At 41.6% G+C, this 141819-nt stretch overlaps 10 protein-coding genes across 16 annotated transcripts; 7 read left to right on the top strand and 3 right to left on the bottom strand.

The window, feature by feature from the left end:
* Nucleotides 1–3072: 3072 nt before the first annotated feature.
* htr1ab (5-hydroxytryptamine (serotonin) receptor 1A b) lies at nt 3073–4633 on the bottom strand. The gene has a single exon (XM_068732430.1). The coding sequence runs from the start codon at nt 4507–4509 to the stop codon at nt 3259–3261; it is 1251 nt and encodes a 416-aa protein (XP_068588531.1). The 5' UTR covers nt 4510–4633; the 3' UTR covers nt 3073–3258.
* Nucleotides 4634–6379: 1746 nt separating this feature from the next.
* On the top strand, nt 6380–15362 carry rnf180b (ring finger protein 180b). 5 transcript variants are annotated; one of them, XM_068732427.1, is made up of 8 exons: nt 6380–6475; nt 7474–7563; nt 8117–8212; nt 9082–9843; nt 10793–10906; nt 11831–12050; nt 12429–12554; nt 14088–15362. In XM_068732427.1, exons 2-8 carry the CDS (start codon nt 7507–7509, stop codon nt 14282–14284), a joined length of 1572 nt encoding a protein of 523 aa, XP_068588528.1. In that variant the 5' UTR covers nt 6380–6475; nt 7474–7506; the 3' UTR covers nt 14285–15362. The 5 variants fall into 5 exon arrangements, with proteins under 5 accessions (XP_068588528.1, XP_068588527.1, XP_068588526.1 ...); XM_068732426.1 differs by having other exon boundaries at nt 6380–6467; nt 7441–7563; XM_068732425.1 differs by having other exon boundaries at nt 6380–6467.
* A 1735-nt stretch (nt 15363–17097) lies between these two features.
* On the top strand, nt 17098–23165 carry LOC137888902 (regulator of G-protein signaling 7-binding protein B-like). The gene is made up of 7 exons (XM_068732412.1): nt 17098–17322; nt 17533–17550; nt 17599–17771; nt 18307–18437; nt 19563–19701; nt 19832–19902; nt 20886–23165. The coding sequence occupies exons 1-7, from the start codon at nt 17191–17193 to the stop codon at nt 20975–20977; spliced, it is 756 nt and encodes a 251-aa protein (XP_068588513.1). The 5' UTR covers nt 17098–17190; the 3' UTR covers nt 20978–23165.
* A 1079-nt stretch (nt 23166–24244) lies between these two features.
* c6.2 (complement component 6, duplicate 2) lies at nt 24245–34581 on the top strand. Of its 2 annotated transcripts, none has more exons than XM_068732410.1 (18): nt 24245–24342; nt 24866–25052; nt 25233–25389; nt 25939–26083; nt 26294–26435; nt 27134–27272; nt 27415–27609; nt 28143–28386; nt 28803–28925; nt 29031–29197; nt 29298–29523; nt 30388–30556; nt 30748–30859; nt 31806–31938; nt 32088–32282; nt 32722–32809; nt 32977–33221; nt 33750–34581. In XM_068732410.1, the coding sequence occupies exons 2-18, from the start codon at nt 24907–24909 to the stop codon at nt 33929–33931; spliced, it is 2808 nt and encodes a 935-aa protein (XP_068588511.1). In that variant the 5' UTR covers nt 24245–24342; nt 24866–24906; the 3' UTR covers nt 33932–34581. The 2 variants fall into 2 exon arrangements, with proteins under 2 accessions (XP_068588511.1, XP_068588512.1); XM_068732411.1 differs by having other exon boundaries at nt 24278–24342; nt 24877–25052.
* A 113-nt stretch (nt 34582–34694) lies between these two features.
* Nucleotides 34695–44378, bottom strand: c7b (complement component 7b). Its single transcript, XM_068732423.1, has 18 exons — nt 44334–44378; nt 42921–42982; nt 42620–42695; nt 41544–41685; nt 41105–41249; nt 40848–40986; nt 40476–40604; nt 40118–40361; nt 39055–39168; nt 38717–38883; nt 37933–38161; nt 37582–37753; nt 37244–37331; nt 36920–37052; nt 36481–36672; nt 36035–36131; nt 35702–35883; nt 34695–35215 (listed from the first exon to the last, which is right to left on the bottom strand). The coding sequence occupies exons 1-18, from the start codon at nt 44337–44339 to the stop codon at nt 35043–35045; spliced, it is 2490 nt and encodes an 829-aa protein (XP_068588524.1). The 5' UTR covers nt 44340–44378; the 3' UTR covers nt 34695–35042.
* A 3544-nt stretch (nt 44379–47922) lies between these two features.
* Nucleotides 47923–65414, top strand: LOC137888904 (growth hormone receptor-like). Of its 2 annotated transcripts, XM_068732414.1 has the most exons (9): nt 47923–48093; nt 52566–52653; nt 58264–58399; nt 59354–59532; nt 60213–60391; nt 60518–60662; nt 62098–62194; nt 62479–62548; nt 63449–65414. In XM_068732414.1, the coding sequence occupies exons 2-9, from the start codon at nt 52575–52577 to the stop codon at nt 64316–64318; spliced, it is 1755 nt and encodes a 584-aa protein (XP_068588515.1). In that variant the 5' UTR covers nt 47923–48093; nt 52566–52574; the 3' UTR covers nt 64319–65414. The 2 variants fall into 2 exon arrangements, with proteins under 2 accessions (XP_068588515.1, XP_068588514.1); XM_068732413.1 differs by lacking the exon at nt 47923–48093 and having other exon boundaries at nt 52551–52653.
* Nucleotides 65415–68107: 2693 nt separating this feature from the next.
* On the top strand, nt 68108–72510 carry LOC137888959 (coiled-coil domain-containing protein 152). Its single transcript, XM_068732490.1, has 8 exons — nt 68108–68268; nt 68806–68911; nt 69226–69294; nt 69670–69734; nt 69814–69949; nt 70208–70335; nt 70800–70910; nt 71935–72510. Exons 1-8 carry the CDS (start codon nt 68206–68208, stop codon nt 72070–72072), a joined length of 816 nt encoding a protein of 271 aa, XP_068588591.1. The 5' UTR covers nt 68108–68205; the 3' UTR covers nt 72073–72510.
* Nucleotides 72078–76875, top strand: nim1kb (NIM1 serine/threonine protein kinase). The gene is made up of 5 exons (XM_068732489.1): nt 72078–72141; nt 72982–73789; nt 74176–74454; nt 74685–74953; nt 75465–76875. The coding sequence occupies exons 3-5, from the start codon at nt 74178–74180 to the stop codon at nt 76215–76217; spliced, it is 1299 nt and encodes a 432-aa protein (XP_068588590.1). The 5' UTR covers nt 72078–72141; nt 72982–73789; nt 74176–74177; the 3' UTR covers nt 76218–76875.
* Nucleotides 76876–77655: 780 nt separating this feature from the next.
* gadd45gb.1 (growth arrest and DNA-damage-inducible, gamma b, tandem duplicate 1) lies at nt 77656–79183 on the bottom strand. The gene is made up of 3 exons (XM_068732421.1): nt 78981–79183; nt 78661–78868; nt 77656–78542 (listed from the first exon to the last, which is right to left on the bottom strand). The coding sequence occupies exons 1-3, from the start codon at nt 79121–79123 to the stop codon at nt 78429–78431; spliced, it is 465 nt and encodes a 154-aa protein (XP_068588522.1). The 5' UTR covers nt 79124–79183; the 3' UTR covers nt 77656–78428.
* A 3700-nt stretch (nt 79184–82883) lies between these two features.
* Nucleotides 82884–83811, top strand: LOC137888917 (growth arrest and DNA damage-inducible protein GADD45 gamma-like). The gene is made up of 3 exons (XM_068732431.1): nt 82884–82984; nt 83094–83301; nt 83420–83811. The coding sequence occupies exons 1-3, from the start codon at nt 82884–82886 to the stop codon at nt 83531–83533; spliced, it is 423 nt and encodes a 140-aa protein (XP_068588532.1). The 3' UTR covers nt 83534–83811.
* Nucleotides 83812–141819: the final 58008 nt, after the last annotated feature.

The raw sequence follows: 141819 nt of genomic DNA on the forward strand, positions 1-141819 counted from the left end.
ACAGTGCTTCGGAGCCTTTAATGTGGTCCTGCACATTACACAAGTCACTTCGTTGAATTTGCAATGTGTAATGCTTTAGTCGGCTGGTGATGTTTGTCCTCAAGCTGCTGTTTAGTGTTGTTTTTGAGGAATTGTGTTTTTGAAACGTCACTTGTCAAAAGGACTAATGTGACTGTGAAACATGAGGAATTGGACATTGAAGAGACGACATTAAGACTTGTGTTGTGGAGGAAATCCATCAATGCGGACTTTGGTGTTTTTATTTTCATATTTTGTCTCGATGTGACAGCAGACAATAATGCAGTGCCGTACTGCAGGAAGAAAAAAACAGTGTTGTTTGGCTCGACTGAAAATGTTCTTTATTACTGATTTGTCTGTGATATTGATGGATTTACAGAGGAGTGAGCAGTCGGTGCTCACTATAATACTTTATTATACTGTTTACAGCACAGCAACATATTTCATGACCACTTTTCTTTTCAGTAAAACAATTAAAAAAATGGTAATTCAGCATGACAACTGATTGTTTTCCATCACACCTCGATCCATTAAGTTTGATCCATTTAGTTTGATCCATTTAGTTTGTCATTTTGACCTGTTTGTTTGGTTTTTCTGTGGTCTGCACACTGAATAAATGCTAATCCTTTAATCAATTATTATTCATTATTTGTGCCACAAAAAGCATGAAGACGTGTCCTCATTGTCCTCTTTGTTGACTACAGCACTGGCAATGTCTCCGTATCTCAGCAATGAACCCAAGTTGTAACCAAAGTTATCTTTTATTAAACCTCTGGCATTTTGGCCGACAAGCACTCATTTCATGCAGGAAAACTTTGTTCAAACTTTATTCTAAAACTTTGTGGACATTTGTATATTTCCAAAGATACCAAATATGTCAGGCTGAATTTTGGGGAAATGTGTTTGGAATTGATGCTCAAGACATCTAGAATATTTCCATTTGCCTGCATGAAATAAAACTTGGCCTTTTTTCTTTTTGATATTTCATTCAATCAAAACATCACAGCTTGAAATGAAGCAAACTGAAACAGAACACGTGTGTATGTGATCCTGCCAGACAGAATTGGAAAAGGTCAGTACAATAACCTTGTCGGGTTACTTATTTGGAAATAAAAGGAGAAAAACAACTTTATAAAAAAAAAGTTTGTGGCACTCTCGTTGAGAGAGGATCACAGGACACAGACCTACTGTACAGCAGCAGTCACAGTGTAACACTCTAAGCCAAAGAAGAAGAATAAAAACCACACCTGCTTATTGTCTGCGGTAGCTGCCAGCTGTGGGCCCCTCACACACACCTCTGTATTCCTGCCTGGCAGCAGGCCTTTGATCAGGTAATTGCCCCTCCGGCCCCCGGAGTTTGCATCCACCATATGTCGCTATGGCGACCACCTCTCCAGCATCCATCCGTGCGCCCCCTTCACAGCCATTTTTTAAGATGGACTTATATGTTATGAGGCTGTGAGTGATGGAGGAAAAGGGCAGAGGAAATGCGCTACGAGGAGCACCTCGACCACGTCAACAGCAACCTTTTCATGACATGTGTGATGACGAGAGTGCAGGTTTTTTTGTTTCTATCTGACTGTCTGTTATCCCACCCACCACATCGGAGACCACCCCCCCACCCCTGGAATGACGAAATGCTTCTTTTTTTTTCAAACTGTAATAAGGATTGTCTTTGTTTCACATCACATCAGCCCTGAGAGATAGCAGCAGATGCGCACATGCATGATATGAGAGGATCAGACTGCAGGTGGAGCCCAGGGGAAACACTTTGGGGGCTCAGGATGCTGTTTGAAGACACTTTGAGGAGGGTGACACATTTTCTGTTGCAGGGGATGCAATCCTGTGAAGACTTTAAGACAAGAACTAAAGTCCCACTGTGATTAATTTAAATTCACAAATACCAAATACTTATTAACCCCTTAACATGGAGATTTTCTTTTAGTTCCCTTACTCTAAGGTTTTTAAAATCATCTTTTTCCACGCTGTCTGACAGGACATTGAAGTTTTATTGAGACACTTTCAAATTAGGTAAATTTCTCCATACACCTTTCCATTAATTTAAAGATTCTAGCTGTATTGACACTTTTCCCTGACATATTTGGGATCTACTGACAATAAAGTTGCGTGGGTTTAAACAATGCTTACCTGCATGGCTTTGACTTTGTTACCGTCCCACCAATTGGTCAATACGGTTTAGACACAGAAAAAAAAAAATAAATCTAATCCACCTGGAAGCAACACAGTCACATATTCCACTTGACAGCTTCTATTAGAAAAAAGTGTCACATTGTGAGCCAGATGCTCAATGACATAATTTCCATGCACACCCATCAGTAGTTTGCAGGTGCTGAGTGACAGTTATCTGCACGGAAAGAAGAAGAATCCTGAAATATCCTACATAGAGAATAAAAGACTGAGGATTAAGGAGCAAGACAACGGTGCAGGAGATTTTTCAGATGTCAGTGCAGATGTTTAATGAGAATATGTACAGAACTGTGCCCTGGATAAGAGCTTGAGCTAAATGCTGTAAATGTGTGGTGCAGTTGGATTTAATTTCTCTTTTTCTAATATACAATAATAAAGTGTTTGAGCATGTGGAGTAAAATATAACTGCAACATTTTTTTTCATTATCTATAAATCTCTTCATTATTGAAATCATTTTTGGCTATAAAATGTTAGAAAATAATGAATAATACTCAATTTGTAAGAGCCCAGGGTGACGTCATCATTTCTCCTGTTGTCTGACCAGCAGCCCCAAATCTCTATTTAGACTGATATGAAACAAAGAAAATACGTTAAGCTTCTTAAATAACCAATCGATTTTCAAAATCGTTATCGGTTGATTTTGATTGATGCTGGTTGGGTACAAGTTCTCAGCTACCGTCACTCTCTTCCCCCTCAGTGCACCACTCATTTTGGAAACCGTATCGTTTGCATACTTTTAAAACACGTAATCTGTACATAAAGCGTTTAAATCATGACTTCTGAAAAGTGATGAAAAAGTGTTTCTTTATTGAACATTACAGAACAGGATGAAGAACACGGAGCTTTCAATCAAACGATCACAGCGTTATCTATGCATAGGCTACGGGAGAATTTCAGCACTGATAACGATGGCGATGATCAACAGTAAATCATTGTGAGCCCTCTTCTCTGTTTTATCATCAGTCATGCCTTCACAACAATCTCTTTTATAGGCTGTTTGTGTTCAGGGCTGCTCCTCTTTTTGAGGACCGTCACGGTCTGCAGAAATGACATTTGATTATTTTCTTGAAAGCGCTCTGAAAGTCTTTGTTGAAGTACGCGTAAATGATGGGGTTGAGTAAAGAGTTGGAGTAGCCCAGCCAGTTAATGACATCCTCCAGCCAGCGGGGCATGTAGCACGACCCCTGGCAAAAAGGCATGACCAGTGCCACGATGAAGAAGGGCAGCCAGCAGAGGATGAAGGTGCCCATGATGATCCCCAGAGTCTTCACCGTTTTGCGCTCCCGGGCCATCGCGATCTTCCTCTTGGCCTCCGTCGCCTTCTCGTGCCTGCTCTCGAACAGCGGCACGGAGCTCGGGGTGTTGGGCAGCGGCAGGTTGCCTCTGAAGTTGCTGTGAACTTCTATGATCTCCAGGGACTCGCCATCCTCCGCGTGTTTCACCGCGCCGTTGACGGTCGGCAGCGGCCGGGGCTCCACGCTCCTTTTCCAGCTCTTGCCCTGCGCGTCGCCGGTAGTCTTTTTGTGGAACAGGGCGGGGGACAACGCCAAGCAGGAGTCGGACACTTTCTTTTTCTCCGTTTTACGCACCGTTCTCCTGATCCGAAACCTGGCAGCTTTGAATATCCGCCCGTATAACACCAACATTAGCGTCAGCGGGATGTAAAAAGCCCCGAAAGTTGAGTATATTGTGTACCAGGGGTCTTGCCTGATCTTACACTGCTTGGGGTTCGCCCTGTCCTCTGCCATGCTGCTGGGCTGGGAGCGCATGATCAACATCGGCGGCACCGAGATGGAGAATCCGACGAGCCAGGTGACACTGATGAGGACGGCGGCTCTCCGCGGCGTCCTCTTCTTCATATACTCTATGGGCTCGGTTATCGCCCAGTATCTGTCCAGAGCGATGGCGCACAGGTGCAGGATGGACGACGTGCAGCACAACACGTCCAGAGAGATGAAGATGTCGCACGGAATCTGCCCAAGAGTCCACCGGTTCAACACCTGGTAAAGCGCCGCCATGGGTAGCACCAGCACCGACACCATCAGGTCGGTGACAGCCAGAGAGCCGATCAGGTAGTTGGCCACGTTCTGGAGAGACCGCTCCAAGGCGATGGCCGCGACGACGCACGCGTTCCCAAATACTGCGCACAGAATGAGCGCGCCAAGCAGGAATGATGTGACCACTTGGTAACTCAGCTTCACCTCCTCGTCTTCGGGTTTGGGGGTTTTGTTGGAAGAGTTGTCAAACTGAGGCCAGGCTGTCGTGTTGTTTGTGCCCTCCATTGTCGAAGTGTTGGGAGAGCGACCGTTACTTGATGGAGAGCCTGGTGCGCGTCACACCGTCCCACCTTGAAGAGCGCATAGTGGACTGTTGTGGACTGTCTCGTGCAGCAGAGAGAGTCTGAACTGCGAGTCTCGGCTGCTGACGGAGAATGATGCTGCGTATTTATACCAGTGATGGAAAATGCGTCATGTGTCTGTGAGCATGTAACGGAGTGGGCTGTTTGGGTCTGTTTAGTCGGCGGCTGAGGCAGTGAAGATGTGGGAGTTATTGAATAGACATAGAAAAACTTAAATATTTTCTATTCTATTTTTCTATTTTGTATATATTATTTTTTTGTATTATTCATTTATGTATCTATGTCGCTTTTCAGACTCAAGTCAAATCGATATGCCGATTTATTTTTTAAAGAATATTTCTTTCTTGAAACAAGTGGATTTTGCCATTTCGGTGAGAAAAGAAGCTTTCAGAACATGTCCTTTGTGTCAGATAACACGTTTTGAGTCTTGTTTTGTTGATGATAGTGAACTGATCTGCATGGCATCGAAATAGAAGAAATAAAGAAAGAATAAAGAATACATGACACTGCACTGTAAACAAACTTGTATTTGCTTTGACAACAACTATGTTATCTTGTGTTGTGTTATTATTCTCCTCTGTTCGCTTTTGTCCCCTTTGTGTTTTTTTGTCCCCGTCTTACTTTGTATAATTTCTTGGGTCGTATGTTTTGTACTTGTTTGCACTTGGTTTGTACTAACTTTTATACACATTGATAAAAAAGTAATTAAAATTATGCGGAGTGAGAAAAACAACAACAACAACAACAACAACTAAAATAATAATAATGACAATACATAAATGTGAGTATCGATTTTTTGTGGAATTCACTTTTTGTTCCTATCTGCAGAATCACCATTCTTTAATTAAAAACATAATGATTGAATAGAGTTTTCATTGTTAGCAGATAATATAGGATATTCTCAAATCTCAATTTTTTCTAACCGTAATCATTTTAATTTTGCATTAAAAGAAGTGAAGCGTTATTCTCGTCTGTTTTCAGCACCATGGTCAGCGCTCTGGGGCCGCCAGGTGTGACACTGCCACCTGGCGTTGGTCCACTTTCATAACAGTTACAAAATGGTGATGCAATCCTTCATTATTTTAAGTGACACTAACATTGTTATATATACAAATATACAGACATGAAAAGATGGAGTATTATGTCAAATCAATGTTTGCAATAGGCTACAACACATAGACATTTGAGAAAAGTGTCAAGGTGATGGAAAATTAGAATGAAATAAAAGGAAAAGTTACAAACCAGCTTCTCCTTTCTGTTTTAAACGATCCGATGCATTCTCAGCTTTTCTTTTTTGGCAATGCATGTATCAGTACAATTTGGCAGCTACACCTAAACTATCATGTGAAATCTATTAACACAGCCTACTTTTAAAAGCCCCACAATTTTCTGTTTCATCATGGCTGGATTAATAGTCAGTCGACTCCGGGGCAAAAAAAAAGAGGAAATGCTGTTGTGCCCCTATTGACCCCAGCACAGCCCACTCTCACACACTCACGGCATTGTAAATGTACCATGTCGTCTACAAGTTACCATTAAGTACAGTGCAGCCTAATGCAGTACAGGCCAACTAATATTGCTGTTTAGTTGTGTGCATTCCTACAAATTTAGTCCAGTAAAGCAAAGTGGTATTTTTCTCTGCGTGTTTCGTTTCTTATCTCTTTCTCTTGTCTCTCCTGTAATCAGTAAGAACTAAACTAGCCCTTTAAACTTTTAGAACTGACAGCGCGCCTCATTTTTGGTCTATTAGACTTTCCGTAGATTCCCACTCTACGTGACGTCACAGCCTCGCTTAAAGCGGAAAGGCTGCTTTAACTTTCTCGTGTTTTGAGCACCGGTTTGCTTCGTTTCCACGATATGAGAAGTCTTCACAGCCGTCAGGTAGGCGAGTACGTGTAACGGAAATATTCACACGCTGAGTGACATTGTCTTAAGAACGTTATGTTTCCCTACGACGCCACAGGAGAGCCTGTAGACGTCTGTTGTGCTAAGTTAGCAAGACATTGTTTTGTATTGTGCCACCGCGACTGGTTAGCTATGAGAAAACTACGGAAGTACTTTTGTAGTTCGAACACTTTGAGAGAGAAATACTGTCAACCTGCTACAGAGACCTGAACTCTGGAACACATGCAGTATATGTTCACTTCACAGCATAACGTCGGAGGGTCAACTGTCTCTTTAGAGCACAGCACCAAACATTTCACTTCCAAGGCTGCTTTTGGTTTTGGGCTGGTATTCACGGTTTGAGCCCCTTAGTTACTAAGAAGGGACATCTCAATGCTACAGCATGCAATACTATTTAATAGACAGCTTTGGTTAGCAGTTTAAATATGACAGTGGCTGTTTTGTGTGATGACCTTAACTGACCTCACCCTCACCCAGCACCTGTGTGATGAACTGGACCACTGTCTATGACCCAGACCTCATCGCCTCTTATTACATCGAATGGATTCAATGTTCAGGCGTCTACAGCATTGTTTTTATTGAGTGCATCTCATTAATTGCATTTACCCAACAGGATGTTTTTCTTCTTTTTGGTTCCCTCTAAAAATAGCCAAAATCAATATAAACATTGGCCTACAAGGTGCAGTGTCAGGTTACGTCGAATGTAAATAACTGGCTCACTGCAAAAGTGTCTCTTATTTCTGTGTAATGCAACAGCGGTCTATATTTAAACACGTTTGACTCAGTTTGTCGCGACTGCTTTCATGCTACACGCTGAAACGTATGCAAAGCAAAGTCAAGAGCGTCTGATAGATGTCTGCTGAGCCTCCAGTACAACATACGGCGCTCTGTGCTTTCTGAAGATCAGAGTTAATACGCCCTAAACTTTGAGTGCTTTTTGTCAGTGCAGGTGTGAAGTGTTGTCTCTCATCCTCATCGACAGCTCGACTGAAAACTCGGCGGCCTGAAGAGAACCATGCTCCGTTGCAGGAGGTGTCGCAAAGGCGTCACAGACTCGACATGTTTGTCAACGGTTGGTGAGAAGTTTGTGTATCTGATGTGTTCAGCAGTTGTTTGCTTTTAAGGAATTTCTGAATCTGTTTTTCATAGTTTCATAGCCAGTGCTGAAACAGTTGATTAATCAGTTTGCCAGTCACCAGGAAATAAAAGTGTTGCTTTGACAGGTTTTACAAGCAAGAATGTCAAACTTCCCGCGTTTCAATCTCCTTAAATGTGAGGATGTTGTGCTTTTCTCTGTTTTTATGTCATTGACAATTGAAACAGCCCATCTAAATTGCGATGCCCTTTTTTCCCCCCTGTCATCTCACGTTTGATAGACTAAATGATTAATCAATAAATCACCCTCCTAATTGAGAGTGTTGATGGATTTCATTCCTCGTCAGTTGCAGCTCTAATCACAGTGAATAGTCCATAAAGTTGTTCAGGGACATGGGTGTTGGGGAAAACCCAAAGACAACAGCTTGTGTTTCAGTCATAAAAAAAGATGGCTGGCTATCAGCGTCGGAGGAGCGGGGGTCTGATGGGAGCTGTTCCCGCTGATTGTGTGTCCTTTTAACTGGAGGCAGGTTGAGGCCACAGATGAAAGCTCAGCTGCTGTCTGCAGCATTTGGCACGTGAATGTTGACACGCTGCCAGAGTGGATACTGACCTCCGTTCATCAGGTAGGAGTCTCAGCTCGGTAATAAAGTGTGCTCAGTGCACACAGTCCTTTGAGACTGAATGGTTGTGTTCACTGCCGCGAGGGGAAGGCAGGTAAGAAAACGTAACGCTGTCTGCTCTTCTGTTCGGATGTAGATTCAGAATTAACTATTAAATATTAACTATTAACTAACTACATTAATTATTAAATTAGTCATGTGTACTTAAGTTTTTCAAAATTAAGTTTTATACAATTTTAGACTTTTTTGTTTTCTAATTATGCTGCATAAATTGTTTGCATATATTTAAGTTCCGTTTTAATTACATTATATATATCTATATATATATATATATAATGAGGCTGTGTATTGGCAAGAATCTGGCAATATGATACGTATCATGACACAGGGGTTATGATTCTACATATTGCAATACTGTAAGCAAGGCAAGATATTGCACATTTTTTCCGATTTTAGGAAAAATGTCACATTATAAAGAACGCACCTTCAATCTCACAGGCGCCTGTCCAAAAGTGTTTCCCCTAGATTTATACGATAGAATAAAAACGATTTTATTGTTGCTGAAATGGTCAACTTATTAATTGGTATATCCGGGATAATTGAATCGACCACAGTTATGATACATTGATCTGTTATTTATCAGGCAGTAATGCTAGTTATTTTCATTTGGAATTGCTGCTTTTTATATATTGTAAAGTGGGTGTTTTTGACTGTTTGGCAGACAAGAGGTCACCTTGTGCATTGAAAAAATAATCAAGGGAAAAAATATCATTATCCTATTATTAAAAAAAAATTCAAATGGATCGGAAATAAAATTTTGGAAAAATCAATCGATTTCCAGAAGTTGATTTCTGTACCTGGTTTCTGTCTAGGCTCAGTGGACTGCAGGAAAACTGAACTGCCAGAACTGCGGAGCTCGTTTGGGAGGCTTCAACTTCATTAACCGCAGCGAGTGTCCCTGTGGCCGGGACGCCACCGTCCACCTCAACAAGAGCCGCGTGGATCGCGACCACAAACACTGCGTTCTCATCGTCCAGCCGAGGAGGACGAGGCCTGAGACGGAGCGGGCTGGTCTGCTGACGGACGGCTCTCAGAACAGAGAGCAGAGGCCTGAACTCAACAGGACCGCGCTGGACAGTTTACAGCTCAACTGCGCTGCGGTCATGTCCCACATAAGTGCCGCTGAGGCCTCTAACTCACTGACTGACGGTGAAAACACCCAGTCATTTTCCTTCAGCCCTCTGTACTGCATCTCTCACAGGAGACGGTGCAGTTTGGAAGACGATTCCGCCATCAGGTCGTCGTGTTTTTGCCCCGCAGGCCTGACGGTCAAGTCCGCTGCTGAGAGTGCGATGATGACGGGAACGCACGAGTCTACGGAGTCACCCGACTCGTATCCCACGAGTCGGCAGTTTGACACCGATGGCGACGCCCCGGTCAACGCGGTCGCCTGCCGTTCGTTTACTTCCGGAAGGACGTGGTCACCTCTGGATCGGCCGCTGCTGCAAACCGTGGAGGACGAGGAGTCTTCTCCAGAGGCCGCGGCTGCCCACCAGGAGGTTCCTGTTTCAGCCCTGTTCCACAGAGCGAGGTCCGTCTCTGACAGCGTGGCCGAGCAGGACGAGGACGTGGTGGTATGTTTGCTGGAATATGAAAGAGTCTGCTTTAATTAGGACTGAAGCTAATGCTTATCTTCATACATTATCACATATTAACGTTATTTAAAAACCTTTTTTAAATGACATAAAAGGGAAATACAAAGAGACAGGAACAGTCGATACTGAAGGAACCCACAAATCAGCACATTCAGGGTTTCCTGCAGTCTTTTATAGTAGAGGTGGACCATTTAGCCTGAAACACAAACCACTTCCGCTTCCATAAAAAAATCTATACACGCTTACGATATGAAACGAGAACATTCAGGGATTTGAGTAGGGGCTGTGTTTGCTAATTTACTGAATTGATGCGAGGGTGAGACTTGGGGTCGAGCATGTCGTCCACAGCCAGCCTTTACCGGCTGCGGCTCATTGTCTGCTGTTGACTTTCGCTGCTGGATGCTGGATGAACTTCAACGTTACAACCAAACACTGCTTCACTTCCCCGGAGTCGGCAAGCGATGACTGGTTCTCTGCAAGCAGCACTACTGGTTCTGAATGGGCACAGGCTCCGAAAAAGGCGATCAGTTTATGTCTTGATGAGGTATTCCTCAAAGATGAGGCCTGATTTTCATGGAATATACTATATTCATGATCCCCAAAGGGTTTTCTGTAGCACCACCAACATTTTTGGCACCACTTCTTAAAGCTTTATGAATAGCTAAATCATAGGTTTGTTCTTCCCAACACGTTTGTATTATCTTCAAGTAAAATCCTCAAGATAATTGCTTTAAGGCTATTGTTTCATGTTGTTAACCGTGGTTGTCATCGCTAGAGGTGGACTGAAACTGTGTCTTTTTACACTAAACTGTGTGCCACTTGTTTCATTTCAGCAAATGAAATTACAATGAATGTCCCTGGTGGATTCTGTTGTTTCAGCTGTCGGATCAGGACTCTTGACATGTGTGTTCGTTTGACCTTTTCTCAGCCTCGAGGCTTCGCGGCCTCAAACAGACTGAGCAAAAGGGAGAAGAACCGCCTGAAGAGTCTCCGGAGGAAGCAGAGGAGGAGAGAGCGATGGCTGCACAGCCAGCTGGAGCAGGTGAGAGAGCCGGAGTAACACCGTGGGTCCAATTCTAATTTACTACCACTGAGCAACACGCGTCATTTAAAGAGCGATCAAACAAACAGAAAGCCTTGAAAGTATTTTTTGCTGTTCTTAGAAAGTTTCAGTGTTTCTCAGAAGCCGTAGAAAGGTACTGAGGAAGCCGATCTATAAACATGCATCTCATCTGTTTAAAATGTATTAACTGACATATATATATATATATATATATATATATAAATAAAATCAATAATTCAATCATTTCTGTCTCCCCCTCCAAGCAAGATATCAGGATGATGTATCGGTAGAACAGAGTTTTATTTAAATATGTTGCAAATAAAGACAAAAGACAAATCAAAATGATAAAATGGAGATAAAAGTGTTTGTTTTTTATATTATTATTATGTTCAATGGGGCTTTAAGGATGATATAAATCTTATTCACATTTGAAAAACATTTCCATAAATTAAATCTGTAAATTGGATTGTAAATTATACATGAAGTGATCTGGAGGATTTCCATCTGAGCGCAATCATAATAATCAAAAAAACACACTTGGGAAACAATACTATACATGCTAAGAATTTCAAGTTTCTGAAATTAAGGAGAGGGTGCAAAGATTTGATGCAATTGTAACCGTTTTTGGAGGATGAACAGCAAATGACAATGAAATGACTGTAATGTAATGACAAGTTGGAGAAAATCATCAAAGGAAAATGTGGGGAAAAACAAAAATACTATCAGAATCACAATGTTAAACATTACAGATGCCACATTGTAGCAAAACATGACAATGTCAGCTTTGGAAAGAGATATGTATAGACAAACATATAAACATTTCCGGATTATTTGTGTGTGTGTGTGTGTGTGTGTGTGTGTGTGTGTGTGTGTGTGTGTGTGTGTGTGTGTGTGTGTGTCCAGACTGAGAGTGCCAGCGCTCCACTGTTGGACAGTGAGGAGGAGGACAGAGAGGGCCTCACCTGCGCCGTCTGTCTGGAGGTCTACTTCAGCCCGTACAGCTGTCAGCCCTGCGGACACGTCTTCTGCGAGCCGTGTCTCCGCACGATCGCCAAGAACCGGCCGGCGAACACGCCCTGCCCTCTCTGCCGCACCCTCATCTCACACACCACCTTCCACAAAGGCAGGCTTCTCCCACGACTCATGTGCACCACAACTAGATACTGGAATATCTGACATACTGTCCTTCTCCTATCTGAGACCAGAGTTCATTAACTGGCAAATTTTAGAATCAACAATTTTTATTTATAGAGATTTGCTGTTGAGTAGTTGTCTGACTGGGTAGACTGTTGACCTGTAGCTGTACACCTGCTTACCCTGCACAACATAAATGGGTCGAGATAATGGGCGGTTAAAACAATATTCATCCCATTTATCGTTGGTCGCAGCCCTGCTATGATAGCAATGATGGCAATGATCTACAGTACAGTAATGAGGAATAATGGCCTTGAATAAAGCGGGTCTGATAGCGACTGTACACGCTGTTCTCCTTCCTCCTCAGAGCTCAACCAAACAGCCGAGACCTTCTTCCCCAAAGTGTACGACGCCCGCAAGCAGAACTTCCAGAATGCTTCGTGTGCAAAATGGTCTCTGCCCAGCTGTCGCAAACGCTTCCGTACCTTCTGGGGTGAGAAAGAGTTTGAAGTCGTTGCGTCAGCATTTTAGTTCTTCTTTTTTTCTAGAAAGTAGCGCTATTGCTTTGATAGGGCGACCATGATGCTGTTTCTGAGAAGAGATGGTTCAGTTTACACGTCAACTTCTGATGCAGGCCTTCATCAGCAACCCGTGCCGACATCACCGCACTAAATCCAACTTGTATTCCGTTAGTAGTAAGCAATATGGCAATGTGATTAACTCAATATTAGGTTTGTTTATGATGAAGGAGTCTCTAGTGTCTTACTCGCCGTGAGTAATTTGGTGCCGAGCCGAGGCCGGCGGCATGAAGGAGATTATTTTCTATGTACGACCCCCACACCACTTCACACCGCTGTCCTATTTCCAGTCTCAAGGAAAACGCCAATATGGCAACGTTTTAGATTTGAGGCGCAGCGGCGAGGGGTGTTCTGGGATTGGACTCTCCCGGTCATGTTACGCTCCACTCGAGAGCAGATGCTGAATTTGATTTTGGCTTATTATCGAACCGTTTTGGCAGCTTTGACGCCTGCCCGACCCTAATGTTAAACTATATGTGTTAGTGTTAGAATGTGGTTTGATTAGCCAGCATAGCCCTCAAAGTTTACCCATAATGGATGGCTGCCTCTCCTAAAGACGCAGATACCTTCTTCATAAATAAACAGGACTATGGTTTTCTGATCATTGGAAAAGCTCTCGTCTAGGTTAACATGAAGGGAAAAAAAACCCTGTTCAAATCGAAAGGGGTGAGGTGAAAAAGTGATCGCGTTCTGATGGAATGCCCCTGACCGCATTGTCACCCTCTCCCCGCGTCGTGCCGTGACCTCTTTTTCCTAGAAAAGCAGAACCTTTATTGCTTTCCTCCTACAATTTAGTGGCAATAATGAACGTTATCTTTACAACAGTTGACGAGTCAAACCTACGAACGACTTTAGCTGACAATAAAACAGCAGTTACACAAAGTCAGTGAGATAAACACTATTGCGTTGTGAACTCACTGTACTTGGTATGGAACAGGTTGTAATAGATATTATACAAGTAGTATAAAATTATTTAAAATAAATACGGCACAATGAAAAACATCTCTCAAGTATTTTAGCCTCATAATCAATGGAGATGTGAATATTAAAATGAAATAATTGAATGAGTTATTGTGTGATGTGCAGAATACGTTGGAAAATTAAACCTCAAACTGGACTTTTGAATTATGTCCTGATTTAAGATCATTATTAAAGAAAATGAAATTAAAAATATCTTTTTAATAGCCATTTTATTTATGAATTCTTTTTTTTAAATAATAAATTCCAACACAGTTTCCTTCATTTCAGGAATCTCCATACAACACTGACATGTTAGCAAAAGGTTAAATCACATTTTGTGATGAACAATTTTGCATTGCTCACTACAAATGAATCCAGATGGGGTTTTTTTTACATAAATTATCAACACAGAAATTCAAACCACAATAAGGAGGCATCGTGTTTGATCAGTTTGCATCTGGATGTTGATTTGATCTGTCTACCTTCAGGAGAACGCAGACAGGCAGCGGCGGCGGGGAGACGCTGGCACTTTGCTCACGGAGGTTTCACGCTGGACGCTTTGGACTTCACCGACGTGCGCGGCTGGCTCTTCGACATCGGCCTGGTCATCGTCTACGTCCACTCGGTCAACTGGATCCTGGCTTTCCTCTTCCTCTGTTTCCTCATGTACTACTACTTCTGTTGAGACGCCGAGGCGCGCTCCAGAGAGTTTAGAGAACAGGTTCATCTTTATTTTCGTCTTTAAAGTCGGCAGTTACTTTAGTGGTAAAGTATCACAGAAGGAGGAGACGTGGTTTTGACATGCGTAGGAGCAGGAACCTGAACATTAGAGAGTTGGAAAAGTTTACAATATGCTAACCTTAAAAATCTGATGATGATTTAAATAGAGCTATATTTTGCCAGTGTTATGCAGCCATGGTGTAAGTGCAATATACACTCTGAGGTCTTCTGATCTACAGAAATAATGGGTAAGTCTAGAGTTCAGACAAAAGGCCACGGCCTGAAGCAGAGTGGTGCTACTTCTGTTAATTCTGTTACTTTGTCAAACGTATGCTGCGTGTTAGTGAAACCTTTGGTTTGTGGTAATAGAGGTAGCGATGATCACAGAGGGGGGGGGGGAAACCAAAAAGATTGATGCATGATGTAATCTGGCACTTTTGTTCAACGAGGAATGCTTGCTCCCTTCCTCTCAGAGAGGTACAAGAGCGATACCACTCTGTACTCTGTGTGTTAAGAACAGTGCAGGAGCCGGGAGGCGATTAGCCTTAGCTTAGCATAAAGGCTGGAAGCAGCCTAGAAATAAATAGTATCAGCATGTATCAAAGGAATCAAGCAAAGGAGATACAACGTGTTCATCAGTGAGCTTCAGCAGTGCCAATGGGTGTATTCTAAACTTTTGCAGTGAGATGCACTCCTGCGAATTTTTTTTTTTTTTGCCTCTATCTGTATGTATGTATGTACAAATGTATTCATCAAGAAGAGGGATGCTCAGGAATCAAATATCTAACAAGTAAAGACAGTAGCAGTTATTATGGATGTGGTTGGTTGAGGGGCTGACGATGCTGCAGCAGCAAGAAGAGAAAGAAAATCAGACACACAAATGGATAAAAGACCCATTTCAGTACGGTGCCTTTGCTCAGTCTGAGCCTTCTGTTAACAAGTAATATGAAACAGGAAGTGAGCGTCTTTAAGTTTAAGCTCTCTGGTACAGGATACACTGTATTCATAAGAAGCCAAAAAAAATGAATAAAGCATTCAGTGAACACTGATTGTGTCTGTTTTTGAAGGAACAGTAGAGTAAATGAAAAAGCAGCTCCTCCCAACGGTGTTATTCTGAAATAATTACTTCATGCGAAACGACAGGCTTTGTTCAAACAGCCACTGTAAAAGTGATCCGTGAATCACAAAAGTTTCAGCTCATAGTTTTGGTTTTATGATATTTATTGTGTGGTTCAGTCTGCGTCAGCGGCAGACAGCTATAAAGAATAAGAGATTTATTGGCCAAGTATGCCTGCACACACAAGGAATCTGACTCGTCGTTGGATGTGGAGGGAAAGGAAACAAAACTAGCCTGATCAGCACCACAGAGTTCTGGACAGCTCCTCTTCATGGTAACGGGGTTAAATGTTTCGCTGGGTTAAATACTGTATGCTATGCGCAGTATCAAACATGTATGGTCGCCCAGAATATGAAGATTAACAATAATGATAGTCATCTAAAATGACAAGGACTGAAATATCAAGATAACTAAATACTTTATGAGATAACGAATACAAATAAACAAAGCAAGCTTGGCCGTCCTTCGGTACGTTTAGCTCTGAACAGCTAGACATTTGTCAAACATGATGGTATGATAATGTTCTGCATCTGCCAGATGTGTGTAAATGATTGGCTAACACGTTAGCCATAGCACACTTTATATGGTGATAATAGGCAAGGTTTAGGTTTCTTGTCTGTCCTCCCGGTAGCCAAAATAAGGACTGCAGCTGTAAATGCAGTCAAAAAAGTCTAGAGCAACAAAACGTAATCTGTTCACTCCTCCAGTAGAACAATGATATTTAAGTTGAGGGAAAAATCATGTGACAAAGGGGAACTATTAACATTTTAAAAATCCATACATGTTATGTATATGGTCCAACAATATTACTAAACATAAACAACTCCAAACTCCCCAAATCCAAAAGAAGAAAAAGATATAATGTCCTCAAGTATAAAGTGTGGAACCGCTCCAAAGACCACGCTTGTAGAAAGACACTGTGAGCAGCCAGGGGAATCATCCGGGTACAATAGAATAAAGCTCATTCTGGTATAAAAATAGAAAACATAATCAGTCTCCCATTCATTGTCTATGGAGCAGCTCCAGACGTAATACAATTGATGACATCATATGCATTTTCTGGTTCCTGTCTATATGAGAGAGGGATAGTCGCTCGTGTTACCAGATATTGATTGTACTATAGAAATAACATATGGGAATTATTCATTTAGATCGGGTTCCCCTTTAAAGGCTGTACAAGCAGCCGTCTAACGCACTTAATGTCCTCCATCATTCAGTTTAAATATAGTAACGTCAGTGTCACAGAGGAAATCCTGGCTCTCGGTTGTTGTTTTTTTCCTGGATGCCGCTAAACAGTTAATCGTCAGTCGGGAGGGTGACGACTTGTTTTGCTGTTGGCTCGTTCTGAATCCTCCTCACACGTGAGCGCGCGGCGGAAGACGGAGGAGCCTCCCTCTCGGCCTTCAGGAGGGGCTGAAGGTGACTCTCCTCTCGGCTGGGATGCAGAGCGAGCTGCTGGGGGTCCGTCCGGCCCGTTACACGGTCCTGCTCCGGGAATAACGACAGACACACACACACGCACACGCACACACACGCACACACCTGCGGGGAGGGCCTCTGAGCATTAACCAAACCCCGCGACTCTGCTGCGTCCGAGCGGGTACATTCCTTCTTTATAGAGGACACGGCAGCTATCAGAGCAGAGGGGGTGGGGTGGGGGGGCTTCTCTCTACCTCTCTTTCTTTCTCTCTCTCTCTCTCTTTCTTTCTCTGTGTGACTGCGTCTGGCTGGGCTCCGGTGGCGGGTGTGCATGCATGTGTTCTGCACCGTACGGGCGGAAAAAGCGCCCAAGATCTGCAGGGAGCATCTTCCCCACCAGCAAAGTGGCGCAGACGGAGCCGGAGCGCCGGGAGAGCACGGAGGGGGCCGTGGACGGCAGCAGGATGGCGAGTACTGAAATAAGTCCTCTCTGTTAACGGTTAGCAGGTGGTCCGTGTTAAGCGTATAGCTCTGCACCAGAGAACAGCTGCTTGTTATTTAGACGATTTTTTTGTTATCATGCACAGGTGCAGAAGTGGCGCAAAAGGGATCCCAAAAAAAACCCCGCTTGGCATCCTTTTATTGCTATAGGTTTTTATTCTTGCTTTCCTTTGAAGATGCTAAATTGTCGGTTTGTTCCGGTCCAAGCGGCAGTCGGTGGTGACGGTCTGTTTGCTCTCCAGACAGTGCAGGAATTCAACACCCTCGTCGCGCTGTACCGGGAGCAGGTCATATCCGTCGGGGAGATGTCAGCCGACTGTCCGTCTCTGCGGGCACAGATGCACCACACGCGGTCCAAAGGTTGCTCCATGGCCCGGGCAGCGCACCAGGACCTCACCGTCATCTCTGTGTCAGGGTAAGAGGGAAACAAAGGAGGGTTGTTATTGTCCCTCAGTGTTTGTTTCCACGCATGTTTTAACCTCTTAAACCCAGAATTCCCCCTGAAACAATAATACAATAATATATATATTTTTTATTATTATTATAAACAAAGTTACCAAGTGATTAAAACAGCATTAAGCCAAAGAGATAATATATAATTAAGTAGGAAGAAAAAAAAAGGAAAATATGAAGGTAAAAAGCAGAATAAAACAAAAATAAAAGCATACAAAATAAAGCACAGCACAGTTTGTTAATAAACCCGCTACTGTGAGGTAACTTTGACAGAAGTTCACTCTGCAAGGTCATTTTGTTCATTTGTAATGAAACGAATGAGGGGGGAAGTGTTCAAAAACGTAAATCTGCTGCATGTTTTGGAACTTGGCCAGCTCGAATGTAAACACCAGGTCCCACTTCTCTGTCTGTCTGATTGTATCTTTCTCTCGCTCCGTTTTTCTCCCCCCCCCCCCCCTCCTCTCTTCCTCCCACCCCTCCTCCTCTTCACGCTGCAGTCTAGAGGACGGAGAGATCCACCCCGAGATCTGTCGGCTCTTCATCCAGCTGCAGTGCTGCCTGGAGATGTTCATAACGGAGATGCTCAAGTCCATGTGCCTGCTGGGGGTGCTGCAGCTGCACAGAAAAAGTACCATCTCAAACATTTCACTACGTTATGATGCCACAAAAAAAAAACTAGAGTGATGACAATCCATAATCAAACTACATCTAAACACAATCAGATTAACAAAATAACTTTCTGAAAATCATTCGGTATAACCACCTCCATATGCATCACATTGCTACAGTGAGGACTGTGCCTATAATCCATTTATTCTGTACATGGTTGGTGTCAATACTAGATGTCACTGGAAATATTTCCCCATCAATAACAAAAGAAAAGGCCAGTAAACGTCTCTGTTTTTCCCCACGGGGGACGTGACAGTGGGATAAATACACGTGTGGAGATTAAAGTGATTGATGGTGTATTCCGTTTAGCTGCTTCAGTTTCAGGGTCCTTGCATTGTTCTTGCGGGGCTCACTGTCGCACCGGTTTGATTACAAATCTGATTACAAGTGGACCGCTCTATCTCCACATGCGTCTCTTTATGCAAATAAACACATGCAGTGCATCATTTCCGTTTGCAAAGAACAAATGAGTTGTTGTTTAAAACCGGCGGGAGGCAGCAACGCACTTCTCCTGCTTAATCCACTGGAAATTAAAAGAGAAAGAAATCATAATAATACAGATTGGTTCTATTCTTTGGTGTCCTCCAGGCAAATTGTCCAATTGTCTCACTCTTAATATATCTCCATGGGCTTCTGGAAATTTTCCGACTTTGTGGACAAAGCCGGTGATTTGAGAACCAGCTGGAGATGAGAAAAGGAAAGAACAAAAGGAGAGCCGCGAGACATGTCTTCACATGCACTGTATGGTGTCACTGGGACCCTTTCAATAGAACGGAGCCATTGTTAATGTTATTAGGAACACCTGTGCTTCTCCTGCCATGACGGGTCCAAATGTCTGCTGTGGAAAAAGGCCTGTCGTTACATTTATCATACATTGAATGTATGTTTTACAAAGGAAAATACAACACCAGTGACACAAGTAGTTGATCGGTTTAAAAGATGCATTTAAAAAAAAAAAAAAGACCGAGTTCAAAAATGATATACATAAAAACTGAACACAGAAGGAGCACATGCACTTTTGCTTTGGAATGCTTTGACTGTGTTTGAGTTGCCTCAGTGCTGCTGTCTCTGTTCGGACCCGAAGGAACAGACTCGGAACCGAGGTTGGACTTCAGGGTGGACGACAGCTCCGACGTTCCCATCCTGGATGACCGATCCTCCTCCCCCATCGACTTTCCTCATGAGCAGTGGCTGGTGGGAATGGATATTCAAAACATAGAGAGGTACACCGACTGCATCTGCTTTTTTATTAAATTGAATTCTTACGTTGCGTCGCTGTATTTTTCCTCTGCTGTGAATTCACAATAATTCAAACAAACGGCAAAACAAGCCAGTGTTTCTTTGTTTTCACAGAGACATGCGAGAAATGAGAAACCTACTCAGCAAACTCAGGGACACGATGCCATTGCCACTGAAAAACCAAGGTGTGTAATGTTTGTGATGGAGGAAGTTACATTACATTGCATCATTAGTGTTGCAGTTGTGAATCCCTTTTAGGAACACTATACCCTTCCATAATTCTTTCTGAAGTTTACAGACATAATCCCGAGTGGTTAAGAACAGATGCATCAATGGAATGAGACTAAATAAGAACAATATAATAAAGAAATATAATTATTATATATACTGAGAACTGAAAGCTTATGCAGGGGCTCCCAGCCTTAGCTTAGCATAAAGACAGGAAACAGGGAAACCGCTAGCCTGGTTCTGTCCATAGGAAACAAAATCCACCTCTAAGGCTTGCCAGTGATTACATCTCGTCTGTTTAAGCCACTCACAAACCGAAAGGTGAGTGCAGCAAGCTGGATCTATATCTTGGCTGGATGCCGTGAGGACAAAAGCACATCCTGACCGGTTTACATTTCGGGTTTTGTACTGGAATGTGTTAATTAGAGGTGCTGGTAGATGGAGTCTTCCATCCTTTTGGACAGAACCAGGCTATCTGTTTCTCCCTGCTTCCAGTCTTTATGCTAAGCTAAGCCAAACCGCTGCTGGCGACTCTCTCACACAATGTAAGGAGAGAGGTACACCGGTGAAAACTCTGCTAGGAAACACAGTATCGAGGCAAAAACAATAGGACAATTTAATTCAACTCCAATTTAATAAAAAAATAAATAAATAAATAATAGAAAGGCGGGAAAGAAAAATTAAGTAAAAATGCAAATTATAAACAAGGCAACAAATTATTATAACATATACATAACTGCTAACTGTGCCCGTCTTCCTGCCATCTTTCCAGCGCGGGAAAGTTGCCACAGCAGCCAGAGCTTTCCCTGGCGGTGATGGGCTTGATTATTGTTTTACTCGTTTGGCAAGGCCTTGGAGGGTTCACCAGTAAAAAGATGTGCTCTGTCTCTTTGTAATCGGTCGTCATCATGTCAACCTGCTCTGTGTTTCTTTGTTCCAGACGACAGCAGCTTGTTGAATCTGACTCCACACCCGCTGATCAGACAGAGGAAGAGACGCTTCCCTGGACTGTGCTGCATGGTGTCTGGCTGAGCGCCGCCAGGCAGCACGACAGGCAACACACAAATAAGAGATTCATTCGTCTTATTTCATTCTATTATTTCATTTAGTTAGAGTATTTTCCCCCCATAATATCTGAAATTGTAATATTGTAGTAACTGTTATCTAATTCTATGCCATTTGTCTTTTTCATCTTGCTGGTAACTTCCTTTTTAGCCGGTCGGTCACTCGGGTCTCGAGTTCTGCGACTCCTCTCTTTCCGGTTCGGTCCGTTTAGTGGCATAGAATTTCGGGCTTATATCGAGTTTGGGTTTGGTTATTTTCAAATGTATTTTATTTATTAATATTCCGAGTAGATGGTTCATATACGATCCCCAGTGGAGAGGGGATGATATTGAAGCCAAAGTGTTGCATTAGCCTGGCGAGCTAACTGTCAGTAATGGAATCAAATGCATCAAAAATATAGTACTGTGCAGAACTCTATTTTGTTTACTGGTTCTTTTTCAGGTGAGTCATCTTTGCATTATCTTTCTTTTTCCTTTTTTACTTATGCAGCCATTCCAACTTATTTCTTTTCTGTTTTGTGCCATTTGTTATTATGGAAGAATAAAACTGTACATATTCAGGCTATGCACTGGCATTTTTGGTTTTCAGCTGTTTCACTGTGCTTCTGTCACTCCTCCATGTTTGACTGTGTCACAATGTGACATGCTTTAGTCCCAACGACCTCCTGATGTAATTCCACTGATCATCATTCAGTAGAGGCTCTTGCCAGGTGAGTCTCTACTCGCCTGTGTGTGGTGAAACCCCGCAGACAAAGCAATTCATCTACAGTGTCACGATGCGTACACTTCATTGGCTCCTCTAATTATCGCATTTCTTTTTTCTATAGAAAAAAAATATATATTTTTCATTTATCCAACAGTAGGTGTGTAAAAATAAACGTTATGCCAAAAAAAGCTTATAATCTAAGCATACTGTCAGCCTTTCAGCTCCCAGACAGCGACGGTGATGTATAATGATGTTGGTCAGTTAGTCGTTCCAATATCAACATTAGAGTCACTGTGAGGGAGGAAAGAGAAAAAAAAAAACCTTGTAAATTATGAGATGTTTCTTTTAATGCTCCATCATCGTAAACATGTGAGGGCATCTAATCTAATTTCCCCGATCATAACACATGATATGTTCTCAAAATGTAATTTTAGTATCATATTATCAACACTTTTCCTTGTAAAATTGCTTTATAATTGTAACATTATGTTGACTCTAATACTCATGAAAAAAAGCTGAATCATCAATATGTTGTTCATTCCGTCCAACACTTTACAAGTTCTCCGTATGACGTTCCGAGCATAGATATAGCCTCAAACAACAGTTCACTATGTAAAGCTATAATGGACTATGTCTACCTGAGCAGGGAATGAGGTCGCTCTCCCTGAGTGAGTGTAATGCCAGCTGCTCTGCACTGCACTCATACAGCGGTTTCAGCTGATAACCTCCGCTTCCCCCCCTCAGGTAAACACCGTTATCCGCTGTTTGCACTGTTAGCGCCGTTAGCTGCGAGCCACCGGCTCAGCCGCAGTCATGTTGAGAGGCAATAGATATGCTCTGAAATTTGCATTTAGCGCCTTTATTAATATTTTGGGGCGTAATGATCATTGCAGCCTCTGGATACCAGCAGGGCTTTTAGTCTTGTTGTACACAAATGTCCAGCATGTCATTAGCAGTCTTCCCTGATTTTTTTTCTCCAACTTTCAGCTCAAGTTTTCCTTCACAAGGGCTTTTTATGTCCCACATAAAGAAACAGAAGAATTGAAAAACCCACACACTAAAAACTAATTGAAATGAACTCATTCATCCAAAGCACTTCACTGGAGCCATTTCCCCATTGAATGTAAGTGTATTGTAATTCGTAAATGTGTGTTTGTGATGTGTGTTCTCTTTCTTTAATGTAATCTAGAGTGGTGATGTCTAAATTGCTAAATGATTTGTTTTGGCATGTATATGACTCTGAGTATGCCATGTGTAGTTAATGTGTCCTGCAATGTAGAGAACCCACAGCTAAACGTATGTACAGCTTAGGACATTTTATAATGTGAATAAAGTTTTCTATACAAGATGAGATTTCATTTTTTTTTTAATCGTCTTTCACTTAAAGGAGTAGTCCAACGTTATGAAATACAGTCATATGTTTGATTTCCAAGAGTCAGATGAGAGGATCGATATGAATCCAATGCCTTTGAGTGAAGTGCAGAGCTGTAGTCGGAATATGTTTAGCTTAGCTCAGCATAAAACGTGTGAGCAGGGGGAAGCGGCTGGCTTCTGTCTCAAGTGAAAAAATGTGCCGACAAACGTCTTAAAACACAGACATGAGATTGAAATCAATCCTCTCATCTAACTCTTTGAAAGGAAGCCAATAAAAGTATTTCCCATAATGTCGAACTATTCCTTTCAGTAATCTTACAAAAGCAGTACATACATTTGCTTGTGAATTAAATGTATACTTATTAGTTATTGACAATGTTACTAAATGTAGTTGTCCTTAAGTTTTCAGTAATGTTGGTTTCAGATTTTCTCAATTTACTAGGGACTGTTTCTTTGTATTGGTTCCACATTCTCCATTTATTTATAATATATTTAATATGCTAGCAGGCGTTTGCGCCCTTTGATCGCTTAAATTACAAAATGAACGCACAACTTTTGGTCATATCATGTGTCCGTATCTTTTTGTAACACTTTGCATACCTTTTTTCCTCTATCCCAAAATCTTGGGAAAACTAAGTAATAACCCAAAACCAAATATTCCTTAAATTAGTGTGATAAATGTCAAAATGTCCCAGTCACAAACTGAGCAGCAACCTATACCTTTACAGTATATACACATCTTTGTTGCAGTTTTACAAATTAGGCTGAATTTCACTGAGACTCTTGCAACATGGACCAGTTGTGAATGTGTGAAGTGCCAGATTGTGCAAATACTTGGATCACCGAAGAAAGTGTGGAAAGGAAATAAACGTTCTCCCCCTCAGAATCTTTGAACTGTCAAGTCTCAAACACAGAACATCTGGTTTACGTCTCTGCAGCCGGGAAACTCCCGAGCTCCTAACTTCCCGTAACAATGAGGGACAAGAGGGTTATGTAAGAACTGCATGTGCTCTGATTATTGTTGTTTATAACAAAAAAAGTAATTCATATTTTGGGATGTTCATCGACATTGATTGGCCAATGCGAGTCAAAAAGCAACTGGATACCCATGACAAATCACAGGGGGAGGTTTTATATTGCTGCTACAAACCTCAAGTCACAATCAGCTCTGCCTGCAGTGCAGAGGAGACTTAGTGAGAGGACTCAAGTAGACTCTGCCCTAATATCTTCTGAAGAGAACTTCAGTATATGTGGTAAGTCAGAGAAGTAGGTTTATTTAAGCATGTTAAATAATCCTGACCCTTTGTTGCTTTGTACTATTTTATTTCTTTGTTCTCTTTTGTGTCTACACTGAATTCACTCTATAACTGAAATGTGCTAAAACTAGAACCTTGCCTTGCTTAAAAGGCATGTTGTGTGCATCAGAACTAAATTTCTATTATCGTCAAGAACAAAACCTTTTAAAGGGAAAGTAGCAAAAAACTGGAGGCTGTACTGCAGTGTGGTGCTGCAGCATTTCGATTTTTCCTGAGTAGAGAATTTAAGTTTAGGGTTTGGGTAAATGGATGTTCACATGTTGAGAACGGTTTGTTAGGATGTTCCTCCGTGGAGGATGTGTGGGAGCGTCAAGTCATCCTTTGATTTTGAGTGCATTTCTGATGTTGTTAATAATACATGTTGATGCTTTATAACGTTTAGTGAAAGTGCAAGTTGAAAGTACAACTGATCAGTATAGTAAAAATCCAAACCAAAATAAATGTGGATTCTGCTCATGAGGTTATTTTCAGAGGAGGTGAAAGCAGTTTGAACTTTCCCCGATGGCTCCGTCCGGCCGGTTGGTCCTGATGCTACAGCTCCTCAGCTGGATATCAGTCGGCCTGGCCTGTTTCTGTGACCGGTACCCCTGGGGATCCTGGTCCGCCTGCTCCAGTACCTGCAACTACGGTTCACAGCACAGATCCAGGTGATGCACCGAACAGACACCGGAGACACAGCAAATTGAAACTGAGCCAAAGCAATTGTGAAATGATGTTATCAAGAACTATTTTCAGTCTTTGCTTATTGTTGTGAAATACAAATACCTAATGCAGATTGATGCCAACAGCTTCTCTATGTAAAAGGCATTTTCGCACTTTGTTGACAGGTCATTTATTTACGATAAATATTACTGGCAGAGCAGCTGCCATCAGCTGTGTGACAGACATGACAATAGAGCTTGTAACGAGCAGAACTGTCCAATCAACTGCCTGCTGACAGACTTCGGGGCTTGGTCCGACTGCTCGCCGTGCGCCAAGAAACAGGCAAGAAACACACCAATCACACTGCAGAAAAAAGCCCTGCCGGGTTCCCTCTCACAGCTGTGTCTTCATTCTATGCTACGGACTCATTCTCAGCAGGTTTAGAGCGGTATTCAGACTGGAAAATGAAGTATACTCACCGTACTCTCCGATGCACAAGGCAGATAGTCACAGCTAGAAAACATTCAAATAATTTGCAGGCAGTGGTGAGAAATCTCCGGGAAGTTCCTAGAAAACAAACCAATCTAAGTGAAGTATTTAATCTTGTATTTAAGCATGTTATGCCTGCTTATTATTTTTGAATCCATTATGTATAATGTTTATGAATTTGTCAACAAAAAAAGTGAGAGAAAGAAAAACAAGTTCTGTGTATTAAAGTATATTAAAATGTTGTGCCCATATGTTGTTCTGTCTATTCTGTCTTTTCTAACCATTATTTGTTCTTAGCGATCAGTTTCAATGAAAAGGAAAACAACAAAAGAATGAAAATGTACAAAAGTGTACAGAGTTGTTAATTAAATCTCAGTCGGTCTCTTTCACTGTTGGCTACAGTTTCGGACGCGGTCTGTCCAGAGGCCGTCCCAGTTTGGTGGATCGGCCTGCAGCGTGGAGCTGACAGAGGACAGGCCCTGTCACCCCCCCACAGAGTGCAAGTTAGCACCCATCGACTGCAGAGGCGACTTTAAGTGCGATAATGGTAAATAGTGTTTGAACATGAGTGTTGTTATAGAATAAAGGGAAAAAAAAGCATCACATGGGCAAAATTGTTAGAATCCTAATTCTTTGTCAGCTGATTGAGTGTGCTTGGCACTTGAGCCCACATATCTGATCTGTTGTCACAATGAACACACACACAAAGACACAAAACTAGAATTGTATCTTCTACTAAACATCCTCTCTGCTGCAGGACGCTGCATCAACTCAACGCTGATATGCAACAGGCAGAACGACTGTGGAGATAACTCTGATGAGAGGGACTGTGGCGACTTCAAGGTAGTGTGTCCGGCGGAGAAGAGAGTGGCCCCCGGGGCTGACCTGATTGGAAATGGGTAAGCTAAAGCTAACCTTTTTTTTTTTTTTTTTTACGTTCCTTCCTGGTGTGATCATAAATTTGCCCGCATTCCTTTCTGTCAAGTGCTCCTAATGTTTCTCCTCTTAAAAACATTTGCATTAGTACGTCTTGAACTGTTGCATTCAATTTGATCTTCTTTTAGGAATATTGTCGTACAACTGCTGCAAAAAATACAAGCTTACTAATTAGAGCCCACATAAACTAAAAAAAAAAATTAGAGTTTACATAAACATAAGAAATATATATTTTGGGATTAAGATGTATATGTTAAGATATTACAGTTGAACCACATATATATATATATATATATATATATATATATATATATATATATATATATATATTATTTATTTATTTTTTTTAAACATTTTTAAATGACAGAAATGATAAACTACATTCTGAACAGTAAACATCACTGAATTAAAATTATTTTAGATAATTATAAATACAAACATTTAAAACAAACAATATTAAACTTAAAACATAAGTATATATTAAATGCTGCCAAGAAAACAGTTATTGCTCAAATTTACTGCTCAGCAATTTCTTTTCACACACCAGTAATAATCCCACATCGGCCAACAACATTGGTCTGCCAATGTGGTGTTGGGCTTTCGAGCCTATTGTACAAAAACAGTCAATGAGATTTCACTTTTCATCGATTTGTGTTTGTAGATTTGATGCTCTAGCAGAGAGGCAGAGGGGAGCAGTACTGGACAATATGTTTATGGGAGGAAGTTGCATCATCAGGAGGCCTCCGTCCACGCTGCTCTACCATCGCGTCCCTCACAACTTTGACAGCTTTGACATTAAGGTAGTATTATTATTTGTAATATTTAATTGTAAGTCAGTAAAGCTAGCCTGATTGCAGAGAACGTCTTTTCAGCGTTGGCTTCTGTTGTTGCTGTTCTTGTTGTGATAGACCTTGATGAACTAATGCGGTTGTGGTTGTAAAGGTTGGAGAGCTGGACGACTTCAGCACCGAGCCCCAGACGCTGCACAGCGAGCCCTTCAATATGAAGACGTCCAGATCGTCTGGAAACAGCAAACAAAATCGAAACATTTTTTTCTTCCCCATCTTTTACTTCAGTGGGAGCTCTATGTCACATGACAGCTCTACCAGGCAAGCTTTTGAAGCTTCGAAGAAAACGGTGAGTGACTCAAACAGCGAAGCTCACATTTGCCGTGATACACTGGTGAGGACCTTTATTCACTTAATGTATTCCCTAATCTCCTGACCATAACTGTAACATAAAAAGTGGGGCTGAGGCACAGTGTCCTCACTCTAAAGGTTTGAAACATGGTCCTCACGTACACAGGTGGGTGCATACACACACACACACACACACACACACACACACACACACACACACACACACAGTTGTGTTTGTATGACTTTTGGGGACATTACATTGACTTACTTTAATTTCCTAGAGATTTACCCTAACCCTAACCATAACAGCTACCACCCTAAACCTAGCCTTACCCCTAACCTTGAAGCAAGGCTTCACCCTAAAATGTAATAATTAAAATATTAGGGACATGCAATTGTCCCCATTTTGTCCCAAAAACAAAGGCGAGTAATCAGATTTATGTCCCCATAAGATGGGTAAAACATCCCCACACATCCCCACACAACTACAAACACACATATGTGCTTGTATCATCTTTTTTCCTTCCGTAGGACTCCAAGTTTTTCCGGGTGCACCAGGTTCTGACCGTATCCACGTTCAAGGTGAGAGACCCGGAGGACCTCGTCTTGTCGCAGGACTTCCTCATGTTCCTTCACGCTCTTCCTCTCGAGTACAACTACGCCCTCTACAGGGACATCTTCCAGCGCTTCGGGACACACTACTACAGCTCAGGCAAACTGGGAGGCATCTATGACCTGTTGTACCAGTTCAACCGAGAGGAGCTCACCAGTTCAGGTACAACAGCGCAGCTGGGTGGTCAAAATTCAGAATGACACCCTGGGCTAACCCAAAATACCCAAAAGTATTTTTTCGAATGTAAATCAGACCCATGTTATGTTAATCACTTCTAACAATGGAAAAACTAACATAAAGCTAATAATATTAACATCAAATTATAACATTCAACTCTTAAAATCACAAGCATTGAGGTCACATTGTGTGTATGATCTTTCATGTAGTTCTGGTTCTTGGATTACATATTGTCGGCACGCAAGACACTCCAAATGAGCGGACTGTTGTTGAATAAACAGATCTAGAGGACAATGTAGTGTACCTGTAATATTGAAATGTAAAAGACCATATAGTGCTCTGTAATATCTTGTTGTCAGTTCCTTTGTCTCATGTTGCTCTACACTCTTTCTCTCCAACAGGAGAAACGGAGGAGCACGTCAAAGACTGCCTGGGCCGAGAAACCTTCTGGACCGCCATCGTCTACACACAGTACAGCAGTGTAACCCGATGCTCCGACGACAAAATGACTACGAAATATCAAGGTTTTTTATATGACTTACTCATTCTTTATTCTCAACTCTACTGTTACATTGATCTTATTCTGTTCCTTCCTTTAGTCATTCCTTAAACATGTTTCTTTGGTCCAGGCTCGTACATTCAGACCGCAGAGAAGTCTTTCTCTATGACGAAAGGAGGTCGACCCAGAGAGGCAGCAGCTCTGGCCTGGGAGAGGCAAGGCCCCGCTCCGGACAAAACATCCTACAAGAACTGGGCCAAGTCTGTTCTCGACAACCCTGTTGTGGTCGAATCCAAGGTTTTGAATCAAACACCACTGATATGTCTTCTATCTCGGAGAAAGAAAACAAATCAACCAAGAGCTGATGTTGGGTTCATGCATGCGTCTGTTTGTCCAGGTGCTTCCCATTATAGATGTGGTTCGGGGGATCCCATGTGCTGCCACAAAGAGGAGGCACCTGAGGAAGGCCCTGCTCCAATACCTGGACGAGTTTGATACCTGCAAGTGCTCTCCCTGCCCCAACAACGCCAGGCCAGTTCTCTCCGGCACAGAGTGCCAGTGTGTTTGCCAAACTGGCACATTTGGCCCTAACTGTGAGAAACGGGCTTCTGACTACACTTCAGGTACAGCAGGACTTCTGCAGAACACAACATGCTGATCCACGAGAAAATGGTAGACAACAAAAGTCTGTGTGTTCAACGTTTTGTACCATAAGATGAGCCTCAGCAACCGTTATGGAGAACAAGGTTGTCAGAGGCAGACATTCAAAAGGCTTTGTCGTTGTGACAGCAAAGATCAGAACACAACTTCATCTTTGCTGAATTAATCCAAAATTGACCCAGAATCTGAAAGTGACTATAATTTAAAGGGGACACATCATTAAAAACTCCCTTTTTCAGTGCTTGTGCACATCCAACAAGCCAACTTAGATTTGGCTTTAGTTTAGAAGTGTGGTTTTCATGTGGATTGGTTTGCACATTGCAGCAATCAACACATGCATATTCATTGATTTGTTTTGCCTAGGTTGACAATGTTGGTTTCTTCATCCATGTATTTCACCAACACTTTGGTGCAGAGCAAGATATTTTAAATTTGCTGTAGATTTTCAGGGTCCCCACAGGATGAATCCTTATGCTTTTGGTTTCCTGCTGACCTTTTCTTCGTCACTACCATCTGGCCAGAATCTGAACTCGCACACAAAAATCAAACTCTATCAAGCCGATTGTCAAGACATTCACTGATCACCTTCATGCTCCTCAGAGGATGAATCCTTTGGTTTTAAGGGCCCCATGACCTTTCCTCTAGAATCTTCCTCTGGAAAAAAAATCAAATTTCTAAGCTCCTCAACTTTACAAATTTATCAGTATGATCTTGTTTCTGTCCAACACTTTCATATTGGAAGCTAAAACGGGATTCCTTACAACAGTATATATTGATTTCTAAACAGGATTGGTTATGTTCACATTGGAAATTTGTAATTTCCACAGAGGCGGTGGATGGTTACTGGAGCTGCTGGGGGCCGTGGAGTAACTGTGGAGCCTCAATGAAGAGACACCGGAGGAGGCGGTGTGATAACCCCGCCCCCCTCAGAGGAGGCCAACCCTGCATGGGTCTTGGCAGCGATGAGGATCCATGTCACATCTCCATCTTTGAAAGGTGGGACGAACTGTTCGCTTAAAATGTGTTGATACAGTCATGAAAAGTCATGTTATTTGAGACGTTTTCATGCCACACATCCCATGGAAGACAGAACTCAACACTGCAGAATGATCAAATTAAAACATGTATTTCTTCATACGTATAACTTTGGATTTACTGTTTGTTCTGTGTTCATGTTTTGTGTCTAGACAGGAGACCTGTGACAATGATGACGACTTCACTGTAGGCTGGAGGGACGAGCTGCCACCTGGTGTGCAGGGTTGTCTGAGGCCACAGAAGCCCGCCAACAGCTTCCTCAGGGTAACCACTAATCCTCCAGCCTGTAGTTAGTGATTGAAATGTACAGTATAAGAGAAACATAGACACTGTAGTTCATTCCTTATCAGATAACTGACACAAAATATTGAGAAATACGCACTTCTGCAGTCTTGCCTTGTTCTTATATGGAAGTTCATTACAGCAAAGAAATAAATACTTATCGGAAAAGTTGAAAAGAGGGAAAGTGTGCCACTTTATAAAAAACTTTTTTCAGTCATTAAATCATTTGAATTAATCAATTATTGAAAACAAGATATTCCAATTAGATTTGCATTTAAAATATGCAATAAAAACTAAATAAATAAATAAGAGATTACACATTTTCCAAATAATGATTACAGTTCCTTCTTCGTCTTTAAATCCCAATGTTATTGCCAAATTTATGCAATTTGGCACCTCAATATTAAATTACAAGTTTAAAGTTCCAACATACAAAGCAGCACGAGCAGCTCTCATGAGAATTCCTATTTGGGTGACACGCTCCAGACTCCATATATCAAAGCAAACCAAACAAATGATGAATAATTATCACTTTATTACACCATAGTACAGTAGCGATAACTAGACAAAATTAACAATATGAATCTCAAAATGGTAAAGTATCACTTTGATCCTCTTAAATATAAATGATCACGTATTTTACCAGAATTAGAACTCAGTATGTTATAGTTAGAACAATGGGTCTATTGTTCTATACATATAAGGTATTATTATGTAACACTATCTCATAGAAGAGCACATAATGAAGAAGAAAGGTGGAATGAAGGGAGAGAACAAGGAAGCAACAAATGGAAAAAGGAGTTTGAGTTGCAGAAGATTGGAAGGAGGATAACAACTACTATAAAAACGAAAGGAAAGACGCCCTGCTGGGTTTATATTTGTATCCTTCTCAGTTTTGCTGGTGTTTAGTAACTTTGTTCTCTGACAGAAAGCGAAGCAGTATTATAGCTTTGGTGAGGACGAAGAGTTCCAGTGCTACACTGGATTTGACCTGGAGGGTTTTCAGTTCATCAACTGTCTTCCTGACGGGTCGTGGAGTCAATCAAGCGGGAAATGCATCAGTAAGTTTGTTTCTCACCAGACAAGTGAACGGTGATCTGAGAACTCTGTTGATTTGGTAAATGTATCTCTTTAATATGTAACAAGTTACTGTAACATGTCAGCACCTGATCGCTACGTTAGCTTAAAGTCTGCCCTTCTGTCCCGTTAGGGAAAGTGTGCCTTCCTCCTGATCTCCCTGACGGCATGATGCTGATCCCCAACAAAGACGAGTACAAAGTCGGGGAATTAGTGGGTTTTAACTGTAACGAGGTGAACCTGCTGCCGCTGCCACGAGGCTTCCACAGATGCAGCGAAAGTTTCACCTGGGAGCCTCCATTACCTGCTGACCTGCGCTGCACTGGCGGTACACTAGATTACTCCTTTTGAGCTCTCACAGTCCTGAGATGGATGCTAAGACTTTTAACGTTTTAAACCTTTTAAACATTTAAAATATTACTGAAAGGGAGATACCCACACGGATCCTGCTCAACCCCAGATCACTGTGATCTGATCAGAACTAGTTCGGAAGACGTGTTGTCCCACCGCTTTGAAGTCTTTTTTATCTTGTAAAAGATCAATTTAATGTTTGAAACCCCTTTCTAATGAAGCAAAAAATCCCATCTGTATGAGTTCACGATGGGCTCACCACCACTGCCTCTGAGGTGGGTGAAAAAGAGCCTATTCCACACCCAAAAAAAGTGACAAAAATACTTTCTCATCAGACAAATGGGTCTGTTTTGTATGAACAATACTCCGTATGGAGGATATGACAAAGTTGTCTCTTGTGTACTTCCTGTATGCAGTGGAACCATTTGTTCCGGATGCTCAGTGTGGTCTAGGAGAGAAACTGACGGACTCTAAATGTGTCTGCATTCAACGGGAGCGCTGCCTGTAAGCGTTTATGATTTATTTTATTGTGTTATTCTATTGTTCTTTGGATACTAAATCAACTGTTGTAGAGTGTTAATTATAAAACATATATTCAATATGTGGACTTTAATATGTAAAAAGCCAAGTGTTGTACATTATTCTCTGACATGTGAGTGTTTTGTGTGCAGCTCACAGCCGGAGACTCTCTGCATCCTGAACCGTGACGTCGGTGTCTCCGTGTCAATGTCCCTCTGCTCCTTCCGCGCTGGTCTTTGCCACGGTGATCCGCTCTTCTTCATCAACGACGGCGCTTGTGACGCGACCGATTTGGCCAAACTGGAGTGGGCAAAGTTCAGAGCCAACATGTCCTCTGAGAGCTCTGTTCGGGAGCCCTGTGATCTCGACACTTGTTATGAATGGGAAACCTGCTCCGGTGAGTTTGTCTGATATGAAAACATTTTTTATAAACAGTTTGCTGTTTGATGTGGATTAGCTCTTTTTTTAGGAGGTACACATTGATTTGTTTGAATGATTTAGTGCAGAGTATAACGTTCTCTTTCTTTTACAGCTTTTAAACATTTTACGGTGCAAATGTGAGACAACCAGATGAGGCTCTGGAAAGTCACTAACCCCAGCCTATAAATGTATTAAAGCTCCAGTGTGTAGGATTTAGGGGGATTTATTGGAAGGAATGGAAAATAATAGCCATAATTATGTTTTTATTATTGTATAATCACCAGAAACTAAGAAGCGTTGCGTTCATTAGCTTAGAATTTCTACATCGGGTGTTGGTTGTATCTTCAACTTGCAATCGAGTCAGCATGAATTCTTCATTAATCAAATCTAGGTAACAAAACTTCAAGAGGCAACTTAATGAACACGTATGAGGTTTGACTATTTGAAGACACCACGCATACTACGTCAAATTATTTTGCTAACGTTGACTCATGTCTGTCCACAGCGTCGAAGAAGTGTGAGTGCAAAGTTGCTCGGGATTGCCCCAGAAATCAAGGGCACATGTTCTGTGTGAAGCTGACCAGGACCCAGAAGACTCGCAGCATGGACCTCTGCTCTCTGGCAGCCCTCAAATGTGCCAGCTATGCGTTTGAGATTCTCAATGAAGGCGTCTGTGTGTCCAGATGATCCTTGAAAAAAAAAAAGCTTTTCTGTGCCGATGCACCCAATCTCTGAATTTATCTAACTTCGTTATTCTTTAATACATTTACATTTATGAAATAAAACTAGACTGGCAAGCAGGTATAATGGGGTCCAAGCACCCGAAGCAACTCAGAGCTTATACACCTAACTGAGAAGATGGGAAAACCAAGAGCAACTCTAATGTGTGCTTAAACAGGAGGTTTAGGAAGCACAATGATGGTACTTTTAAAGGTTCGTAAGATAGAGAAGGCTGCAGTCAGTCAAGTCTAATTACAGGCACAGAGTGAAATAAGCTTAACGCGCTTCACACGTAATAATAAAAACATTGTTGCTCTATTTCTTATGGAGATATTTATTGCACCTCTTGCTCTCCATTTAAGCATACAAGACAACGGCATTCACGATCTCCATCCCAGTTCTGAATATTTGTCAAACTATGAATTCTTTATTGATGTGACCAAGAGATATATAGAGACCCAGACTAAACTAAATTGAATATTTATTGTATAATGACTCAAATAAAATTAAAAAAAATATGCCTCTTATCAAGTAATTAATGTCATTGAGTGAGTCCTTAGGTTGGAATAGTGTCAGATTTCTTTTGTATTAAGAAAATAAAGCCGTTTCAAATGCAATTGTTCATGCTGCAAGTGATGTGCTGTCCTCATGTTTTCTTCATGCTTAGAAAACTACTTAAAGAAAAAGAAGCCCCCCCCCCCCCCAACAAAACTAAGAGAACAAAAACATATTCAAAAAAGGGGTTTTATTAACTTTCTATGACAAAAAGAATCAGTATCAAGACATTCATTTGTTTGTTTACTTCACATGCAGATGTTGTCTATCAGTAGGACACTGTAGGTCCACAAGTGACGTTCACTCATGACTGTCTTCTGATGGTCCAGCAGCGACCTTCAGCGGTATTTGGGTATGTGCGACCCCGATGCATTGCTCGTCTATCATCAGTCCTCCATGACAAATATAAAAAGACACCACAAGATGGCAGAGGAACATATTTACATCATTCAAGTGTGAGAGAAAAAAAAAACATTTGATTTTATTAACAAGACCGCTCAGTAAAATCAAAGAAGAGCCATCTTTATTCTGGACAAGCCTCAATACTGAAAACGTTGACCGTCTCCCCAGCACACTGCCTGGCCCCCACCTCACATTCGGTCATCGCCAGGGCAACGCTGCCAACACCAGACCTCACACACAGGGGGGCGGAGTCTCTAGGGCACTCTGAGGCGTTCTGACAAACGCACTTGGATTCTAGAATTGAAAAATAATTATTATATGTAGTGAGAAAAAATTATGTTGTTTTTTTTTAAACATTAAAGCATGTAAACATGTATCACTCAAAATCCAGGTATGAACCTGTAAATTAGTCGAATATTTCCCCTTTAAATGTCAAACCTGAAATGAGGAAACATTGATATTGGAACAATTTGAAAAAGTTGGAACAGAAAAAAAGGTTTCTCTGAAAAAAACATGGGCATTACAAATGAATACATTGTTTTGTATTCTGATCTTTTTTAGTTTACTTTGACTTTATTTTTTCAGTGGAACTTTCTTCAATGCTAATTTATTCATTTTGAGTTCAGGTTTTGTTTTGGATGCCAAATTTGATTTCTGATGCCAAGATCTAAAGTCACTTGTCTAGGTCCACAATACATTTTACAATAATGTTCAAAACAACAAGAATAAAAACCCCCATTGTAATATAAAGATCCTTAAAAGACGGTCCAGGAGACTCACCCTGACAGGTTGTCCCCGGTTTGCAGTCCGCGCAGGACGTGGACGTCTCCTCTGGCCAGTCACAGTCGCTGTCATTGGCCAACTCGAAGCTCCGCCCAATACACTGCAGAGCTCCAAGCTGACAAACACTGAGCAAACGCGCTCGGCTTGAGCCGAGTCTGGCACACAACTGCAGAGAAGTCCTGAATGAAGACAATATATGGACAAATGCAGTGTTAATGTTGTTTCATATTTTCACAAGACATTTCCCTGTGTGTGTGTGTGTGTGTGTGTGTGTGTGTGTGTGTGTGTGTGTGTGTGAGATGCAGATGAATTATCAAAAATCATACTCACGGGCACTGAGATGGCATTTTACACACACACTCATTTTTTCCTACATTCTCCCACAGCTTACACTTCAGGCCAGATGGAGGAGAGGGAGCTGAGGGCGCTGAGAAGAAAATATATATATATATATATATCATATAATATGATATTATATACTCCACAGAAACACAACCTTAAAGCCACTATAGTCAACATTTTACAATCGACAACAATAGATCACATGACCTACACTACAGTGCTGTATGTGAAAGGTGTCCCCCATAGCAATCGACCCACAAACAACGATAATGAGCTGAAAGAGGCTAAAACAGCCCAGTAGAGCTGCAGAGTAAGTCAGAATTATCTAGTTAAATATTTGACAGCATAATTATATTTCTGAAAAGTGAACCTATTGAGCATACAAAGCCTTACAACAAGAACATTTGAACTAAGAATAAATGTTTGTACTGTACCGGCTTTACAACGAGCGCTGGCCGGTGAGGGAGACCACTGCAGACTGGTACTGCACATGATCTCTGACACCTCAGCATCCAGCACTGACCCCACAGGACAGGAGAGGGACACTCTGTCTCCAATCTGATAGGCTGCTTGCAGGGGCATGGCTATAACTTGGCTGTTGAGTGGCGGAATCCCACATGTTGAACCTGTGACAGGAACAAGAGGAAGTGACGGAAACATGACAATGCGATTCCTTGACAGCGATAACTTGAGGGTTCCTGAGATTGAACGTTTAATCTGCATTCTGCATCCACATCTGGATTTAGGCCATGACTGGCACGGCAGAGAACTCAATTTAAATGTGTGAGTCGCTCCTGAGATGTCCTGCTAATGAAGAAACAATAGAACCGAATGCATAACACCCCTGGCAGAGTTGATGGAGTGAAAACGTACTTTTACAAACCATCTCTCCAGTCCTCCACTTCTGGTTTTCAGTGCAGTGAGCCAGAGCGCCTCCACTGAGGTAATGGTCTTGTATGCAGGAGTACTCCACTGTGTTCCCAACCAGGTAAAAGTCTCTGGGATTCTGAGAAATAAATAAAACAACAGTAGCTAGCTTTGCTCAAATACATGCGATTAATCCCCTCCTTGAATATTTGAAAGAAGAGAGCCACAAGGTTATACAGTATACGGTACAGTTTTGCAACATTTTTTGGAACCCAAAGTGCCCCGGAGGTCTACATAAATGGAAACACAGCATCAATCAAGCAAACTCACCTGAATAAATCCGTTCCTGAGGTTTGGAGGCGCTCCACATGTCTTCGGGGGAGTTACAGAGAGATTGAAGCACTGAGGCTCCATCATCCTGCACACAAACAGTTTACAGTTAGAAAACTAAATCTATATCTAGGATCAAATCAAGGATATCAGAAAAAAAAATCTTATTTCCTGGTTTTAATCATGTTTTGGGGGCAAAAGTCTCCCATTTCAGGTCACAAATCTGATTCCCACAAAATAAACCAGTACGTTTTTGAGTGAAGACTTGTTTTGGTTAAGATTCGGTTTAGATTTCTGTCCTAATACTACATGTCAAGGTTGTGTGTGCACGTCCTTACTGTAAGAACTGGATGTCTGCATCCTCACAAGGCTTCTGCTCCAGCTGCAGTCCGGAGCAGTGTTGGCCACCTCTGCTGGGGGCGGGGTTGTTGCAACTTCTGGTCCTTGACCTTTGACCCCCAGAGCAGGATCCCCAGGAGGACCAGCAGCTCCAGCTGCCATGGATCACCCCTGAGAGAAAGAGAGATACTCACTTTGTTCTTCTGTGATTGACTGGATTTTGTTGGACATCTTTGACATTCAATTGTTTAACAGAACAAATTTTGAATTGAATCTGTTTTGTTTTGTTTAAACCCAAACTAAACCTTTGAACTAATCCATTATCCTGTCGGAGTCTGGTGTCCGTTTACCTGGTTGCTCTCCGATCACGGCTCCCCTCTCGCAGGCGGGTCCTGAGGTTCCCGGACGGCAGATGCAGCGACACTCTGAGCCCGTCAGAAGAGGCTGGCCGTTGTTCTGGCAGGGCCGGCAGTGACAGGGATGCTCCTCCGTCAGGTACTCCTCTGTGGCTCTTTTCAGGTGGAGCTTCTTCAAACCTGCACACTGCACCTCCTTCACCAGCTCATACAAAGGACGCGGCTGGAAAACAAGTGTACACTTTGTTTATCTGAACGTATAGAAAAGGAAGAAATACAAAGCATTCTTCCCTTAAAATATCTGAAATAAATCAGTCGGGGATGATAATTAATAGGAGTACATGAGCAATGTCTTATCCTTACATCATACTACTATATACTACAGTACTATGGCTCAATATCACCACCATGCAATACAACATCAATGCTGGTCTTTTATTTCCATGGTGCTGATTTGTTTGGCCTGGTAAACCAGTCTTACTTTTACCATAGCATATCACATATGTAGCCATCTAGTAGCCTTTTGCTGGGTTGTGATTTTGAAACACAGTTTGAGTCACTGAGGTAACATTAATTAGCGAGCAAGCTACATCAAGTATAATGTGCCAGAAACAGTAACTAAAGGGGGCGGGGCATAGCAAAGGGTCAATTGAACTGTTGATGATGGCGGTAATAACAACAAAAGATTTGAAAGACATAATCAGGAATACAACAAATCAAAACAAAGCTTTTATATCAACTAACCAAACACCAAGATACAAACAGCTGACTGTCATACCTTCTGGTCTGTGACTTCAGGGAAGTCTTGGACAGAGGAGGCCCAGTTGTCGTAGATCTCTCCGTTAGCTTCTGGATTTTCCAGATCCAGAAGAGTCAGAGCGCCCGTAAAGGCCGGATTTCCTCCAAGCACGTTGACCTTTATGGGCATCTTGTTTACCTTGTGTCCTGCAGGCAAATGACAACAGAGCTCAGGCTAGTCTGCGGGATAGTCAACTTTAAATGAATGTGATTTATTGGAATCCAACCTTGGCAAAATGAAATTGTAAAACCGATTTCTTTGACCCTCTAGAGCTCACTGTGTGGTTTAATGCTCTAAATCAGAAAGCTTTCACTCACCGGAGCTGGAGGATAACGCTTTAGTCAGTTTTTCACAGACGGTCTTGACTTTCTTCCTGAAGAGACGACGTTTCACCTTCCTCCAACACCTCTGGTAATCTATATTTGTTGTTTCTTTACACAAATAAGGCAGAAGCAAGAGATTTAAAACTGTTCAAAATTCTAAAATTAATTTCATTGAGAATATTAACGTTATATTTTAGGATATTTTAAAAATGTTATTGATATTAAACTCAACTAAATTGAAAGGTCCATATGTGGTACTGATCAATATAGTAAGGCAAAGTCCCTCCCCTTCCGGTGTCCAACATGACCCCTTAATTCAAATTTCCCATTTTAATTGTGCCATGAATATGAAGTTTTCAGATAATAATAAGATAATATTTGCACGTCACATTTTGTCGTAGGTTTGTCGTAGTAGTAGTTATTTTTGTGTGAAACCGCTGAACTCCTGCACAATGTACCTCACCAACAGCAACATGAATGGTCCCATGGCTTGCTAGCTAGCTAGGTAACTTAGCTGTTGTCGATGCACATTATGTAACATTATGTTACCTGATCTGTTTTATCCAGGGACTGTTTTGATCAGGCGGGAAGCGAAAGAACGAGAATACCTGTTCTCTGTGTGAGCGCATCCATTACGAAACACACAGGCATCGTAGCCGCAGCGAGAGACGTCACTTACAAGATCTTTGAGTGTGTAGACTTTGTAATTACGTATTTTCAGTGTTATTCTTTAACAGCTTTGACTTGCAAAAATATCTTTTAAATGGACAAACATCATATGTGTAATCCATGGCACAATTCAAACAGGATCCAAAAATGATTGTCTCTCGTCGTTGACCATCGTACACATTTTTACAGAAATAAGTTCCCATGGTGGTCAGCTGGAATGGGCGGGACTTTGCCTCTATATAGCCAAAGCAAGGAACAAATTCCCAAATTCCCCTAAAAATAGAACACATCACATTCCATCAGCTTCCGATTTTATCTGCAGAAGCACGACTTCCGGTGTATGTAAAGGAACTAAAACTAAATAGCAACATCATTGTTATTATCTTACCGGTCGACTCGAGAGCCTGGCGGTCCAACTCCAGCAAGCCTTGGTATTCGCCTCCAAGTGAGCCCTCGGAGAGGTAGTGTGTGCCGTACGTCTCAAACAGCCGGCGGTAGGCAGAGTAGTCGTAGGTGTACGGCAGCGAGGACAAGGCCTTCCAAAAGCCTTCAGCCAGAGTCAAATACTGAGGGGCAGAGTTTTGGAACTGGGCCAGCTCCACTTTATTCTTCATGATTATAAGTCTGTAAGCCTGCACGACATAAAGACTGTGATGTCATTCTCTGAAACTAGGTCATTAGAAACCTTTATATCAATTATTCAACAAATCTGAGATTGTGTGAAGCACATCAGGTCATATCTTTACCTTATTGTCAGTGAGCTCTTTGTGGAAACTGCGGCGGTCGTGTCCCCACAAAGCGTTGGACTGGATGTGCTGCATGTAGGACCAGGAGCTCTCGTAGGATTCATCGCTCTCCTCATTTTCTACTTTCACCTATAGCGAGAACAAAGGCAGCACTTGGTGTCATTAGAGCAGCTGCTGTGAGAGAGGCTCATGGTCCTCTGTTTGTCACTTTGTTTTCAGCCCATGCTAGCTGCATGGCTCTAGGTCTGCTGTTCCGGTCTGTCTCTTGGTGCTGTGAGCTTTATGAAGGTACTATACGATAGATAAGATAGAGTTTGTGAACATCTCATCTGTGAACATGAACACCAAACATTCCTTTCTTGTTCGACTCACCTCAAAGCTGTACCTGATGATGTTCTGTGGCAGTCTGTAATAGACTTTATGGTTCCCACTGAACACCTTCCTGCACTGCCCTCCAAAGCTGAGAGTGTTGATCACACCTGCCCTCAGTTTGCCTGTCAACACGTTGTACCTGTAAAGCACGACACGACAAATCCATTTGATGGACCGTTATTATATATTTTTTCAGCCCCGACATGACATATCAAGCTGTTGTTTCCAGTAGAAACTGGGTTGGAGTAGATACTCACCCTCTGCCTGTGAAGTCAGAGCTGGGGGGTGTTTTGTCGAGGTCACATGAGTACTGGCTGCTCTCTCGATCGCAGCTCCTCTCATCCAGGCCGTCTTCACAGTCCTGGTCTCCGTTACACACCAGAGACTGGCTGATACACTGACCTGCATCAGGGGTTTCATATGAGACTTTTCGCTCCACATTACAAGGTACATAATTTGGGGGGGGAAAAAATTCCCTTTTATTTTATCTATAAAGTATTTTTTTATTTTATAAAGTGTAAAAAATATTGAGAAAACACAGATTTTGCAATCCCAAAAAACTAAATATAGATAAATAAATAATTTGGTATCACGGCACTTATGTTGTTAATTCGTTAAACATCTATATTCATAGCAATGTTATGAAAAAAATAGCTTAGGCACATTTTATTTGATACAATATATGTTGCAACATACCAGAGGTACAGCGGAATCTGTCCCCACAGCTTGTTGCCAGGGGACATCCTTTTTGTGGGACACATGGTTGAGTTTGTGTGGCGTCCCCTGAACATGGCACACCCCCAAACTGGGCGTACACCCCCACGTGGCGAGTCCGCACCTGAAAAAGGAAGCGACCATCAAAAGGAAACGAATTAAAGACAGGAACACATGAAACGATTAGCAGAGTCTGAATTCATTTTTCTATTATCATTTATTCATTGATAATACTGCGTCAGTCTTAGAAATGTCCAATGACGGGCTGAAGAAGTGTGTATGGGCCCCGTTACGTCAGCATTTGAAACCACAATCAATGGATATGCTTTTGTTATGCAAATAATAAATCTGTGCAAACCTTTTGTGTCAAGTTCAATATATTTTTTTTATATTTTGTATATAAACTGTTCCACAAAAAAAAAAATGACTGAAATGTAATGGATACAGTGTGTTGACTTATTGCATTTTCAGCAGCCGGGCTAGACATTTTGTAGCAGCAAACAGGTGTGATCAATTACATTAATCTTAGCAGCATTCCACCTAAGGGAGGCCGTGGTACTGTGCATTCTATAGCATGCCGCCGACTGGCTTGGCAGCTACAGTTCATCAACTATAGCCCTGCAACGAGCTACTACATCACCATGCTTCCAGCGCCACCTACTTCAGTACAGACAGACGCATTATGCTGTGATTCACAATCGGCTTCACGGATTTAGGTTAGAGGGTCAATGTTGTGAGCATCAGACACCATTGGGAATTCTTGAATAACTTGTGTGTGCTCTGTATTCAGCACATTGTGTTACGATGACAAAAGCCTGTTCACACAGCTTCATCGTGGGGACTTACTTCTAATGTGGGGGCAAAACTCTAGTTAAGGTTCGTCATTTACTGCACAGTAATTTAGGGTTCAAACTTGGTATTACAGTTAATGTTAGAGTAATGCAGGTTAGGCTAAGGGGTGGGTTTAGGTATCGCACAATTAGGGTTACCTTTTGATCACACTTTAAGGTAATGAATTTAAGTTCTCCTATTTACAGTATGTGTGCGATCTGAAGTACCTTTGTACTGGAGCAGCCATCACACTCAGACCATTCTCCATAAGGGCCCCATCTGCAGTTCACAGCCTGCTGACCGCTGAGAAGAATAGACATTGATATTATAAAAAAAATATATATTTATACGATATATTTCTGTTGAGAATGAACTGAAACGTATCAATATTTAAACAAGATGAATTATTAGCTCCCAGGATTATAGATTATGTGGAGAAGAGGGACATTTCTTCACATCGTCAGTACATTATTATCCAAGTGATGAAGATGTAAAGACAGCTTGTGTGGTTCATGTGTGGACACCTACCGTGCTGGACATAGAGAGATGACCAGCAATGCCAAAGAAGACAAAGCTGTAGATAAGTCCAACTGTACACAAAAGCAAGAAAACTGTTAACTCAATCTAAATCATACTTTAAAAAAAATAGGATTGGCAGCAGCTATCATCACGACACAGAAGACATTTCTATTAAACTCTCCATTTTGGCAGTATTCACCATGAATAGAGGTCACAGTTCTCGATAACTTTGAATCGTTATCTGTGATTCATTACAAAACAAGAACGTTCTGTAAACTCTTCGGTTGTGGAATGCAGGAAAACCCATTTTCACTCTGTTTACTTTAGCCTTTGCCCTGTGATCTCATGAGTTAAAAAAAAAAAGTTATTAACAACAGTTCCTTTTATTATTATCATTAAGTGTGTCAGTTTCCTGCTTACATTTCTTAATGATCGCTTTCAGAACTTACATTACAGTCATTTAGCAGACGCTTTTATCCAAAGCGACTTACAATTCACATTCTGTTCAATTTTTTTTGGGGGGGTTAAGCGTCTTGCTCAAGGACACATCGACATGCAACTAGTGGAGCCGGAGCCGGGGATCGAACCGCCGACCCTCTGATTGAGGATCTTTGACCATCACATAAATGCTTCTTCAAACCTGCTTCTACCACCTCCCCAACATCCCAATCATTTAAATCGATGCTGTTAACCGGAGATCTAGAATAACGTATCCATACCCTTATATTTCTATATGCCTAGACTATTGCAATACTCTTTTCTCCTGTCTCAGTGAAACAGCCCTGTACCGCCTGCAACTCCTTCAAAAAACTGCAGTCATGTTGTTTACTAAATCCAACCGTAGATCCCACATCACATCAATGCTTGCATTCATAGCTGTATGTGAATACTTCTTATTTTTCTGCACTTGTCTCCTGTGAAGCACTTTGTGACTTTGTTTTTACAGTTGCTATATAAATATAATCTTACTCGCTCAAATACTTAATATACTTAACTCATCCGACTTTGATATTTAGAGCGTTTTAAGAATATTTGCATATACTTCCCAGTATGCATTGTATTAACGCTACAGTCCCCATGGGCCGTATAGACAGATATCATTTCTGGATCCTCTCCTAATGCTAGCAGTATTTACATTACGTCTATGAATTACTTTATTAACTGAGTGAGAGGTAAAGATTCTGAATTGTGATGATGTAAAATAATATATTACTCAAACTTGTAGGAAGTTAACGGAAGTAAAAATTCTACTTTGGATTAACTCTAAGCCTTAATTTAAGCTAAATCACCAGTCTAAATACTTTGTTGCCTGGAAATGTTGAGTTTTTTTCTTGTACAGCATCTAAATGATACTATCTAAATTTTCATATAATGGTTAGTTAAAATCTGAATGGTATATGTGTTGGATGGAGTTTACAGTACCTTCATGATGTGCTCCTCAGAGTCCGGCCCTCTCGTCTGGTCCAGCACTGGAACACTAAGGGTGATATAATCAGCAGGGGGAGGAGACTACAGAACCCAGAGTTCAGGAATTCCCTTTGTAAAGAAATTCTCGTCCACCGAATCTGAACAACCAGGTTTTTACCGCTTCTCAATGAGTCACGGACAGAGACCCAGTGTTCTTTTCCACAGCTTCAGAACAAATCGTTGTGTTCTATTATACCCATCGGAGTGTGACAGGACTACTTGCATCACAATTGTTTATCCTGGATAAGAATGTCAGACGCTAAGACTCCATGATTTGGGCAAAGGTCAAAAAAATCCCCAATTGGCCCATATTTGAATGCATTTGACTCCGTTGCTCTGTAAACACAAAATGCATGTGGCAATAATATCCACATCTTCATTTGTAATTACAACTTCCTACTTATTACTTCATGTGACTATTCATCTAAACGTTCTCTATTCAGAGCATTAAAATAGCAGCAAAAACTATTTTCTATATGAAGATATAGTGGAGGAATATCTGTGTGTGTTGTAATCCGAGCATTTCCGTGCTTTGTTAACACAGCCGTGCCTTTTAGTGCATGTTAGTGCATGTGAGCTTGACCCACCTGTTTGCTCTGTCAGCACTGTTGCCGTTGTTTGCACTGTTAGCAATGTTGGCACCGCAAGCCACCGGCTCAGCTGTCCCCATGTTGAGATCCGTTAAAAGGCCTTAGAAATGCTCTGAGTTTAGCACCTTTAATCCACATTTTACATTTTTAGACAGAAACACAGTATTTAATTCACAACAGTTATTTATTTTTACATTAATATTACCATGTCTTTTTTTGTATTGTTTTATGTTTGTTTTATTTTTGTTAATATAACTCAATTCCATAGATAAAGCAAACATGTTTCCTTCAATGTCTTTAAGTCTTCTCAAATCTTTGGTTTTCACCCGGGGAACAATTAGAAACATGACGAGTCGTTATTTATTGTTTGTCACTTAACCTTTTTTTTTATGTGCTTTACATTCAAACACATACAGCAACAAGTGACATGCCCAGAGGAATTTAATGAATAAAGTATAAGCAAAAATACAACAGCAACAAAAGAAAGTTAGAGAAAAACGTATATTATTATTATATTTATTTTAGGAAGGGGACACAGTTCCGACAAATCTTGCAATTTGTTCCAGCAGGACCAACGCCACAAAAAAAACCTCACCACATCTGGATCTTATCCAATTAGACAACCACCACCTGCCTTCCAGGTCCGATCCGGTAAAGTCAGTGAGCAGTGAGTCTCCCTGTGTAATAAGTTCAGGTTGCCATCTAGTGGTGTCTCTTTTTCTTCTGTAGCGTTTAGCACTAAGACTCATATGACATACACTATGTTTACCTGTTTTCATTACATGAAGAGGACCGTGTGAGATGTCTGCTTTCTTTTCTGGTCTTGGGAAATTCATGAACCTAAATCTTCCCCTCCGGTGGAGGCTGTGGTTGGGAATGTTGGCCAGAGGTTTGTTTTGCAAATTCCAATCCCACAAGACCCAGCTTGCCTCCACCTCCCATTACTATGATTGGGATGATCTTTTTTTTTGTCTTTCTCCATTCCTACTGCTGTTTATTATCTCAGAACTTTTGTTTGGCCTTAACTCATTAATTTCATTAATTCATAATTAATTTAAAATGTACCAAAACACTGGCAACAAGGCAACGGCAACGAGGGTAGATAATAATGAGATTAAATATGATACAACATTTCAATCATACCCTTTAAATTAAAAATAAATCTGGTTTGAATTGACGTCAAACACTATTACTAAGCTTGTTTACAAGCTATTTAGCTAAGGAGGAGAGGGAACCATAAAGGGCATCGTTGGATGGATGGGAAACACAACACTGAATGGAAATACTATTGACTCTTTCAGCCCATAAAGAATTCATGAACAAATACTGATTGGTTTTAGGATACACTTACTATTGGCCCCAAATTTAAACCATTGACTGGACTGAAAACAAGTTACCTGGTTGAGGTTTATGAAGATATATAAATGTGGCTCAGCTGCCTCCAGAGACACACAAGTCTAATGCAGAAACATTTCAAGGTAATATTGAAACCAAGTCAAAAGTTGTGAGTCTTAATGCCATGAAGAAGAGTTGCATGATAACACACATAGTACACATGTCATGTTGTTTATGGGTGACTAATATTTTTAGACCAAATATAACTGCTGTTATGCAACGAAAGAAATGTAACATTCTCCACCAGAAATTGCATATCTTACATCGGGCCATATTGTAGGGATGTCAAATATAACTAGAAAAAATAACTAGAATGTGAAATGTTGTGGTTCTTTTAAATACTACAGGGTTTTGTTGCTGGCTAGTCAAATATATGTGAGGTTCTCAAGGGAGAATTTGGACTTCAGACCCCACCTAGAATCCTGGCTGTAGCTCTGTCTGCAGCAGCTCCCGCACAAAGAATCCTGAGCTATAGCGACCGCAAGCGTGTTGTTTTGGTTTTTCTGGCCAGCAACTTCACTGTTTTGGTTCACTTTCACCGCTCTAATCAGCACAGTGAACATGACTCAGATGGAATGAAAATGTTGCTCCATGTCTGCTGGATGTGTAAATATGGCATTTGCTTGCTAACATGTTACTTAACATCTACCAATGTGTGCGTGTGTGTGTGTGTGTGTGTGTGTGTGTGTGTGTGTGTGTGTGTGTGTGTGTGTGTGTGTGTGTGTGTGTGTGCGCTGTACAAAGCATGTGGAGAGTGCGTGGGTGGTTCCTACACTCTGTCAAAAACAAGGCGCTGACATGCCAGGAGTGAGACTCACGTGCACGGACTAAACTTAACTTGAAATGTGACTCCACAGGCTGAGAAAATACCGCTCTAAAGCGCTTGAGGAGCAAGTTCCTTTACCGGTAGAAAAATAATGAATAGCTCAAGTTTTATTTTGGCACACTAAGAACTTTCACTTAATAATATAAATGCATCTAACATCCTTATTCACGTTATAGGTGGTGCTACTTTACTTGAGCATTTCCATCGGTGGATCTCACTTCCAAATTGATTTGCAGTGGTGGAATGTAACTGTTCAGCCTAGTACTGTACTTAAGTACAGTAGGTATTTGAGGTATTTGCACTATACTATCCATTTTGGAAGCCAATATTTTACTTTTTCCTTAACTTTACTTATTTGATAAAAATAGTTGCTTTGCAGATTCAGATTATTAATAGAAAATATAAATTCACTAGTTATTGATGATGTATGATTATGGATCAGGATATGCAGTAGTATGTACAATAATTGAAATGAGCTCCACCTTTACCAGCTGCAACATTACATTGATATACACATGAACGTTGAGACAGTGATGTAATATGGGCCATTCTCGATAACGAGTACTTTTTGATGGCGTTAAATGTTCGCTCGTTTCAGTCGGTGTTCCTGGAGATCTGCTGCTCGTTTCCCCCTGCCGTACCCAGACACCACCGGCAGATGGCGCCCTTCTCTCAACCACAGGCTGGATGTTACAGCTGTGCGCGCTGCGGCACCGACAGAGGGGCAGGATTTTCCACGACAGAGTCACCGCACCGCAGAGATCTCAGTCGAACACACTCTCGGTTGATTGTACGGGGTGTCCGCGGTCTGTTCAGAAGGACTGCTGGAGCTCGATGGTGCTGTTCTATCAAGGAAAGCTGTGAGGACGGGGAGCAGACTGCTGCTGTCCACCTCACCGCCGCGGTGAGTTCGTTTTCGCCTCGGTGCAGCTTGTTCGTGTGTGTCAACGTGAACAGACTGCCTCTGACAGAGTGTGACATGTAATTATACATTAACATGTTTACTGCCTTATGCTGACGGCTTTTACTTCTTGATGCACGTTATCGTGTCACGAATCTTGCGTAATCGTAGGGAGCGCACTGGGGGGGGGGGGGGGGGGGGCAGTCATGGACCGTCAACCGTGAAACAAAACAAACTCATTAAACTGAACCTGCAGTGAGGAAACCGTTGAAGTAGTACAAAGTTAAAGCAGCTTATCAGTGTTTACATGTGACAAGTCGAGTCGGTAAAGAGTGACTTGTATTTAACTCAAGCCTCAAGACTTTACGTTACTTTATTATGGTGCAATTATAAAGGGAAATAGTGTTTGTTGTTCATTTCTTAAAAAGAAAAAAACACTTAAGACTGAAACAGTTCGTTGATTGATCAATTAGTTCATCGTCCCAACATTAATATTATGATATTTGTTTGTGTAAGTGTTCAATCAAAATGCCAAAGTTTCGCTCGTACCGACTTCTCAATCGTGAGGGTCGGTCTGGCATAATGGAGACAGTTGGAGGACAATTGGATGCAAAACAGGATGTGGATTCTACTGTGATTTTTAACTCGGCAACCAACTGATGTGCAGATGTTTGGGCATTCTATTATCTAGGTTTGAAAAATGGTGGATATCTCTGCCATCAATGGGAAATGTCACCGGACACCCCCCCCCCCCCCCCCCCCCCCTCTCGGTTTGGGCTGAGCCCCGAATGTTTACGATGTCTGACTGCAACTGTTGAGGATTTCCTCTTGTTCTTTGTCTCGTGTAGCTCAGACAAAAGACATAATTGAGGGTTTGACATTTGAGCTTTTTTTTTTTTTTTGGTTTATGACATTTTAATGACAGATTAATCAATAGTAGAGATGTAATTGGTTTATTGTTACGTCACCTGTTACTTTGCAGAAAAAGATTTTTAACACCCAAACATTTTAACTCATAACTGAGGATGCTTTGCATCTTCTGTTAACACATTTGCATAACAACTTTACAAGGTGATAAATATGTCAGTGCCGTGTTTACAGCTGGTTCTGCTGCCAAAAAACCCCAACGACTTGTGGGTGTAACACAATACTTTAAATTGTACTGCACTGTGGCTTTAATTGATCTCAACTGCTGAGAAGTGTGTAATGTAAAGAACATTGTTATAAATAAGTGTATTGCACAGAACATGCACAGATCTACAATAATGTTCTTGGAGTGTGCATACTCACTCATACTGCGAGAGATACAGAGAGATCGGCAACAAATTACACGAGAACTGAAAAAGTTCTAACATCATTTAGCATAGATTTCTTCTCCAAAACATCATCAGTCAGTGTAACAGTGAACACAGACATGTCATGACCCTTGTGTTTTCAACTTCTCAGGGACACTTTTCCATTGCATTTGCTTGAGCACAGAGCAAGCTCAAGATGGATTGCATGGGAATCGTTTTTTTTTTTTAAAGTTTGTGTGTGAAAACAAATGGTTTTCCCAGGCTTCATGTCGTGACCTCGAGCATGTTTGTAAAAGCCCACACCTGTTCATCTGAACAGAGTTTGTGCCGTCTGAAGCGCTGAGGGTAGTTGAGTCTGTTCGTGTGTCTAATCAGCATTGGGAAATCCCAGATGTCTGTTCTCAGCGCTGGTGAGCAGAGATTCCAAGGTAATAATGCTGTGACCACACTAATGTGTTCACAGGTTTGGACACTTGAGCAGAGGGTTTTTGTCTCTTCATGTCAGTTTCACCTGTTGTGCTTTATCTCATTTTAGTGAGTTTAACAATTGAAAAAAAAAATCAAGTTATTCAAAAATTACTGTAAATTACTGTAAATCAAGAAACTCACAGTAAGTGAGAGTGTGTGTGAGTTAAAGGTTCAGACAGGAGCAGCTGTCACACACCAACAGTATATCTTAATTAAAGGATATTATTTAAAAAGCTCACAGCTGTTATTTTTCACCTAGTAGTTAACTTAACATGCTATAGAGCTGCTAACATGTAAACTAACACTCTTTAGTTATATAATAGTTGCATGCTGTTTTTTATGAGGTGTATTCATTTTGTTTATTGTTATCATTTTGCTCTTATTCCTTTTAAGGCACATTAATAATAATGAAATAAATAATTAATACTAATACAAATAACGATGATGATAACAACAACAATGTAGTACTGTGTACCATTCAACTTTTTATTCTCTAAGATGTTTATCGTAGCTTGAAAATCTCAAACCTAAACATGACAAAATGACTGTATTATAAAGTACGATATAATGAACTATGAAGACACTGCAGCTCCTCCGTCTGCACTGCAACATAGAGCTGTGAAAGTAAGAGCAAATACACTGAACTAACAAGACAGTAGACTCCGCCAAAGCTTCAGGACACAAGTCAGCGTCAGTGTGAGGTGATTAGAGCGTGACAAAGAAAACTACTCCAGTAAATCATTACTAGGTCGTATGATTTGTATGTGTGTCAAGTCAAGTGTACCTCAGGTGACGCATCACAATCGATCACAACACCTGCGCTTGTAAACAGCCAAGTCTCTTTAGAATAGACAAACTTTAAAATGACATCATCAGATCAGTAATCCACACATTTGAGAAATTAAAACCAGCCAATTTGCATGATAAATGATTAACTGATTGTATTTGTATTTTCGATTCATTTTGTTTTCCTCAATTTATTAATTCATGGATTATTTGCTATATGAATATAGCACTATCGGAGCACTAGCACCGCGGCTTACATCTCTCCCGTTGACTGTCTCTTCACTCTGTCCTTTCTCTTCTGTCTGCGGATTGATACAATGGGCATAACGTATAAAGACATAAAGTTCTATTTACAACCACGAAAAAAGCAACGTACAGCGCTGTCCATTATTCTGAGACGACAGTTAAGCGATAGTAACATGTTTCTCGACCAATAATTTGTTGTTTTTACTATTTTTCTAGAGATACATAAAACTTAAACAGACGCCAAAAAAACAGGACAATTTGACGATCAGTCGTCTATAGATATTTGAAAAGAAAAGGCCTTGGGTATCCTAATCACAAGCTCACCAAGAGCCCAACTTTTGGGTTGGAAAACAAAAATCTGCTTTACAAGATGAACATGTTATGAATCCAAGGTTCAGTAAACCAGATCCAAACAAGGCCCAGAATGTAGTGGGGATGGATTGCACATTTACTGGCGGGAACTCAGCAGTGTTGGCTGGAAATGGATGTCACGTCTAGAACAAAACTGTTTTTTTCCCCCAAGGAAGTATAAACAGTGTGAATACCACAAAGATAATATGAATAAAACATCCTCAGATTCCGATTTAGACATGCTGGTCCTACCCGCCGACCCGTAAGTGCAGTTTACTATTCACCAGTTTGATTATTTTTTCCCCACAGTTATTTCAAATGACATGAAAAATATGTAAAATATTGGAGAGGTCTAACTTTTCGGAAGGAAATGTACGTGTTCTTGCATGTGTCGCAACATTTGAAATACGTTTAATTTCCTAACATGTTGAGTCTGACATGATAACAATATGAAAGATGATAAATAAAATGATTGAAGTGAAGTATATAAAGTGCCAGTGGTTGTTTCAGTAGTAAGTAAACAGTGAAGTGAATAGTAAGCATACACAAAGCCCTAATGTCAGTTGAAGTGTAAACACTGAAAAAAGATTTCTGAAAGTTGTGGAAGTGGTAATTCAAATTGAAGCGCTGAAAAGAGTCAGTGGCACCGACGGAAATTAAAGTACTCGAAGTGAAGCTGCTGAAAGGAATTGAAAGTAGTAGTTGAAGTACAAACATAAAGTGAAATCAGTGAATGCAGATGAAAAGTAGAAGTTATAAAAAGAGCTGGAAGAAAGAGCTGGAAGGATTCTGAGCAGATAAAGTGTCATTCAGTAAAATCACTTTGATTGTAATCTGAAATAAGATCAATTTAAAGCAACTAAAGTTGTAACTTCACATGTAGCTGTCAAATAAATCCCGAACCTGAAGGACTTGACTGCTGTAGAGCAGTAAATAGTATTCAGTGTAACAGGTTTAACAGGTAAAAAGAGGTTCTCTCGGCTGTCTGTCCTAAAGCGTTCCAAGTATTTAGCTGCAACGTGGGAGCAGACCTCCTCCAGCTGAATGTCAGGATACAGACTAACCTGACAAATAGGCTGCCCTGTATGCACAGGAGCGGGGTTTGCAAACTGAATGCCACTTGATGAATGCTTTTATCTGAAGCACTTTCCAGTTCTGTGACTCTATACAGTTGTAACACGGGTGTACTCAGCCTCTCCTTTGAAAAAAAAACAAAAAAACGTTAAGGAGTGTTTAATGGTGGTAGTGGGCTGGGCCTGCATGGGCTCTGTGGTTCAGCTGGGCGGAATGCACTGAAAAACTAACATTCGCCACATGTTTCCTCCGCAGCTCAACACCATGGCGGCCGCTCTCACCGTGCTCTTCTTCTTCCTTCACATCTTCACTTTCTCAGCAATGGAAACAGCCCCTGAGCAAGGTATGTTTATGAATATCTATAAGTAGATTCGAATTGAAACAAAAAAGATTGTTGGCATTTTGAATGCTCGAGACAGATTTGAAATGATGTTTATTGTATAACATACACAGCATATTGTTTGCGACTTCTATGTGTGTAGACTTGATTATGCTTTCTTGTTGATCTTGCTTTTGGAAACAACAGATGGAACTAATCTTTCAGATGCATCTGTTTTAAACGGGCCACCGGACAATATCAGCCCGGGGTAATATAAAACACGTATTGTTGCATCGCTGCTGTGTGCTCTGTGCTGCTTTTACGTTCAAATGAATGTGAACTGTGTTGCACAACAGCGAAGGCCTCCGCACAGAGCCACAGAGAGCTGCCAACAGATTTCTAGTGAAGTGGCTTCCCTGGAATTCTAGAGAGCAGAGAGTACTCTACTGCTGAACAATGGGAAGCTGTTCAGTGTGTCCGTTTTTTTTATACAAAACAGCCCCTCAGTGGCAGTGGAGGGGCTGTGTATTTGCATACATGGGTTGTATTTTATCCACGGATATAAATTAGGTGTGTACATGTTTTCCCCCTCTTCCCCAGTTCTCCTGCTCCTTTAGTTTTTATTAGTTTCATGCCTTTAAATGAACAAGGCTGCTGTGTTCTGACAGCCATGTCCCCCCCCCCCCCCCCTCTGTAGAATACCAAGTGAGTACAAGCTTTCAACTCGCTGCCAAATTGTTCATTGAAATCAGGGGCGCCTCAGCTACGTTTTTTTTTTTTGAATGCAGACCTGGGAGCAAGTTTGCCAACTTTTAAGAGCCTGCAGATTTCTGAATGGCTGCCTTTATCTCATGTGTTGAGTGATTCGGTCTCAAACCGTCCGGCGTTGCTGTGGTGAACGGCCGCTCGGCAGGAACTACGACGCGTAACCGAAGCACAAATAATATAAATTGAACATGCATTTTCTAAGAGAGGCTACCAGCTAGCTACCGTTAGCAGACAGAGAGTATAAAAAAAACAGCGTTACGCTAGCTTTTGCTAATTTTGCTTGATGTGATTTCTTTTGTTTTTTAGTCCTTTATTAGGGTTTCCACAAATTGAAATCGTGTTTGGATATTTGTTACTGAAGTGTACCTCTGTCTTTACATTTTTATGTACAAAGGCTTTGATTTATTTATTTTTTTATCAAAGAACCAGATAAGGAAGGTATCTTTTGTATCAATAAGAGTTCTATGTCTAATGAAGCCTTGTGTGACTCCGTCTGTCAACCGACGTTGTCTATGAGAGAATGACTGGGACTTTTACATCAGCGGTAGCTCAAAATAACTCCTCTCACCTCCAATCTTTTGAACGGGAGCCGCAGGAGGCAGGCTGCTGCCTCTGGAAACTGAATGGTCCCTGTAGGGGCGAACGTGTGACCCTTCCTCTTCACCACCTGTGAGCACCACTGTTTGCATCACCCAGGAATCATGACGTTGGTTCTTCATGCTGTCGCTCTTCGCTGTCAGGCGCACACACACGCTTTTTCTCCATCTGATATGTTTATGTTTTGCCCGGAAGGCTTGTTAAGTTAGTAAAATGTTCAGTAATCACTGTTGAGAGCATAGTGGCTCTCAGCCAAGGAAGGAAATGGCTTTTTCTAAATGCAGAGGTTTCCTCTAGAGAGTGCACTGATTGATGTCTGAACATGTGACTCTCTAAATATCCGTTTGCCTTGTGTGCTGACATTAATGAAGGCTTCCCACCAGCACACTGTCCAGATGTTGTTAGATGCTATAATCAGAAACGCACACACTAAAGGCAATCTGTTGCGTTCTACCTGATACTATATGGGATGAGTGAGTCCTTTCAATGGAAATTACTACTAGCTGCTGTTTCCTTCTACCTTGGAAAGTACGGCTAAGAGGAAACACATCTGGGCTTAGAATAACAGATTAAGCGAGGATGTTTTCTTTCACCCTGAAATAGATAGTGTCGGAGCATTTAGAGAGAAATCATGCTGATGTAAACATGTTTACTTCTGACGCTTGTGGCAGTTTGTCTCCTGTAATGAGAAGAACTTGTAAATTGATATTCCCTGCTTGGAAAGCGTGTGTGTGTGTGTGTGTGTGTGTGTGTGTGTGTGTGTGTGTGTGTGTGTGTTTTGTGGCTCTTATGGCTGTGACCTGAAAGTGCTCGGCTTCTACTGCACACATGTTTACTTACCGTAGGAGTGAACTCTCTTTTGCAGCTGCTGAGCAAACACCAGCAGCACTTTCTTTGACAAGCACAACAATGAAGGTTTGCAAGTTGATCTCGTAGCTTATGATAAGGTGTACTGGGTCATTAGGCATCATGGGGCAATCATGTTTTTCCCTTTTTTGTCCTCTTTATGTACTTTCGCTTACTCAGTGGTGGAATAAGTATTTAGATTCATTAGTGAATTAATAGTAGCAAAAACTACAGGTAAAAGTCCTGCATTGAGTTTGAGGTATATAACATGTAAAAAAAAAAAGTAGTGAAAAACATCCATCACCATTTTCCACAGCCCAATATACCATCCTCAACGTGTACGTTGAGCCCAAACAACAGTTCATATAACAAATATGTTAGATGTACTATAATATATGACAAGTTAAAGCACCAACAACAAAACATCTGGTATCAAAATTGTTGCTAATGACGGACTAATCATTTCATCTCTATATATATATCACATATACGACATATATCATTTTAATATTGTAAGCTGGTGGATGTGGAGCTAACTCTGACTACTTCATGGTCTTCAGATCTATAGAAGTGCATATTTTAGTTAAATATATGTTTTCTATGTAATGTAATATCTGCAAAGCACTACAGTATAGTCATCAAACAAGCAGCCCTTTCTCCTTGACCTCCTGTTTGTATCTGAATGTAATACACTTGGATTACACTCTTTATAAACACAATGTATTCTACGTTATTTATGTGGCAATTTGCAAAAAGTTGATGGAAAACGTACGAAATGTTCACCGACATTTGTTTTGTTACAATATCTCCTCGAGTTGAAAATGATGTGCTTGTCTAAACTAAAGCATGATTAACATTTTTGATTTGTTTAGGCCCTCACAGCACTTCAAACACATTAGACATGTTAGAAATGAACGGCTGAAACCATATGAAGACTGTAAACTATTTAGTTACTATACTGTACACATGTAATCAAACCTCACGCACGATTAGGCGTGCTTTCAGAACATCAGACATGCCCCGAGCGTTTCAGAGCACAGATTACTGCTCTTTTTTTCAAGATTCTGAAATCTAATCTAATATACTTGTTGTTTTATTAACACATTCTTCTGTGGTGTGACAAACTCAGAAAACATTTCTTTTTTTTTGGTTTTACCCAGACTTCAAGGTCAGGGAAAGTTAAAGGTCTTGGACAGAAATTGTCAGCACTGACTTGAACACGGCGTTAAAAACCACAACATTTGTCTTCATCGAAGTGCATTTGTTGCTTAACGCGATCCTCAAATGTGACCGAGGTTTGCGAACCCTTGCGCTCTGTATATGGCCACCATCCACCACAACCACAGTATGCCATGCGGTAAATAAAGATGATCACTGCCCACAGCATCTTCCGACAAAGCCGGACCAAGCGCCAGAGAGCCTTGATAAGAGCTGGGCTATGAGCTCAGCTGGGATCCAGGACTTTTCTACCTCCCAGCCCTGCTCCTGGCTGATGTCCGGTCGCAGGAAAGTGGAATGGAGGAAATTAGCCCTTAGGGCTGGGTCTCATCTTGCAGAGACCTGGCTCCATTGTGGCGACGCCGCTCGGCATCTTTCCGCAAAACTCCGGGTGGTACGAGGAGAGGCGGACCCTGTGTTTGCAACAATGATGCTCAAACAAAGTCAAAGTTGACGGGCAATTTCTCCCTGATGTCGAAACTCTGCCCTGAGAATTCACCAGTGTTTTGGGTTTTCGCAATTACATTCCTCCTGATGCAAATTAAAAAGGAAATGCATGCTGCAGGAATGCGCTACTCATTTTGTTTTGATTTTCATGTGTAACATAACACATTGCATTGGGTTGTGCAACCCTGTGTTGTACAATAACAGCTACCTTTGTACAATATGGCAAAAGGAAATTGTGAGGTAATATAGATCGTCTCACAATTGTTTTTAGCACGGCAGTAGTGCAGGACTTGAACAAATCAGCTGCTCTCAGCCTTTGATATTTTATTTATTCTGATCTTTGTGTTCAGTAATGTTCAATAATAATAATAATTCATGTAATTATTATAATAATCATACAAAAACAGAAATATACTCTCAAACGCCCCCCCGAAAAATTATAAAAAATCAATGCGACACATTTCCCCATCACGCACAACCAACAAACATCCACATTTATCATATATAAATGCTCCGCATAGCTGAGTGTCAAATTGCCTTTTCTCTTAATCCTGAGCTAAGCAGAGTTCCGAGGAGGAGGCGCGGATCTGGTAAACAGGTTATTTTTAACCCGTGACTCCCTTTCCCTGAAGCACCCTAAACGGGCCAGAGGTATTCATCATCTGCTCCCAGTGCTGCCTCTCAGCTGTGAAGGGGCCATCTTGTTCTTTTGCAGGTCTTGGTGCTCAGCCCAGCATGGGCCTGTGTGTGTTGTTCCTCTCTGACATGTTGAGGCGGTCAGCTGACTGCCGCTGTCCCAGGAGTTATTGATCTCAAAGGCTCCCAGTAATACAATCAGCAGTGTTTACTTAATGCAGCGTCAAAAAGCCCTCCTCTTTGTTCAAAGGGCCTCTGTCCACTTAATGTGAGATGCACTTAACTGAACCTTACGTAGTGATTATTTTGCGTGTTCTGTAGAGTAACCAGAATAGTGTTTTGTTACTGTTTTTAAAAATCTTTTTTTTTTTAATGTTGTGACCACCACAAAATAAATTCCACGTACCTCTGCTGTACCAGAAAGGCTATCCTTAAACCTGGGCAAATAAATGAAACCTATCTGCATGGCTAGATACCACGAGCGGTACAGGAGGATTATTTTATTCCCACCAAAAACACTGTCAGACTCACAGTCAGTCAAAATAACAAAATCATCGATTCTGCAGAAACGGTTTTCTGGTGCCTACGATTAATACATATTTTTGTTCCTCAATCTTTCCGTGGGACGGTAGTGGTCTATTCACCGATGCTACACTTGCTGTATGTACTTCATTTTGTCAGTGTGAACCCACTACAGACAAATGGGACACAGCTAAGGTCTGCTGCAAGAGAAATTCTGTCCACTCACAGTCTGAGTTTATTTAACCTGTAAAACAGGATCCCATAGTACTTCATTTTCTGAGTACAGAGAGATCAAACAGCTCATTCCACGAGAGCCGTGGCAGTGAACTCTCCGGCTGCAGCTTTCGGAAGAAGAGCCGTAAAATGACTTCCAGGAAAATGCTGACATTCGCCCTGTGGCCGGGGCGCCCACTGGATTTAGGTTACAGTTATTATCCCGTCACTGAAGTGCAGCGCAACAGTGATTGCATCGTCACATCACGATCAAAACAGTCAGTTGCAACACCAAAAAGAAAGCGAAACAGATTCATGCAGCGTCAAAAAGAATTAGATGCGATGATTATAAGACTATGTTTCTCTCTCTCTCTCTGTTCCCTACAGTCCTCCCCCAGGAACACCCACACATCACCGGTTGCGTCTCCACCAACATGGAGACGTTCCGCTGCAGATGGAATGTCGGCACTTCCCGGAGCCTCTTCGAGCCGGGAGATCTCCGATTATTCTACATTAACAAAAAGTGAGGGAGAATTACTAATAAAGATATGTGCCTTTACCGTGCTGTTCAAGCAAATCATCAAGGTAACGGATAAAGAAGAAGAAAGAGAGGAGAAGAATGCAACTTGGCAGAGTATAAATAATGTAGTCATTACAACAAAAGTCATGACTTTACAGGCCTTTTAAATAATGTGCATCAGAGTAAAAGATAGGTGATAATTACAAATAAAGAAAAAGTAGAATAATTCAAGGAAGGAAATAAGTGTCAGTTGTCAGAAAATGCATGTAGGTGTAAGTAAATGTAAGATACAGTTGACTCGTAAACCACTTCAAAAATCCCATCTTCATCCCTGCTATTACAACCTGCATGCAAGCCTTATCTGGCATCTGATGCACCTGCTCACTCTGTGTTGATAAGGCAAAAGTCCAGTTCAGCACTTTGTGAGACATGTTATATCTGAGGGCATAGTAGGAGTTCTCTATTATTGAATAGATACCATTAACCAACTTCCCCCCAAAAAAACGATAATGCGTTAGTCTTCCTGACTTCCCTACCCTGTCTGGTATTCAGCCTCAAGTCCACTGCTTTCAAAGAAGACATACATTGTAATTAAAAAATGCTCACAATAATAATAGAATATATTTTTTATGCAAAAGAAAACAACAATGTTGCTTATTTGTAGTTGTTTTAAGTTCCCCGGATAAGTTCGAAGAGACACTTTCACGTTTATGCAATATTAGGGTTGTTTAATCTTCATAAATTGAATCGATAAATTTGAATCAGGACTTTCTGAATCAGTTTTCAACCGCACCGCAGCTGATTATAACCGACGAAATGTTTATGCATGCTCACGAAAGTGCCCAAAAATATTTAGGAATTGCTTTGAGTGGATTTCCTTACTTAGGTGTTTCCTGTCACCTTCTTCCTCTTGTCCATGCTGTTGTCTTAAACGTACCTGGTCTCACCCCCTTGCAGACCCCTCCCTAATTCCTCTAAAGAGTGGAGTGAGTGTCCTTACTACAGCACCGACAGGCCAAACGAGTGCTTTTTCGATGAGAACCACACATCCATCTGGACATATTACAGTGTCCAGCTCCGCTCGAGGGATCAAGACATCCTCTATGATGAGAACCTTTTCTACGTAAATGAGATCGGTGAGTTTGCTGCCTCACTCTGCACCTGTCATGATCCAGATCTAAGGAAAGTTCATTTAAAAAATGGATTGAAAGCCCATGTAAGGTTTTCCCATATTCCTCCGCTACTTTCCACTCAAACGTTTAAAAATAGGATTTGTTTCAATGCTCTTCCCCAACTTCAAGATGAGCTACTGTTTCACAAACATCAGGCTCTCTGCAGAGTCAAAGCTTTTGTCTGTATCCTCAGATAAATGGATCTACTCTTGTACACTAAATCCCACGAGTTTTAAATATTTGCACGCTGTCAAAGCATTAGGGGCAGCAGTTGTTGTTGGCTGTTATAAATACTTCGTGCTACAATGATATATTAGACGGCAGTGTGCTTCCTAGTTTGTGGCAACAGTTTGGGGAAGACCGTGTCCTGTTTCAACGGGACAATGAATGAAGTGGAATTGTGAGCCAGGTCTCATTACCAAACATGAGTGTTTGACCTCAAAAATGCTACTGTGTCTGAAAAGGAACAAATCCTTGCAGCCAGGTTCCACACTCTGGTGGAAAAAGCCTGAAACCAGAAGAGACTCTCAGACTCCAACTAACATCCATCGTATTATAGAATGAACACATATGTGTGAACTGTAGTAATACTGTCTTGTCTTGCTCACTTGCTGATGATAAATCTATTATATTCTGGCCTGCAGTGCAACCGGATCCTCCAGTCGGCTTGAACTGGACCCTGCTGAATGTGAGCTTCACCGGCACTTACTATGATATCATGCTGAGCTGGAAACCGCCCCAGTCTGCAGACGTGGGGATGGGATGGATGACGCTGCAGTACGAGGTCCAGCACCACAACATCAACTCTGACCTGTGGGAACAGGTGGGTGTTTCATTTTAGTGTGCTTAAATTATCAAATGAAATATGAATGTTCCTTAGACGGGAGGATTGTGATGCTGCAGCACTGCTTCTCGTATTGAAACCTTGTTTTTTTTTTTATCACCACAGGTCGACCTTGTGAAAAGCACACATCGGTCTATTTATGGGCTTCAGACTGACGTCAATCACGAGGTTCGCGTCCGGTGCAAAATGTTCGGTGGAAAAGACTTTGGAGAGTTCAGTGACTCTGTAATTGTGCACGTTCCATTTAAAGGTAAACACTTCTTCTTCTCTCTTTATTTATGACTAGTGCACAATAGTTACTAGTTATGAAGCACACAAACAAACATTATTAAACATTTGAGGATAGTATTACAATAATAATCCAAGTATTTGATATCAGAGGGAGCCAGGTATCTACAGGTTATTCTAAATGCCCTTTCAGACATGCAAACATTTTATGATTGAAGGATTATGTTAACAGATAGATAAAACCAGTAATGTTATGTATTTCTGAAAATGGCTTCTGTGATTTATACATTTGTCTACATAAAACCTAAACATAGCCTATCATGGCCCGTTTTTCATTTATTTGTTTATCTATTTTGATGATGTGACAATATGATATATTAAAGGGTAACTTTTGGTATTTTTTAAACCTGGGCTCTATTTCTCCATGTTTTTGTGTCCAACTGACTAATGCTTGATTTATGCTTGCCACATCTGCAAGGGTTGTGAACTTCCGCACAGCCAAAGTGACATCACACCGTGCACATCCAACATTTTCCAACTACGCGGACGGCACGGAAAAATTGAGAACTTTGTGGAGTTTTGAGAATGTTGGTTTGAAGCAGGGAGAAACCTGCACAGAGTATAAAAGATCTGTTCCTTTTTCACAAGTTAGCGTCAGCTCATGTCTGTGCGGAAAGTACAACCGAGCCTCAACAGGGACAACAATTTCTGAAATGAGTCCAGTATTGAAGGAAAGCGCTGTAGACGGCAGCTGCTCATGGGCTGCAATGCAACCCTAACCTTCCTTTACGTCCACTAAAAAGGTTTGTTTTTGCCACTGACGGGCTCTGATTGTTATATTAAGTGACTAACAACACGATCTCGCTCAAGGAGAAGCCTCGTTCTGAAATCTCGAGAGGTGACGTGTTGCTGGAAGACAAACGGCTGAGTCACTGCGAGTGCAGCAGGGCTACAAGTTTAGTTTTGGAGTACATAAAGTGTAGCTTTGTGTTATCTAAAATATTTCCAATTTCATAGCTGAACATTTAGATGATTTCGACGATGTGGATGAGGTTGTTGAATTCATGGCTGCCCAGAGCCAGAGAATTCGGATGAAGAGCTCCTACAACAACAAGCAGATTAGGGTGAACCAGCTGCTGCAAGGCCACAGAGCTTCGGAGCTCTGGTGGTGTTCCTGTTGGTGCTGTCACCCTATGCCCACAGAGGAAGAAGGCTGTAAAGAGTGGGACCTGTTGCTGCCCCATTCAGATATCACAACGAGACTTTTCCTTGAGCGGAACTTTGCCCTCGCAGCTCGTTTCGTCTCTGCTGGTTATGTTATCCCTCACTACTGGACCAATTTCAAACTTTGATTGTCCCCATCAGTCATTTAGACACAAAAACATGGAACAATAGGCTCCAGGTTGAAAAATACCAAAGTTACCCTTAAAGTGAATTTGTGTGCATTTCTTTTCCAGAGTCCCAGTCGAGATTCCCAGTGGTGGCCTTGCTCGTCTTTGGTGCCTTGTGTTTAGTGACCATCCTGATGTTAGTTATCATATCGCAGCAGGAAAAGTAAGTATTTTACAACCATTCGGATTTCTGTGTAGGACTGGAAGGTTTATAGAAGCTTGGATAAATGAGAGTGCAGTGCGCTGCTCAGTGACCAGCAGACTGTGTGGGCTGCTAGACCTTGATAAACTGCCTCAGTGTCTGTGTTATTCACAGGTGTGGAAAAGTGAGACATTCCGCATATCAGCTCCGCAATGTTTATACTGAGATCTTAAGTTAAGCGTGTTTTGTTTTCTGTTTGCATTTGTGTTATGTCAAATTTCACACGTCTTTTTTTCTTCCCTAAGGTTTATGGTGATTCTTTTGCCTCCTGTTCCTGGACCTAAAATAAGAGGAATTGACCCTGAACTACTCAAGGTATCCATCTAGATGTTATTATGCTCGATCATAACTTTTAATTGTAATACATGAGAATAATGTCTCACTTTCAGGCCAGTAAATAAAGCCGTCTTGACCGTGGGACACCATATTTTTTTCAATGCATAGATAGGTGAGGTACATGTTCAAACACAGGCTTGCACAATAACATGTAAGTTGTAGTCCTGGTATGCTAGAAGAGCAAAAAAAGCAAAACAAAAACACAAGAGGATTAGTTGAGAAATGTCCGCCTAAGGAAAGATGCTGCTCTGTAGTCTGGTGATAAGACAGCGAATACGTCTGTATTGCTTGCCAGACGGCAGCAGGGTGAACAGGTTTTGGCTGGATATTGTCTTCAAGTATTCTTCGGGCTCTGCGCAGGCACCTCACTTCACCAATATCACCAATTTTCAATCACCCGTTGGAGAGCCCTCCTGTCCTGGGCCGTGCACAGCCCATGCCAATTTGTAATGTTTCCAGTCAGGATGCTTTCTATTGTTCTTCTGTAAACGTTGACGAGAACTTGCCATGTCTATCTATATAGTATGTATATCTGTTAATCTAGTACTTGTACCCATCTATACTCAATAGTGAGGTTTGTGTACTATGTTGAGATAAGTCCAAGTTAAACCAGGAGGAATATTTTTGTTTCCAAAAATGTTTGGCCAACCTGTGGACTTGTTTAAAACCTTCAGACTGCTTGTGTTTCTTGACCTGTCTTTTTATGTACCAGTTCTGAGCAATTACATTGTTGAGAACAATGTTACATTACTGACAGAAAACCTACAAAAATGAGACCGAACGCATATTGAACTGTAACTATGCCTGATGCAGCCAACCTTACTCACCAGCTGAATGTGCCCTCTTGAGTTTATCAACTCTATTTTGTTAATCTCACAGAAAGGGAAGCTGAAGGATTTGACATCCATCCTGAGTGGCCCCCCTGATCTGAGGCCGGAGCTGTACAACAACGACCCCTGGGTGGAGTTCATCGATCTCGACATTGAAGAGCATAGCGACAGACTGACGGACCTGGACACGGACTGTCTCATGGAGCGCTCCCTGTCCTCCAACTGCTCTCCTCTCTCCATCGGCTTCAGAGACGACGACTCGGGCCGGGCCAGCTGCTGCGACCCAGATCTATCCAGTGAATCGGAACCGTCACCTTTCATTCCTCTCATCCCAAATCAAACCCACAGTAAGGAACCGTTGTGCCCGACCACCTGTGAGCCAAGCTCCGAGGTCCAGAGCCCCGCTACTGGGGAGCCTCGTTTTGTAGCACCGGGCAGAGAGACACTGTACACCCAGGTGAGTGAGGTGAGGTCATCTGGCAAGGTGTTGCTGTCACCTGAGGAACAGACTGAGATGGGCAAAATCCCTGGCAAAGACATTGGGAAAGACATCATGGTGGGGAAAGAGAAGAAAGAGTTGCTCATGGTGGTGAATCCAGATCATGGAGGTTACACCTCCGAGCTCAACGCAGGAAAAAAGAGTCCCATATTGTCCTCAGGAGATACGAGTGAAACCTGCCAGACTGAAGAAGTCTTGAGTTCTTCACCGTCTTTGTCGCGTTACCAGAAAGCAGATACCACCCCCATGTCCCCTCTGTCCCCTGCTGCTGTCTACACCATTGTAGACGGTGTTGGCAGGCAGAACAGCCTCTTACTGACACCGAACTCGATACCTGCCCCCCAACTGATCATCCCAAAAATCATGCCAACACCAGACGGCTACCTGACCCCTGAACTCTTGGGAAGCGTCACGCCATAGACCAGCAGTGAACTGTGCAACATCAAGACTATTCCAACAAAGGCACAGGTACGCTTGGGAACAGGCTTTGAGATGGCTTATTGAGGGTCCCATGGTTAAGTGTTGAATTTCAGTTTTCCTAAAATAGGTGGGAGGGTTCTGTGCCTGTCCTGCCACCACCTCTGACCTGCCGCTGCTCCCACTGACGGGGCTCTAAAGGGTTAGTTCAAAGTTTGGTATGAGGGAGGAAGAGCACATGTGTTTTACTGCTGCGGAAAGGGCAAAGAGAAACACAGTCATTCATTTGGATTCATGTTTTTGTCCAGTTGATGAATGCAAGTTCAATATTCACTTTCCTTTAACTCTTCTGGTTTGATTTCAATCAAGCCCTTAGAAAAAGAACTGGCTCCGGCATCTAAATGCTCCACTGTTTTCACCTGCTAGTTGCTCATTTTGTCTTTCTGCATTTTGGTGCTATGAGCCCAAAGAGACTAAAAAGCTTTATAGTCTTGCAGAGTTGCCGTGGTTTTGTCTCTACGAGTCCCACCTTTGATATTATAGGTAGTCATTTCATTCATACTGTACATATTTACAGTAATTGTACAGTGACATGGTTAATTCCTATCATTTTAAACATATCAAAGGCTTTCTTTTTAATAACATCAGGTCATGACTAATTGATATACTCTGTGAATCCAACATTTTTTATGGTTTTCATTTCTTGCAGACCAATATTACCAAAATGAAAGTGTTCTTTAACCAATTAGAAACCCAGTTTTTTTAAAATGCCACTTATTGGGGTTCATATATTATATTGTTGCCAACACATGAACTCCTGAAGAAGCATGACCTGTACTTGTTTAAAAGGATAAACATTAAAAAAAAGTTACAAAATAAAATGCATATTACTTTGATGTAATTACAAACCATGATTTTTATTTATTTTATAAACTGTGAAATGTTTTCAGAGCTGACAACCAAAATATTTTGGATTGCTAATGGTTGACAGAGCATTTATTACAAATGAAAAGTTGGGGATACATGATAATCAGTGTTGAATTTTTACAGTTATTGCATTGTAACTGTTCAAGTATTACAAATAAACTTTCATACTTTTGCCATTTGTCTTATTAATATCAGCTGGTTTTAGACCGTACGGATGACTGTATTGTTTCAGTTTTGAGTGTTCTAAAGGAATACTGGTACCCATTAAAAAAAGTCACAAATGTAAGTCATAACAGGTCATAGTATATTAAGGCTTTAAAAGTCCTAGTAAAGTAAGTCATAAAAAAATAATTTTATAGAAAAGCATAAAAAAATCATAGTATAGTAATTCAGAAGAAAGTTTAGTATGTCGAAAAAAGTCACAGTAAATCAAAAGAGCTGTAATATAATATGTCAAAAAAAGTCATAAAAAGTTATAGTATAGTATGTTAAAAGATATGAAAAAGCAAAAATGTAGTATGCCAAAAAATATCTAAATAAGTCTAAATAAGTATTGTGTGTCTGAAGACGCAATTGAAAAGTATAATATGTTGAAAATCATATTTAGTATGCTGAAAAAATATCATTAGATGTCATAGTATGTGGAAAAAATGTCATAAAAAGTCATGGTATAGCATGTCCTAAAAGTAATAACATAGTTTTTCAAAGAAGTCATAGGAACATTTGTTAAAAACCTCATAACAAGGAATAGCCTATCATGTCAAAAAAAGTAATAGTATAGTATGTCTAAAGAATTCAAATTATAGTATATCAACATAAGTGATAAAGCCTCAGTATCGTATTTTGAAAAAAGTCATACTATGTTGGCAAAAGTCACAGAATAGTATGTTTAAAAAAATCCCTGAAAAGTCATATAGTATGTTTAAACATGCAAGCAAAGTCATAGTTTAATAAATCTAAAAAAGTAATTGTTTAGAATTTAAAAAAGTTGTAGAATGATATTTCAAAATGAAAGAAATAGTATATTAAGTTTGAAAAAGTCATTTAGAGGTTATAGTATAAAAAGTGATATAATAGAATGTTGAAAAGAGTCATATAAAGGACATAGTTGAGTTTGTCAAAATATGTAATATTGTAGTACGTTGAAAAAGCCCAAAAAGTCACTTTATGTAGTATGTCAAAAAAAAGTCATAGCAGAGAAAGTTGTATAAGGGTTAGTATAGTATAGTATGTCGAAACGGACCCCAAAAAATATAATATAGCATGTCGAAAAAGTAAAACAAGTCATAATATAGTATGTTTAGATAAATGTATAGTATTCCAAAAAAAGTTTTTTAAAATGTTATAGTACAGTATGTTGAAAAAAGCCCCAAAAAAGATATACTATAGTTTGTCTAAAAAAGTTGAAACATTTCATAGTTTAGTTTGTCAAAAAACGTCTGATTGCTGCCACAGCAGCATCTCGACTGCCGAAAGGAAGACGCTCAACAGACAGGTTAAGAAGGCCAGCTGTGTCCTGGGATGACCCCTAAATCCAGTGGAAGTGGAGGAAGAAAGGAGATTGATGGCTGAGCTATGGTCCCTGGAGAACACTTCCCACCATATGCAAGACTCTCTAACAGCACTGTGCAGCTCCTTCTGTGACGGGCTGCTTCACACGCAGTGTGTGAAGAAGAGATAGGATGTCACACTGCACCACCGACACTGCTCTTAACATCTGAATCAATATCAATGTATGTATGTGCAGTATTAATACACTGTACTATATATAAACACTTCATATTTTTCAATAATGTGGATCCAACCACTTAATTGGACTATATTGTATGTTTAACTTAACTTTTTTAATGGTTTACTTATTTATCATACCTTTAATGTGTAATTATTATTTGTACTTGTTTTGTTTTTTATTTGTATTTCCACTAATGTCTCTTGTTTCACTATCCACTTTGCTGCTGTAATCCTGCAGAATTCCCTTGCTATGGGACTAATAAAGGATTATTTAATTTCATGGCTGAAATTGTTTGGTTTTTTAAATCATAAAAAAGTGCATTGAAAAAAGCCCCCCAAAATTATAGAATGTCGAAAAAGCTTATCAAAGTCACAGTATAGTATGTTGAAAAAAGTCAGAAAAAGTCATGGTATAACATGTCAAAAAAGTTATTGGGTATTATGTTGAAAAAAAGTGAAAAAAGGCATAGAAAAGAGTGTCAAAAAAAGATATATAGTATGTCGAAAAAAGTCTTAAAAAGTCATAGTACAGCATGTCGAAAAGAAAAATCATAGTACAGTATATCAAAAAAGTCATAAAAAAGTCATAGTATGTCAAAGTCATAAAAAGTCATCGTATAGTAAGTCAAAAAAAGAAGTCTGAACATTTGTTTTCTTATTTTTGTTATTTGAATGTTTATCCCACAGCATTCTGCATGCAGATGCATCAGTGGGATGCTTGTTCCATCTCGTGTGAGACGACAGAGTCGACCCCAAACTTCACTACTATAGATGGCGCTTGGTTGTATTTTACACTGTCACATATGTTTGTCCAAACTGTAATTGACATGTCTATTTCATATTTGTATTGCAAGTAAATCCAAGAAAGTCCAATCAATTGCAGTAGGGAGACTCACGTTGGTGATGAAGACAGGACATAGATATTTTTATTTTTTATTTATTTTTATGTGTTGGCATAATTGCAATGTGAAACCAAAAATATCCGGTACTACTGTGTAACTATATTCAGATACTTCGGACTACTCTGTGCTTATTTAGAGGAGTCATTTATTTCTGCAGGAGCTCATTAGCATAGCGGTGTACCAGCACGTGCAGGGGGGAGTATACCATATAACTTTAATAACAGGCAACCATATACCATAGTAGCCAGCAGCTGAAGGAGACTTTTAGCTGAAGCAGTAATACGATACTTGTACTTCTCACTGCAGTCTTTTGCTCTTTATCGGAGTGAAATGCTGAAGTTAAACTGTGTTAACCTCGACAGGTGTATGGAGGAGTTTACTCACCTGGAACGGGTAAGGTAGCTAACGTTAGCTATGCTAACGCACTGGTAGCTAATTAAGGATGTCTCTGCCGTTTGACGTCTGTTTTTCCCATTTTTTTTTTTGTTCTTTATAAGACTTAATATTTAAAAGTTTGAGAGGGAGTTGTAGAAACATAGTCACTTAAGTTAAATACAGACATGTAGCCATAGGCGTAGCTAAGGAGTAGCTAAACTGTTAGTAAATTACCTGAACCACAGTAATCAATTACTGTAACAGTAGCTACTTGTTTGCTGTTTCCTAATTGTGTCTATATTGTATTGTAGCGTATTGTTTGATTTCAATTATTGTGTGCTATTTTGTCAAGATAGATAGATAGATAGATAGATAGATAGATAGATAGATAGATACGTTACACTGAACTAAACAATGTAATGCTAAACCATATCCTCTGGGATGTACTGAAGTAACCACTAGTAACTATAACCTGACCCATGTACCTCTTTGAGGGACCTAAAGAAAGGTCTCAAGTGTTGAGTGTTACCACTTGCCTTTACTTCTATGACACAGACAATGACAGAGGTTAATGGCAAAAACAACGTGCTGGAGATCATGCTGGAGGATTCCAATAGACTCGTGAAATTCTACCTGACCAAGGAGAAGAGTCTGATTGAGGGTGAGTATCTTCATTTTACACCTGGAGTCGTATTTAACCTTTTTAACGCAACATTTATTTCCTGGGATTTAAGCTCCTTGGTGTGCTTCACTTGGTGTATGTCTCCCTCTGCTGGTGATTTTTGCCCATCGTGTCCAGTTTCCAGTTCAGGAAATCCTAAATTTGTTGAAAATGTGCAGATGGGCTGATATGTTATATGGATGTAATTTCTACTATATTGTCATGCAGTTCAACACTTGATGATAGTCGAGCAAAACAAGCAAGAAATCCATTGCATTGGTTGTGTGAACTTTATCTTGATCGACCTGCTGCAGAGCGAGACAGTCTCCTCGTCACAGTGAACCGACTGCAGCAGACTCTGCAGGAGCAGTGCAACCTCAGAGGTAAATGCAATAACACACACACAGTACATATATACATATATAATACCACCAGATACTCAAATCAGTCTTTTTTAGGAATAAATCTACATAGGGCCAATCCTAAGCAGTCATGTAGCACATGTTCAACACAAGTTAAAGAGGAGTGTGGAGTCTACAACAAGTATATGGTTCTAGATGTAATAGTGCTGCTGTTGGTATTTTTGCTTTTAATGTTGCATAGAAAAATGAGAAAATGTCTTATTTTCTGCGTGATATCTATTAAGTAGTGTAGTTATGATTGGGATCTATAATCGTCAATAACGTTCTATAGCAATTTATATAAAGTGAATTTTTCATTTGTCGTCATCGAATGTTTTGAAACTGTTCACGCTGTAGTAGAGAACGAGAGACTGAAGAGCGATGTGGTGGAAATGAAACAACAGCATGAGAGAAGAGAAAGGGTAAGAACGGAAGCAGGAGCGAACACTGGCTCGATGTGTCATTACGTAAATGAAATACAGCAGTTGAGTCGGTCATCAGGATGGAGCGGCTGAGCTCCGGCGCCTCGTCAGTGACATGAGGGCAGAGGGAGAGAGACACAAGAGGGAGCTAGAGACTGTCCGGCAGCAGTGCAGACGAGAGGTGGAGGACGTCCGCAGGCGGGGCTTCCATCAGCGTGAGATCACACGAAACAGATGCTGATGTTGTGAGATGTTTCAGGGAATACTTAGATCATAATATGTACAAAATAACCTCGCTACAGCCCCAAAGTTGTAATGGAAGACATAGACACGGGATCAGGTATATCTTGGAAGTAATTCAAGTTTCGGAACAGTGATAATTATATCAGCCCACAGCAGAAGAGGAGAGAAGAACATACGTTGGTGTTGTGTAAGGATTAATCTGTATTTGTCTGGGGGCCTGCTGCTGTCAGTGGAAGCTAAAGATGCTGAAGGAAAGAATCTGCTGGAGAGAAAGGATCTGGATCTGGAGGAGTTAAAGAAGAGGCTGAAGGACCAGGAGAGGGAGAGGCAGAGCGACTTCCTGAAGTTACAGATGGAGGTAAATTAAAAGTGTTACCGGAGGGGATTTTTTCACAAGAATGAACCTTTTCTGAGTTTAAAGGCTGTTGACTGACATAAGAATAGACTGACTATTGGTTTGTTGGTATTTATCAGCTGATATTAGGCCCCGGCCATTCAGTAATATCCACAAACGACCCGTTGATGAACATCAATATGTGTGCGGTTGACTGAGGACACTCTCAGGTGTTCAAGTAAAACAGTACAAGGGAACAGTTGAAATCTAGTTTCATAATGTGGACAAACATGAGGCAGCTCACATGAGTTCTGAGGATTTATTTTAGTGTGAATGAGCAGAAGTCACAGAAACAATTTCCAGTTTGAGCTTCGTCTCTGCTTTTCGTCTTGAGGAACCAGTTCCAGCTTCCCTTAAAACTGAAACTTTATCATGGTCGTCATTATACATTTTGCACATGCATGACATTTGTGTACGTTTTTTGGCAGTTTGGTGCGAAGTTAGCCAGAGTTCAGAGCACAGCTCAGTGGAGCCAGCAGCAGCAGCAGCAGCAGCAGCAGCACGGCTCCAACCTTCTTCCACAGAGCGTCTTCAAGAGGGTGAGCGTCCCACAGTGTCTTTTATGTCTCCTGTTATACATCATAGAGGCTAACTAACAAGGCACACAACACAGCAACACGTTTAAAAACTGTAAACACGTTTGTGCCGATGCTAGGACAGAATCAGTGTGTAGGTGATGTCACTGATGTGTGAGCCTGCTCCATGGTTTGGCACTTTGTACCCTTGGCATGTGAACCTCAGCTCAGCGCAAAGCTGTTTTGATTTAATTGAACCTTGACGTCTCATCTCGTTAGTTCCCACCTTTTAAGCAACATCTGGCTCATTCCCAGCTTCGTCTGACAGGCGAAAGTCTGAAGAACAAAGCCTTCTTAATTTTCACCTCGGGTTAACTCTCACAAATTTCACCTCTGCGGTGTTCTTGCTCGCCAACATGCTGACTGTGCAGACGTGATTTGTAGCTAGCGATCAACCAAGCGTTGCGTGTGCATCCAAAACCTGCACGAAACCTCTGTTTCCACTGTTACTTCCCTGCACTTGCTCTTCTCATACAACCGAGAGACAGAGCACATTATTTGACAGACGTCGATACATTCAACACAGGCGTGTCTTTGTCTCCGGCTGCACCGCTCCGAACAAATTCATGTCTGTTTGCATCCGCTTGCGTCTTTGCATCGACATCAAATGTTCAGACGCACTCCCTCGAAAGTTTGCTTTGTGCTCAGCGGAACACAGACACGTCTGTTCTTTTGAAAGTCGTCAGCAGCTGTAGCCTCGCAACATCATCATCATCATGTGCCAATTTATTTATTCATCAGAATATTTGTCAAGCATTCTCTAACTCCAGCTTCTCAAATGTGAGCTTTTCTCTGTTTTATTTCCTTGTGAATTGAGGAGCAATTTCTCAGCCAATTCTCAATAACCACTGGATGAAAGATTTAGAATTAGCGGGTAGATTTAATACGTCTTGTTTGCATTGCCTGGTTCTAGTATAGTGTGTGTGTGTGTGTGTGTGTGTGTGTGTGTGTGTGTGTGTGTGTGTGGATCAACTGTGTGTGTCCTCAGAAGCTGCAGTTCTTCCAGGAGGAGAAGAACAAGGAGATTGTGGCTCTGCGTCAGAGAATCAAAGAGTTGGAAGAGAACCAGCGTGCCGGCGGCTGTAATGACAGCCGTCTGAAGAAGAGGAAGATCCAGTTTGATTAAAAGCCTGGCAAGCTGTTGACCTGTCAGCTCTGCCGGTGCATGAATCTCCCGACGTTCCAGGGGACAGAAGTGACTACAGTTTATTTTTTTTTAATTTCCAGATTAGTATTTTAGTATCAAAGCAAAGTTCAGAGTTGCACTGTCACACACCAGTGTGCAGAGAGTTTCATGTAAACGCAGGTCATATCCCTGTTTAAGGCTTTAATCCAATCAGACGCCTGCATGGGTGGGAGGCGCTGAAGCAGGAGAAGAGCACATGGGGGTGAATCAGTCAGCTGGAAGGTTAATCCCATTCAGGGAATTAGATCAGTTCATTTCACTCAAAAGAAAAACTAATCATTTAATGTATTTCTTCGATTTATTTCAGATTCCTTGAAGTCAAACTTGTGTTCCACTATTCTTGGCATTTATTAAAAAAAGCAGAGCTCTTAAACTCTACTTCATGAATTTTTTTGTTCAAGGTTTACCATTGTTGAAAGTAAAAGTCTGCAAAGATCGTAGTGATGCAGTCCTCCTGAGCAGCACTCCTGCTTCACTGATTTAAGCTTAATAACAAGATCCATTTCTGCAGTTGATTATGCACCATTTAAGATATGTTGGACTCAATTAGATATTGAATTTTAGAGATCTGGATACACATTTTGCTTATTATGCAAAGCTGCCAAATAGTCCCTAGTTCCAGAATCCTACATGTGAGGCTTTGCAGCTTTTCTTTGTCGTATATGACAGTAAGCTGAATATCTTTAGGTTTTTAGATAATTATTTTAGATAATAAGAAGCAATATAAAGAACTCAGCTCAGGAAAATCAGTTATAGAAATAATGACATGTTTACAGATCAGCTTTGTTAAACTACTCTTGCATTATTCAAAAGAAAGCAGATTTGAATGTGCCCGTGTGACGGTATTAGTGTCTTCTGACTGTCTCCTCACAGGGACAGCTCACCTGTGCGAAGACGCTCCGCCTGGTGACGCGCTGACCTTGTGCTTTGTAATCTCTTTATCTGCGCTGCTCAGCCAGCGTCTGAAGGGGACAGAGCTGATCGCCATGGGAACATTGGGTAACACCGTTGCATAACATTTCATCTTCACAAAAGCCAAGAGATCCAGCTCTAGCTGCACAGCGCAGCCTCTCACACTCCTGTGCTTTGCTAAACCTGCAAAACCAAAGCGTGCTGGTCACATGTATACAAACCGTGGATAGAAATACAATGTGCACATCTATCGCCCGCTGGATCATTTCAGCATAATTCTTGCCCTGAACTGACATTAGGAATCCGAAAGGATTGGCACCGACCCAAATTTAAACAGGATTAGAGTTCATTACACCTCCTTAATCCTTCGTGGGCGAGGAGGAGAGGGTGAAGATAGGCAGAGGTGAGCTGTGAGGGGTGTGGCCACCAAAGCTCTTGTTCTCTGTCCACTTGACTAATGGCTCAAACAGTGGCGCCCCCTCCCCTCCCCTCCTGTGTTTTTGGCCGTCGGTGTACTGTAGTGTGTCAGGGAGGACTGAGAAGGAGACCGTGACGGCACCGCTCTGCTCAGCGTACCCGGACCTTCTGCAATGATTTCGGCACAAGAAGTCAGACTTCCACATGCAAGTGACGCAAATTCATTTTTCTGGGTCCTACGGGGCCAAAAGAACAACTTTTTAGACACCGCTGCATGCAATGGATTCTACGGCTGTGTTTTGATGCACGGCAGAACTTTGGAAACTTGGTAAGAAAACAAGAATATCGCTTTCTATATTCTTCATATGTTCCTGATCTATTTTTAAAATCCTTCCTGTGTTCATGCAGCCGTTTGAGGGCTTCTAGTCCTATAGAATTACAGTAATATGTTTATAAACTGTTGCTTAAGCCATCCGAGAATCTGCATTTGATATGTTGGTGTAGTCTTAAAATCTAAAGTGATATGGTTTCAGTGGAAGAAGAACATTTTGAATATGTACATTTTATGTCCAGGGACATTTAAAGGGAAACGGATTGCGTTGCGTTATTTTTAAATGTAGGGCTCCAAATACCTCCCTGCTATATGCATTGTCTCAAATGCTCAAATGTCCGAACCATGAGCTAGTAAATGATCATGTCTTCAACCTGCTGCAGAAATGCCTGGAGGCCAGTACCAGGTGGTGGCAATCACCAGGCGGCACCACAGCTTCTACAGCCTGACGGACGAATCCGAAGCCGGCCCGGACGACGAGAAGGCCGACGACCCGCCGCGCCCCACCCCGCTGCAGAAGCTCACCACCGACATGTGCAAGGACGAGAAGACCATCAAGGACCTGATCATAGGCCGCAGGGTGGGCTTCTACAAGGTCCGCGGGGAGATTGGCTGCGGGACCTTCTCCCGGGTCAAACTGGCTTTCCATGCTCTGACTAAAGGTAGCTGCACATGCTGTCAGACTACACTGTTTAGCTAACTAGCTGGAAGCACTAAGATAACAACAGTGACACCTTCAAACTGACTTTTTTTTTGTCTGCTCAACAATCAGTTTCCAGTCATATAAAATATGGTCAAGTTTGCAAATCTGCCATTGATTAATTTGTCCTCGTTTGACAGCCAGACCGCTGTGTGACGTCTCCCGCGTTGCTTTATTTTGTCCTCCTCGTAGACAAAGTAGCCCTGAAGATCCTGGACAAGACCAGGTTGGACGGCCAGGCCCAGCGTCTGCTCTCCAAGGAGATCAGCAGCATGGAGTGCCTGCAGCACCCGAACGTGGTCTGTCTGTACGAGGTGGTGGAGACGCCGAGCCGCCTCTACCTGGTGCTGGAGTACGCAGGGGGAGGAGACCTCCACAACAGGATCTCCACCGGGGGGAAGATGTCTGACAACGCCAGCAAGATCACATTCGCCCAGATCCTGTCTGCCATCAAATATATGGTCAGTGACATGGAAACTCAAAACGCGTGTTGTTTTTCCAATCATGCTGTTATTTATTTATTTATTCAATTAAGTCACGCTCGAATCAGACATATGACCTACTATCTCCATTGCTATCTAACCTACTCTAAATGCAGCAAGCAACTAAAATGTGTCTTCTGTCTTCACTTTAATAAACCACTCATTTGGATCAGACAACAAAGACATCTCAGAATATACATGTTGAAGAGCTTTGACCTACTTACTGTAGGTGCATGCAAGCATTACATTCTTTTTTACTTCCAAGTTGTTTTTTGGATTTGTTTTTAGAAACTTGACTGCTTTAAAACTCGTCGAATCACTTGTCTGACCAAATATTAAAAGGTTATTATAGTCAATAGAAATGATGGTCAAGACCGTCAGTTTACGATCCAGCTCATAATAAACAGTCCCACTGAAAATCTATCACCTCAGATTTGTTTGATACTTCTAAATATCCAACCATGCGTGTGTTTTGCGTTTTGCCGTGCAGCACAACATCAACGTCATTCACCGGGACCTGAAGGCGGAGAACGTTCTGTTCACCAGCAGCGGCTCCGTAAAGGTGGCCGACTTTGGATTCAGCACGCAGGTTTCGAACTGCAACGTGGCCCTCGACACCTTCTGCGGCTCTCCGCCCTACGCCGCCCCAGAGCTCTTTAGGGACGAGTGCTACCTGGGGCCCCCAGTGGACGTGTGGGCCATGGGGGTCCTCCTTTTCTTCATGGTGACCGGCTCTATGCCGTTCCGCGCTGAGACCATGGGCAAGCTGCGGCGCTGCGTCATCGAATGCGCATACACCGTCCCTCCCTGGGTGCCCGGCCCCTGCCAGAGGCTCATCAAGGGCATCTTGAAGAAGGACCCCGCTGAGCGCTACGCCGTCGACCAGATGCTGGGCTGCGATTGGCTCTTGCCTGTGCAGTTTCCCTGGCCTCCCGAACCAGCGAGCCCTCAGCAGAGCATGCTGGACTCGGAGCGTGGGGACCTGGCGGAGGAGGTGGAGGAGGAGGTCAGGAGCTTGCTGGAGGAGCTCGGCTTTGCCACGGAGCACCTGCTGAACAATCAGCCCAAAAACAGCCGCAGCCCCGTCACCGGGGTGTATCGCATCCTGCTGCACCGAGCCCAGAAGAGGAGGGGCCACGACAACCCCCCAGTGGTCCGAGGGATGGTGAGGGACCCCAAGAGGGAGGGGCTCCGGGCCTACAGGGGCCTCAGACACACCTCCAAATTTTGCGTGCTTTCATAAAAGAGTTTTTATATAGGCTTTTTTATACAAACAGGAAATTTGTAGCCATAGTGTTTTTTTAATTTTATATTTTATATTGTTTGTGGGGAAGTGACTTGTTTTTTTTTACCAACGCACACTTTAAAATGTGTTTCATTTCCTCCAGTGCAACTTTTTTGGATAGCCTAAGATGTATGTCAAAGTGCCTGATGAAGATTAACTAAAGTCAAAGTTTTTAAGAATCCATAGAAATTCAACTAAAGAGAGATTTTTTCCTTCTAAAATGATTTGATTTGAATGATTTTAGAGGCCTGCGGAGATTAAAATATCCAGAATTATTAAGAAGGAAAAAGGTCAGAGATATGTGAAATTAAAAAAAAATGTCACTTTATTTATTTTCCTTTTGGACCCTGCAGCTTTGTAAAATAATCACAAATACTCTTCACAAGCTCCCACAGCCAAACAACCCAAGTCACGATTAAGGGTTAATATTTTCTGTGCAATTACTCTTTCATGCAAAAATATATATTTGTGCACCTGATTTTAACTCTACAATCCACCTGAGTGCACAGACAGGGGGTTCCTAAATATGAACATTGTACGTTTGTAAAAGTGAACAAACCCTGTCCCCTGAAAAGACTCCTATTGTTCATTAAAAAAAACTAAATAAAGTGTTGGAAAAAACTGATGCATCACGCAGCTTTCATTGTTGCGGCGCTGAGCAGGTGGCTGCTGCACCCAAACAGAGTCGAGTTCGCGTCTTTGTGCTTCGTTTACAGAAGTTTCACTGAAGTGCCTGCGAGTAAATAACAGCCACGACAGCAGCTGGCAGGGCACCAGATGATACTCGGGACCCCTCTCCAGTTCCACAAACCGGCCCAAACCAGACGGACCCAACCCCGGCTGTCCCCCTCTGGCACTGGAAAACTCACTAACCCCCCCCACCCCCCCTCTCCCCGGACTCCTCCCAGCCCTGCCCTGCCCGACCCCCACCAGCAGGAATCGGCAGATGGTGCGGCGTGGCTGCGGAGACATCTGCAGGCCAAACAATAGGCGCTCTGTGTGGACCGCTGGAGCTGACAGGCCCGGAGCTCCCGCTATTGTGCGCTGCGCTATACACATGCAGATGAGGTCTGCTGGAGGAGGGACCGAGTTTTTTTTTTTTTAACTGCAGGGACAACAGCCAGCAGATGACAGGCCTTAGCGCCTTCCATGCAAATCTGCTGAGTGTGGAACTTTTGTTAGTTTCATAACCACCCCTCCTCTCTGACCCCCCCCCCACCACCACCTCCTCCACCCAAACACACACAATGCACACAGAACTCAAGCAGAAGCTTTGCAAGAGAAAGTGAAAACACATCACACCAAAATAGATTTACTTTAAGTTTTTTATTAAGCATTTTCACTGACGATTTCAAACCATTTCTACAGTGTTATAAAGATATAAATTACTTTGTTTCAAACATCAGGTCAAATCTTTTCACTTTGTTTACATTTCTGTCTGAATGTTTGTAAGACAATCTTACAAATTCTCATCATTTTTAACATTTACTTTATTTTTCCATTTTCTAAAGTGAAACCTTTAGAGAATAAACTTTCTTTTCAACATGTTTTTTTTTTAGATTATTATTTATCATTGTTACATTTCTAAAGTGAAACCTTTAGAGAATAAACTTTGTTTTTAATATTTTTTGTTTTTTTTAAGAATATTATTTGTCATCGTTAAATTTCTAAAGTGAAACCTTTAGAGAATTAAGACAATTCTGGAAAGAGGGAAACATTTTCGCTGATTGCAACTGTTGTCATGTTGCTCAGCAAAGAGGACATCATTAAAAAAGTCTTTTTTTTAAGAACGCCTCTTCCTCAGCACCGCTTCTTCTCCTGCTGCGCGTGCTTCAACGTGCGACGTTTGCTCTGTGGGACCACAGGACGCAGAACTCGCATCTCCTTCCTCTCCAAACCTCATCCACACAAAGAATGAGGGTCGATGTGTCGCTCTTGCGGCATACCTGACCTCATTCACATAAAGAATGAGAGTCATCTTGGCATGGACGGGACAAGAGGCGACGGTTCACGGGGGGGCCCTCTCGGGGCCGGCGCCGTGCTGCCTGGACGGGAATCCTCCTCAGGAGTATCCAGGGATGAGCAGAAACAGGGTCATCCTGTTCAGGATGAGTATTTCCAGATAAGAAGCTTCACAGCATCTGAGCAAGAGAGGAGCCGAGGCCCAGATCAACGCTCGGGGAGGCTGATCTCAGGAACCCAGTCGCTCAGACTGCGGCTCTCCTCGCAGAACAGGTGCAGCTTCTCCAGAGCAGGGTCCTCCCAAGACCCATCGGCTGGGTTCTGTTGAAACAGGAAGAGGAAAGAGGTTTTAGTCGCGTGTTTCTTTTCAAAAAGCATCACGTATGGACTTGTGAAATGATTTATAATCACACAATCCGGTTATCTGAGCTCGACATACCGTGATGAGGACGCAGTGAGCATCTTCGAGCTGCTCCGCCTTGTCACCAACAATCTCAGCCAGACGCTGCATGTCGCTCACTCTGACGATGCTGATGTCGTTGTCGAAGCAGAAGGACTGGATGAGGGTGAAGTGGATCTGCAGAGCGATGTCGCACTGGAACTCCTCATCCATGGCCAGGACGCAGAAAGACACACTGTCCGGGTCACTGTGGAGACAAAAACAAAAGATCATGAGATTTCATCCAAACGATCTGGTATGATTGATAAAAAATGCAGTAGGCTAAACGGTAAATCTTCAGCTGGGAGTTTCATACTTACAGATTCATAACTTTTGCGCACTCGTAGACACCGACGGTGAGCGCACCGTTGTCTTGAGCGGTCACCAGGACCTCCTCCAAGGCTTTGCCGGCGCACTGAGCACGCTCGGCGGGTTTCTGGATCAGAACTTCCTCAAAAGTCATGATGAAGATGATGAAGATATTCAGCAAAGGGAGAGCTTCAGAAAGTTTGTTCAGAGAGTTAATCCGAAAGAGAGCAGAGTGCTTTCAGATCTGCAGCCTTCCTCTTTTATACTCTCCAGCTCGTGCGGCGCAGTGAAAGCGCTGCGCCCTGATTGGCTAAAGCTGAATGGTGTATTGGTATGATAATGCTTTTGTCGCACTCCGGCTCGTGGCAGATTGATGGGGGTCATCGAGCCACGCACGCTCCCCCTCTGAGTGCAGCAGCCTGCCTGAAACTAAAAATAGCTCCATTAAAATAAAAGTTTGATCACTCTGGAGCACTTTTACTTTTGCAAATAATTGAAAACACAGCCGGTGATTCTTGTTGCAGAAATGCACGGTGAACATATTTTCTACTTTTACAAGCAGTTATAAAGGCTCATGAAGTGCATTGAAGCTTCATGTTGTCCTTTTTGGAAACGCAAACGCGATTTCTAGACCAGTTCAAGCCCCACGAGCCTCCCTTCAAACTTCAAAACATTAAGTATGAACTTTGCGGAAAGAAAACTCGACAAACTCTCAGAACAATTTCTTGCATTTTAGGTTTTTGGTGATAGTATTGCAGCAACAACATGGAGAAAGTGTGAAGCGACCCCTCCCCCCTACAGCAGAGAGAAAGGGCAGGTGGATGATGCCATCTGTGGACTAGAGGCTGCCCATAAAACGGCCTCATTGTGCGCACAGAAGCCCTCTATTATCTTGGTCCCCCATACAAATGCAAATGACCAGCGCGTGCCAGAATGCTGTGCGTGCTGCGCAATCTGCGCTGCTGGCTTGTGCTGACCACGTGGCCATCAGCTGTCCAGAAAATCCTTGCTCGGTTTTTATTTATTTACTCTGGGGACTTCATGGGCCACACGGACTGAATTCTATAGAAAAAAAAAACTTATTGCACTTTCAGTTTAAGGCAATTTTGTTTGGTTCTTGGTGTTTAGATCCAGCAAATGTCTTCATATGTGATTGTATTTAAACCTACTTCAACAACTCTTGTTCATTCCCAATCACTTTTAAGAACGGCGAAAGTGTTACTCACTGATTTGGTTACATTTGGTATATATATATATATAAATATAAATGTACTCATCGAGTTGGTTACATGCATATTGTGAGTACCCACTAATGTCCTTATCTGTGCCTTTAAATAAACTTGTTTTGACAAACTTCTGTTCATTTACGATCATTTTTACGCACAACGAAACTTTTACGCACAGCTCTAATTCCTCTGCTCCACGGATGCAGCTCTCCAACAGCTCGTGCTTTTTTTGGTCCTATATTTTATCTGCATAATAATTTAAAACAGACCTTGCATCAAGTCAGGCCTGCTGCCACTGCTGCGTAAATAGGGGGGGGGGGGGCAGGAGTGGAGAGGCTGTGCAGGAGACACAGGTTGGCGGTGATTGATTCAGCGCTATTGTTCTGCGGGAGGCAGAGCGGCAGATGGAGAACTGTCGCTATGAGGGACCCTCCCCTCTCTCCTAAACCCAGGTCAACCCCGGCCCCAGGGCGCGCCGATCTTTTGTCTACAAGTCTCCACATTCGCCGGGCTGTTGTCTGAGTTTTGATTAAATTTGAATGCCAAAGAGAAGAGCTTATGGTCTAAACTTTCACAATGAATACGTGCCATCTCCAAAAGATACCAGACGTGTAAATACAGAAACAACTTTCAGTTTGAGCTGTAAAAACGTAAGAGAATGCCGAAAGTGTGTTTTGATGATCAACAAAACTATCTGTGCATTACTGCAGCAACACCACTATTTGTTTATTTCGCGTTCAGTCTCTGCTGCCCCATCAGCGCATCAGCTGCTGGCGATGCTTACATTTGGATCCAGCTGATAGAGACTCAAACGCATAGATATTTAAGGAAGGATCAGCTTGCATGTCCACAGGGCAGGCGCGTGCAAATCGATACCGACCTATTGTTGCTCAAGCACATCTGCCAGACGGAGACCTCCCCGGCAGCGCGCGACAGGTGTTGGTGGCCAAAGCTCTTTTCTGGTGACCTGCGGCGACTCACTAAAGCTTTGAACTCTTTTACGAGGATAGGCCGTGTCTAAAGCTGCAGGATAAGATGTTTAGGCTTTTTGGTGTGTGCAATTACGACATGTGGTTAGGGAAAATAGGCGAATAGTTTACCCTAGAAGGAATATCAGAAAATCGTTCTTTTTTTATTGATCAAATGCGTGTTTGTGATCAATTCAACAGGCACAACTCAATAAGTGATTTAGCTAAACTTCTTTCGCTTAACCTCAAAACTTTAAAATCACATTTACAGCGGATCAAAAAAAAAACTGTCCTCACGCCAAGCAGGTGCTGTCTGACTTCCTTTGTCCACCCCTCCCTTCGCCTTCCCCCCGGGGACAGATGGTATCTCTCGGTTGCTATGGAGAGTGATGCAGACAGAGAGATAAAGCATGCAGGCATCTCCAGATGCCACGCGCCTCAAGTGAGGCCTGGATTTAGGCATGCAAAGCAGCGGCGCGTGCCACTGCGCGATCTACAAAAAAAAAACAGTGCATGCAGCGATACTGGCCATGAGTTATAAGTCTGACATCCAATTCAATTAGGATGGTTGGTATGTTGCATTATGACACTTAAAACAGTACCAAACTGTTTTTATCTAAATGAGTTCCAAAATGTTATTTTTATGCTTTTATGATCTGGAAACGTGTCCTCTGCAAACATTATGCAACTTTATGAGAGTTATTGGAAGCACCATGCTAGTGTTTTTGCAAATTCTAGTCAACCATGTGTACTTGTGTATGCATACTGTATAGTTTTACATTTTTAATGTGTATTTACAGGCACCCTTGGTTTCCATTACAGAACGTAAACATTCAGAGGCAAAATCTCACCAATTTGACAAACTTTAACTTAAATGAGGTATTTTAAGATCAGTCAGAGAACAATGTTGAATTATTCTGGAGGTTTTACAGGAAAAGACACAATGCAGTGACAAAGACATGTCCTGAATAATATAGTTGAAGTGAAACCCTCAAAATGTGTCACATTTGTTGTGTTCTGTTGCTATCTCTGCATAGTTTGAGATTTACGGTCAAATTTGAAGATTTATTTCCATTCTAGTCCAGGCAGCCAATAATTTCCATTCATTTTCTTTACAGGAGAAAATCCAAAAAGCAGACAAGTAAAAGTCGCTTGAGGTAAGGAACCCATCATATAAACATCAAATCTGCAGAAATGTTGGAAATGAATGGAAGTCAATGGCTGCATGGAATGCCAAAAAACATGACATTGACACATTCCACTCAATGGCATGGTTCGTAAAATGTTCAGCTGTGATGTAAAGTGCTGTAGATTGTGAACATGGAAAACCTCGTATGGTTCCTGTTTGAATGGGAGGTATTGGTTGCTTCCAATTCTTTTAGAACTTCGAGGACTTTGACGACAACAGTGTGGTCTCCCTGTGTGGTTTCATTATTCCTGTAAGGTGAAAGAAACATTTCAAAAGGTCAGAGTTTCTACATCTGATCCTTTCAACCCAAACTTCCCCCGACTTTCTAAGACTTTTCTATAGGCACGCGTCCCTGAGGGTGGGGTGGGGGCTGCAGGCCTGCTGTAGTCATTGTGCCCCAAACGGCCAATCAGAGAGTGAGCGTGTGCCGGGTCTGCAGTATAAATGCTGGCAGAGCCTTGGAGGAAGCACAAACACTCTTCTCTGGACTTTCTGACCACATCAGCTGAACCTTAAAGCTAAACTCTCACCATGCAGTCTCCTGGGAAATCTCTGAAGGAAGCTCTGCTCTGCGCTCAGAGCGAGGATCGACTCACTGTTGGAGTCTACGAGAGCGCTAAAATCATGACTGAGTAAGTAAACTAAACATGACTTAAATATGACTTTGGCATCCTCTATGACCAGCCGACATGATCACTGTCTGACAGCAGCCGCTAACAGGTGACCTTTCTTTATCCACAGTGACCTGGACAGTGTGTCCTTCTGCGTCCTGGCCATGGATGAGGAGTTCCAGTGCGACATCGCTCTGCAGATCCACTTCACCCTCATCCAGTCCTTCTGCTTCGACAACGACATCAGCATCGTCAGAGTGAGCGACATGCAGCGTCTGGCTGAGATTGTTGGTGACAAGGCGGAGCAGCTCGAAGATGCTCACTGCGTCCTCATCACGGTATGTCGAGCTCAGATAACCGGATTGTGTGATTATAAATCATTTCACAAGTCCATACGTGATGCTTTTATGAAAGAAACACGCGACTAAAACCTCTTTCCTCTTCCTGTTTCAACAGAACCCAGCCGATGGGTCTTGGGAGGACCCTGCTCTGGAGAAGCTGCACCTGTTCTGCGAGGAGAGCCGCAGTCTGAGCGACTGGGTTCCTGAGATCAGCCTCCCCGAGCGTTGATCTGGGCCTCGGCTCCTCTCTTGCTCAGATGCTGTGAAGCTTCTTATCTGGAAATACTCATCCTGAACAGGATGACCCTGTTTCTGCTCATCCCTGGATACTCCTGAGGAGGATTCCCGTCCAGGCAGCACGGCGCCGGCCCCGAGAGGGCCCCCCCGTGAACCGTCGCCTCTTGTCCCGTCCATGCCAAGATGACTCTCATTCTTTATGTGAATGAGGTCAGGTATGCCGCAAGAGCGACACATCGACCCTCATTCTTTGTGTGGATGAGGTTTGGAGAGGAAGGAGATGTGAGTTCTGCGTCCTGTGGTCCCACAGAGCAAACGTCGCACGTTGAAGCACGCGCAGCAGGAGAAGAAGCGGTGCTGAGGAAGAGGCGTTCTTAAAAAAAAGACTTTTTTAATGATGTCCTCTTTGCTGAGCAACATGACAACAGTTGCAATCAGCGAAAATGTTTCCCTCTTTCCAGAATTGTCTTAATTCTCTAAAGGTTTCACTTTAGAAATTTAACGATGACAAATGATATTCTAAAAAAAAACAAAAAAAACATTGAAAACAAAGTTTATTCTCTAAAGGTTTCACTTTAGAAATGTAACAATGATAAATAATGTAAAAAAAACCAACACATTAATAAGAAAGTTTATTCTCTAAAGGTTTCACTTTAGAAATGTAGCAATGACAAAATATTCCTTAAAAAAACATTTAAAAAAGTTTTACTTTAGATAATAACGTTAAAAGAAAAAATATACAATGTGTTGAAATGAATAGACTAAGTGTGTGACTGAAATGTGAAGAAAACAAACCCTGAACATAGTGAGGGTTTCACTTCAGCCTTATTTACTTCAAATGAAATAACATGTTCACTGCATATTATATTGTTTGTATGATGAAAACAGAAATAAATATTTGAATTCATGTTTTGCCTTCTGACTTTACTCTTGACTTTTTCATGTGAGGTTTAAATTATCTGATGCACAAATGAAATTCATCTTTTCTTCTGCAGAACTGCTCCAGCCTGGGTTGACTTTTTGACTTCCGGAGCCCTTTAAGGGGACATATTTTATGTCTCATGTACTTGAAACGCTTGACCAACACAGCTGTAATCAGCCTGCAACTTTAAACATGTCAGGTCTTTATACATATACCTATATATCACAAATCAATTCAGCAAATCAGTAAATGTGCTGATTACAGTGTAAGTCGTGTGTCTGGATGGTGACTGGGATGAAGGTTGACACACAAAGTTCCCCTCTCTTTCATTGAGACAGGTGTAAAAAGGCCGAACAGCGGATGGTGGACAGATCTGTCCTCATGAACACGAACCTTTCCTTTAGCTGTTTAGATTAGGTGAAAAAGAAATATTCTGAAAACTTCTATTTCATCACAAAGAATCCACCAAAATCACCATCTAAATAGATTTTGGCTTAAGTTTATGCAGCGCAGTTGCAAAGTCAGGCTTCCTTTTACATTTAGAACACCAAGTTTAAAGGGATAGCTTGACTACCATGACCGGCTGTTAGATGACAGGATCGCTACCTCTCTCATGTCTCTTCATATGCAGACAGAGGCAGCATTCAGGTAGTTTAGCTGAGGTTCCAATTGTGTCTGGAAATGGCTAACCTGGCGCTGTCCAAGGATAAGACAATCTACCTACCAGCACTTCTAAAGCTCACCCCAGTAGCGCACATACTCTGATGAACATGCTTTACTGAATCAGCCCTAGTCTTGCTCAGCCAATGCTGAGTTAGAGTCGACCATTAGGGACCAGTCTACGTCATGAAATTAAAGAACGGCCTCTGATCGGACCTCGTCCTCTCCTCTCCCCACAGCATCTATCATTTTTACTTTGTTTCCGTAAGCACAGTGTAGCATTACAACCTGCTGGCTTTAGCTACAGATTTTCCGCACAAACATAAGAGAGCCCAGATTTTTTGGCAAGAAAGTGAAGAAGCGTTTTTTCCCAAAAGTATTCAGGAGGCATGCGAGTCATGGCGCCAGTTATTAAAGATGTGTTCAGGCAGACGTCGGCTGAACGCCGGCTGCTCATTCATTTCAATGGGACTCATGGACGAGCAAAGAGGTAGATTTGTTTGACCAATACAATGCATGCACACAGTCTGGCTGAATTCCCTCTGTGCCGTAGCATTAAGATTATTCTGCTGTTCACAGGCAGGAAAACAGAGGAGCAAATTATTACTGCCAGAAGAACTTTATTATTTTCTTATTATTAATCTTGGCATCTGAGAACACTTTGTTCTGGTTCCTATATTTTTGTAATTTCTTTTTTGTAATTTCATTTATTGTCAGTCAACTACCAAGTCAGATGTGATTGACAGTTTTGTCAGAACTTTGATATCACACTCGCTCCTACCTGGTGACATGTTTTCTGACAGTGACAGAAAAAAAAAAAAACCTGTCAGACTAACTTTATCTATAATCATTAAAAAGTTGTGTGTTAATTTGCCGATACTGCTTGCATTGTGAAGTCGAAAAGGAAGCTGAAGCTGTGACTTAATGAAGGTGATCTTTTGCTCCTGGCACACTTTGGTTTTTCTGTTCTTTCTCTCAATTGTGATTCAGGACCTATGAGAGGCTTTTGTGACTTTGGATTCAAACTCCAAAGTCACTCAGTTGCCTGTCACTGCAAACGATTGTGGAGTCAACAGCTGCTGCAGACCCCATGCCCCACTGTGACACACACACACACACACACACACACACACACACACACACACACACACACACACACACACACACACACACACACACACACACAGTGTGACTTCCTTTTTCTCCCTCTTTGTATTAAAGAGCTCATTAGGCTTCAACTTGATATAATGCAATGTTTTAGCAAAAAAATAAAATAAACCAAAGAAGAAGAAGAAGAGTGACTGATTCTAAATCTGCACAGTTGCAACATCTGCAACCTTCATCATTCACTGTGCTGCACCCTCACATGTGCATACACACAAGCACACAGACCCTCCCTGTTAAAAAAAAAAAGAAAAGAAAAAAAAAAGGACCAAGCAGGACCAGCTGAAAAGTAATCACCCCTTTAAATCTCCACAGCAACCAACCCGGCACTCAATCCATCTGCTGTCCAATTTAATGATGAGGAGAAGGGGAGCGAGAGGAAGAGGAGGAGGAGGAGGAGCAAGAGGCAGTGTGTCTGGCACAAGCCGGCTGCCATTGAACCATTCAGGACAAAATCCTGCCTAACACCAACATCCCCCAACAGTCAGCAGAAACCTGTCTGAAGTATCAACACAACAGAGTCCCTGCAGGGAGCTGCACTTACAATAACACCACGGAGGCAAACTGCTTGTTCAGCATTTATAGGGAAAAATGCATTGTCGCTTTGCTTCTGAGAGTGAGATGAGAAGATCAATATCTCATGCTTGCATGTGAAGAACAGATCTGGAGTCAGGTCATCGTTAGCTTAGCTTAGCAAAACGACTGGAAGCGAGGGAAAACAGTGAGTCTGGCCCACTCCAAGTGTCAAGAATACTCCTACCAACGCCTCTAAACCGGCTAACCGAACACAAACAGAAAAGTAACTTGAACTTTCTGTCTGAACTCCCCAACCCCTGAGCAACCTCGGCTGCCCTCTGTCTCAACCCCGGTTATAAAAGGCTCTGCTGCTGCAGCCACATGCTGCTTCTCAAGTGTCCTTTCAACATAAAAGCCTCCTCCTCCTCCTCCTCCCAAAAATCTTTTCTGTTTGCTGGAGAGCTGCAGCAGATGGTACTGACGGGCTGCAGGCTAAGTGTGTGTGTGTGTGTGTGTGTGTGTGTGTGTGTGTGTGTGTGTGTGTGTGTGTGTGTGTGTGTGTGAGAGAGAGTGGACGTGTGTTTTTCTGTGCTCTTAGTTTGTTGGTGTTTTGGTTGAGCAGGTTGCCTAGGATATTGGCATCAGCATCTCCTTCTCCATTGCTCAAATTCTTTTTTATTTATCTATTTCTTTTTAGTGGCAAAAACAGACGTCATGTTTTCTCTGAAATAGCCAAATTCCATTTTCTGCATGTAATATCTGTGATTTATATTTTTGTAAAAATGTTTCTCAGAACAAGGCAAGTTTGAAAAGACGGATCCACAGTTGAAGAGTTTCAGTGTCGGCTGACTAGCTTTGTCTGATGGCTATGCTAATAGAGTTTTTAACTATGCTAATATCGCCCACCGTCATTATCATAAGCCTGCTGCTGCAAGTTTCAACAGGATCGGGGACAAACAACACACACACACACACACACACACACACACACACACACACACACACACACACACACACACACACACACACACACACACACACACACACACACACACACACACACAGCCCATTCCCTCAGTCATCAGCTGCTGATGCTAATCTCTGTTTCTGATATCCATCAGCCTGTGTCAGCTCATGATGAATCTAATCACTAATTACATTAACCTGCAGCCCCTCAGGCTGCTCCTCTCTGACTGGAAGTGTAGTTTTCATTCTAATACTTCTGCTTCTCAACATCTTTTTTTTTTATGATTCAAAACATTCAAGAAATGATCCAAACAAATTATCATTTTGGTATTAAAATGACAACTCGCACTTCTAGTTCTAAAGAGTTCAAAATAAAAGTTATGCATTTTGTATACCAAGTACTGCATTATTGCAATCTAAGCTGGTTAGTTGGAAGTGAAAGTACATTTGTTTGTATTAGATTTTATCTTAAAAAGCAACCAGAGTGTAAATAAGTATGAGTATACACAATTTTCATCTGTTTACGTCCACAGTCGCTGCTTGTAAACACAAAGTGGGCTCTCACACACACACACACACACACACACACACACACACACACACACACACACACACACACACACACACTCTGCCAGCTGTTGCCAAAACACAGGTCCGCTTCTCCTTTCAATGCTGGGGCCCTCAAGTGCCTTGTTCAGACACAGCAGCAACGCTGTTAGTGTGTGTGTGTGTGTGTGTGTGTGTGTGTGTGTATGTGTGTGTGTGTGTGTGTGTGTGTGTGTGTGTGTGTGTGTGTGTGTGGTGTTTGCAAGAGTATGAATCTTGCATGCATAAGTTCATTCTCTGAATTAGCAGTTTGGCACAAAAAAAACAATTCTACTCAAGGTACACTTGCTAGCTTTTTGCAGTACTTTCAAGCTCACAACACACAAAATAAAGAAATACCATATTTGACTTTGGAGGCTCTGTAGGTAGCGGTGCATGCACGATGGGACTGATATTTCCAATAATGTGGACTGTAGACCAGCCTGGACTGAGCCACTTATACGTTTCTGTGTGCATACACGTAATGCGTGTGCTGCAGAACTAGATCAGGTGGCTAAATGTGCTTGTACCCCCCCCCCCCCCCCCCCCCACCCCCCCTTCACCAAAACAGAATTCAAACAAAAGCCAACACTTCTACACCCTGGTCAATGGGCACAAAGAGCAGAAAAACGACAGGAGGGGCCCTGCACAAAGGTGCACCGAGACCCCGGCCCTCTCTCCTCTTTTGTGCTGAAGAATGGAAAGGTCCAGGAGCAGCTGCCGTTGGCTGCACGGGACATTTGAGACGACCCTTTTCACCAAAAAACAAAGTCTGGAGCTGTGAGTGTGCAGGCTGCAGGGGCTGCAGGGGCGAGGGGGAGGAGGGAGGCTGTATACAAAACGAAAGGCACACTTTGCCTGATCAACGTAGGGCTGAATCCCCCCATTCATCCTGCAGAACAGCAGAGGCGGTGGGGGTTGGGGGGAAGGGTCTTAAAAGTGAAGGAGGAAAACCTTTAAAGTTGACGTGAGTCACATCAGTCACAGCACAAAGGAGTCCCAGAGGTCTGCCATATGGAACAGGCACATCATCTGCTCAGGAATCACTCAAACGAAATCCAGCCACAGCCAATAAGGGTGAGAGCTTTGCACCTTTCTCTACCCAGCGACACATCTCTTGTTTCTGATTGGTTGTAGAGGTGTTGTCATTAACAAAGTGTCTCAATTAGCCTGATAGGTGGGTGGGCACTTTGTTGTTCTAGTGCCTAAGGATGCTCTGTGTGTCTGATTGATAAGTGTTTAGATTTCCTCTCCGGTTACTTTTACATGTGGTTCTCCAAGATGTCCTTTATCACTACTTTTTTTTTTCCATGAATCACTTTTGGTGTTGGTTGTTTCTCACATTAATACTCTTCATATGTTTTTTTTTCAATCAATAGAGGACTTGTTGTTCAATGATTTGTCTTTAGATACCAAGTAAAAGAATCAATTTGTGACTAAATGGAATAAACCAGTAAAAAAAAAAAAAATGCATCTAGCAAGATTAATATCAAACTCCGAGATAATAAGAAACATCTAATGTCTTCATTTCAAAATAGAATGATAGACTGCAGAGTATTTTGAAATACTAAATACTTATTGTTAAATACTCTGCACTCAGCGTCACTACATGAATAAATCTGATATTTTTCTTATGGACACTTTTATTTTGCATCTGCGTTATTTTCGAGGATGAACGTTTTGATCTACGTTTTGAGTACATGAATGACTCAACCTCACGGTTTTCTGTCTCCTCACAGTGACGTGTTAGATGTGCACTCCTCTGTTTTCAGCGTCACACTAACAACACTGTTGCAGCGCCCCTTAGTGGAATATAAGACTTCATTGATCCACATGGAGGAAACTCACATACAGCTGTAGACCCATGTAGGAAATCTGCCTCAAGGAGCTTTTACAGCTCTTTATCAGCATACGACACCCACTATCCTTAGACACGCTCATTATCCAGACAGATGATGACACATGACATTAGTAGGGCTAGACAACAATACAAACCTATAACAACGACAATAATGGTTCTGTACCAACTGTTTCTTTCAGATGAGAAGGTAGAGAGGTTCCTTTTCTGTAACTTTCGGCAACTGCTGAGAGAAAAATGTCAACGATAAACCAACAATAACAAAAATGAGCAAATGAAGCATGTTCTGTATTTGCACATCTCAGCAACGAACTTTTCAGATAATTCACTGAAGTACAACACAACTTACAACACTTATACAACAGTTACTCTGAAGTCCTGCATCCAAAATCCTACCAAAGTTTAAGTGCAGAAGTATTATTAGCAAAATATCCTTTAATGAATTGTTTACGTTCTTATCACACATCACTCATGATCAGGTTGGGAACCACTGGTGTAAATGATTGAGTCAGAAGTGCTTTCATTTTGTTTTGTCCTCAATGAATATGGAAAGAGTCCTATCATCCAGCTGAGTGAATTGTTTGTGTGAGTGGTGTGACACCCGGTGGTGTAACAGTGGTATCAGAGGCTCTAACGCTTTTATGGCATGGCTCAATTCAGCCTGATCAACAGCTTCACCTAGTGGTTAAGAGCTGCTTCTGCATCCTGCTGATTTCCAAATGAAAAAAAACAGAAGATGATATAAATAGAATATAATCTATTTTACTTTTTTCCTGATGAATGATTTTGATTAAGAGGATGGACGTCCATGGAAACATTCCATGTGCCAAGCGCAATTACGAGAAAAAAGGGAACATAAACATATTTACACACATCAACGTCAGGTAACAGGGTAATCAAAGAGGTGCTAGATTAATTCATTATTGCACTTCCATAAAGTTGGGGGACTCATAAGAGACAGATGTAGGAAAGAATGATCAAAATTGATGCAGCAGAGGGTGAGTAATCCGGATTTTTGAATCCCCGGGTCAAAGTGTGGCTCTCAATAGGGTTTGTTTTGAGACCCTTCCTGCCTGGTGAACAGCCACATCTTTCAAAACTCCACGCCCCAAGTTTGAAGTTTCTAGGTTTTTAGTATTTCTTTAATTTCTGTGCGCGGCACTAAGCCCTGGATGCAGCCATATTGCTCTCGCAAAATAATGTTTGCCGATAACGGATGGGATGGAGAATTCCGTCTAAAATAGGCGGTCGATGGCAGCCTTACGCGCACAATCAACATTCTGTTAGTCAGACTAGAAGCACTGTAAACATTAATAGTTTCTAAGCCCAAGTGAGATAACCACCGTCCCTGTGCTTCACTGTGTTTCCGCTTTGCCTCTGTGTGCGTGTGTGCTCTCTCACTCTCCTGATTTCTGGACAAGGAGGCCTAAAATCAGGGTTGCATTTGCCAAACGGCTCACTAGCTGCAGCATAAAGGACATTACTGAAAGGATCTATGATGAAAAGACAAACAATGCTTTATTTATATCTGATAACATTTTTGTTGTACATCGGCTGCCATCCGTTCAAGCGTACCCAAAAACTTCTCTCAGGCGAGCGCACCTGAGCGGACACCATCCCTTTATTTACACCCCCCCCCCCCCCCCCGGCTCCCTGCTCTTCCAACACAGCTTTCTGCTATCAGCTCATTAGCTCTCCTGCATATCTGTTCTCCCCCTCGGAACCTCTGTGTCAGTGTCCTGCGTCTGGGTCCAAGCTAAACCATAGCAACAACAATGGCACCATAAAGGTTATTATCTCAGGCTTGACAAAGCTCCTCCAGAGCCACTGAATTCGATAAAGTAAATGTTTGGACACTACTTCCTGAAAAATATTGTCTTGACACATTTAGATATTTCCCTCTTCCTTACACCTTATCTGCCCCCACACCTCTCCCCAGATGTTTCCCAGCTGTTAACAAGCACACTAACACAAACAGTTCTATATCATGTAGACGTCTCCCTTTAAGAGCTGTCGTAGTTGGGAAGATTTGTGCCCCTCCTGCCCTGCATGGGCCTCCTCTTACGTCTGAACATGCAACACAGCCGTGCAACCATAGTTCTGCTCCCATTTTTTCTTCAGCGTCGGTTACATCAACCCATCAGACCTACTGTATATCCCTGTTGCTGTCCACGCTGGGCTAGCGCTAACCTCGCAGGCTGCTGGCCTTACGGAGGAGCTGGCCTTCACTGCGCTTGGTGTCGACGGTGGCAGTGACAGCTACGAATGCGCTGGACTATTCCACCTGCAACTTCCTGGACATCCCAGAATAAGGACCACCGTGGAGGGCACGGGTCTGCTGGCTCGGCTGCCTCCATAGTGAGCTTTCTTCCTGGCTCTCCATCCTCTGGCCCAGCAAGCTCTGCCATTGCACTGGTCCCCCTTCTGGTCCAACCTGGCTGCAGAGCCGCCCCACAAACGTCCGACTTAGTGGCAGTGATTGGATATGAGGAACGCGGGGTTTGCACCTGTGGTCTGACAAGCTCTCCATCAGAGCTGTGCCACAGACTTAATGTCTCCTGGAGGTCCATCCCAGAAAGAATGGAAACTGGGTCTTAAACTCCCAAATTCAGGACAGGCTCGGGAGTGTGAAGGTGGATCTGGTTGCAGGCAGATGCACCATCACAACTGGACAGTGCGACCCACCACCTCCCGAAAACAGGCCAACGGCTATGGGGCTGACCGCTGAACGGGAGCGCTGGGAAAGTTTCAGAGTGGCCCCCATGGAGTGGTGCACACCCTATATCCAGAGCTCTAGAGTCCCTCCTACTACAGCTTGTTACGCAGGTGGATGGTCTGCTTTTCAGTTCTGGTGTGTGGAGAGGGGCTCGGATCCCCATGTCCCATGCTTGACGTGTCTTCAAACACTTTGGCCCCATCAACAGTGAAAGCGTATGCAGCCATTTCCTCCAACCACAAAGGCTATGGAGAGAGATTGATCTTTGCGCATCCTTTGGTAAAGTGCTTTTTGAAAGGAGTCAGACACCAGTAACCAGTAAGAGTGAGTGACCTATGGACAAGACCGTTCTCGCCGTTCTGCCTTACTATTTGAGAGGATGGATCGCAAGCAACGTTACCGCCAAATTCCTCATTTACACCTCAGCAAACTCCTAATCTTCTCTTGACGGGTTGCTCCCTCCGCCGCCTCATCAGAATGAAGCAGGAGAAATGTCTCACAAACTCTGCCTTCTGCACAATTTGTCTCAATATGTTGCACGCACAATAAACATAAGGAGGACACAGCAGCTGTTCATTAATTACAGAGGGCACTCGTGAGGCGTGGCTCTGGCTGTGTGATGCAATGCAAATCGCACAATCCTACAGTGCTGCGTTGGCATCCAGGCACTCTCCGCCAGAGCTTTATTCTCATCCTCCTCAGAGGGATGACTGTGGCAGTTCTCTGCTCTTTCATCCATTTCCATCCTCGAGATGTACCCGAGTGCTCTTTGACTCATACAGCGTTAAATGTGCTGGACGGCAAATGAAGCGTTGCTCGATCTCGATCTGTCAAACGGTGCGCCTCTCGTCCGATCATCATGGATTGGCGGGGGTTGCATTGGGGACCAATATGCTACATAATTGACGTCCCCCCCCACCCTCTTCCGAGTTTCCAAATCTGGACGTTGAGCCAGAGTCTTAGCATCAACCATGAGTTACTTTACAATTTTAGTCTTTGTGTGTACTTTTTTTTTATGTGTGCTCAGATTAGCTCTAAAGCTGAAGTACAATAAAGTAGAAATTAGTTTTTTTCTGCTGATGTCAGCTGCGGCAGGAAGCGGTGAAACCTGCCTCTCCCTGCCTCTTCCTGCCTCTTCCTGTGTTCCAACAAGCAGACCACCCACACACGAGGCTGAGGCGAGGAGGCGTCAGCCTACCCGTGTTTTTTAGCTCACAGAGAGTATTTACTGAGTCAATAGAAGATCTGTGTGTGGTCCGAGGACCGCGTTAGAGACTCATCCGTGTTTCCCTCACATAGATCTGCTGTTCGGAGTGGAGCATGGCGACAAACTAAGTCCTTAAGATGCTCAAGCACTTCAGTTCACATACAGTCCATTAAACTGAGGACAGGCGAATGAGTGAGTGTAAAGCACCATGAAACTCTGCTGACTTACAGCCACGTTTTGCTCGACTTGAGAAACACAGTTCAGACTGAAGTGCTGTGGACTTTCCCCTTTTTTTTTTTTTTTTGCCTTCTCTGTCAGAGGCCCAGCAGCTTTTCTTCCAAGAGACTCTCAGTACCCGGAAAGATTGATGCGAAGTAAAAACATGGTAGGACCCTGTTTTAAAATACTGAATAAGGGAAACACGCACGAAGACGAGGACACTATATGACGTCATTAAAAGAGCGCCAATCAAACCTCAAACGAATGAAAGTCCATGTGAAGAATATAAAAATGTCTTTCGAGTTTTAATCTGAAGGTTACCGTCCCCTCATCACAGAGATCCGATTTGTTCTCTCTCCGCTCGAAGCTTCAGTGGATGTATAAGTCACATACTTCAGGAATATCATGGTTTATTTATTAGGTCTGTTTCAATTGCACCTTCTGGTGTTTTGCTTATATAGCAATTTTTCCATTCTCAACCAAGTGGAAAAAAATCTTTTTTTTTGCAATATTTAAATTTGACGAATTTCCAGCTTTCTATTCATTTCTTTTTCTCTTTTTTTTGTACGCTCAATTTGAAAATGTGCATGAAAACACTTTCTGTCTAGCTGCCAAAATCCAGATGAGAGAAGCTCTGGGTTGATACAAATGGTAATTCCCTCATCAGAGTGACCTTCAAGTGTTACCGTGTGTTCACGTTACAGTAGTGAGCTTATAGGCAGCACTGAGAGCTTTGTGGGCTTCTTTTTTTTTTTTTTTTACTGTTGAGGCTATACAGACTGCCCAACCTTTTAATTGCTGGAGCTTGTTGGGGCAGCATACGGAGATGTGCAGACACTGGTCAGGGCTGAATACACCCTGTACCTCCTCCTCATTATTACAATATGATTTCATTTACAATTATCAAAATGCAGTAAAAGATGTCTTCGTAATGTGCTGTTGGCTTGATTGACGTTCATGTATGAAGCCCCTCCCACCCCACCCACACTCCCTAAACCACCTTCTCTCCAAACACTCTTGTCTTTGTATTGATAATTGAATTAGTACTTTACATCAAGCAAACCATTTGAGGTTTTTTTTGTCCATCCCTCCCACAACTTCTTCCTATTTTTTTGATCTCTGTTGATTTTTTTTCGGATTATCTCTCCATCTCTGTCTTCCCTCTCTCTCCCTATCGGTCCCAGGGTGAACACAGAACAGACTGGAAGTCATTTCAGGAAGAAATTAACACAGGAGTCTAATACTCTAATGCTCCCACACAGCAAATTGGATTTGTGCGCTTCACTGGCTCTGAGTATCAGTGTGTTGCAGGACACAAAGCCTCCTGCAGCAAGTGAGAAGCACAGACTCAGGGGACAAGCGGTGGTGCTTTGACACAGCTAAACTCTCTAAAAGAAGAGGAAGCGTGTGCCTGCTTTTTTTGGGACAGTTTTCTGAGTTACTTTTAGTTCACTTCATGGCCGAAAGTATGTGGACACCTGAGCATAAACCCTCATGCATTCATCTGCTGCTAGAACAGTCTCTGGTGTTATGAGAGGACTTTCCAGATGGTGTTCCAGTTCATCCCAAAGCTGTTGGATGGGGTGGAGGTTAGGGCTCCGTAGATATTTTCCACACCAAGGAAACTTTTGGCATGTTGAAGCAGCAAAGACCCTTCCTGCTACCCTGACGTTGGAAACACATTATTATCTAGAATGTCATTGTATGTTGTAGCGTTTAGCTTTCCCTGTATCGGAGCCTGAGGACAAAAAGTACGCAGTTGGCGAGATGACATTGCATATTGTTGCATTTTAACTTTGCAAGATGTGAAACACTCATTTTTACGTTTTTGCATGGAAGTGATTCTTTGATGTAATTTCTATGTGACAAACTGAAAAAAGAAGCCTTAATGTTAAACCGGTATTTCAACAGCAAAACCACGTGTTGTCATGGAAATCGGTGCCGTTCTCAAAAAAAATAAAATAAATATAACTTTTCAGATTAGTAAATGGTTACCATTTATTAACAGTTTTTGTCTGTTTTTTATTATTTAAAAAAAAAAACAGAACAAGGTTTTTCTGTCAAAGTAAAACACAAAATGTCCACTCTGTGTGTGTATATATATATATATATATATATATATATATATATATATATACACACAGAGTATATACATATATCGGAATTATGTAAGAAGCATTTTTCATAGAGAAGTACCAAACAACATGGACAACTCTACTAACTAACAGTACAACAGTCTTTCAGAAATTCTCCCTTGAGGTAAAACATCCTGTTACATCTAAACCTCAGCAGCTCATTCCTCGTTTCCCACCTCATATTGCTGTAATGTTGTAATATGTTTCATTACTTTGTTGCCCTGCAGCCCAGATGTTAATTACGTTTGTTAGAAAACCTCTGTGTGAACAGAGAGGCGGATCCATCTTAATCTAATCCATATGGTTTCTTTCCATTTATTGAGTTCATGCATGTAAGCAGTAATAAAGCACACGTAATGATTTGATAAGCTGTTAGAGACTTTCTGAACTACAAACATTGTAGCTTCTTCAAACTGCCTTTCATCCCCACAATGCAACGTAATTGAATTTAAAGAGTCTTTCCTTCAGGAGCTGAACTTTGATGCCAGTATATAAATAAATAAAATGATTCCATGGTTTTTTAAAGCAATATACAAGTCGTGGTGTAGTGATCTATACACTCATACTTTACTTTAGAGAAACATCACCTCCAGACACCATGCAGAGAACATGTTCTCAGTAAAATAGTCCTCAATAACAACAGTACATATCTGTTATAATTTGATACAGAGCAGTGAAGAAACTGCTCACAACAAGGCCTGTGGATTATTTTGAGTAACCGGATTATGATTTCTGTAAAGAGACATTGCTGTGTTTTTCCAAATGTATATTTTTGGCGCTTTGAGCACCACAACTTGAGCGCCATCTAGTCGACCTCTCTACGGGCGGTATCGCATTTCACATCAAAACAATCTAGGTTGATATGCAGCGCTACAGGTACGAATTATAATATAAAGCTTTAAAGGCCTTAGAGTCTGTTTTGAACCTCACCTACAAACCAGTGTAGAGGTATCCGTTATGAATTTCAAATCTAGGGAGATTAATTATCTTGTTTTTGAGAGGCTCGTGTCATTTCGAGGTAGTTAATCTGCTTGGGTGTGTTTGTCAACAGAATGTCAGCTGATGACCTTAGACAGTCACCAGCAGCTGGATTTACATAAGAGCGTGGGATCCTTCAGCTGATATTAAACCATGAAAGTCAAAGAGTGGATTCTTGAGGATGTAGCAGGACGGTGGCGGTGTGCAGGCATGACGGACACATTACCAACAGCGGCACTTCCGTCGAGCTCCTTAAACAATTTCCCCACAGCTCATTTTTAACCTGCCACACAGCCGTCATCATTTGGCCCCATAATCCACCAAATTCATGCATAATCAAACAAATTAGCCTTTATGCTAATTTCTTACGACTCAATTATGTTAAAAGCCCGGCTTGAATGACAGTCATAATTACAGTCATAATGGTGGCGGAGATATTACCGGCGAATAATACGGTAATGGATATCAAAGGAGCAGGCTTCGTCTGCCGTATGAAGACGCCGCTGAGAGGGTTAGCGGGAGTAAATAAACTGTGATGTGTTTGCTGATGAGCTGTTTTTGTCCTACAGCGCTGCTGAGACGCCACGGAGGTCAGAGCAACACACACACACACACACACACACACACACACACACACACACACACACACACACACACACACACGAACGGAAAGAAGACCCGGTCGTTTTAACAGCTTTCATTCCAGCTATGTGCCCTTGTTGGCCTTTTGGCTCCCTCTAAGTTTGTGACACTGTGATGTTTTACCTCATGCGTTTGATTTTTCAAGGTGTTTTCCTCACTAACTGACCTTTTTTCTTGCCATTCTCTGATTGGATAATCTACTTATAATTCATTTCACATTGATAAATTAAAGGTTTGACTCAGACTTTTTTTTTTACAATAGCTTTCTGAGCTGCATCGGATACTGAAATACTTGAATCTTTGCAGCGCAGAGCACCATCCCTCATGGGATCAGTATGCTTCAACGGATGTGCTGGTTGGATTACCAAACAGTGTCTGAAACCTCCAATACACCCACCTTTAAGACTTCAGAACTACGGAGGCTGCATCTGACAATTTCCGTAACTTACTGAAACCTATTATCTGACAAACACACCTAAAGCAGTTGTGCAGAGGTATTAAAGTTGGCAGGGTTTCAGCTCTTCCTGCTACTTTTCACAGCCACTGCCTTTAAGGAGAGAGTCTCCAGAAAGTGTGCGCTGTCATCCTTATTTATTAGTAACCATTATCACGTCCCAGCCCAGCTCTGTTGGCAGGCTTTTGCCTTTAGATGTGATTGAACAGACTAGTTTATATGGTGAGTGTATGAGGGGTAGATTTGTTGCAGTCCCTCATTCTTTGGTACTTGCTGTCATTTCCCTTTTCACGCAGATCGGCAGTTGGAGCTTGCATTGCTTTTGGACTTGTAAATAGATATATTTTGGTCATGCATAGGCAAAGACATCAGTACAATTTTGAAGTTTTTACTCATGCTTCAAAGTAAATTGAATCTCTTTTTTTTTAGCAACAAAAAGCTTATTTTTTTTTACAGATTTTAAGAGCAATTGGCAAGAAGTTTTGACTGCAGAGGCTCAGTGCCAAAACATAAGGTAATTACAAATACTTTATGGATCCATGGCAGCCTCTGACAAACAAACAAACAAACACTTGTTTAGTGATCTGAAGGGGTGAAGGGGTGACCATGGCTAAGTGGAGAGCAGGGCTGCCTTTCAATCAGAGGGTCGGTGGTTCGATCCCCAGCTACTGCTCTACTAGTCTCATGTCAATGTGTCCTTGAGCGAGACACTTAACCCCAAAAATGTCTCCCGTAGCTGCGTCTACGGTGTGTAGATAGATGCTGAATTGTAAGTCTCTTTGGATAAAAGCATCTGCTAAATGACTGTAATGTAAAATAATCTAAGTGACTTTTCATAGAGGAGCAAAACATTTCAACACATGTCCTGCTTGTAAATAGTTGTACACAAGGGACAGCATCTACATGTGTGTAAAATGTGTTCGTTTTCAGATTTGGAGTGCGTAAGGGTTCACGTCAACCCTGTCTCCTACGAAATTACTATGTAAGGTTTATGAAAAGATCATAGTTTAGCTTAAAATATGAACTCTTGTTGTGTAACTTAAATTGCGTACGTAACGTGGTTAGAAATGTATTTGTCGTACACCAAGAACATCAGGGAGAAAATGTTTCCCTCGAAATGTAATCAAAAATGCAGTTTTGTTGTATCAGAACGCAATCTTTAGGAGACCAGGCTGTCTCATCTGGCACCACAACCTTTTTGTTTTTTGTTTCCCCCCTCCCTTATTCCCACCTGTCATGTGATGCTATTTGTTAGTTACATCACTCATTCTCCCGATAACGGTTGATTGAAGTTGAATTTGTTTTCCGTCGGATGACATGTCTTTTCCCTGACCTATAGGACAAGGTGGTTGGCTACACAAACAAGAGTTTGCTTCCTTCCTTAATATTTTGCAGGTCCCACTGAGATACCAAGACATCTCAATCACAGGCTCCAGTCTTAATTCCAGGAAAAGAGGGGAGGAAGAAACGGTTCTTCTGCCAAACATGATGATTGATACCTCTGCTTATTACAGAGAGTAGTCTCTTTTTCAAAACCTTGGAATTTTGGCATCTGAAACCCACCGTTGGACTCCTGACAGACAGCAATAAAAATGAAAATGAAATGAAATCACGCCGCTTTTCCAACGGATTGCAGGGGCCAAGAGTTTGTGTTGACAGAATAATGAGACATTAACAGACCCGGACATTAGATTTCTTCGGGGAACAATCCGTCTTTGTTTCAGGATGGATTGATAGTGTTTTGGAAAATGTTCATTCACTCCTCCTTGTCGTTGGGCTCAGAGGTCAAAACTGAACACTTGGCTGCGGCGGAACTGTGATGTCTTCCTCCCTCAGTGTTGTTTCCCTGTAGTGTATCAAATCTTTGTCTTCCTCAGCAAGAACAAACAAAACACGTGGGTCCATAACTTGCTATCGCTTACTGTTGTGCGGCTACAAGCGCTGCCTTTTCAAGGCGACTCGCTGAGCGCCGTGATAGATGGACCTGGAGCAACTGCAGAGTAATTGCATATTTTAAAAGGCGCTCGGATGAATTATCCAGCGCTGATACGTCATTATAATGCTGAAACTCAGGCCGTCATTTGCAGTGAGGAATGTTGCTCAACACTGATATTTGCACAGCTGCAGGGGGTCATAAATTATTGAAGAAGACACGCTGCACATTATTACAACTCTTTCATCACAAGTTCTCAAACAAGGTAGCCTCTTCCCTCCAATGAGTGTTGTCGAGGAGCCTCTCCATGCCCTTTTACTCAGTCTGCAAGTATCTCTTAATTAGTTACGGTAAATGTGCAATCTTATAGCTTTACACTAGGTGAGGCTTACAGTGTTCAGGGTCGATCAACACCCACAGTGTGTTTTGAAGCATTTCTGGAGGGTGAATAAATGGATATCCAGCCAAATGCCTGAGCGCGCAGCTCTTCCTGTAAATGTCCTGCCACGTCTGAATGACGCCGAAAAGGAACATGAGCACAGAAGTCACGTCCGTCTCAATGGCACAAAGCCTTTCAATTTAACATGAAGATGAGGCCAGCAATATTACCTATTCCATATCTGAACAGAAATCCACAAAGTCATGAGCGTTATTCTTGGGATGATGCCATCTTGCCAACAGGAGCGTCCAATCCGAAAGTGCTTCTGTGGGCCATTCGAGACGACACGGACACACAAAGGACTTGTTGCATTGCCATGACCTAACTGTATTCTCTTCTTAAAGCGGCAGTAACCGATATTTTAAAAATTATGTATATAATGAAACAAAAAACAATTACTCAATGTGAAAGGGACCACTTGTAGTGAATTATTAGCTGAATCTGGAGCTCCCCTCGCTTTAAAGAGCTTGATTGGGAGTTTAAGCTCACTGTTTGACCCGACCCACGATTCACTCGTACCGCACCGTACTGTACAGAACCAGCAGATTGCCGCAGTTATCGGGTTAATTTTGTAGCTACAGAGAGCGCTATGGAGTGGCAAAAGACCAACAACAGAGCTAATAGCGAGTTAATCTTGTATCCTCAGTTTTATCAGGTGGATCCAAACACGACTCCAAATGAGCGCATATGTTGCGCTGCAACTACTGGATGTGTAAATAAGCAACTGTTCGCTAACAAGTTCAACATATCAACATAAAGAGGTGATGATATGTGTTGTGTTCACAACTTGCACTTGCTGTACAAAAAAAAAAAACAGTGGCTTCTCACTTATATGGATATTAATGGTTAATGGCTCTACTCTGTTCAAGTGCCATAGCAAGCCTTGACACTGTGACAGTGAGCCAGCCTGAACAATACCAGGACCTTGAAACTGAAGCAGCTAAATCAAATACATTTTTCATTTGTATTAAATGTGCTCAGACTAATTATCCTGCAACATTGAGAAAATATAACTTTCCTTGACTTTTCTTGAATGAAGAAATGTGAGCAAAAACAAAAGTGTTGAAAGAGGGAAATGGTTTGTCTTTGTGCTTGGACATTTGGTGAAGATGGAGGCTTTTGTAGCACACAGTGATGTGTTGCTTCTGGTGTGAATTTCAGGTGAGGATGATTATCCATGTGCAGATTTGTAAACCAGTCTTGGCTATAAATCTGAGCCGACATATTGGCACTGAAATCAAAATGATACACCGACTGCGCGCGTGTGAGTGTTTACAAGGATGTGTGTGAATTGACGCATGTGTGTGTGATGCTCCTAATGTCTCTCCGTCTCTCTTAACGACTCCTCATTCTCGTTTGGAGCAGGATATGGATCACCACCGCTCGCTGCTCCGCTGCCGCTGTTCACCGTCTGATAACTCTGTCCAATTAGATCACAGAAGCTGCTCACACTCGCTGCCTCGGCTCGCTGCTGAGGGTGACAAATATGACAATTACCCAAAGTACCAGGCGCTGCTGTTCATTCCTTATTAGAGAATCAATCAGGACTAGGAGCGCCGAGCCCCGAGGCGCCAGCACTTCCTTAGCCCTGAGGTTGTTCTGCATGTCAGCCTCGGGTTTTGAAAAGACTTGAAAGTGCTTGTTGCTGTTGGGTAAAAACAGCTAAATAGAAGGTAGGTTCACTTTCTTTTTTTGTCTACTTGAACTTACTTAACACTAATACTTGGACCTTTGAATCCCGCAAGAACTTTTTCTCATGGGGTTCCGGGTACAGAAACATCGGTAGGTTATGTATACAGGATATTTATGATATACCACCATACAATAAACAATAATCAGTTTCAAAAAGACTAAGAGTCTACAGCCATGCTAGTGGCTCTGTGAGTCTGTGCAAAAGGCACCAGTATCAATCACAATGCTAACATACTGATGTTTAATGTTTACCATGAACACCATCTTATGTCCCTTTTACACATGCGCTGCAACCCTGAACTTATTTAAATATTACCCAAAGCAGCTGTAAATGAGAACGCAAATGTCCAAATCAGTTGGACCGGTCATTAAATGGACTTCACTCTGAGAGCTGCCTAGCACAAAGTCTGTGTAATGTCCGATTGAGCCCAAATGTGAACAGAGCCGGTCATTGTCTGGAAGAATAGGGGTCATTAACACAAAGACGGCAACAAAAATGTCCAACTGGAGAGACGACGAGATTAGGGGGCTGCTGTCAGTAAGTGCTGTTGACGAAACCGCAAAGTCTTTGCTTCAAAAAGAAACTCCAGACAATGTCCGACTTAATTCACGTGTGAAAAAGACTTTAGTTTAGTGTGTTAGCATCCTAACACTTAAAATTCATCACCAAACACAAAGCACAGCTGAGGATGATGGGAATGCAGGTCATGAACCAAAGTACTGAATCAATACAAATTTTGATTTGATGATTATGAATTCATCCAGCAGGGCAGGGGGCATGACTGTACAGTATGAAGTAATTGTTATGGCAATCCACTCAATGGTTGTCAGAGATATTTCACTGGAAAAGTGAAGTCACTTGACCTGTTGGTGGTCCTAGAGGAAAAGTCAGGATCACCAAAGTCATTAGGATGCTTCTTCTGGGGAAAACGAATATCGAGACACGATTTCATGGCAATTCTGCCAGCATAGTTTCAGTCTGGATCTAAGCGGCGAACCGACTAACTGGCCTACATTGCCATCAGCACAGTTTAAAGGAGTACATAATGCAGCTTTAACGTGTAGAAAATATCTGGGAACTCCTCCCTTGTTAATGTCGAAATCAATCAAAATGTAGTGATGTGTAATAATATAAACAAAACCCTGTGATTTAAAGGCATGACACAAATAATAATATCTTAATTACAACACTTTAGTTTGGTTGTTCATAATGGCACAGATCAGACTGGGATTAACAGGAAAGCAAAACGTATTGGTGTTCACATTTCAGGCCATTAAATAATCCTCAAATTAAACTTTATGTCGGTGGTCTCTTTGATAATTTGTGGTCATGTTATAATGATAGTGTTTTAATATACATATGTACAACCCATGTATCGTAAAATGAGTGGTCAATCAGTGTGAAGTACCAGTACATTATTCCAGAGTCCATGTCTCTGAAGACAGAGCTCACATAATAGCAAAGTATTTCTGTAGAAAATACTTCATAAGGAAATATGAGTCTGGCAGAAAGTTTATTTTTTCATTGTGATAGCAGCAACACGAGAAGGAAGTAGAGGTCGCCGAGTACAGATTGGATGGTATGTGAGGTATTTCATGAAGAGATAACATTTCCTCATTTGACCATCAACGGACACAAAAATCACATCAATTCTGACACCCTGCGAGACAGACTAAACATTCATAATAAAACATCGAGCTGCAGCTGCAGCTGCAGCGGAGACCTTGACCAGTTTGCGCTTCTCAGCGAGGGCCGAGTTGGATAAACAACTCCACATGTGGTCCTTCAGCTCAGGCCTGTAAATGGATTTGTGGAAGCTGCTCGTCATTCTCTTAACGAGGATTAAACATCCAGGACAAACAGAAATTGGAGTCACACAGAGCAACACGTCATCTCTCAGCCCTCGGTCCGTCACTGGACTAAAGCTTTGTAATGATTTTTTTTGTTCAGCATGTTATTTTCGTGTTTTTCATACTTCTAATAACACTGCTGTGTGTCCCTGAAAAAAAGAGCGCAGTTAATAACATCCTCTGGAGTTTGTGTAACAGCTGACTACACGGATGTTTGTCTGCGGGGGATTTGGTAACGTGACATGTTTCCTGCAACAAGCTCGAGCACAAGTCACAAACCGTCTTGTTCTTGTCCAGCTGCTGTGAAATGAATGAAGCTGCCTTCAAGTGCAGTTGGAAATGTCAAGTCATAGAAAACACTCGGACAGAAAACTATTTTTGTGAAATATGAAGTCTATTTGGGTTACATTGAGGGTCAGACGTGATGTTATTTAAGTGTCACTCCCACCTGGCAACATTGCATCGTCGCATCACCCGATTTGGTGTGAATGCAGCCAAAGAGAGAGTTTTTTTGAATGAACGAATGTTCATGCAGCGCATATTAATTTCTGCTCTCTTTGGGCGTTTACATGAAAGACAAAATGGCAATTCTCAGTACAAACACTTCCAGTCTAAAGATTTTTTTTTTACGACACTGAATTTCAGCAGTTAAGCTTAACACACACTACTAGTTTTGATAAAACAATCTCAACACAAACTTCATTTCCCTTTCCTACTACGTTCCTTTTCCTGACATAGAGAGGCACCTGGTGGGCTCATGGCCTTCAGGGTCACACTGGTCCCGTCAGTGTGTGGACTTGGAAGTACTTTCCACCTTTGACTCATCTTCCCTGTTCAGTAAAGTGCCAGCCCGCCCAGGTTCTAACCAACTGTTTGCATATCTCCTCCAGGACAACCTCAGACCTCCGCTAGCGGAGGTTCAAGGCAGGCCATTCAACTTTCACTTTTCTCCTCCCTCTGCCCTGCATGCACCTCCGTCTCTCACTTCTTATTTAGTTTCACACTTTTGCTCTCATCATCACTAATGTATTAGTGTTGATTACTGCTGAGCCAGCATTCACACCTGATTTGATTTGAGCTGATCACCATCTCTGAGCTTTGTTTGGTTGCTATTTTAATATTTGATGGAGACTATTCAGTGCTCCAGAGCTTCATACAGTAACCTTGATGATGTCATTGTGATGTCATTAGGGTTGTCTCGGCTTGGGCTTGAGACTACATATTATAGCGCGTAGCAAACTAGAGGTGTGTTTGAAAGATGAGGTTGTAAACCAGGCAGGGAGGGGATAAGGAAATATACTATTATGTTGCATTATGGGAAATGTAGGATCCAGTGTTGTTGGAGCTTGACGTAGGGACTAAAAGTCTCTCGGCCTCTGCTGCTACAACTTCTTCTTATTGAATTACATGACTGTAAATGAGTTAGAGAGTTCACGTTTGTGACTTCACTGGTGTTCCTGATGGAAACTCAGTAGTTTGATGCATTTCTTCACCAGAGAGCAGATCTGACACAAGGAGTTTTTAGGCCAAAAGAAGAGCAAGCTGACTGGAAATTAACTTTTAGTTTCTGTCTGTCAGACAGTTACTCATTAATGAGTAAAAACACCAATTTGAAATATTCAAAATGTTCTTTTAATAATTAAATGACCTTCCAATTTGGATTTTTATGTTATCCAAATAATCTGAAGCATCACATACACGTCCACATTGTTTAAGCATTCAGGATTAGAACACCATTTCAAAACCATTTGGATGATCGTTGAAATGAAAATGGAGGGTTTCTCATAGCTCCTGAAAAGTTGATATTTTTGAGTTTTTGAGTATTACTCACAATGTATACTAGTTTATGAGTCCCCTGGTGGGCCCTCAACAGCTGCTCCAGTTGCTGGGAGATTAGAATTGTAACTAACGGTAAGACAATTACAAGGTAATGATGGACTACTTACAAACTTATTGATTTATTGGTTTATTTTAGCACATTAATATACATTGTTTTTACTTACAGCGCCGTCCCCCAGTTCCTTATAGATACCTCTTTAACACTCAGACTGTGGTTTATTAAAATCTAGCTGATGTATGTTTTTAATTATTATAAGAATTTAAATATTTGCCAATATCTCTCTTTTATCTATCTAGCCTATAATATTACTCCTTTGATTTAGAGTCTTTCAAAACACCGGTAATAACATTAACAATGGCTTTGAAGCAGCCAATAGAATTCAGTCATAACATCACTACATGATACAGTAGTATCAGTACAACACACTCAGTAGTCTAATGCAACAGTCCTGCAACAAATCCTTCAATGTTCAATGGTTCTAATGTTCAGCAGTTGTTGAAATAATTTTAGAGATGTGTTGAGTCAATATAACTATGATTTTGGAGGATATAGGTTGTGATGCTGTCGAACTATATTTGTTTCTGTTATTAAGCCTGCCCTTACTGATATAAATGGATATGAAAAAAACAACATCAGATGACCCTAGCTCATCACTGGGAAACATTGAAACTCACTGGACCAATAAAACCATTCCACAAATGATCTCTAACCACTTGTATGTGCCACCGAAGAAGAAATCCGTTCATACCAGTGTTTCCTGCATGAGGTCCATTGTCAGGTGTTGTAACAATGCTATGATTGTATGATAATAATGATAATGTAAACAGGAATTTGTCCATGTAGCGATAAAAACACACACTGTCTGGTGTTGTGAAATGACTGGTTTACTTTTTTATAAAAGTTGGAAGGGTCATTCAAAGTATGGCAGATATAGTGTCCTCAATATATATATAATGTGTTACTATGGTTTTACTGCAGGGTCAGTTTGGTATAAATATTGTGTTCCCCACTATATATCCTATTAAAAGTTAAACTCTACCAAGAGTATAATATTTTTCGCGTTCCCTTTCAACCACCATAGTCAGACTGTTTATAGGCCTTTAATCATTGTTTATTATGTCAAGACTTAACTGAAAACATGCTTTCTCATCAGCTGACACACTTGACTGGCATTCACATGGACACATTATTTTCCTCTCAGGAATTCTCCCATCCTGAGCCCCCGGAGAGTCTCCTCCGTGCTCAGGGGATGACCGATACCTGATCCCGTCCAGGAACCTCCGAGATCTTCTTCCAAGCCAAAACGAACGCTCCGTTTAATGAATAAATAGCGGTTCGGCGCGGTACGGCGGATCACAGGCAGACATGTTTCCAGTTAGTTCTCGGCAGGAAGAGGCGACACGGACACTGCAGGGGGAAATTCGATGAGAGCAGGAATAACATTTGCGGGGGAAGAGAGCATCACTGTAGGTTTTGTCGAGCCCTCGCTCACGTTAAGACAATAGGGAAGGGTGTGTATTTGAAGTGGAATCACACTGAGGACTCGGATCAGTTTGAAATGGACTGTGCTGTCATTGCTGGAGAGACTGATGACTTCCAGGTATTCACAGTATTTTGCTGCATGCACAGAAAGAACTCGAGCACTGACAAAGCACCTGAAAAGAATTGATCTTATTGGTCAACCATGTATCTCCAGATTTGATCAATTTAAATTTTTATCTTTTTTTTAAAATCAAAACACTCATTTATGGATTCATGGTGAATGTCCGAACCAAATTTTATGCTCATCCATCGAGTAAATGTTGGGGGTATAATTGAAGGTTTTTGACCAACTGGTGGCGCTAGAGAAAAGGTCAGGGAATCAACAAGGTAATTTGGGTACATCTTCTGGGAACCATGAATGTTGATAGAGAATGTCATGGCAATCCATCAAATAGTTGAGATATTTCAGTCTGGACCAAAGTGGTGTCCAGACTGTCTTGCTGATTGCCATACCAAGAGCCACGACTTCAATAGTGAGTTCGTAGAAGGTCCATATGAGTTAAACAGTTACGATGAGTTCAAATTGTTTTCAATTGTTGCAATTTCGTAATACAGATGCTCAAAAACAAAAGTTCTAAAAAACTTGCTCGTTGGGACTTCAGTCTAGCTATTTAGAGTGAAAGGTAAGTGACCATGCATTACTCTGACTGTGCTCCGACTCTACTAATATCTTATTTCAGTGTTGTTATTATGTCGCTGAAAAATGTATTTTCCTCAGTTTCCAGGAGACCTGCAGATGTTTGCTTTTCGAGATAAAAACGCCGTTCACTGACTAGCGTTGGACATTTCCAGCGTGCTGAGTGATTTGACTTGTTTGGATGGCCACACATTGGATATATGTATGTGTTTTGGCACAGAGGTCTTGGGGTGCTCGGATGAAATATTTTGTTTGGTTGAGGAGGTTCCTGCATGGGCGGAAGCCCCCGGGGCCCTCTCACTCAATCGGCCCCGCTCCTCGTGTCATGACCTCGATGTGACCCTCATCGCTTCTCACTTCCCGCTCCGCATTTTCCCACCGACATAATGACGCAGTCCCGATGGCCTCAGAGGCCTTTTTGATACGACCCCCGCCACCTTATTTAATCTAACTTCAACGGAGAGCCATAGGTCAAAGTCGTCTCAAAGATGTTTTCCTACTTGTTCTTTTCAAAATAAACTCTTCTCCCGCTGTTTTAGTGATGGAATGAAGAGAATAAAAAGGAAGGCTTGTTCTCAGATAAAAATGAAGCGTTAAAGCTAAGACATTGTTTAAACTGCAGGTTAAGGGTGTTTATAGGTCAGTCCAGAGGTCCCTTTTGGAGTGACAATCTTGTCAAATAAACATCACGCTAAGTGTTGCCGCTTGTTCCCTCATTTCCCCACAAAAGTCAAACATGCCGGTCATATTTTATGCTACTAGTGCGCACCTCTCTGGAGAGTTTGTCGTACATGTTAACTGAATTTTAATGACTGCTCATGAAACATATTTCCTGGAAGAAATGGCTGAATAAGATCCCTTGTTTTAATGAAGCGGTGTATAATTTAAAACGCCTGAGAAATTTCATCTTTAACCATAAAGCAAAGGGTGAAAAAAGCTCTAGAGATGCACATAACATCTCCCCAGATATGTATTTAAGGCCATCATACGTCTGTGAGTAATGTGCTGCCTCCACAGGGTTCATCACACCGACTCTAAGGACTTTTTTCTTTCACAATATTTATCACCCTTTTGCATTATTCATAACAGCTGTGCCATGCTGAAATAAATACAACTTTAGACCTTGTGGAGCGTATCATATGTGTTCTTATTCTGTACCAATATCATGGCTAGAGGTTTAACTTAAAGGACATCTCCCTCGCCTCAGTTTTTACGACGGCTCTGGGCATGGGAATGTCTGCCCAACAAATATCAAACTTTTAAGGAGGGAGATTGCCCCTCTATTGAAGCACATTCATGCTTCACAGAAGATGAACCCTTTTTGAATGTCCCTTGTTCTTCTTGACCATTACTGGATGGATTTCCATTAGATCTTTAGTGGATGTTCATGCTCCCTAGTGGACAATTCCTCATGGTTTTAAGTGACCTAAGCTTTGCTCTTACGCTTAACAAAAATTACAATTTCAAGGAGAATATTTCAAGAAATTCATTGACAACATCAATGCTGCCCAGAGGATGAACCCTCTTGATTTTTTTCATGTCACACTTTGCCTCTTGTTCCACAAGTATCACAAAATGTCCCCTAAACTAACACATTGTCCATGACAAGGCATCTCAACAAACTGATGGCTATAATTCCATTAACTCTGTTGTAAACATTCATGGTCATCAGAGGAGCAATCCTTCACGTGTCCTCTAGCACCACTCTCTGTCCAAATTGTCCACTTTTACACATGAAATATTAATAATTGCCAGATCTCCATGACATTCACTGAAGAATACACCCCAGAGTGTGAACGCTTTTGACTTGAATGACCCCATGACCTTACCTCCAGCGTCACCACCTTCTTCCCTTTTCACACGGCTGGAAAACCGGGCTTCCAAACAGGCCCAGTGTGAAACAACATAAAGATAGTTAACAGAGATGGATTGCTTATCGATACAGTTTTAGACATGCTACTAGATGAAATGGTCTTGTAGAATGGTTGTTTGTGCAGTTTTAAGTTCATTGCGATTAGTCCAACCAAAGTTAAGGAAAGGTCAAGCTTCTTTTCAAAATGTGGGTTATCTAAAGTGCAGTAATCAAGCGGCGGTGACCGATTGTGTGATTGCTGGTGTTGTTGTTGTTGGCACCGTTGGCTCCACTTCTTCCAAACCTGGATCTATATTTAGAGAACAGGACTGTGGTAATGGGATGATAAATGGACTCAGCAAGGCCTAATTTCACGGGGCAGGAAATCACTGGAGAAAAGCTAAACTGTAGAGGCTGTAATTATCCTCAGGGAGAGATCAGTCATGAACTACAACACAGGAAGTGGATGTATCATGATTCATGGTACAGTTACATGCTCTACATTCAATCTTCCACTGTGATGCCACCTTCACATGCTTGTGCCCCTTCGTGCGCTTTCTCAAGGGATTCTTTTTGTCAGTGATATATTATTCAAATGACTTCATCCCATTCCACTTCTCAGGAGACACTGGGCTGCACGCTGGTGACCACTCACCACCGTTTCCTCCGCAGCTGCAAGCTTCACTGCCTGACGTACATGCCCATGTGATGTCACATGTAAACAGGCTTTGTGGAGTGATATATCGCCTTGATTGAAATATGTTGCTGTTTTGCACATTGTGAGATTTCTGTTAGGTACATATGTTGCAAAATGCAAGTTTATAGACTTGATGTGAAAACTTGTAGTATAACGATGTGAGATATAGAAAATGTTTCAGTGAAAATTTCAGACGGAAAAAAAATATTTGTTTGCTGGAGGACTTTTTTAAAAATGTATATAGAAATTGTTCTTCAAATTGGTCATTTGTATCCTGAAATTCCTGCCCCAAATATATGACATTGGCTCAGTTTGGTAAGTCATGTGCTTGTATAACAAACCAATTTTTTTTCCCTTTAATGAATTATTGGTAGCTTCACAACAATATTGTGCTTCAAGCTCAGTTGAATGAACTAAACGATGTCCGCAGCATCAAGGGTTTTACGCTCCAGCAGCTGGTTTAAGATAAACATTATGTTTAAAAGGTTAAGGTTGGTTCTATTCTATGAAGCCATGAAAAGACCAAAAGCATCAAAGAGCCGATAGCTGACGCATTGGGTGACATGTAGTTTATTTTAACCAAATCCAACATACACCGTCCTGCTGCCCCACATACCTACCGGTATGACAACACAACCTTAAAATACCTGATCATTTTAATACGATTTTGGCTGAGTGCCACAGACTGGATATAAGCCAAAGGGCACAGAAATGAGTATAGTTTAAAGACTATTTTCCAAACTTTTCAAAATGACAAATACCAAACTTTGTATACTGTTCTGACAATTTGAACATGCTCACTTTATTAAAAGTATTAAAATAGAATTTTAGCAGTATAGTGAGAACTAATGTGGCTTTGACTGACTTAAATTGAATATTTAATAAATAAAGAAGTCTTAAATGTTGTTTATATCTTTAAATGGACATTATACTTCACTCTTTGTATGATTCGGGATTCAGAATTATATCAGCGTCATCGAGCCTTGGGATTCCAAACTATTTGTAAGTGAAAAAGTGACGTCTCAATGACATTCTTACTGTTTTTATGCAAAGAATCAATACAAAACATAGGGTCAACCAACTGTATACAATGCAACAACGCACCACAGTCAGTCCACACTGGTGTTCGCTGGTTAACTTTTAGAGTGATAGATCCAATCCCTACCTGGTTCCCATTAGCATTGTCCTTTATTCTAGGAAACAGCATTTGTGTATTGGGAAGTTTTACCCCAACGTTTTAATATCTGCTCAACATATCGTGCCTCAGTGAGGAGGTGTTTGATTTTCTCTCAACCAGCAGAGGGAGCCATTCTTCAGTTTGACGGTATCAAGTTTCTTCTCTGGGTTTTAGCATAAGCGTCGATCTTATCTTTGCCAGCTTTTTGTCAGCTCTGTGTAACAGCTATGGTACAATTTTCACTTGTCTGTGTGTGTGTGTGTGTGTGTGTGTGTGTGTGTGTGTGTGTGTGTGTGTGTGTGTGTGTGTGCTATGTAATCCAAGCTGGTCCGGTCAGAGAGCTGTTTGGCCTTCTTATACTCTGGAGTAAATATGAAAATAAAGCTTCACGCAGGAAAGCCCTAATTAGTGTGTCACTCTAAACTTACCGTTCAGCTCCCCCACCCTTGCCTTCCGTCCATCCCCCTCCTCACCCGCAGTATTTTCTCCCCCTGTCAGAGTTGGTCATGAGTGTCAGATTTAATCTCTTGCAGGGGTCGACCGAGCCCTGGGGTGCAGGGAGAAACCCATCATTTTGAGTTTGTTTGTGTGTGTGTGTGTGTGTGTGTGTGTGTGTGTGTGTGTGTGTGTGTGTGTGTGTGTGTGTGTGTGTGTGTGTGTGATGGATAGAACAGATAGAGGAAAGGATTGGGCCGCGGAGAAGGAAACAGCCTGACAAATTCAATAAAACACCTCTGAGGAGACCGCCGCGCCTTCTGCTTCACTTCGCCCCTCAGAATAAATATGAGTTTGTCTAAATCCTGCATTACTGTTGTGTGTATAATTGTCTCATTTTTTTCCGGACCGTTCCTCTGTTCCGTTGTTTCACAGAGTGAATCCAATTACAGGTGTCACCATCACTCACGGTGGTGGATGGAGCGGATGATGCGGGATCTGGACGATTGATTGGTTGTTTGCGGGGTGATCGCATCGATTAACCGTGAAGCGCTTCGACCGGCAGTTTCTATCACTCACTTCCAAATCAGGCTCCAAAGAGCTCATATTTAAACTGAGTGGGGAAGTGAGACTTCATGACGCTAAAAGTAGACCCAAGATATTTGTTTTCAGGTTCATGGTGGGGTTTGAAAAACAACATATTTATGGAAACCACACACACACATCAACCAATGTGAGAAGGGAAGTTGTCATTTTCCCAAAAAATATAGTGCGTTTCTTCATTAAAAAAAAATACGTTAGCCAATACGTTAGCTTCTTGATGACCTGGCGTCATGATTCTGGGTGCTGAATCAACATTTGCAGAGCCAAATAAATCCAAACATATGGACGTCAGAGTTTTTGGCAGCATTGTGAATTTTAAAGGGTTTTTTAAGGAAATGCTGACCAACTGGCACCATCAATAAAAAATGCTTGGTACTTGATCCTGTGTACCAACAAACACAATTGGTTGTGTTTGCGGATGGGAAGCCGTACAGGGATCATGTTATTCCTTGCCGTGACCCGAAAATCAGCCAAAGTCCATCATCATTGAGGACAATTCATTCCTGAACACCTCCGCTCACTGTGAGAAGACAGGAGGATTTCACGGGAACTTAGAGCAGCTTTTACCCAACATTCATAATTATTTTGGCAAGATCAATGCCAAGTAAATCATAAAACAAAAAAATTATTTAATGTGTATAATCTTAAATATTAGTATTTTACTCATCTATACCTGTTTTTATTGCTTCCTCGTGTGCGTTCCCTCACACCCATTCTGTTCCCAACACACATTTTAATTATCTATTTCCATTATTTACTTCTGTTATTGTTGTTATTTTACTTTGTCACATTTTGTGACACCCTGATGCCAGAACACATTTGTAATCGCCGTTGTAGCAGCAGCCATCGGGTGTCAGTTGCTCTGTCAAATAGTGACTTCATTCTAAGTAATTGCTGTGAAATTGGGGAGAAAACGGAGGAAACCGAACTAAAAATTTCCTTCGGCCACCACATCGACAGCATTTGTCTTTTGATTGTGTTTATCAGACTGTGCAGGTTTTTGAAACTCTAAAGTCGAACACAGTGAAGATCCTATTGTGGGAGGAACAACTCAAATTGTTCCCAGCATCTTTGCCGGCAAAACGAAGAAAAACAAGGATCCATCTTGTGAACTAAGCAGAAACACAACAGTGGAAGTCTGTTTCTTGGGGTCACAGTTAAGTGGTGAGGTTAGAGGTGCATAGAACTGATGCCCTGCCCTGAGTGTCAGGGGGCGAGGGCAGGACTCTTTCCAATCAATGGGCACTAGCTTTCAGCATGGGAGTTTAGACCACAAACACATTAGATCCAATGAGATGAGGATCAAGCTGACACTAATGATCCCTCCCCCTAACTTCACATGAAGTTGATTATTTGGTTTTCAAGTGTTTACGTTTGAAAATGAATCACATGCTTTGATTTGGCAAACTCCAGTTACTTTAAAATGACTGGGCGGATTCACACCTTGTGAGTAATTGCAAATAAAATAAGAATAAAGCAAAACAACATCATAACACAGGAAAACATGTGAGACACATGAGAGGAAAAACAAGGATTGTGCTGATAAGACCAACAATCATGGACTCATAAAGGCATTCCAAAAACATTTTGGTTAAGTCAATAATATTTTAATTAATTTTTCATTTTTTAACGAGGTTTTTTCTCCTGTTATTTAAAGCTTTAATTTTTTTTCTTCTTCTAATAATAATGGATTTAATTATTATGTATAAGGTGGAAAGAGGCGTTGGCACTGACGAACCCACAGAGACTTACCTCCTTACTCTGCAGTTCCCCTCAGCTTTAGGGAGCATTAGGGAGCTCACAACTTTGCTGTTTTTATTAACTCGCAGCACTCTTTCTCTCATCAACGCTAATTCCAGAAGCAGCAAACCGCAGACAGACAAAGTCAGTGACTAGCTGATTAACACGGTGGAAGAATTAACAGCTAAAGTGTGATATCGTTCCCTCAGAAGTTGGTGGAGACCAATCCAGAGCTGAAAATGTGTGTATATTAGACTTTGATTCATCAGGTGGACACAAACAACTCCAAATGAATGCTGATTTTTCTATGTGTCTGCCTGTTGGGTAAAAAGGGTTTTTTACATTTTTTAAATTGCTTCAGTCAAAATGAATAATTATAAAATATACATGTAAATGCATAGACAAATGCACACATGGTAAATTGTGTACTATGTCAACTAAACCGATGTATCTACACAAAGCATGATGAGATTCATTCAGAGATATCAAGTTTTGTTTCAACATTACTTTAAACATTCTTTTGAATTTCCAAATTGTAAAAAAGACACAAAAAAATGGGATTTTGAGTTATATTATTTTATAAAAAGCAGAAGATCGGCGGTTTGATCCATGACTCCTCCGGTCTATGTCGATGTGTCCTTGGATAAGACACTTAACCCCAAATTAGGCTGTACCTTCTCTGTAAGTGTAGGCTATGAATGGGACAGTTAGTCCTGGTGGGCAGGCGGCACCTTGCATGGTAGCCCCTTCCATCAGTGTATGAACGGGTGTGAATGGGTGAATGAAGTGCTTTGAGAGGTCGGAAGATTAGAAAGGCGCTGTACAAGTCCAAGTCCATTTACCAGTACAAGTCCATATGCATATGAATATTACTGTAATTTTTCAATTGTCTATGCTAAATAATAATTTAGTCTTTTTAAAATAACCCATTAATTTTCTGGGCCTAGTTTCACATTGCAGTAAAACTCATTTCCAGTGAGAGCAGAGAAACCTTTTTGTGGAAATAAACTTAATTAGAATAATAGTTTCACTCAGTCTGGAGACCCCAAAAGCTTGAATTTGTTTCTCTTTCTTATTTTCACTCAGAGGTTTCATTTTCTCCTCCACCTGTGAATTCTGCTCAATGTGCATAAACTACCTTGAACTGTTGATAATCAATGTTCACCCATAAAAACCCGGTTGAGCCTCTCCCCGGGGCGAGGCGTGGGGGTGTCTTATTTATGCAATTCAATATGCGTGCGGAGAGTGCGGACCCGCGGCCCTTCGGGTGTATCAGTAATCGTCTGGAATAACTTTCAATTAATGAGCCAGATGGTATTTTCACAGTAACACCTGGGATGTCCAGGCGCTCAGCAGGCAGGAATTAATTCCACTTAGAGTAATATTTCAAAAAGTGTTATCCCCTACATCCCTGTCTCTTCTTTTTTTTCCACTGCGGCTGCTTAAAGTTGTAATAAATATCCCTCGCACTTCTCTAATAGAGCACATCTGATTCGCCTGCAACAGGCCCCCCCCCCCCCCCTCCTCCTCTCTGGTTTCTAAGGGTGTTTTTAGTCCTTGATAATCCTGCTGAAAGACATCACTGTCTGGGACGACTTCCAGGGAAGCACAAGGGCAGAACAAAAAAATGGAAAATGGCAAATTCCATGTGTTGGTTCTGTTTATAACTTAATATGCCACTCAGGCTCCTGCAGCGCGGAGCGAGGGCTCTGGCCCAGTGCACACGGGCTAAATCGTGTTAGTTAGGCAAACACTGCAACATGACGGGATTAACCAGGAATGTGAGAGAAGGCACAGCAGCCAGCAGAGACCGGCCGCAGCTCACCGTATTTTGTCTTGTAATTATGACTAAGACCAGCCAGTTTGTTTGCCACATCGATGAATGCATACGTCACCTGTTACCAATGAGTCTCTAAGAGGCTGTTTGGACAGAGTGACATAGTTTGGGTCAAAGATTTTGTGCCACTGACTGTGCTGTTCATCCGGTCAGCGCTTTAAACTTTAAACGTAAGTTGAGCTAAATTTGATTATTTCAGACTATGGCGGCTTTAAGGTGCAAAGCAAAGCATAACAAAAGGTAAAGCATTAGGAACCAGTAAACTATTTGGAAAGAGTGGAAATGGAAAAAACTTTCACTTATTTTCAAATTTTCAGAAAACACATTTACCAAAACAGAAACAAATAAATAAATAAAGTAGAAAAAAAAGAGTGTAGCAAGTGACTCATTTGCACAATTTCTTAATTTCAGGGCACGAACCAAAACACGAGTATGAATTAAAATAAAATTTGCTCCAGACGGCTGCCGGGCTCCATACAAAACAACGTTTCTCTCTCTCTCTCACTCACACACAACCACAAGTCCCAGAACAGAAAGTCGTGTGAAATTACATGTTTACAAAGTCAGCGCACAAATATAAATTCCCGACAAATAATGTTCAGCCACAACACTGAATGCGTCTAACGCAACAGTATGTTCCCTGGATGAAAAACACTTCGGCATGGGTGGTAGGAATGTCAAAAACATTACAGCCCAGACAAATAAGAGGGGAAAATGACCAACTGGAGCTCCAAACCACAGCACTGAGGTTCATGTCTTCACCCTGGGCTTCAGGCCGGCGCAGCGCTGATCCCTGACCAGAGAAATGAAATGAAAGGGAACACTTACTTTAATGTTCGTTGAGATTTATTTTTACAGGAAGCACCGTGTTATGGCCACAGAAAGAAAATGTGGTTGGTTGAGTCCTATTCTCAATTGATTTAACCACAATAACAGTTTTAAGAAAACTTTAACACTGCATTAGCTTCCTATGAGATTCACTGATAGGGAACTGGTTCCCAACCCTTTATTGCCAAGTGATGCCTATTGTCACAGGTTGCACCTGTTTAGCTGTGAGTAGTTCAACCAAAGAGGGATGTTTTCTTCTAACATTGTTTCATTTCAAAACTCTTGAAGAGGTAGAACTCTCTCTTTTACAAGAACAAAAGCAAAGATGGAAGAAAAGCTTTTATCTTGTCACAGTTTTTTAATCTTGTGACCTTCTGTACGACTCCTAAAGCGAGAAAGAAGCAGAGAATGATGAACTGTCTGCTCAACATTCAAACTGCACTTTAATAAACTGCATCATCATCATCATCATCATCATCATCTGTGCAAATTGAAATTATTTCTCCCAGGGCATCAAGAGATGGAAAGGATTACTTCTCCAGAGATGCCAACTGCATAATACAGTCATCACTGCAGAAGTATAATCATTACATTTCAAGAGTAAAATTATACCAGATAGCTACACTTGACACCAAAGCATTTGCCCCTGCTAAGAGCATGAAATGCTTCATTACCAAAATAGTGGAGAAGAGTATCTAAATAATGAAACTTGGCATGTTTTGTCTGAGCCTCTCCTCAGCGACATTGAGTTTATTATCAAGTGCACAATGGGTGTGCTGTGATGAGCTGCCTTTGATGATCATAAATGAAATCAGTGCTCATTATGACGAGTTTGTTGATTATCAGCCGGCCCCCTTTTTTTTTTCCTCTTCTTCTCCTGCTCATAATGATCAAAGTCGGCTCAAACGCGTCTCCCTGGGAAGTTCTCCTTCTTGCGGTCTGCCGTCTCCTTGTTTCCAGAGGCAGAGCTGCAGCCCGGGGGGCTCAGCTCCTCCATATGGAAGACATATGCTCCCGCTTATTTGCTCATGTAGAGACAGAGTGACTCTCTGCCTGTACTCCATGATGTAATTAGTAGCTTCTCCTGTCAAGAAGGAGGTTACTGTTTATCTTTGTCAAAGGCCGTCCATTAAATCATTATTAGCTGGCTAAATGCTGCAGGAGGGGTCCGCTGCCTGCGTGGCCGCTTCGCTGAGTTATGGCCAAATATCGGCCGTGTCAGACCGTCCTATAATTGATGGCTCTGGTTAAGCTTGGGCCGATCTATAAAGAGCAGTTGCTGCGCTGTGGGTAACGCCGGCCCTGGAAACATGAGGAAATATGAGATAGAGGAGGCAGTGAGTCACAGGAGGACAAAGAAAGTCCCCACATGAAAGCCAGAACAGGCATTACATCGATCCATGTAATGTAATGTTGCTCGTGTCCACCCTGAGCACACCGAGTATTACTTTTCAGGAGATTAATAAGAGAGAAACTAGGAGTAGGTCTCCTAAGATTTTTTTTTTTTATGGCTGCATTTTTTTTTTTTATTATTGTGCAGCACTTAACATTTATTAGAAAAAATATTAACCCTTTGAACCCCTGCTTTTTTTTTTTTTTTTTACAGGCTTCAGACACTTACTGTTCTAGCTTTCAGATTAAAAGTTATAATCCTTCAGATTCGGAGAAAATTAAACCATCTTAATATTTATGGTTGCCGTTTTTCGGCATATTCACTCTATAGTAAGTACCAATCTAGTCATTTTCATTATTTGCGGCGGGGTCTGCTATGCCACCGCTGGATTGCCTCAAATTGCCTCAAATTGCCTACTCATGAGGAATTCAGAGGAAAGGATGAATGCATATTATTCACGAACTCTTTCCCACTGCCATGCTCGTCAAACACCGGCGCTTGGTCGGTGGCCCTACGCTTTAAACTGTGGCTCTATTAGGTAAAACCTGACGTATCAGTTTCCGCTTTGCTACACGCATACAGTCTCTTTTCAAAATAAACTTCCAACATTGGGTTTATTTAGTTTTTTTAGGTTAACTTACGCGACAAAACTACTTTGGTTAGGTTTAGGAAAAGATTTTGGTTTGTGTTCAAATAAATATGTTTGGAACAGAACTGGTGTTAGTTAAGTTCCGTTAGTTGAGTCAACATTGACTTTGTTTCCCACAGGACACGATCTCCTGGCTCAAAGTCTTCTTGTTTGTTTGACTCCTGAGCAGACGTTCTTGTTCTTCATATCAGTTGCTGTGACCATCTAATAATGCTGTGAATGGGTTTACATTGTGGTCAGTTGAAAGCCTGGTGATTCTCACAGGGTGCATTGGGGGGCCGTTATCAGGTGATCCGTTTGGAATATTTTTTTCCACTAATATCAGCCTCACTGTTTACTGTTCACATGAGCGTCAGCTTAAGTTACTGCTAATGCAAAAAAATACCTACCGGTGTTTGAAGCGTTAAACTGGTGAAACAACCATTCAAAACGTAATGCATCTGCCACTGAGTTTACATTGGTGCTATTAGTGCTTATATTGTTGTGGAAAACTACCTTATGTATTATGAAATTAGAATGCAGTTAGTCAGGTCATGATGGAAAAAGGCTCATTACTGTCTCACTTATATATTAAAACAATTTGTTTGTTTGGCTATGCTGTACAGAGAAGCTGATGAATAAAACGTGTTCTTCTGACAATATGCCTGTTAGATTTTTGACATTTGTTTGTGTTCAAAATTCAACATGATTTAGCCCGATGCCTGTACTAGAAGGAAGGTCAGATTGTCCAGGATGGAAAAAAATTGTAGCTCATCCTGTGGGGAACCTGCATGTGTTCAGAACATGTCATGGGAACTTTATGGGCCCCAATAAATTTGGATATGTCTCGGGTACAAGTTTCGGGGTGATGGTGGTGCTAGAAATAAAGTCAGGATGTCACTATGAACATAAGGGATCATCCTCTGGAAACCATGAATGTCTACAGCTAATTTTAATGGTATTCTAGTGTGCTTGATGGATCACCAACTGGTCAAATGTAGTTTCTACAAGGACGGTTACTTTAAGGAGGGATCAGTGTTGCCAAGCAAACAGCTGTGAGTGATCACAAGCAGTGCATCTGAACGTCTAACATAAATGTGAAATATTAATACCTCCTCTCACTGTTTGATGTCCGCAGCTCATGGCAGACCTGCAGAGGACTCACAGGGAAATATATGTCTTTTGCAACTCGGGGTGTGTGTGTGTGTGTGTGTGTGTGTGTGTGTGTGTGTGTGTGTGCGGGGCTTTTGTTTGTGCGTTTTTGTGAATGTCCTGTGTTTTCCCAATATGCCAGGAAGTCTAGCTCTGTGGGTAACATGCAGTGATGCATGCTGGGAGCCTGAGGCACAGAGATATTAATTAGCTCAGGGGAAACAATAGATGACTGGCTAATAGAGAGCAGAGCACAGTGTAGACTTTTAACAGGGTCATTTTCATTTCAACTAAATTAAATATCTTATGTACATACTGCAATTTAAACAGAGTACTTTCTTTCGTCTATTGTGATGAAAAACATATTCCGCCACCTGTAATTTTTATGGTGGTAGAGCATGAAAAGCTCATAATACATTTACGACGGAAATGTCGCTCTGTGAAGAGATCCCTGAACAAATAAAGCAGCTTGTTTACAAAGTATTAAAAAGGCAGAAGTGCCACGATGTGACTCTGAGTAAAAGTCTTCATTACAAGCTCCTTAATTGTTTTCCAAGAGTGGGTGGTGCCGTTCAACATCAGGTTTCCCATCAGGCACTAAACATTAATTGAAATTCTTTGAGCAGTGAATTCAAACACATCATCATGTTTTCATCTGCTGCAGTGAATAAATTGATCTTTATTTTGAAACATTAATATTCATTTACGCTGTCAGGGTTTTGGTTTGAAATGACATTATTACAGAATTATTACTGAAGGAGATTGTTTTTTTTAATAAATTATAGTTTCACAAAGAGATAAGAAACAAGGGTGATTGTAACAAATGATCCCAATTATTTGTGACTTTATTTAATACGCTTATCAATTAATAATTTATGAATGCTCTTAAAATGAAAGGTCCCATCAGTGCCTGTTTTCTTTGGAGAAAGGTAGAAAAAAGGGAAATATTCTCTTTGTCTCTGTTCCTCTGGAGCTCGTACATTAAATGAAATACATAATGAAGGTAACCATATTGTAACCCTTGTTCTCTAAGCATAGGTGGAGCTCTCTACTGTACTCTATGGGTAAAGAGCCCAATGCACACCCTTCAATGACCCAACCACACAGCCTACATACTTCTTTATAGACCTCCACAGCAGAGAAGTAGAGGACCCCAACACCACCTCCTTCCCTGGTTCATGAAGGAGCACAAGAACATGTAGTAGGGGTATAACTCCCAGAAGATGGGTCTGTATGCATCCTTTAAAGGGGTAGTGAAGCAATTGCCCAGATGAACCAGTTACTGTAACCACTCAGTGGTTAGCATACGGAACGTCTTTTGGCAAAGCATCGTTTTAGGACGTGGAGATCCAAAAAAAAAGTCTGAACTATAACGTCTTCTTGGGAGGCAGGAAGTACGCAGAGTAAAACAACATCCGACTGTACACCCGGAGAGCGATTTGTGTGCGCCCATCCACAGCAACAAAGACAAAATCTACAGTCAGATTACATGAAAATAATAAGTCCTACGTTCAGCACCAATACAATATGAGCAGTAATTGTCTTTTTAATATAACATTCCATCTTTTGTTCACTATCCCTCCACCGCAGCTCAGCAAGGAAACCTTGTCTGGGGGGACGCAAACAGGAAATTTGGTACGGACTAACCCTTTAAAAGATACCCACTTGATTTATCTGACTCAGACTGCTGAAGCCTCACAGTAGCTTCAGCTGGAGTATCAATGTCTGAATCGGTTTATTTACGTCGTGATTCTGGCCCAGCGTTACTTAAACCGTCCCTTCCTCACTAGTGTTTTTAATTGTTATTTACAACTGAGATGCCAATATCAGGACCTTAAATTATACTTTTCACTTCCTGCCTGCTCCTTATTAACAAAATCCAGGATATTCTGGCTACAACACTTTTAGGTAAATACAATGTATATATATATATACACCTTTTACAGTTATTACTGTCAGCAAAACTCTTATTTATATCCAGATGTGTTACTAGGTACTTATCAACACAGTGGCTGTCATGTCCTGTTTGGTATTGCTCATAACTAGTTTATGGTTTCCCCGATGTTGAGTCCCTGAGCCCTACTGTTGCAACAATACCGCAGGGCTACAGTGTATTTCTTAGTTACTGCAGGTGTTTTGCATTTGTACTGTTTCACATGTATAAGTTAAATGTTTAAAAAAACAAAACAAACATAGACAATACTTTTATTAGCATATTATCCAGTCTATTGCACTCAAATGATACAGGTGGAGGTCATGACACCTCTTTCACGCTGTTTTGTTGCTTCTTTTTTTTTATGACTCAGACCGGTGTAGGACACCTGTAATATGTCTCACACTTTTTGTTTTTAATCACCGCCATTGACACCTACGAGCAGGGAGCAGGTACTGATAAAGCCGATTTACTAGCCCACTAAACCTCAAAAGGTCGCAGCAGGATGCGGGCCGGGAAAAGAAAAAGAAGAAGAAGAAGAAGAAGAAGGAGCCGATCCTCTGCGGTGACGAGGTGAGAGCTGTGCTCGTGAGGCGGCGTAACGAGCCGCGGCCGCAGCGGGCCGAGCCGAGATTTCCGCCCATTAAAACCCGAAACCCCCGGGTTCGTCGTTACGAGACAGCTGCGTCTACGACGGTCAGAGCTGACGCGGAGCTGGACTTTGATAGCGTGTCTCCAGCTAATTGTGAGAACACTCATTATGTATGATAAAGAAGAACATAAATCACAAGGAGAGGCTTGACCTGCTGCTGGCCCCGGACGTTTGGCGGGGGGAAACTCTCTGGGGCCGACTCAGAACAGCTAAGATCTCATTACGTCTGTGTCTTGACAAAGAGCCAGCAGCATCTTTGATACTGCCGGGGAGACCTGCTTTCATGCACACACTGCCTCTGTTCTTTGTGGCCGGATAAAAGCAACGTGAGACTGACACCAAATCTGGCGTTGAGTCTCTGATGCTGGTGGCTGGGAGTCCTGCCTACCTCACTGAAAATATCAATGATTTGTCTGAGAAGAGGACTGTAATCCAGACCAACAACCAGCGGTGTCTCCTTCATATTACATTCATGTGTAACCTCTTTTACATTATTGTGTTTTAGAGGGGGAAAAAAAGCATGCTGCTGTGATTCAGAGCTTTTGGACAGAAGCATGTTTAATCTCGAGCTTCCAGGGAAATGTGCTGTTCTCCCCATTGACTCTTAATGAAATGTTACTCTTGTGCACTTAGGTTTCTGTCCTGTACCCTGCTGGGTGCGTCTTCACTTCCTTGTATCTCCATTTTTCTTTGAATAAAACTCCTTGTGCTTTTGAAGATGATTTTCCATTTTCGTCCTTTTCTTTACTTCCATCTGTCTTTAATTTATTAATGCATCTCTCCTTTTTTCCTCTCCTTTCTTTTCTTCCCTCTTTCTTTCTTCTTCCTTAGGTCTTTACTCCTTTCTTGTTTTTTTTTCCATGCTTACATTTTTCCTTCCTTCTTTCCATCATTTGTCCCTTCCTTTCTTTCCTCTCCTTTATTTTCCCTCTTCCCTTTTTTCCTACATTCCCTTCCTCTTTACTTCCTTTCCTCTGCCCAACATTCATTATTTTCCTCTTTCCTTCCCTTTCTTATACACTTGATTCGAAAGCAAAAGCATAAAAAGTATAATTTTTTTTTTAATTCTTCAAATGTTTTCACTTTGATTTTCATACATTTTTATCAATGATTTCACACTGTTTTTATTCCCTTGTTTATACTTATTCTGGTAGAGAACAGAGTACTTTTTCCTCAGATCTTTTTGCCATCTAAACCTGAGGTTGTTACAGTTGGAGATGGAGGGTCTCTGTTCAGCGGGGGGAAGTATTGCTTTGAGGAAATAGTTGACCTTTGACACTGGCTACATGCTTCCTAACTGCTAGAGGGTTGACAGCGCACGACGTGTTTCCAACTTCCCTTCAAACACACCTCGGCTCTCTCCGTCGGAAGAGCCGGGCCTGTACGTTACTGCGAGGCCTTGACGCACGCTGTTATTCTAACACATGGCTAATTTTCTCCCTGACACATTAGAAGCCAAGACAAATATTCACTTTCACTCTGCTGTGCGAGTTTAGATTATAGACGGGAGGTTTGACAGCACAGTATGGAAACAGCCGACTGGAACATTTTGCCACTGCGGTGGACTGCCGGGACTCATCAGAAAAAAAATAAACATCATTGTTTTGGACATTAAGTACACTTTCATGTGACGTGAGGGACATGGACGTGTCCATGTCTTCAGACGGCATGATTCAGAGTAAACACCATAAACATTTCCAGAACATTCCAGCACTGTGAGAATCGAGCCCTAGAACATCTGTACACCCCACACCCTCCCGATTCAACTTTTGACCACCAGACTCAGCCACATTGCTTGCTAGTTTGAGTGTGTGTGCGCCATAATTTGAGCATTTAGCTGCTTTGCCAAATCCTCTGAAATGTGCTTATTTTATCATTAAGCTATTTACTGTGTGTGATTTATGAATGTATAGGGAGGCAGAGAGAGATGTGGAATCCTGGATCATTTCATATAAGAAATGTTTTCTCCGTCATTTAACTTTTAAGTGTTCCCTCAAATGTATGAGAAAGAGACACACACACACACACACACACACACACACACACACACACACAGCCTTCTGCATTTTTTGGTACAACACTAACACAAACCTTTAACATGTTACACAGATAATATAGTAGACTCTGTATCAAAAGATATATCAGATAATATTCCAGATATTCCACTAATTGTTTGTCAAACAATTTATTTTATTTTAGGAAGATAAAAAAGTATGAATATCATATAATTAAATTTATATTTTGATATGTTTTACATTAATCATAATTGTATTATTAAATTTATGGGCAAAAAAAATACTTTTGGTCCATTGAACCCTATTTAAAATATAAAAAAAAACTTTTGATGACATTCAGCTTCTGAATGTATCACATGATGCTCTTTGATGCCTTTTGATTTTCCATCACATGTTTACTTTAACAATGCCTCAGTTTCACTACTGCTGAAGTTCTTCTTCTTAAAGCCTTTTTTTTTTTTGGTGACATCTCTCCAGATCTTATCTGCACTATTAATTGTATAGTTGTCCAAAAACACCAATCAAAAACACATCAATGAGCCACACTGTTGTTGGATGGCATGTTCTGTCATTAACACACACACACACACACACACACACACACACACAGTAGTTTATTTTGACTTAATGCCACATACACTGTCCTGTTGGTAGAAATACCCACCACTGCACAAAATACTGTATGTGTTAATCCGCCACTGAAAATAGACCCCAACAAATGCTCTAATCATTTGGTAAAAAGTGCCCCGCTGTTTTAGAAAATTACAGAGCCTTTTTTTTAAATATAAAATTATATATTTTGGAAGTTTTTCCTCAAATTTTCATCTTGTGCTGTGCACACCCACAATTCACCTCTTTCAGATGAATGTGTGCCAGGGGCCATAATTCCTTTATGGGCAGTATATGCATATATGCATATTTTAGAAAATTTTTCTTATAGTGCATGTTTTAGTTTTTCAGTTTTTAGTAAGTCATTTTAAGTCAGGTATTTGAGTAGTTAGTGGATTTCCTATTTCTTCTTATTTGTGTTTAGCTGTGTTTTAAATACAATGGCTAAAAAAGGAACCGGAGTTTTGTTCTTTATGAGTGAGAGAAAGAGAACAAGGCCCTGCCAAAGCTCCAAACTAAAGTTTAGAAAAAATGTAATTGCAGTTTCATTTTTCATTGGTGATAATCGGCCGTCTCAAACCTGTTCAGCCCAGGGAGTTAGTGGCACTGCATGACTAATGGACCAAAGTTACTCATCCATCAAACCATGTGAGCAGCCGTCTGTTGGCCACCATACACTCCTGATCCCGAGGCTGGTTAATGGCACCGTAGACTGTAGCAGGCATGGGAAACAGAACCAGGTGTCGCCTCACTGTAAAGCTATGTTAATTAGCCAAGCAATAAAAACATTCTGGCTAATTAACAAAGAAAAGGCATATAAAAGGAAGGAATGTCTAACAGAAGAAGGGGGGGGGGGGGGGGCGGCGACTACTCAAACTGCGGCTCACAAAGGGAAGGAATGTAGGAGAACAAACACCAGCTGAGGGTGTGCTGAGCATGCTCCTGTCTGTCTGCAGGGTTTTATTTGCGTGTGTGTGTGTGTGTGTGTGTGTGTGTGTGTGTGTGTGTGTGTGTGTGTGTGTGTGTGTGTGTGTGTGTGTGCAGAGGTCATGACGTTTGAGAATATCCAGCCCTTTGACATGATCTCTGGGGTCAGTTTTCAGGCTCTGCCATCTCAGGCAGATTTTTTTTTTTCCCCTCAATATTATTTATTTAGTAATCTACAAGACACTGACTCCAAGGGATAACATATGCAAGTTAAAACATTTATTTTCCACATAGTTCCACGATGTTAACCGAAAAACAAAAACAAAACAACATAAAACTTAATTTCTTAAAAATAAACCTGCCCTGACTTCTCTTTTTTTGGAGATTTTTTTGTTTGCCTATTGGTTTAAATTAACTTTAACCAGACCGATCCAGTCATCAGCCGGTTCTACCCAGAACAATGTTACTCTGGCTACCACACCGACCCTATTATCAGTCTGCAGCTACATTATGGACAGTTTGAAATTTTGACCCGTCTTTGCAAGAAAAAAAAAAAAATCACTTCAGTCATTATGACTCATTGTCTTAGAACCACGTCTGTAACAAAATGTCACGGCCATCCATCTGGAACATTCAGCGATATTGTCTTCAGATTAGTGTAAACTTTGATCTGCTGGTGCCGTTTCAAAAGTCAAGGGATCCCTTTACACTCAGACATTCAACTGTACAAATGTCATACAGCTCTCTGAAAATATTGTCATTAAAGTATATTGCAATGTAAATCTGGAGAAGACATTTAAATTATGACAAGGACTTTAAAACATTTTTTTTTTTATTTCTGCATGCCACAACGAGCTGCGTCTTTATTTCAGGAGGTCTCACAGGATAGCTTCTACGTTATAAGACCATATGTTTCTGTTCTAGAAGCTGCCCGCGACAAACTCCATAAGCTGCATTAACGTGAAGCAGTGAAATAGACTGTAAAAACGTAAAAAAAACAAAACGGGAAGAACTTCTGGATTCCACTGCATCTGTGTGTGTGTGTGTGTGTGTGTGTGTGTGGCACAAGTTGTTTTTTATGAGAGCTGGGTAAAAGCACCAGCATGTTCTGGCTGGAAGTGATTGTGCGAGTCTTACAGAGCATGAGACAAACAGGATCTTATACCACACACGTTTAAGTGACAACTGATTACAGGTGTGTCTGATCTGAGCAGCAAAAGCATATCCAGGAAACCCCAGGAACCAATACAATTTATTTCAATAAAAAAAAAAAAAAAAAGATTACTGGTATGAAGGGAGTTAGCTGAGATCACACATTTGCAGTGTGGGTATAATTATCTAAAAAAGTCAGAAAAAACTTATTTTCCATCTTGGGTATCGCAACCCTTCAGTGTTATTTTGTGGCTACAAACCCCAGATTTAGGATCCGATGATTAACAGTATGTGACAAAGTGGAAAAGAAGAAATATCCCAATCGAACCCCTTTAAGGCTTGTCACGGCAACATTGAACATAATGAATCCTATCCATTTCAATGGAAGTTCCACAGTCATGGGGTGTAATAAATCCAGGGGGAGTTTTTTTCACAGTCAGTTAAACTTCATTTAACTCTTGATACGCGTTGAACCGAGAGAGAGAGCAAAGATCTGTTACAGTCCCGAGCTAGCAAAGCTTGGTTCACAGGCGACGCTTCAAGCCAGCTAGCTTGGCGGCTTATACAGCGCTGTGGGGTGACGTATTGTGGAGGTTTGTGGAGGTTAGCGTCGCACCAGTTCTCTCGACAAAAAGTCAGTGGAATTTCCCCATTGGATTCTGGATTATTGCAGGAAGTAAGGTCTGTGGCAATTTATGATAATTACCCATGTTTGTTCAGCAAGATCATTTTCACAAATGAACACCGCTCTCATGATTTTTGAAAACTAAATACAATCTCCAGGCTGTAAACGAACTACAGCACTTCACGTCATCACGCAGATAAAGGAGAACTTCAAAATTCACGAGAATTTTATGTCATAGAGCAAAATCTTTCAAGCTTGTGTTAACAACACACTTTATTTCAGGCGTCTTATCAAAGACCCATTTGAAAAACGCACTGACTTCAAGACTTGGAATTGAGAAAATGCTGACTCATTTCCATGCTTCCTTTCTGGAAGTCCTTGAATCCTTGGATATTCTTTAACTACGTCTTCTGGTCTGCCAAAGCCAACATTTCCTCCCTCTTCAGACTTTGTTTGTCTTGTCTTCATCTCATTCCCTACACTTACTTAATTATATTGGAGACGGCGTTCAACCTGATTATTTCACCTGACAAAGGGAAACACTTTGCTCCTGATGAACTGTGATCCGTTAAACTCACCAGACACACCTGTGATCAGTTGTCATGTTCGCGCTGGTTCCCCTGCAGGTGTGGCCTTTTTAAGGACCTGTGTGTTTCCTGCTCTGTAAACCAGAGTGTCGGTGGTTTTTCCTGTTGAGCTCTCTAATAAACTCGCACATGTGCCAGACGTTAGATTTATATACTCTAAAAAGACAGAGCTATGTTGAGCGAAACGTTGGAAATCATTTTCTTTTCAAGTGTTGAAACATTGAAAGCGAAGGTTGAACATGTTTCGGGGAGTGCTGTTGGGAGGAAACGCGCCGTTCAACTGGAAAAACTGGAGCAAAACCTTTCGCTGTGAACACCACCCGCTCGTTTCATGCTGACCTTATCCACGATTCTCCAGCCCAGGGGGACCTGTGGAGCTGCTAGAGATCCTCAAGTGCTCCTTGTGTTTTGTCTTTTCATTATAGTGAAACTTAAAAGAACTAAAAATACAAACAAACATTGCTCCTAATGAGGCAGTTAACAGTTAGAGACAGAACAAACACGACCGTTGAAAACGGAGCTGGGGTTGCAGTGATGTAATTGCCAGTTCAGCAGCAGCAGCACGGGCCTGTCAGCCGTACAGGGTTTATGCTCTTATCGTAAATATAAAGATGCCTTCCCTAATTATCAGCCCTTTGATTCACACACAGCAGACACCAGACAGCTGTGGCGTCCTCTTATTATGTAGAATCTACACCAGCTAAACACTGCAAAACAAGCTTTCTTACCAACAATGGTTGTATATTCAGAGTCCTCAAAAAAATGAGATAGCTGCACTAGAAATAAGGAAAATTAGATTAATGTCACGAAAGTGTTACAATGATGCAGATTGTTTTTAAACCTGTTTTAAAAGGAGATTTTAGTTCTTTATAAAAGTCCTTAATGCAGTGCAACAACATCATATCTGCTAATTAAGCCAACTGAGTTGGACAATTAGAAGTGCATGCTTGAAATGAATGTTTACATATTTCATAACTTTAATTTGTGTTTACCAACTGTTAAGACATTCATTAACAGAATGCATTCCCCTAAAGGAGAGACAACATCAGCAGTTTCAGTGCTTCGGTGCTTTTTCTGTGGCCTCCCTGGCATTTGCAGACCCCTCGCCAGCGACCACGCTTCCAAATATGTAAACACAAGATCTCTACAACAGTTTATATTCGGTCTGAATTTATGAGAGGTTGGTACGTCAGGCCTTTGGCATACCTTACTCTCACTGTTCAACAAAAACATTGGATGTATTTCAGAATAAATCGCTTCAGACTTTCAGCCTGAAAGGCTTAGCACAAGAATGTTAACACGTTACCACAGAAGAAGGAACATGTGATGCTTAATAAGTCAACAGTTCTATCATGACTGTCTATGTAAAGCTGCTAGCTATTCAGACTAAGACTACTATAGTGCTATTCTAGATCATTATGTAAGCCATGAGGAACGGTTTCAGTGAAAATGTCCACATCAACCACACACTATTTGTACAGAAAAAGTTTGTGCCTATTTAGCACATATTTCTCTTAATGATTTCAAACGTAATCCTCATTTTTAATTGTTTGCAGATATAGATGATGCTACACTAATATTATTAGTATAATACTATTTGTAGAACTTGATTCCTGTGGTGGCTGCGTAACGTTGTTTCCGACTAATCCAAACATCTCCAGTAACTCCAGAGTGTTGTAAAATAAAAAAAAAAATGTATGTACTAATTTCCAAAATGAAACATGTTTTCATCTAATGGTTTAACCTGATTAATTCTTAATTTCTTGCCGTTTAGTCTTTGGAAAAACTACATTTCAAAACATCTTGCTCCCACAGAGTTATATTCAATAAAGAAAATTAATTTAATAAAATAAAAAGACTAACTCATCTAATCGGATGAATCACTTCATTGAAATTGAAGATTTTGTTCAGGGTTTTTTTTAGTCATTAAAACTTCATTTGAAAAAACTCATTAGAAGCTTCAAATGCAAATGTAAAACAAATGGCATTTGAGTTTCTTCTTCTTTTTGGAGCGAGCGGTGAGCGATTTGAGTGGAGCAGGTTGAAATCTGGGTTGAACACGGAGCGATATTGAGTGGAGCGGGAACACTTACAGTATGAGCCAGAGGCCTATGGTACAAATACATCTGTTGAGTAAACTGTATGAAGTTATTGTCCGAGTTAGCAGCCAAGCTGACAAGCCTGCAGACTGACCACAAGTTAACCCGCACTTAACTACTGACTGACAATTGGTAACAAGTTTGCAGGTGTGTTAGATCGGAGAGCTTTTTTCCCCTTATTTTCTCTCCCTGATGTGACTTGGCCTTAATGACTACAAACGTACAATACGTTGGTAAGCAGCCATGGAATAAGACCCATAATGCACTAGGTTTCCTGCTGTAGAAAATAACAGACTGGCCTCCACGCTGTGGCATGTGTCCTCTGCGTCCATTTGTTATTCCCATAAATCTTGTCATGCATTTTATTGGGGCCTCCAAGTTGGGTTGTGTTTCACACCATTCAACGACCCAGCGACGTGCTCTCGTGACTTTGTACATGGAAAGCTTCTGGAAGCTCAGAGATTATGATTTGTGAATCGCTAAGTCATATTTCCTATTTCCATTTCTTTCTTTTTTTTTTAGCTCGTTTCACCTTAAAACCAATTTAATGCCAACAAAACCAAGCTCTTGACTGCTCATTTCAAAGTATTTTGAGTTTGATTTGAAGGCAGCAGATTACTTCCTTAAACTTTAGAAATATTTCATATTTGTCAAAGTTATCAGTGTATCAACAATTTGCAGCCAGCTGCCTGCTCCAGTTACTTTGTACCACTTTGCTACTAATTCTACTATAGGCAGAGGTCATCTCCGTGGCGACTGGTTGTGTGTGCCTGTGTTCGTGTGTGTGTTGAAGTGTGTGTTGTAGAGGTGCCCTGTCTGTGAGCTGCCTCCTGGGATCTCAAGCGGTTACAATGTTGCAGTGTGTGTCTTCATAGTAAGTAACCGTGCGCGTACCTCGGTGCCAGGTGGCCCTCCGAGGCCCCGGGCTGGGAGAACACCTGCCTCTGCACCGCCTGCAGCTCCGTATCGTCCCATGTGTTTCAGCTTCATGTTGTTGTTGAGTAACAGTTACTGTACCACGCTGCTGAAGGCTGCATGGAAGCATCAGCATCAACACAATACTGTATACACTTCATCTCCCCTGCTAGTGCTGCCTACCGCTAACTAGTATTGACCCACTAGACCTACGCTAAAGCCTGTATCAACGGGCCTTTTAACGTTTTACCACATCCATGCTTACATGTCCTACATGCCAAAACCTTGAGTTGACTGAGGTGAGTACATTTAACCTGTGTGTCGGACTAAATTCAAATTCACATCATTTGATCTCAAATATGTTTCTCAGGATTTTCTTCACCTCACTATAGACCGTTCTGATAAATAACTTTAAACATAAATAAATCACATAAATAAGGCAGTTTAATTCTAAATAAGCAGCTAAACTAATCTTGCTTGAAAGCCTTGCTTGGCTGAGACCCAGTACTTCCCATCTCAGCCTCTCTATTCTAGTAAAATCCACATCATTTTGGTGTGGTGATATACCTTTATAAATGACTATTAAATGTATTTAATTATGGAAAAATGACTAGTTTATTAGTTAAATTAACACATTTTGTTTCTAGATTATATATTTTCCCAGGCATTCCATTGAAGGACTACTTCACCCACAAAACGATCATTTGTAAATCAATTACTCACCCTGTGTTACCTTAAATCTTTGAGGAAGACTTTGTTTTTCTCTCATGCCTCCACAAATCAAAAAAATGGAGAAAAGTCTTGATGAATTGTAAATGTGGGCCGCCATTACCAGCAGCAAAACTATAGCAAAACATCAGTTTAAAATCTCTCACATAACTCATCCAGTAGGCTATAATCCAAGTATCATTTATCCAAGTGTGCTCACTTCTTCCCAAACACATCTTCGCTAAAACCTTTATTCATGCTTGAGCATAAACAGTGTCGCGCTTGCACAGGCACGGTACTCATCAGTGCGAGTCTAAAGTGCTTTTAAATAGTGAGGGGGTTTTTTTGGCGAAGATTTGCATGCTTTTATTGTTGAGTTTGGCTGACTAACTTTCTCAACTTTTCAACCTTTTTCGCTGAACGGTGTTGTACGCCGGAAAAGCTTGAGACCTAACTTCCACCAACGGTGTGGTGTGGCGCAAAAACGGGATGGGATGGGTCGTGGGACGGCCCGGCTGAAGCCAGTACCAACTGCTTCTACAGAATACCTGCAGCTACTGCAGCAATAGGTCCTGCTCGCTTCATTTCTGAAGAACCACACATAGCTCAATGATTCAGTGTAACAGTTATTAGTCAAACATGACGGAATAATGATGTCAATGACGGAAACAATAATATGATTTTGTAACTAATGATCATGCACCTGTACAAGAGGCCATTTTACAAATATAGATTTTCTTCTTCCCATAAGGTATGGGCTTTACCCTACAGTCCTGTCTGAATAATAGATTTAGCCCACTTCACAGGCCCTGAGTCAATCACATTGCCGTGCTCTGTGTTTTCTCTGGCTCAGTTCTCTCTCCTTTCAGAGATCCCATTCAGCTCCGAGCGAGAGCAGAGAGCGATGAATATGTTCTATTCCACTCAGTCTTTATTTTTAGGAATGAGTGGACTTACAGATGGCCTACATAAAACTGAATAGGGCTTCATTTTAACAGCGGGCCAGAGAATTGGCCGGCGTGCCATTGTGTGGTCTCTATTATGGGAATACGGGGGAGTTTAGTAATACAGCCTGTCCCTCGCTGTCCGTACACACGGCCAACATGATTTTCCATGATGATTTCTGAAATGGGTTTGTCCTCAGGGTTTGCGGCCGCGCTGCCACGCGGTTCAAAGGTCGCCGCTTCTGAAGAGGGGGGCGCGATTGTTTGGTTGCTGATATTTCATCTCAATCCCAAAACGATTAATTTGCTGCGGCCCGTCGAACCAGCTCCATCTGCCTGAGCCTTCAGCTAAATTGAAGAGGACAGGAATATAAGTTTGAAGAGGAAGCGTTGAGAATTAAAGTGGAGATATTACGGGGGGGGGCTCTCCCCATGAGATCAAATTAACACGAGCCACAGGAGACGTTCTTAAGACCAAGACGACGGGAAATTAATCAGAAAATGAAGGGTTATAAATTGGAAGGTGTCAAACTGGTAACGTACTAGTCTGTTAATACTGCTGGAGATTTCAGCTCAGTCTCCCGTCTCATTTTGACCACGGTGGCAGTCAGTGTATCCCTAAAGCTCTGATTCATTTTATTTTTGAGCACATAAGTACTTCCTGAAAATCTATGAGCAAATTTTTTTTTTCTCCACTAATTTTCCTCCGACGACATGATATTTTTGAATCCATGATGATCAGGCGGTCACAGAGGAATATTTGGTGTGCCTGACAGACATAGCAGACTGCAAGTATCAAAACTTGAGTGATGAACAACGGTGATTGTGAAGTTATCAGGGACCAACCTCACTGTTCCACCTGATGGCATTGGAGGTCTGTGGCTCAGGTGGTAGAGCACTCATCTCACTAGTCAGTGAGTGAGATTTTAAGATCCTTTTATTGGTGTGGACTCGTGCCTGAATACCTGTGGGATATGCCCTCAATGTATTTGCCCCCCACTGTGTTTAAAAAGTGGAAGTATTCATCGTGAAGTTTGTCGATTTGGCCGTCGCCATCTTGGCCTTTTTGCAACCAATGAACGGAGGTTACCATGTTTGGAATGCGGAGGAGTGACGTAGTGAGCCTGACTACTGATCTGGTAGCAGCATCAACCTGTCAATCACAGCGAGCCCGCCCTTAAGCATACGCCTCTTTATGGCCTATTTGACTCTAAATGGACCATAATTTACTAAATGAACATCATGCTGTATTGAAGAAGACGTGAAACTGGCGTGGAGACCATAAAACTCATGTTTGAAATGTTTACTGAGGTAATAAATCAAGTAAGAAGGAGGGTCATTTTCTCCTAGACTTCCATACATACCTGCTGGTCAGGAGTGAGAATGCAAGTTTTAGGATACTTCCGCATTGGCTTCACCCGGCAGAACCGGAGGTTGCCGCCTGGTTCTCCCTAGATCACTCGGGTCCTCTGACACTAGCCTGTTAGTCGTTTCCTGGGTGAGGACAACAGTCTACAGGAAAGCAGCTTTTAGTGTCCATGGTCCTCACCTCTGGAATAGCCTGCCAGAAAGATCTGAGGGCATCACAATCTGTAAATATCATTAAAGGAAATCTTAAAACATAACTTTTTACTTTAGCATTCTCTTAATCTTTATCCATTATATTTTAAAGTTACAACACAGTGTTGTTCACTGGTCATGAAACAGTCTCAATGTAATACTGATGCCTCTATATGAGCAACATAAGTAAACGAGACCATCAGCGAGAATATTTGCTATTTCTATGAAGTTATTCTTAATACCTTAATAAATCAAATGAAATCATGCAGGTTCACCAGGAACTCCTTCAGCTCAGACTCCAGCAGCGATCATTATATCCTTTATTTCCTAAATGATTATTTCCCTACATTGCTGTTCATTTCATTGTATTCTTAAGCACTTTGTATTTAAATTTAGCACAAAAGGCGAAAAAGATAAAGTTGAATTTCAGAGCAGGTTGTCCACTAATCACCGGTTTGGAGGTTCGACCTCCGGCTGCACCTGTTAACAGGGAAATTGCTCCTCATGGTCGGGCCAGCATGGTAGCTCGCTGCAATTATAAATCACTTTGGATAAAAGTTCTTTATAAATGCAGCTATTAACCATATGTGGTCATGGTTTTATGAATGAAAGTGAAGCTGGAAGCATTCATCACTTTGCGGCGAAAAAGCTTTTTCTTTTCATCATTTTTTTTTCTTCTTTAATTTAATTTAAAATGAATTCATGTTTGTTAATATAATTTTGTAATACTTTTAAATTGTATTTATGATAATTCATGTCTTATTTAATGGTTGGTCATGACATTCATTATTATAAAGTTTTCATCCATTCTGCAAAAACAAAATCTGTTTAAAGGAGAAGACAGAAGAATGATGCATGATGCTACGTGGTCATCAGTGCGGAGTCATCCAAACAGCACAACCATGTCATGTGTCAGTGGTTTGCAACCTTCTGGGCAAGAGAACAAAGCTATGTCTACCTGCGACCCTTCGTCACACGTTGCACATGATTATGAACGCTGATTTATTATTTTTTTCCACATGAAAGGATATTGCAACACTTCATCATTGCATTTACACTAATCAGATACATCACATCGGTAAATTGTGTTTGCAACAAATTAGGATTCATCCAGACAGGAAACACACCAGGGCAGGGAGCTAACACGTCTAATTCATGTCGTGCCAACAAAGGTTAGCTTTGCTCTTGTTGCGACTGGACGGATTCGAGGCGCTAGTTAGCCAGCTAGCGCATGATCAAGACAACATGATGTTAAAAAAAAAAAAAAAATAACATTTACCATGCGGTAGTGAACAATAACACAATCGGTTCCGAACATTTTCTGCCTATTAGAACCAATAACCAGCCACACAGTGTCCTGTGCTGCAGATGGAGAAAGTGGCAGAAAACAGCTTTTAGGTCTTTAATGTTTTTAAGGAAGTGATGGAGCAGCCTTTCTATTCCCAACCCCTCGCCCCCTCGATCTCTCACGTGCTCTAATTCATTATTAAACCCAGATGATCAGCCGTGAGCTCATGCACAAACGTTCCCACGAGGTCACATCGCTGTCCAGTGAAAACCAAATTTGCTTTGTTAAGTTGGTTATGGGTGTGGAAATACTCCTCATAGTCTAATAAAACCCTTCAAAAACATGCTTAGAACAAGGCTGTTTTTCTCAGTTCAGAAAAAGCTGACGTCGTGGAGGCACAGGGATGAGTAGTAAGGGATACATCCCTCATGATAATCAGCAGCTTTCACAGTCTTAAGTTGATCTATCAAACAGCAGAGCGGATACAGTGAGTCTGCCTGTAGCTAATCCTGCCAATGGGAACAGGATTCATCCTCCGTAATCTTACAGTAAGAGTTTAAACTTAAGAGGAATCCCACAGTGTTAAACACTGATTGCGTCCTCCAGAAAACGCTTGGTAACATTGATCGCATGTTTACGTCTTCACACTGTGTTCCTAAAGGTTTTACTGGCAACTCCCACAAACACAGATGAGGTCACTAAATGACAGAGGAGAGCAGGAAGTGGACACGTCTGACAGATATGTTTCCCTCAGACCCAAAACACAGATAACAGGAGGCTGGTTATCAGTGGGAAGTCCAGTTTCAGACATTCCCACAAACCGACGTCTGTCAACATGGAGGTATAGCCACGATAACGGAAAGAGCTCAAGGTGAAAGGACCAATTACAAACTGGTCCATGAAGACGGCTTGTGATGTTGAATAAATAGCGAGGAGGAGGTGGTTATGTTTAGGCACTGGCACAACTTGGTTTACTGCAGGAAAAAGTCTGCAGCAGTGACTTGAAGCATGAGGCAAGACATTCATGTGACCCTAACCTGAACTAAAATACTCTTTGTACATGAAAAAGAAGGACAATAAATGAATGTAGATAAATAATGGCACCCTGAGCAGTTAGGAGTTTGGTACCTTGTTTACCTCGCTCAGGATGTGAACTCCAGCTACCTAACTCAAGCTATTCCAGTCCTGAATCGGCTTTCAATCGGTTCCCAAGTCCCCTCAGAGAGAGCGAATATCAGTGAAATTCTATTAAATTTAGTTTAAAACCAACCCTTGCTCCTATAAATACATTCATATGCTACCAGTTTATTTTAGCCAATCAGGTTTTAGATGAATGCGTAATCGCAGCCCGGATCATGTTCTGTGGCCTCGTTTTGTTGGATGGCAGGAAGTACAACATTTATTTACTGCACAGGGCTTGTGGTAAGGGGTTTTTTTTTGGGGATGGATTGTGCAAAGAGCAGGAGTTTAACACCAGAGTCTGGGGTTGGCGGAGTCCCACGAGAGGTTCAAGCAATATTGGTTTGGGTCAAATATTATTAAATATTTATGTCTCATGCTTCATGTCACTGCAGACTTTTATGTATCAAAGCAAGACCATGATCTGCTGCACCATAAAAAGGTAAAACATGGCTGAAGTTGCTGTGAGAGGAAAACATTTACTGACACATTCAGTAGCGACATTTTGTGACTTGCCAGATGAGTTAATTGACGTTTTCATATTTTACTGATGAAAATGTAATCCGGACAGTTTTTATGCTCCTTGCAACATGTACTTGCTGTTGCAAGTCAGCAGCACACAAGACAGGTTTGATAAACCACATCAGTGTCTGCATATAAAACTCTCCATGTGTATTTAGTGTTTACAGAATGTAAACTGATCTCTGTGTCCTCAATGGTTGCCGTGGTAATGGTCCATAAATACATTTCTTAAAATAATTTAATGAAATCTGCCAGAGCAGTGAGATGATTTCAGTGTGCTTCCGAGGCAAATTGAGTCGTTTCAAGAAACGCTAGGAGTGTCAGTATCTTGAAACAAGACGGGATTTTATGACTCAATCATATTGCTCAAGGACACTTCAGCAGGGTGGACACTTCGGGTTCAAGAATGAAGTGGGCCCTTGTGCTTGCAGTGAAGTCTCTCTAACCACTAAGGCCTCTCTTCTGTCCGTAACCACTGTTGGAGCTCCACTGCCTGAGAGTAAACAGCAGCGTGTCCTTCAGTTAGCACCTGACCACAGGGCCGCCTGAGAATAGACATGGCCTCCTGAGGACCAAGAGAGAGGGCGGCGGTGGACTTGGGTGTCACCGGCGGTTATGGAAGAAGAGAGAACCGGCCCTCAGAGGCATCTCTTTACAACAGCTGGATGTTTCATTGTTCACAAAGTGGAAAAATACTCTTTACTCCATGTTCCCGACGGGGCAGAGAATATGACCGGACGATCGTCAAAATATCCAACCTCAGAGCTGCAGAAGTGGAAAGTAACTAAATAGTTTTACTCAAGTATACAGTTTTAATGTTTGGGGATTTTTCTTGTGTTTTACTCTTTTTTTTTTTTTTTTAAATACTTTTTTTAAGTTTTCACCCAGCTGTGAAACTCGTCATCCGTATCCGGACTTTCACTTTTGATACTTGAGTGCAATTTTTCACTCATACTTATTTTCCAATGCAAAACTTCTACTTGAAACGTAATACTTTTACAGTGTGGTGTTGCTTGTACTCCACACATTGTACACACTGATGATGAGCTTCCTCACCATGAGTTACTCGGCCTGTGAGAAGCGTTGTCTAGCGTCTCCTGTAGCTCTGGAAGAGCCACAAAATAACCCTCATGATGTCATAGTGATGTCATCAGAGTAATCTTTGCTTGGGCTTTGCGACTACAAATCTATGACAGGAAGCCTGCGATACAAACTGGAGGCATGACGTTTGAAATAATTTCAAGTTGCATTCTGGAAAATGTAGGATCAAGTGTTTTGGAACTTTACCCCTTTCGAGGGAAAAAAATAACTTGGGGCCTCTGTTTCATCACTTTTGGCTCCTGATTAATAATTTTGTCTCTTGTGACGAGTGGAAATAATTCCTCCCACCACTGAGAGTTCATGGCCCCAATCCAGTCCCACCAGCAGCACACTTTAATTCAGACACCTGATAAAACGGTTTGTCTCACCGGACCAAAGAACGGTGTGTTCTTGACCTTTTTCCTGGAAATGTCTCATTGTGTCTGTGACCACGCTGTCCGAATTTCGCGATGGGATGTCTTAAACTTTTCACAGCAGGCCGCTGAGAGAGACGTGGCGAAAGTCACCGTAGAGACAGAAACACAAAGTGAGGAATCGAAGCAGACAGCAGGAGAGAGAGGCGTACGAGTGTGCGAGACAGTGTTCTTGGCGGAGCTCCCTGAAGCGCTGCACATTCCCGCAAGATTAATTGAAGCTGGTTTTTTTTTTTCAGTTTTGTTGTTTTTTTCAGTCAGCGAATTGCCTCCCGATTACAGAGAAACAGCTGTTCACCCACTTCCCCCGGACTCTGCCTGTGTGATTATGCATCGAGTGACAACCGCGACAAACATCCAGCGCTCGGCCTTCCCGCCCCTTTGTTGATGTTCTCTCCATTTAGCAAACTTGTCACTCGTTTGCGTGACGATTTAATAAAACAAATCAGACACGATAATTACAACGACAAAGAAATATTTATTAAATCTTTTTTTTTTTTTTTTCTTTTTTTTTTTTTAGTTAGTCATAGCTGCTCCAACACGTGTATTTACAAAGAAATGACCTTTTTGTAGAAAATTCTAGTGAGGGATTGAGCAGGAAACAGACATTAGAAGAGTTTAGATGAGTACAGGAGGGGTCATGGGGGTCATATAGGCACAAGTTACACTTACTACAATGTCAACAGAAATGTGCAGTTTTGTGGCACATCCAAGTCTAGTAAAGTAGCAAATAAACCTCCCCAATGCTAGATGCACTGACAAAAGCGCGCATCCTTTTTTTTTCTTTTTCTTTTTTTTTTTAAGATACAGAGGATGGAAAACAGACGCTGCAAAGCAGGGACACAGTGGTGTTAGCTTCAGGCTACACGGTATCAAAACCAGGTGAAGAAGAAGAAGAAGAAGTTCTTAGAACACATCACTCGTCTCCTCGTAGCACAGTTAGCTCGAGAGAACATGAATCACCGATATCGGAGGTGGAAAACAAGACTTCCTGCCGCTGCCACAAACAAACACGTTGAGCTTTCCACACCAATAAAAGCCAATCGCGTCTCCTGAGTCCTGCAACACAGACGTCCCGCCGCTGCCTGGCTTCGGAGACGGTTGGAGGTGAAGATCAGCGAAAGACCACTAGCAGACACAAAGAACATCCTGCACCTTAAAGACACTTTTGATGCAACAAACACAATAAACAAGAGTGTCTCTTTTTTTTCGTGGCGGGGAAAGGAGGGAAAACCGATATTCTTGCCCCGTCGGTTCTTTCTTCAGGCCTTTTGATCCATGATTGTGACCCGACCACACTGCATGATATGTGCCATATTTGCACAAACACATTTACAGACAGGGGTTGTTTTTTTTTGTATAAAAGACATATAAAATGAAACGAAGCATTATTATTTTTTTTTTTTATATATATCAAACATTGAATTTTTTTTCTTGCTAAGAACATTAATGTGCCCTTCAAAAGAGGTGTGAAAAAAGAGAAAGTATCTAACGCTGTATGTTACAACAGACTCATTGTTGGATACACAGTATCCACAAAACTAACAGATTGGTTTTTGCCGTTGCGGCGTGGCTAGAGGCAATGATTACAGTGACAGTGGACTCTTAATGGTGAACTAAAACGCACGGAGGCTGGTAGGTGTGAGGAGGACAAGATGTTTACTAATGTGCTAATTTGTGCCCTCAAATTAAAAATAATTTTCTCCAAAAAAAACTATTCTTACCCTCAAAATACATCATTTATTTCCTTA

Source organism: Cebidichthys violaceus, unplaced genomic scaffold (genome assembly GCF_023349555.1).
Source record: "Cebidichthys violaceus isolate CVI_PGR_0920_01 unplaced genomic scaffold, fCebVio1.0.p SCAF_59, whole genome shotgun sequence".
NCBI lineage: Eukaryota > Metazoa > Chordata > Actinopteri > Perciformes > Stichaeidae > Cebidichthys > Cebidichthys violaceus.

What these genes read in the sequence shown, in the direction of transcription:
- c6.2 (XM_068732410.1), top strand. Translation starts at nt 24,907, where the DNA reads ATGGCTCCGTCCGGCCGGTTGGTCCTGATGCTACAGCTCCTCAGCTGG. An exon ending in GCTGACCTGATTGGAAATGG is followed by an intron (nt 26,436 to 27,133) that starts GTAAGCTAAAGC and finishes TTGTGTTTGTAG; the next exon opens with ATTTGATGCTCTAGCAGAGA. An exon ending in TGACCTGCGCTGCACTGGCG is followed by an intron (nt 32,283 to 32,721) that starts GTACACTAGATT and finishes TCCTGTATGCAG; the next exon opens with TGGAACCATTTGTTCCGGAT.
- htr1ab (XM_068732430.1), bottom strand. Translation starts at nt 4,509, where the DNA reads ATGGAGGGCACAAACAACACGACAGCCTGGCCTCAGTTTGACAACTCT.
- rnf180b (XM_068732427.1), top strand. Translation starts at nt 7,507, where the DNA reads ATGCTCCGTTGCAGGAGGTGTCGCAAAGGCGTCACAGACTCGACATGT. An exon ending in AGCAGGACGAGGACGTGGTG is followed by an intron (nt 9,844 to 10,792) that starts GTATGTTTGCTG and finishes ACCTTTTCTCAG; the next exon opens with CCTCGAGGCTTCGCGGCCTC. An exon ending in ACACACCACCTTCCACAAAG is followed by an intron (nt 12,051 to 12,428) that starts GCAGGCTTCTCC and finishes CTTCCTCCTCAG; the next exon opens with AGCTCAACCAAACAGCCGAG.
- LOC137888902 (XM_068732412.1), top strand. Translation starts at nt 17,191, where the DNA reads ATGTGTTCTGCACCGTACGGGCGGAAAAAGCGCCCAAGATCTGCAGGG. An exon ending in ACCGTCATCTCTGTGTCAGG is followed by an intron (nt 17,772 to 18,306) that starts GTAAGAGGGAAA and finishes TTCACGCTGCAG; the next exon opens with TCTAGAGGACGGAGAGATCC. An exon ending in GATATTCAAAACATAGAGAG is followed by an intron (nt 19,702 to 19,831) that starts GTACACCGACTG and finishes TTGTTTTCACAG; the next exon opens with AGACATGCGAGAAATGAGAA.
- LOC137888917 (XM_068732431.1), top strand. Translation starts at nt 82,884, where the DNA reads ATGCAGTCTCCTGGGAAATCTCTGAAGGAAGCTCTGCTCTGCGCTCAG. An exon ending in AGCGCTAAAATCATGACTGA is followed by an intron (nt 82,985 to 83,093) that starts GTAAGTAAACTA and finishes CTTTATCCACAG; the next exon opens with TGACCTGGACAGTGTGTCCT. An exon ending in CTCACTGCGTCCTCATCACG is followed by an intron (nt 83,302 to 83,419) that starts GTATGTCGAGCT and finishes CTGTTTCAACAG; the next exon opens with AACCCAGCCGATGGGTCTTG.
- LOC137888959 (XM_068732490.1), top strand. Translation starts at nt 68,206, where the DNA reads ATGCTGAAGTTAAACTGTGTTAACCTCGACAGGTGTATGGAGGAGTTT. An exon ending in AGCATGAGAGAAGAGAAAGG is followed by an intron (nt 69,735 to 69,813) that starts GTAAGAACGGAA and finishes GTCGGTCATCAG; the next exon opens with GATGGAGCGGCTGAGCTCCG. An exon ending in TCCTGAAGTTACAGATGGAG is followed by an intron (nt 70,336 to 70,799) that starts GTAAATTAAAAG and finishes GTTTTTTGGCAG; the next exon opens with TTTGGTGCGAAGTTAGCCAG.
- gadd45gb.1 (XM_068732421.1), bottom strand. Translation starts at nt 79,123, where the DNA reads ATGACTTTTGAGGAAGTTCTGATCCAGAAACCCGCCGAGCGTGCTCAG. An exon ending in TGCGCAAAAGTTATGAATCT is followed by an intron (nt 78,869 to 78,980) that starts GTAAGTATGAAA and finishes TTGTCTCCACAG; the next exon opens with TGACCCGGACAGTGTGTCTT. An exon ending in CTCACTGCGTCCTCATCACG is followed by an intron (nt 78,543 to 78,660) that starts GTATGTCGAGCT and finishes CTGTTTCAACAG; the next exon opens with AACCCAGCCGATGGGTCTTG.
- c7b (XM_068732423.1), bottom strand. An exon ending in AAGAGCTCACTGACAATAAG is followed by an intron (nt 40,362 to 40,475) that starts GTAAAGATATGA and finishes TATGTCGTGCAG; the next exon opens with GCTTACAGACTTATAATCAT. An exon ending in CCAGGCTCTCGAGTCGACCG is followed by an intron (nt 39,169 to 40,117) that starts GTAAGATAATAA and finishes ATTTGTGTAAAG; the next exon opens with AAACAACAAATATAGATTAC.
- nim1kb (XM_068732489.1), top strand. Translation starts at nt 74,178, where the DNA reads ATGCCTGGAGGCCAGTACCAGGTGGTGGCAATCACCAGGCGGCACCAC. An exon ending in TTTCCATGCTCTGACTAAAG is followed by an intron (nt 74,455 to 74,684) that starts GTAGCTGCACAT and finishes TCCTCCTCGTAG; the next exon opens with ACAAAGTAGCCCTGAAGATC. An exon ending in TGTCTGCCATCAAATATATG is followed by an intron (nt 74,954 to 75,464) that starts GTCAGTGACATG and finishes TTTGCCGTGCAG; the next exon opens with CACAACATCAACGTCATTCA.
- LOC137888904 (XM_068732413.1), top strand. Translation starts at nt 52,551, where the DNA reads ATGTTTCCTCCGCAGCTCAACACCATGGCGGCCGCTCTCACCGTGCTC. An exon ending in TTATTCTACATTAACAAAAA is followed by an intron (nt 58,400 to 59,353) that starts GTGAGGGAGAAT and finishes ACCCCCTTGCAG; the next exon opens with ACCCCTCCCTAATTCCTCTA. An exon ending in ACTCTGACCTGTGGGAACAG is followed by an intron (nt 60,392 to 60,517) that starts GTGGGTGTTTCA and finishes TTATCACCACAG; the next exon opens with GTCGACCTTGTGAAAAGCAC.